The 121582-nt window shown below is 40.8% G+C and overlaps 1 protein-coding gene, 1 long non-coding RNA gene and 2 pseudogenes across 19 annotated transcripts; 1 reads left to right on the top strand and 3 right to left on the bottom strand.

The window, feature by feature from the left end:
* Positions 1–6668: 6668 nt before the first annotated feature.
* On the bottom strand, positions 6669–67651 carry FERMT1 (FERM domain containing kindlin 1). 17 transcript variants are annotated; one of them, XM_086333421.1, is made up of 16 exons: positions 67574–67651; positions 67397–67491; positions 55653–55821; positions 53155–53388; positions 50088–50234; positions 48531–48744; positions 46361–46463; positions 33231–33338; positions 32713–32844; positions 31063–31112; positions 17695–17819; positions 16656–16762; positions 15288–15509; positions 14322–14446; positions 12822–12963; positions 6669–9286 (listed from the first exon to the last, which is right to left on the bottom strand). In XM_086333421.1, exons 3-16 carry the CDS (start codon positions 55801–55803, stop codon positions 9113–9115), a joined length of 2034 nt encoding a protein of 677 aa, XP_086189547.1. In that variant the 5' UTR covers positions 55804–55821; positions 67397–67491; positions 67574–67651; the 3' UTR covers positions 6669–9112. The 17 variants fall into 17 exon arrangements, 14 of the variants coding, with proteins under 14 accessions (XP_086189547.1, XP_086189552.1, XP_086189546.1 ...); XM_086333426.1 differs by lacking the exon at positions 67574–67651 and having other exon boundaries at positions 67397–67568; XM_086333420.1 differs by lacking the exons at positions 67397–67491; positions 67574–67651 and adding an exon at positions 66875–67386.
* Positions 21936–25754, bottom strand: LOC147360716 (developmental pluripotency-associated protein 2 pseudogene; annotated as a pseudogene). Its single transcript, XR_015139383.1, has one exon. The product of XR_015139383.1 is annotated as a developmental pluripotency-associated protein 2 pseudogene (transcript).
* Positions 66292–70067, top strand: LOC147360714 (uncharacterized). Its single transcript, XR_015139387.1, has 2 exons — positions 66292–66586; positions 69839–70067. It is a non-coding gene; the product is annotated as an uncharacterized LOC147360714 (long non-coding RNA).
* Positions 70068–99987: 29920 nt separating this feature from the next.
* On the bottom strand, positions 99988–101145 carry LOC147360713 (pyridoxal kinase-like; annotated as a pseudogene).
* Between the last annotated feature and the right edge of the window lie 20437 nt (positions 101146–121582).

The raw sequence follows: 121582 nt of genomic DNA, 5'->3' as shown, positions 1-121582 counted from the left end.
TTTCAAAGAACCATCTGTAAAGGGAGGCAAAGGTTAGAATAAAAACATTTCACTCAGCCTCTGAAAGTGGCGCTCAGTCCCTGAGGAAGGGTCACCTCTCCCTGGTGGAATTGGCATCAATCATTTACATGCAATGGCAGGAGCTGGGCCAACCCTGTATAGGGGTGGGAGTGGGAGTGGGTAGGGTTGTCTCCGGTCACCATTGGGTGTTTGCACTATTTGGAAGAAGGCACAATTCTTTCCCCTCCTAAATTCCGCCTCTGTCCCATTTGCAGTCAAATGTCATATTGAACAAGTAGGTCAGCAGTTAGGTCTAAGATTTTAGAAAGAAATTTTCTTCATTTTGTTGTTGGAAATCTGATGTGATGTAATTGGGAGGAAAAAATGTCTATGGAGTTTTGTAGGTCTGACCTAATATGTTCTGGGAAAAATCACCTCAGGGGTATATTATTACGTATAAAGACAGTCTAGGGCTCTCTGCTCACAAGGACTTGCCGTTCACATGGGAATATCAAGAGCTGTACTCAAGTCAGAGGTCTGGGTTCACATCCTCACTTTCCACATTTTAGCTGGTGACCTTGATTAGTTGCTTGACCTCTCTGTACACAGTTATGGTGAGTGCTGGAGTCTTCTCAGCCCTGTCAGAGAGCCAGGTGTTTGAATCTCTTCCCAACTCTGATGTCATCTTGGGTCATGTTGGCTGTGGTAGGCATCTTTAAACCAGGGAAACTGGCAAACTGGGGCTCCCTCCTGCCCATGGAGTTATTAAAAATTTACCAAGTCTCCCTGTACTTTTCCAAATCTGATAATACCTATCAGGGGCTGATAATACCTATCTCAGCCAGAGGATGAATGGAATGACCTCGTGGGAAGCACAAGTGATAGCCCCTAATACGTGTTAGTTTCCTAGTTCTTTTAGCCATGGATCGTTAGCAATGTTACTGTTGAGACTGCTCTTTGGGGAGGCAGAAGCTGACTTCACTGGCTCTAAGGTGGCTGAACCATTTAACCTCTCAGTATTCCTTTGGCCCCTGGGGCATATTTGACTGCCACAGCAGCTTGTCATCCTACCCTGAAATTTGAGTTATATGACAATAGGTCCTGACACAGATAATGCGGTTGTGTTGGCAGAATGATGACAGAGTTTTGAGAGAAAGGCAAAGATATGGTAGAAAGGCCTGGAGTGTTACAATGGAGTGGGGGATGCACCCTGACCTGACTGAGGAGGTGGGGGAATGGACAATAATCACTGAAACCTGGGATATAAGGGGCTACAAGAAACCACCCAGTCTTAAACCCTTGCTTTTCAGCTGAGGAGACAGATACTCTTAGATCAAGGCTTGATCTTCCTCTACCGTTGTTTTTCTGATTTCCTTTTTGACCAGGCTGTTGCTTTTAGCTTTTGATTATGGTAAAAAAATGATCAAATTCAGACTCTGTAAGAGAATTTTGTAAACAGGATCAGAAAAGCAAACAGGGAAACATCTTAAAATAGGAATATAAACTGGTGCTGCCACTGTGGAAAATAGTATGGAGGTTCCTAAAAAAAAAATGATAAATAGTATAAATAGAATTACCACATGATCAAGCAATTCCACTTGTGGGTATTTATCTGAAGGAAATGAAAACCACTATCTAGAAGAGGTAAGTGTACCTTCATGTTCATTGTAGCATCATTCACAATAGGTAAGATGTGGAAACAATTCAAGTGTCCACTGACAGATGAATAGATAGATCTACACAGTGGAATATTAGTCATAAAAGAAGGAAATGCTGCTATCTGTAACAACATGGATGGACCTGGATGGTTTTATGGCAAGTGAGATAAGTCAGACAGAAAAAGATTTTAATAAATACTGTATAATCATATTTATATGTGGAATCTAGAAAAACTGAACCCCTAGAAACAGAACAAATTGGTGGTTTCCAGAGGTGGGGAGTGGAGAATGGAAGAAATAGGTGAAGATAGGGGGGAAAAAAAGGAAAAAAAAGAGAAAATGTCTTAAAAGATGAAGCATTATGTTCCATTGTGTGGCCCAGGTGATTATCTGGGGAACCTGTTCTCACAGTGGATGACAGGAGTGCAAAAGGGCAGTCAAACTGTACAAGCTCATGAGGGCCTCTGCTCACATCAATCACTAACATCCGATTGTTCAAAGGAAGTCAAGTGGCCAAATCCACACAACGGGCCAAGAGGTATGTACTACCAACACCTGGGAGGGGGGAAGTATCCAAATTATTACACAAACTTCTTTGAAAATAAGCATATAAATATTTTATAACTGAATGTTCTCATTAAAAATAATAATATTGGAACTTCCCTCATGGTCCAGTGGTTAAGTCTCTGCATTCCCAATGCAGGGGCTGAGGGTTCGATCCCTGGTTGGGGAACTAAGATCCCATATGCCACACAGCATGACCAAAAAATAAAGATTTAAAAATATGAAAAAAAAGAATGTTTCATCTTTGAATTGCATTTGATAGTTTTTTCATTAACATTTATTTCTTTGGCTGCACCAGGTCTTAGTTGTGGCCTGTGGGATCTTTAGTTGCCACACGTGGGATCTAGTTCCCTGACCAGGGATTGAACTCCGGCCTTCTGAGTTGGGAGTACAGAATCTTAGCCACTGTACTACCAGGGAAATCTCTGTGTTTTATAGTTTTTGAAACATCTTTGCAGTCATTCTGTCATATATTCTTTCCAGTAACCCAGTGATTTGGTGGGGAAAGCAGCACCCCCATTTTTAAAGATGTGAAAATTCTGGCTGCATTATTTTCCTAGAACTGCCATAAAATTTTACCTTAGGCCAGGTGGCTTCAAATAGAAATTTGTTCTTTTGCAGTTCTGGAATCTAAATGTCTAAAATTAAGATGTCAGCTGGACCGTGATCTCTCTGAAGGGTCTTGGGAATAGTGTGTTCTCGCTCTTGTGGTTGCCAGCAGTCCTTGACCTGCAGTTGCATGTGTGCATGCGTGGTAAGTTGCTTCAGTCACGTCCAACTCTATGCGACCCTATGGACTGCCAGGCTCCTCTGTCCATGGGAGTCTCCAGGGAAGAATATTGAAGTGGGTTGTCATTCCCAACCCAGGGATCAAACCTGCATCTCTTACGTCTCCTACACTGGCAAGTGGCTTCTTTACCACTAGTGCCACCTGAGGAGTCCTGGCTTGCAGCTACACCACTCTAATCTCTGCCTCAGTCATCACAGGGCCTTCTTTCTCCCTGTCTCTGCCTGTCTCTTCTCTTCTTATAAAGCCCCCAGTCATACCGGATCTAGGGGCCACCCTAATTTAGTACACCTCATCCTAACCTGATTACATCTTCAAAGACTTTATTTCCAATTAAGGTTACATTCACTGGTTCTGGGTAAACATGAAGTTTGGGGGGAAAACTAGTCAACCCATACACTGGCAAGCAGGTTTTATGGTATTTGTGTTCACAATTCCTCAGTGTTTAATGTTCTCTCCGCCAAATCCATGCCATGTGTCTTAGGCCAGAGCTTCTCAGACTTTGCTGTGTACACATATCACTTGAAGGTCTTGTTAAAATTCAGGAGGTCAGGGTGGGCCTTGGAGCTGGGACAAGGATGAGACAAGGAGGCCCTGGTGGTGAGGACCTCCTTAAATGTGCCCCGGGTGACTTGCTTGCTTCACCCTGTTCCCGGCCCTGTGGATCTGGCATCTCTAACTAGTGCTGTGGATCCAACAATACACTTTCACCAGTATTCTTGCCTGGAGAATCCCCGTGGGCAGAGTTGTCTGGCAGGCTACAGTACATGGGGTTGCACAGTTGGACACAACTGAAGTGACTTAGCACTTATGCATGCAAGCTGCAGTGTATGTGGGTTTAGTGCTCAGCATCTGACCCTCAATAGCAAACAGTGTGCTTTTCCATTTTGAAGCTGAGTGTGTGGGCTAAGTCCTAGAAGAGAAACACTGGTTCTGCTGTGTTTTTAATGCTGGGTCATGTGAACTGACCTGGCTGCTAATACTGATTTTTTTGGAACATTGCAGGTATCTGAGCCCCTTTGTAAGCCCCTCCATCAGACCTCCATCCCTGAGCCTCACCCGTTCCTGGAAGACCTCACTATTTCAGCACTGGCTTTCCCACTCTCCTCTATGTTGCCTGAAAGAACGTCCTTGTTCTCTTGCAATAGTCACAGTGGGCACAAGTCAGGGCTTCCTTTACAAGGCAGGTGCTGGGCCCAAACCAGCCACTCTACCACCAACCCGTATGTGTGGGGCCTGGGCCCCCAGGCCCTGTTGCATTCCCCATCCCTTCTTTTCTCAAAGATATACAATTCTTTCCCCCTTCTGGGACCTCATTTGCCATCCTTGCTTCGCTGTTATGGGCCCTATTTGGGGCCAACAAGGACACAGGCTTGGGGCTTTGGGCCCTGCTCTCCCCTGAGGCCCTGGGGCCCCTCACAAAAGGCTCTCCCCATCCCCTGGCACATTCCTGCCTCTGGGGATCTCAGAGAGCAGCCAGAGGCTTGCCTCCCAACTTTCAAGGGAGGAGAAGAGAAACAACACCCTGCTGGGTCCTGGACAGCACTGTCATTTGAGGTCCTCTGTAAAGGAGGGACTGTGGGATTTTCTCTCTGTAAGGACTGGAGAAACTGAGGCCTGCAAGGTCACATAGCGGCGAGTCAGAAGGAAGGAAATTCATTTAGTTGAAAATCTCTTTTGACAGTTGTTAGTGAGGAGCATGAGCAAATCTGAAGAGAAACCTCACATTCCCATTCTGTTTACATTCTGTTTACAGAAGGGCTGCTCTGAGGGAACTGGGTCTTCATGCAACACGGATGTCTGGGCAAATGTGGGGAGGCTCCTGGAGGCTCTCTCTAAATCTTCTGACCTAGTGTCATGTGAAGTGGCTTCTGGGAGCTCTGGGCTCCAGGGTGTCTTATTGGAATATGAACTTTCACTCAGAAGATTTCTGCTCTGAATAAATCTGAGAATCCATCACCCCAAGGCCAGCAAGAGTTCAGGGCAGTGCAGGCGTTTGTGAGGAGGGAGAACCCACAGGCTGGTTTTGTTCTCTTTGCTGGAGCTCAGTACTTCCCCTTGGATTCAGGGAGGAACCCGCTATTGAGAAAGAGGATAGGGAAACTTGAATACAAGGAAGGGCTATGTGCAGACCATCAGCTCTTCTAGGATTTTCAGGGTCCAATGGCTCTTGGAAGTAAGGGGCATGAAGAGGGGAAAGGGGGTGGAAAAGAAAAGGAGGCAGCTTTCTCCCACCCTTACCATCTAGAGAGATTTTGGGGTGATAGCAAGGGATGAGGAGGAAGTAGGAAACCACATGCTGTGTGGGAAAATAATGAAAATCATATGTATGTCATTATCTCACATGATCAGCTCTCCTGTGATTTTATAAAAATCATGTGTTTGTGTGGGAAAATAATGAAAGAATGTATTTCATGTATATTTCATTGTTTCACATGATTTTGCTGCCTCTTCTCTTCCTCTGGTCAGCCTGGAATCTCTCAGGGAGGTTGGAGGGGTGGAAAAGGAGCCTCCTTTTCTATTTCACTTTTTGCTGAATGTACTGAAGTGAAAAAAAAAAAGTCTTTACTTACAAGTGAATTAAAAAAATTGTACTGAAGTGAAAAAAAAAAGTCTTTACAAGTGAATTAAAAAAATTGTTTAAAAATTTTAAGCAATTTCAGAATGTCTTGCTTCTAATGCCTGCAACTCAAAGATGAGTTTTCAAATGAGAGACTCATCTGCTTACTTTTTCGACCTTGGGACTGAAAATGAAACTTTCCCAGAATCAAAATACTTGTGAGGCAACTCACTTGTCTGGCACCCAGACCTTTCTGATACCCCTGCACCTCCCTAGCTCCTAGGAGGCAACCAACCATCTAGCTTCCCTGGCCCTCCCCAACCAGTGTGTGAAATGGGGACACTGAGCTCAGGAGAGGCCTGCATTGGGCCTGGGGTTGGAGTAGGCATTTCAATGCTGCGCAGGTTTGGTGGGGTTTGCTGGGCTAAGGTCAATGGTCTCTGCAGTTAAGACCTGCCTCTCAATCTTGTACCATTTCTTACTCTTGCTGTGACCTTGGGCAAGTTACTTTATCTTCTGAGCCTGGTTTCTCCTTTGTGAAATGAGAAGGCAAGTCATTCCTGCTCCTTATGGGTTGATATGAGAATTGCACAAAGGGCGCAACAGTACCTGAAACCATACTCACTATCTTGTAATACCTATAATGGAAAAGAATCTGTGCCTGAAACTAATACAGTATTGAAAATCAACTGCAGTTAAAAAAAGAGAACTGCATGAAAGGATGTCTACAAACTCCACATCCCTAATCCTTATGGACCATCTAAATGAAAGATGTGCCCTTGACATTTGACCATAAATCAGAGGCCTTCTGATGCCTCTGGCTATTTTTGCTCTATGGTGCTTTTTCCAAAAGGTAGACCTGGATAAAAAGAGCTCACTATATGTCAGAAAATCTGGTGATGATCAATTGGTTTCAAAAAAGAAGTTGAAACCAATGATTAATGTTTCTAAGTCAATCTCACTGCAGAGAATATGCTCAAATCTTGGAATTGTGAGCAAAGGCATATGTTAAACCTGAAAGTTGCACTTCTTTTTTAAAATGGAGAAAATATTCACCTTTTTAGAGTCAACAGACTGGAGATGACACAACTAGACCATATTCAAATCTGTAGAAAACTTTTAAAAAGTCATATAAAATAACAAAAAAATGCAGATTTCCCCATGTACCATAGATAAGAAAACAAGGTTGAAAGCCACACATTAATTTCAAATTTCATCATAGGAAGTCAGGTGACCTTTGCACCCAATGTAAAAAAATCTGTAAGTTGCTCTTTAGAATAGCAATGTTTCTCATTTTTGTCACACTTGCTTTTTCCTCTGGGATGTTGCTGTATAGTCATGGAAGAAATGCTCCCTTAAAGGTCTGGTTAAAACCAGTCAACTCTTTTGAGGGTTTACATGGAAATATCAGACAACTAGGAAAAGCGGAGGAAGAAAGTTGAACCAAAGGTCTAGCTTTGGTCTAGCTTTGGTAAATTAGGCAGAGCTATGTTTGACAGCAGACAGGTAAACTGTGATATCAAGGAGCACTATTTTAATCTAGGGCCCAGCTAGGTTCTAAAATAATGGGGCCCAGGACTATGGAGAAATGACCACCAAGTTCAACACCGTTCACTTGGCACTGGTTTCTGTATAGAATGTTTCAAATTCAGTTCTTTGTGACATGGACCAGATTAGTCAAGTGCCTGAGGCACAATTAATCTTTAAGCTAGGCCTCAGAAGTTCAGGTATTGCCTGAAGATTCTTCACTAACATTCACTTCTAAGGTGAGGCTGAAAGAGGAACTTCCAGTGACAACTTCTGCCTCAGGGCTGAAGAGTGCCCAGCCAAGGATGTCTTGAGGTGGCCCCCCGAATTGCAGAGATCTGTCTTCTCAAATAGCTCTGTTGGAAAATAAAGTAACAGTGGATGTCTTTGGGCATCTGAGGTCCAGCCAGGCCCCCTAAGGTTTGCATCCTAAAAGAACTTCAAAGTGGAAAGGGAGTCTCGGCCTTAACCTTGCAACCCATATCCTTTGTGTGACAGAAGAATATTTATAAAAACATAATAAAATACATCTCATATATCCTTCTATCCCCAGTACTGCTTTCTACTTTCTTAAAATTCACTCATCCCAACAGTGACAAACCAAAACAGGAAATGACAATCGAGGCAGCTGTTAATTGGCCCATGTTCATGTCTCATGGCAGAGATGACAAAGCAAAAAGCAGAGGAAAAAAAAAGTTTGTTATCAGCTTTTGATTTACAAAAGTCAAAAGCCTTTAGGGGAAAGGCCATGAGTCATATGTTGCTCAGTTGCTAAGTCATGTCTGACCCTTTGTGACCTCATGGACTGCAGCATGCTAGGCTCTTCTGTCCTCCATTGTCTCTCAGAATTTGCTCAAATTCATGTCCATTGAGTTGGTGATGCTATCTAGTCATCTCCTGGAGTAAGAAATGGCAACCTGCTCCAGTATTCTTCCCTGGAAAATTCCATGGATGGAGGAGCCTGGTGGGTCACAGTCCATGGGGTCACAGAGTCAAGCAACTGAGCACACACAATCATTAGACACAAATCTAAGAGAACACTGCTGAGTGGTAAGAGCAAGGCTTCCCTACCCCACCCACCCACCAGCCAAAGGCCCAGTAGACGGAAGTCTCTAGGGATGCCAAGAGCTCTTAAATTTGGTGGGCTTTGGGGATGGGCTGTCCTGCTCTTCTCTCCCTTACTGGCTGCAATGGAAACTTTGCTGGAAGCCTCGATGCATGTGGTGGTTTTATGAAGAAAGAACTGGACCCATCTTCTTGAGCCCCAACCCAGAGTAGAAGCTTTGGAGACATGAAGCAGTTTTGAGGAGTGGGATTCCCAGAACCCATGTGTTTTCACGTCTTTAGAAGGACTTAAAGGTGGCTGGAATGGAATGGGACTTGCAGCGGGGTAGGGGGCAGTAACTGTCCAAGACAAGAGGGGTCAATGATCACCTTGGCAGATGTCACTCTGGACTCATGACACCAAGGGCCTCTACTCTGACACCTTGTCACCAACTAGTACAGGTAACCCCACCTTAACCCAGATCTGCACCCTAGACCTTCATCCCCAGGACATGAGAATATTCAGGGCTCCCTCTGCCATTTTCACAAGATGGGAAGGTAAAAGCACTTCTGTTAAGGAAAGATGTATTTCTTTTCATATCTGAGTTTGGGGAATAAGATTTGTCCTTACTACATGTGCTACCTGGCTTTCCTCCGACTTAACAACCAAGCCATAAGCACACAGGCAGCTTCCAACCCTGTACGTGCGGGCTTTTCAAGTCACAGGTGGGGCCTTAGAGCAATGCCAAGTAAGGTGCTCTCTCCCACCCCACATTTTAAGTTAACTGAGGCTCCTTCCACCACAGGTGGCAGAGGGAAGAGTTGGGGGAGGGATGCACTAGGCAAGGTGTCTGAAATAAGGAGAGGGTCTGGGTGTCCATGGGAATATGTGCTGTCAGCCTGGAGCGTACACACGTTTCGGGCCGTGGACCCAGCTCCGGGGAGGCCGCCCTCTGTGTAGGCCTGCTTTGCTCACTCCTGGCCGCCGGTCAACTTGTGGAACAGGTCCTCGTCAAGCGTTTCATTCTGGTCCTTGGAGCGGGTGGACAGGAAAATGTAGCCTCCGATGTACTCATGCACGACTTTGCAATCCGCACTCAGGCAGGTGAATGCAATGGAGACGTTCTGGTCAAACTCGATAGCCACCTGGAAGGGGAAGGCATAGGTACGCTTAAACCTGACAAGGATGGATCGAAAAGAAGCCGCTTGGCTAGAGATGGTCCAGAGCTGAGGACTGCTGAGGTGCTGACAGATAGTTTTCCCCAAACCCCACAAAACCCCACTGCTTGCATCAAAGCTTACAGAAAAACATCTCTGCTCTGCGTGCGCCCTCTTGTGGTGTCAACTTTGCCGCACACCTGGGAAAACGCTAAGACCTAATGCAAAGATACTTCCTGTCTGTCTCTCTTTAGATGAAAGAACTGTCTAAACACTGTGTGTGGAGGGACAGGATGCTTTGCAGAGTTTTGAGTGGAGAAGAAAAGGCTCACGTGAATTTTTCTATGGCCACGGCCCTCAGTCCTTCCCAGCTAGAAGTCATAAACTCTACACTAGAAGAAATTGAAGCTTGATGGGTTCTCTACCTTGGCTACCCACTGGAATCAGCTGACGACCTTTAAGAACTGATGATCTACATAGAAACATTCTAATCTAGAATGCTTCATTTCTCCCAATTTCTTCTTTCCATCATCCATCCAACAGTGGGTACGTATGGGCACATGTCTCACTTAGATGTGACTTACAAATTCACTTCCAAAGATCCCTTTCAGAAGATGGCCTTTCAATGAATCTTAACACAAAGTGTGCAAAATGTGTTAGTTTACTAACTGTACTTTTGTCATACATTGGCTACTCTTTAATATCTAGAGACTAGATATTAAACAATTGGGACATACTGTCCAGTATTTACAAAGAATATACAGTAAAGCTAAAATGCATGTAACTTATACAACAATGGATATGTTGAAATGTTCTTGTACACAAAGCAAAACATCTTTGCAAAGTTCATTCTCTATTTGCAACATCTAAGCCTTTTAGATGTCCTGAGGTGACAACATATGATAAAAAGTAGAGCTAGTGAATTAATCAATTTGTAAATATCTTTGTTATAATTGATAAAAAAAGTAGCATCTTGGACATGGACTTATTAATCCATCTGAGAAATGTATGTCAGGACTTGTTCACTAGGTTGGGAGCAGAGGGGCAGGAGGAAGTATAAATGGAGGGATATATGTGGATGTGTTCATATTTATATTTTGCTTCATGTCTCATTTTTAATGGAATATTAAGGGAATGTAGTATTTTAATCATGACTCTGCCAACATCTTTATGTAGAGGTCTGTTGCCATTTTCTACTTTTACAAAATTTTTGTCCCAAGAAAGGTAGGACTACATTTTTTCCTTCTAGATTGAGTTGGTGTACTGTATTCTTGGTTATCAAATACTCATATAACTTTGGCACTTTGAAATGGTAAATATTCATGATGTGTGAAAAAGCATGATATGTAGCTGTATGATCTTAATTATATAAAAATGGATGCTTAGTTTTATAGATACACAAATGAAACCTAGAAGGACACATCAAATGGTAGACTGCTTGTGATTATGGATGACTTTGTGTTTTGCCTTTTGTGTTTTTTGGTTTCCTATTATGCACATGGTAGCTTTTAAGAAATATATGTTATTTTAAAAACCTTAAGAAAAAGAGTCACTGACTTTGGCAATTCCCAGAGTTGGATTTTTTTCCATATGGTGTTACTGAGGTATAACTGATATATCATAAACAGACCTATTTAAGGTACACACTTGGGTTATTTTTTTAAATTGCAGTTGATTTACAATGCCATGCTAATTTCTGCTGTATAGCAAAGTGATTCAGATATATATTTACAGGGTGGGCCAAACTGTTTGTTCATTCTGTAACATCTTCTGGAAAAACCCAAATGAATTTTTTGGCCAACCCAATACACACACACACACACACACACACACACACACACACACACACATTTTTACAATAGCCTTTGCTATTATGGTTTATCATAGGATATTGAATATAGTTCTTTGTGCTATACAGCAGGTATATTGCTGTATAGCAATATACCTTGTTTATCCATTCTATATACAAAAGCCTACATCCGCTAAACCCAACCTCCCCCTCCATCCCTCCCTCAACTCTCTCCCCTGTGGCAAACATCAGTCTGTTCTCTATGTCTGTGAGTCTGTTTCTGTTTTGTAAATAGGTTCATTTGTGTTATATTTTAGATTCTGTATCATATGGTATAGCCATATAATTGTATACCATATGTACACCATTATACCATAATAATCATATGGTATTTATCTTCCTCTTTTTGACTTGCTTCACTTAGTATGAGGATCTCTAGGTGCATGCATGTTGCTGCAAATGGCATTATTCTGTTCTTTTTCACGGCTGAGTAGTACTCCATTGTGTCTATGGACCACATCTTCTCCATCCATTCATCTGTTGTTGGACGTTTAGGTGGTTTCCATGTCTTGGCTATTGTGAATAGTGCTGCTTTAAACATAGAGGTCCACATATCTTTTTGAATTAGAGTTCTGTCTGGATATATGCCCAGGAGTGGGATTTCTGGATCATATGGTAATTCTATTTTCAGTTTTCTGAGGAACCTCCATACTGTTTTCCAGAGTGGTTGCACCAACTTACACCAAGAGCGTAGGAGGTTTCCCTTTTCTCCACACCCTCTCCAGCATTTATTGTTTGCTGATTTTTTGATGATGGTCATTCTGACTGGTGTGAGGTGGCGCCTCATTGTAGTGTTGATTTCCATTTCCCGGAGGTGGATTTATATGGCCTTGAGGGTATAGCAAGGTTTTTCAAGCCACTGCCTTAGAGGCCATCTAATCTCAGACCTTCATGCTACAAAAGAGTTAAGACTGTCAACAGCTGTGCTGAGAGGAATCCATGGTTCTTAAAAAAATGTGAGTCTCTTAACCTCCCTCTACACTGACAGCTTTCTACTGGAAAAATGGGAATGCCAAAGGAATGAGGTAAAGATCCTCTATCATCATTAGAAGAATGTTTTAAATCATCAGGACTCTCAGGTGTCTCTGACTCAGTCCAGCACAGCCTGTGACGTAGGTGTGGCCTGGTTCCTAGGGCAGTGATGATCGGGGTGGACGGCTCCTAAAGTCAGAGGTGGAATTTTCCCCTGTCACCCCTGTGTACCATGCTGGCTTCTTTGGTACTTTTCCCCTTTGGGACTAGAATGCTCTCCACATGGGCAGCTGAGCCTGAGAGTCCTCAACCAGTTATACCTCTTGGCAGCCAGTCAGATGAGGCCTGTTTTGGATTTATTCTGTATGATATATACATCTCAGGTGGCTTCTGCTAAGTAATTATCAGCCTAAATCTTATATAATCATACATGAGTTGAAGGAAATTAAACTACTGAGCAATTTTAGAGTCTGTCTGTATGGAGACCAAGCCAACTTATGTTAATTCAAAAGCATTTGGCCTATACTTGTTAGGGAACTGCCCAGAACTGCCTGTGATTATTTTAGCAGACAATTACCACATGCTTGTGGTTTCTAAATTCTAGGTATAAGAATACCTTCTTAAAATCAGAATAAACTGCAGTTCTGAGGGAGCACAGGTTTAATAGGTTCAACATTGAATGTATCCAGACTTTCACTTTACCTGCCGGATTTCCCAGTTTACATTCCACTGTTTCATATTTGTAAATCTCCATGTTGTAATTGGGATCCCAGTGGCTGCATCGATTCTAATCAACCTATTATATGAAATTCCCAGAATGTCATCTTTTTTGCTTCCTTTAAATCTGAAAAAAATTAATTAAAAGATGTAACTGCTTCCTGTGACAAGATGTTTATTCACACACAACTTCTTAAAAATAATACCAACATTTCTAAATCATTTCTGAAGAGTAGACAATGAGGGATTAACTTTCTGCAAAGGGCATTATTATTGTGATAGAGAGAATATGAAGGCTGGAGAGAATTAGGATGTCCTGCTGACATTATTTAAATGAAATTGACATCAGAGGAAAGCAAAATAAGAGGTAGTCAAGTCAATTAATTCAAATTAGTACCAACTGTGTATGCCAGGCACCCTTCTAGGCACTGCTTAGGCACAGTGACCTAAGCAGGCAGAAAGAACATTCCTAACCTCATTGAGCTTATATCCTAGCTGGGGGACAGGGTCATGAATAAGTGAAATATATATGTCAGATAAGATCATGAATGAGAATAAAGCACAGAAGTGAGACAGGGAATAATGGCGAGGAGGTTGTTACAATTTTAAATAGAATGTCAGGGAGATCTTAGTGAGAAGGAAGATTTGATTGAAGAACTGGTGTCTATGAGGGCGTGAGTTATGTGGATACCTGGAGAAAAAGTATCTTAGGCGGAGAGCACAGTGCAAAGGCCTGAGCTCTCTTTCCCTCACCAGCCCCCTCATTCTCAAAGCCCTGCCAGGAGGCCAGCGTGGCTCCCTGCCAGGAGGCCAGCGTGGCTCCCTGCCAGGAGGCCAGGGCAGCATGAATGAGGGGCTAAGCTAAGTCACTTCAGTCGTGTCCAACTCTGTGCGACCCCATAGACGGCAGCCCACCAGGCTCCCCTATCCCTGGGATTCTCCAGGCAAGAACACTGAAGTGGGTTGCCATTTCCTTCTCCAATGCATGAAAGTGAAAAGTGAAAGTGAAGTTGCTCAGTCGTGTCCGACTCTTCGTGACCTCATGGACTGCAGCCCACCAGGCTCCTCCGTCCATGGAATTTTCCAGGCAAGAGTACTGGAGTGGGGATAGGAAGTTAAATTCCAGAGTTAAGGTCCTGCAGGGCCACTGTAAGGATTTGGCCTTTACCCTGAGTGTGACAGAATGCCTTTAGATGGGGTGAGAAGAAGCCTGACAGGATTTGACTTAAAAGGATCACACAGGCTGCTAAATTGAAAACTTAGGGGACAAGCAGGAGAAGCAGAGAGATCAGGTAGGCACTCTGAACAGAGGTATGGAAGATTGTCATGAGCAGCCAAAAGTGATGGTCATTTGTGAACAGACAGTATTCTAAAGTTAAAAAAAAAGAGAATTTTATATTCTAGACCAAATGAGAATAAACTGGATTCCAAGGAAGCCACTTAGAATTGAACAGAAAGTAAGAGGCAGGTGAGCATTATAATCACCTGACAAGGTAGTAGGTGAGGCCGAATTCAGGTAGAGACTGCCATGCCTGGATGAATCGCAGCTTGGCTTCGACCAGGGGCATCTGGGCCACGTTCTGGTGGGCTTCCAGAATGCAGGCTGCCAGCTAAGCAGAAGTGGGAGATGTCAAATTCCCTTTAGCAGACACTGACTCTCTACAGCAAGCATCCTGTTGGCTTCAGGTCTCCAGTGAGAAGAATGAACACAAGACCCAATTGCAGCTTCACAAAGACAATTCCTTTCCATTCATTCATTGATTCACTCTCTCTCTTTTTCTATAATACATACAAATCACTGGGGAGAAGCAGGATGATCAGGTAATATGTAGGCTTGCTTTCTTTCTGGGGTCTGTGGAGTCTCCATGGGCAATGGTTCAACTCGAATCATTTTACTGTGTAACTTTCAACCCACTCTTATGGAAGCATAAATTTAAAATTTTAATTTGTGGGGACTAAATCATTCTTTCAAAATTTTTATTCTGGGAATATTGCCATGTTCAGTTAGTAGTGCAGTCATTGCGATCAAAATTAACAATTATTTGGGACTTCCTTGTTGGCCCAGTGGTTAAGAATCCACCCTCCGATGCAGGGAACATGGGTTCAATATCTGGTCGGGGAACTTAGATCCCACATGCCACAGAGCGACTAAACCTATGTGCCACAGTGACTGAGCCTGCATGCTCTAGAGCCTTTGTGTTGCAATTAGAGAGAGGGCCACTTGCCACAATGAAGACCCCTCATGCTGTAATTAAGATCCAACACAGCCAAATAAATAAACATTTAAAAAATTAACAATAATTTCTTAATATCATTTGATACCCAGTCATAGTTAAATTTCCCCATTAGCTGATTTTTCATGATGATGATCTCAATCAATTTAATTCCCTATTCTATTTCAGAAAATACAGAATGTACTGCAAATAATCACCCCAGCCAGATTAGCAGTACCTGTTTAGACTTGTGCTTTTTTGCACACCGAGGTGACACAAAACATTCCGGGTTCATGTCCATGTTTTCGAGACCAGAAGCCACTTGAGGTGCTGAGTTCCGATTTTTCATCTTCAGAAAAGAAAGGATGTTGAGGACCTCTGGCTGGTAGGAGCTGTCTGCCATGGTTTTGCCCTTTGATGCCAAGATGCAGGCAGCCATCCATTGGGCATACTGACTCTCCTGCAAGAAATACCAGAGGGCTGAGAAGCAAGTTCAAGTACAAAGCTGCCATGCTCGGGAACAGAGCAGGATTTGGACCATCAATCTAGAAGATGTGGGGTGGCATGCATTTGAACTGTCTGTTAATCACCTAATTTAACACCATATGAGAGTTTTTGAGTCCTGTATTGAGTTTCTAGAGACCAAGGGACTGGAGAACAGGAATGTTGACTTTGAGAAATTCTGTGTGGAGAACTTTGAATTTAAAGATGAACCAAGGACACAAAGGAGCTTCGTGGAGCACAGACAGGTGGAAACTCAAACTACTGGGGGACGTCCTTGATGTATATTCCCATTTTCATATCATGTCTTATCCCTTTACAGAAGACAGTGAGGAAAATCATTAACTGACTTCTCATATTATTTCTCTCCCAGCCTGTCCTTAGCAAAGCTTCTAATCCTATGATAGGAATCAGGTCCATTGGTGGATGTGAACCAGCTAGTTGTGGCTTCTATTGTTCTTTAATGTCTGTGCTCATTTGCTACCTCAGGGAGCAAAGGCGAGTGGTCCAGAAGCCAAGGGGATGTGGGTGAAGAGTGAAATTAATTCTTCAGGGCAACAGTAGGTGTGGTTCACTGAATCACTGGCCTCAGTCATCACCCTCCTTGCATCCATATCTCTAGCCGTGTAATTTTACAGTCCCTCCCATCAGAGCCAGAGTGTAATTTCCCATCTTTTGACTTTCAGCCTGGCCAAGGATGTGCTTTGATCAATGGAGTGTGGTTGGAAATGACAGGATACCTACCAACTGACTCCAAGCTTAAGTGTTAGGAGGTCTCACACATTCCCACTTTCCTTCTGGCACTTCTGCCATCACAATGAGAAGAGCCTCCCCAGGCAGCCCGGGGCTCAAAGTAAAGCCCATGAGCTCAGCCAGTGGTAAAGAGCCAGCTGAGCCAGGTGGATGGCTTGAAGCAGATTTGTCCAGCTGCCCACAGCCTGAATCATCCAATCCCTAGTCACCTGGCAGAATGCTTATTGGTATGTATCTTTATGATTTTTGTGATTGTTACAAAGCAGGAGCTGACTGGTGAGTGCTCTGATTTGAGAAAACAACTGAGATGGTTTGTCTTGAGGCTTAATAAAAGAGAAGTGATTTTACTTACATGGTCACATCTCAGATACACTTCATTCATACCATCAGCAACCGGGATTAGTAATTTGATTCCAAATTTTCTCCCTGCTACATTCACATCTGGCACAACTTCACAACCTGAACGATAGAAGGCAGGGAAAGAACTGAGTTCTGAGAAATCAAATATCAGATGTGCATCTAAAAACAAAGAGTTTGAACATAAACTCCTCAGATTTGACTCTCTTCTGAAAAACTGAAGAGCAGGCTGATAACATTAATTAAAGCAGGGGTCCCCAACCTCTGGGATCTAGTGCCTGACGGGCTGAGGTGGAGATGATATAACAATAATAGGGATAAAGTGCACAATAAATGTAGTGTGCTTGAATCATCCCCAAACCGTCCCCCCACCCCCGCCCCCAATCTGTGGAAAAACTGTCTTCCACAAAACTAGTCCCTGGTGCCAAAAGGGCTAGGGGCTGCTGAATTAAATGATCACTAGGTAAGTTAGGACCTTAACATGGATAAATAAAAATACTTTATTTTATGGATTTCTTAAATATATCATTGATTGACTTCCTTTTCAGGCTAATTTGGCTAACTCATATGATCAGTTATTGAACATGAACTTTGAAAGAAAGAAGAGGGAATTCTCCGATTGTCACAATGATAAGGGAATTGAGTGCACTAGTTAATTAAATTTTTAGTTAATGGAGTTACCAGTACACTCACAGCCATTTTCAGAAATAAAGCCCAAATGTGACATTGAATTAAACTAAATTGTTTTGGAATTCAGAAAGCTTTACAGGATCCAACAATGTCTCATGTACTACATTTATGACAACAATTACCATCACATCAGAGACTTGGACACACTGGGAAAGAAGGGACGGCATAATAACTGATTGTTTTTTCACTGATTTGCATTCCAGGTTCGTACTTCACGGGGAGGACGAGCTTCAGGCAGGTGGCCATTGACAGCCATGACAGACAGAGGTTTCTCTGGGAATGAACATGCTTTCACCCTCTTGATGGGCCAAGTCAGGACATACTGAGATACTGGACCCTCTTACCTCTAAGGTTTAATTTTTCAACTGGTTCTCCTTGTTCAAGTTCCTTATTCTTAAAGTAGGCTATAGATGTGTCTTTAAAGACAAACCAATATTGTTTGAAAGCTTTTAATATTAGCTTTTTGGGCCTGCAAATTAAAGTACAGTAAACATTTGAAAAACCATCCAGAAATGTAGGACACATTGCAAATTCAAGCGAATCAAGATGCTCTAGAGATCCTTTCAAACAACATTCTCTTTATTTTTTAATAATTTTCAAATTGCTAACTCATTTCTAAAAATGGACAATGGGGGTTTTGATATGAGATGTAGAAGTTAACACAAAATTTCAGGAGCTAGACCACTCAGTGCTACACTTTGGCTCTGCGGTATAAATGTGTGACCCTGGGAAAGACACTGTGTCTGTTTGGGTCATGTGTGCTACTTCTGTGTGATGGGAGAGTATCAGCCTCGAATTCACAGGGCTTTTGTGAGGGTAGAAAGAGGTAATTTCTGTAAAGTGCCTGGCAAACTGAAGTGCTCAACAAATTATTATTATTGTGATGATGTGAGAAACATCCATGAATATGGCGACATCTAAAATTTCAATTTATTTCTTGATTCTGAAAAAGCTCTCCATATGGACAATGCAAGCTTCAAGTTAAAGACATAAAGACCAGATATAAAAGTAAGCAACCTTTTCTGTATTTCCTCTTGACCCTAAGAGAAACCAACTAGAAAATTCCCAGTGAGCCACGGAAATCACCAAAATCTATAGCTAATCCGTGTAGACCCGACTGTTACTAAAAAATATTTTGAGGAAAGATTTCTAACCATGGTATCTGTTTAGGCCAGAAAACTGTACTCTGGGCTAGACAAGGTTGGCAGTGCCAAAAGAAGACCTCAGCTGAGTCATTCAAACTAGGAAACGAGAGAGCAAGCTGGGGAGCAGGGAAGAGGGTACAGCTAGACAGAGAAAAGGTAGCAGGTTTCATATGTAGTTCAGTGGGACAATTCTGGCTTTGGGGTGGATCAGGGTACCTCGTATCAGAGAGGTGGGTTTCTGCATTCAAGAATGGGAGGAAGACAGGAAGCTTGGGGTTAACTGCACTCACATATGCTTCTAGGCAAGTCTTTTAACATGTTGGTACTAATCTTTGTCAGCTAAAAATGTGCTATCCTTAACACAAGGATAAGGGAAATGTTAATTTAAAAAACCAGCATATTACAGGAGATTGTTACATAACAGTTATATAATAAAATTGAAAAACATTATATGTAGTTAATATTTCCCAGATTTAACAAACTACTACTTAAAAAAGTTTTATCACGTTGAGAGTTGTAAGCTAATTTTAAGGGACATATTTAAAAGGTACCTGTCTAAGAATCAGATTTTCCAAAGTTAACGTTTTCAAAATAAAATCTAAGGACACAGCCTACAAACAAAATATAGTGAAGTCTCAGTTTAGTCTCTAAATATTTCTATTCAGAATTAAGAATGAAACTCTTTCTCCATTTTAATCAGACTTGAAACATATCAACAGATTTTAAACTCTTCCTACTATCTTCTTCCAGGTTGGGTCATCCTCCAACTGCTGTCCCACATCCCCAGACTCTCATTCCATGTTCCAGAGACTGAGGAAAGGCAGGGAAAGAAGAGTGGAGAAGGCGTCAGAACGGGGAATGATGTACACAAGAATGAGACAGTCCCTTGTACACTGGAAACTATATGACATTGTTGAAAGAAACTGGAGAAGACACAGATATATGGGAAGATACTCCATGTTCATGGACTGGAAGAATTAACATAATTAAAATGTTCATATTACCTAAAGCAATCTGCAGATTCAGTGCAATCCCTATCAAAATCCCAAGAATGTTTTTCACAGATAAAGAGCAAAAATTTCTAAAGTCTATATGGAACCACAAAAAACTCTGAATAGCCAAAGTAATCCTGATGAGGGTAGGGGGACAAAGCTGGAGGTATCACAGTCCCGGGTTTTAAACTATATCACAAAGCCACAGTAATCAAAACAGCATGGTATAAGCAGAAAAACCCATGTACATGTGGACAATTAATTTAGATAAAGGAGCAAAGCACATACAATGGGGAAAGAATAGTCTCTTCAGTAAATGGTGTTGGAAAAACTGGACTGTTACAGGCAAAAAAATGAAATGAGATCACCATCTTATTGTTGTTATTTAGTTGCTAAGTCATGCCCTACTCTTTTGTGACCCCATGGACTGTAGCCTGTCAGTCCACGGGATTTGTCCATGGATTTTCCATGGGATTTTCCAGGCAAGAATACTGGAGGGGGTTGTCATTTCCTTATCCAGAGGGTCTTGCCAACTCAGGGATCAAACCCATGTCTCTTGCAATGGCAGATGGATTTTTTTACCACTGAGCCACGTGGGAAGCTTATTATCTTATACCATACACAAAAAACAACTCAAAATGGATTAAAGACTTGAATGTAAAACTTGAAACCATAAAACTCCTAGAAGAAGAATACATAGGCATTACACCTATGTTTGCCAACATTGTTTAGATATTGGTCTTAGCAATATCTTTCTAGCTAAGTCTCCTCAAGCAAGGGAAACAAAAGCAAATTTTAAAAACTGGATTTTAAGAAGATTCTGGATGGCAAAGGAAACCATCAACAAAATGAGCAGACAAGCTACAGAATGGAAGAGGATATTTGCAAATGATATATCCAATAAAGCAAATATATATATCCAAAATATATAAAGAGCTCATATAATTCAACAATAACAAAAAACAAACAGCCCAAGTAAAGACTGAGCAGAGGAGATGAATAGACACTTTTCCAAAGACATACAGGTGATCAATAGGTACATGGAAAGATGTTCAACATCACTAATTATTAGGGAAATGCAAATCAAAGCCACAAGGTTAAAATCACTTCATGCTTGTTAGACTGGCTATTATGAAAAATAGAAATAAAAAGTGTTGGTGAGATTATGGAGAAAAGAGAACTCTCACACACTGTTTGTTGGTGGTAATGTAAGTTGATGTAGCTACCATGGAAAACAATATGGAGATTCCTCAAAAAATTAAGAATAGAACTACTGTATAACTCAGCAATTTCATTTCTCTGAGTATTTATCCAAAGAATATGAAAACACTAATTTGAAAAGATATACGCACCCCTATGTTCAATGTGGCATTATTTACTATAGCCAAGATATGAAAACAACCAGAGTATCCATCAATAAATGAATAAAGAAGATATGATATGAACATGTATATGAATATATATGTATATTTTCAATATATATATTCACAATGAAATATTAGCCACAAAATAGAATGAAATCTTATCATTTGTCATGGACTTTGAGGGTACTACATTAAGTGCAATAAGTCATACAGAGGAAGACAAATTCATTCATGTGTGGAATACAAAAAACTAATTAAAAACAGACAAAATAAATGAACAAACCAAAACAAACACATAGATATAGAAATGAGAGTAGCAGTTACTAGAAGGGGAGGGTTGGGGAAAGGGGGGCACAATGGGTTAAAGGGATAAACTATATGGTGGTGGTGGTTGTGGTTTAGTTGCTAAAATTGTGTCTGACTCTTGTGACCCCATAGACTGTGGCCCACCAGGCACTTCTGTCCATGGGATTTTCCAGGAAGTATACTGGAGTGGGTTGTCATTTCCTTCTCCAAGGGATCTTCTGGACCCAGGGACTGAACCTGTGTCTCCTGCAATGCAGGCAGATTCTTTACCACTGAGCCACCAGGGAAGCCCATGGTGATAGATGGAAACTAAATTTTGGTGGTGAGCACACTGTAGGGTACACAGAAGTAGAAATATAATGATGTATATATGAAAATTACATAATACTATAAATCAGTGTTACCTCAATAAAAATAAATGAAAAAGTAATCCATAAATTTTACCTGAAGAATGACAAAGAGAAATAAAAGAAAAAAGAATGAGACAGTCTCAAATCCTCATGGAGCTTCCCTTTTAAAGAGGGAAATGTATAAGTAAATAAATATAAAAAAATGTGGTAAGTCACACGACAAGGATCTAGGAGTTGTAACAGAGGACACAATGTTTAAACTCAGAATGAAAGATCAATAAGCATTTGATGGGAGGAACAGAAAAGAAATTTCAAAAAGAAAAGTGCAGGTAACTGCATGTCCAAAATGCAGAGGTGAGTCAGAGTTGGGTACCTTGCTGGTAGAAGTTGGGTCAACACTTCCTGGACATCTCCCTTATGCTGGGTGCTGCTGGGTTGAGCCATGGAAATGGGCAGAGGGGCAGTTTCTGAAACTATGTTATTTCCATGTCAGGGCTGATGAAGACAAGAACAGCAAGCAGGCTGGGGCCACTGTGGGCCTCTGGATGTATGGCTAAGAAGTTGGACTTTATTTTCTAGAAAAATGGTTCTCAAACTCTGGTGTTCATAAGACATGGAAGGGAACTTATTGGAGATATATAAGCCTGGACCCATTCCCAGAGTCCTATTCAGCAGGTTCAGTTTAGGGCACAGGTGTCTGCAATTTAGGTAAGCTTTCCTAACATGGTTTCCTAGTTTGCCCCATAATCTCCAAAGTAAATCTGGGCACAATCTATCTTTAAAATATTTTGAGTACCTACTTCCTAACATATTTACAGTTATTGAAAATTATATATGAAAAGTTCATTTTGTTTCAAGAAGGGAGGTTATACAAACCCCAGTGGAGGAACCACACTGTTGGCTGTGTTCACTAATTACAATATTCATATTTTAATGCCGTCTATCTGTTTGTGAAGGTTTTTGTTGAAGCAAGGCTACTAATTTTCATATTCCTTGATGTCAATCACTCACTTATGAAAATTAATCAGGATATGTTGTAATTTAGTATATTTAATAAGTGTGTTTCAAATACACTATCACTCAATTTGGATGCTGTTTAACAGAAAAATTCTGTTTCCAGGTTTTAAGGGTGAGCAGATAATACTGTTTTAATAGGCAGGATCATTACCGGCAACACTGTGGCAATGGGAACATTTCCAAATAACTCTCAAAATGTTCTCTTCATGGCATTAATATCTTTCAAAATCTAGTTCCATACTCACTCATTTTACAATCACCTTAAAAAAATTACAGATTAAGTATCTATTATTTTTAAAGTATCTGGAGACTCACTACCAATGGCCACTTACCATCACAGAAAAGTCATAGGTTTGGAACAGTTTTTTTTTTTTTTTAAAGTATAACACTTATAGGTAATTTTGAATGTGATAACCAGTGAGCCTTGGAGCAAGACCAAAGATTTTCATGGTCACCCTCCATCTCTTTAAAAGTACTGTAAAGAGTCTCATTTATAAATTGAATCAAACTGACAGTTTTCTATAGCACACTCTGTATGTCTGATTGGAACTTCTTTGCTATAGTAACTTGACTGTGAATAGCTCCATGAATGAATTTTATGTATAACCTCTCAGCTATAACCTTGCTGTGGAGCCATTTATTCCAAAGCAGTCTCTCCAACAGTGGTTATACTTCACAGTTTGGGGATAAATCATTGTGTTTATTAAACATATAATTGACTATTGGGATTGTATCTTGCCTGATTTATATTTAAGGGTTTGTAGCAAGTAAAATCTTGAAGAGATTGGGCATAAAGTTCTAGATTGACTTATCTTCTCTTGTGTGCTGTGTGCTAAGTCGCTTCAGTCATGTCTGACTCTGCGACCCCATGGACCTGGGTCAGGAAGATCCCCTAGAGGAGGGCATGGCCACCCATTCCAGTATTCTTGCCTGGAGAATCCTATGGACAGAGGAGCCATAGGGTTGCAAAGAGTTGGACATGACTGAAGTGACTGAGCACGCACTCATGGATGATAGCCTGCCAGACTCCTCTGTCCATGGGATTCTCCATGCAAGAATACTGGAATGGGTGACCATGTCCTCCTTCAGGGGATATTCCTGACCAAGGATCAAACCTGCATCTTTTATGTCTCCTGCATTGGCAGGCTGGTTCTTTACCACTAGTGCCACCTGGAAAGCCCTTATCTTTCCTTAGTCCTTTCAAAATATCTTCCAGCCAACAAGAAATCTGCTGCCCCTATTCTTCTTTTGTAGGAAATCTATCTTTTCTCTCAGACTTTAACAACTTTCTCTTACCAATGTTTGGCCATATCAAGATGTACATTTATATTGATTTATTTTGTTGGGATTTGAGTTTTCTGAATTTAAGGATTTTGTCCTCAACAATTATGAAAAACTCTCAAGCATTCTTTTTTTTATATGTGATTTTTGCCTTATTCTATAGACTTTTTTGTTTGTTTGTTTTTAGCAGCTTTATTCATAGTTGCCAAAACTTGGAAGCAACCCAGGTGGCCTTCAAGATATGAATGGATAAATTATGGTACATCCAGACAAAGGAGTATTCAGCATTAAGCCTAAAACTGCTAAAAAAAAATCTATTAACTAAAACAAAACCAAATTACATTCTATCAATACATAGCTAGTAACAGTCACTTTCAGGTAAACCTCAAGTACAGAATACAGACATTCCCATCTGTACTTAAGGCATCAGGCCACACTGAGGATGGTGAGGACAGAGCATAGCAATCATTGGGATGTGAGTCACTTTAACTGTGGGCTCTCCACCATTTATTCTTTTCCCCCTGATTATTAGTAAGGAGATTGAATCAGTAATCAAAAACTTCTCAACAAGTAAAACTCCAAGACCAGATGGCTCCAGTGATAAATTCTAACATTGTAAAAAATCGAGGCAAAACCAGTATATAACATTTCATTACAGGTGTACAGGGCTTTCCAGATGGCACAGTGTTAAAGAATCCTCCTGCCAATGCAGAAGACGCAGGTTTGATCCCTGGGTCAGGAAGTTTCCCCTGGAGAAGGAAATGGCAAGTCCTCCACCAGTATTCTTGCCTGGAAAATTCCATGGACAGCAAAGGCTGTCAGACTGCAGTCCATGGGGTCCCAAAGAATCAAGCTCAACTGAACAGCAGCGATTGAGCACACACACACACATAAACATGCACACACCACTACAGATATACAACATGGTAATTCTATATTTGATACTACAAAAATCTAGTTACCATGATTACCATAAAATTACCCCTATCACCCATTTCCCCACTTCACACTCCCTCCTCTCTGGTAATCACTTATTCTATTTTAAGACACGGCCCATTTAAAAGCAATGATGTTGATGTATCCAAAGCAGGTTTCTTCCTCCTCCCCATTGGGATTAATCTTTTCATAATCTTCTTATTCCTCTTAACACATTCAGGGCATAACATATTATCTTCCAGGTCATGAAGAGAGAGGTCATCCTCCTGGGGGTGTTGGGAACCCAGGTGTGACCTGCTTGGAACTGCAGGTGAACCCAACATTCTGTGTCTGCCAAGAGTGGTCTGCTGTGGACCACAAAACACCGGATGCTTGAGGCTTGGGGCAGAAAGTACTGAGAGGTGAGAAGGGCACACGAATTCACAGCCTTCGGCTGAACAGCCCTTGCAGCAATTCTTGACCATGCTGCCAGCACGGCTACCTGAGCTGAAGTTACCACATCAACCATGTTAGTCCTTTCCTCACTCTCACTCATCTTTCTTTTCTGTATACTTCCCCTCTTGGTCATCATGTTGTATTTCCTTGAACATGAGTGCATTTGGGCCTCCCGTGATGATTTAGGAACATACTGATCTTTTTCAGGATAAGCATGTTCTTGGAGTCTCCGATAAACTTCTATTTTCTGGACGTCGGTACTCAACTTAAGTTGTTGGCACCAGTTCCACAGTGTCCCGACTCACGTCGTTAATTGGAGGCAATGTAGTTGGCTAGGGACAAACTGATCTTCTAAAGCTAGGGCTCGGACAAGCTTCCTCAAGCTCCTTTGTTTGAGGAGGAGGAACTTGATCATTTGTATTCAGTGCCTCCTCTTTGACGTCTGAAGTTGAGGAAACACCTGGTTCCACTTGACGGTTTTCAACAATTTCCTCATTAACTGGATACAATGTGAGAATCATATTTTCTTCATCTAATGGCCCTTCAAAGAAATTCTTCCTGTAATTTGCCTATGCCATTTCAAGGAATGCTCAGAGAAAGGCAGAGCCGCAATGTTCAATCTCTGCAGTTTAATCCTCTTAACCTGAGGGTTTCTCATTTGTTGACTTTTTATTTATTTATTTGGCTGTGCAATGGCACCCTACTCCAGTACTGTTGCCTGGAAAATCCCATGGATGGAGGAGCCTGGTAGGCTGCAGTCCATGGGGTCGCTAAGAGTCGGACACGACTGAGCGACTTCACTTTCACTTTCCTCTTTCATGCATTGGAGAAGGAAATGGCAACCCACTCCAGTGTTCTTGCCTGGAGAATCCCATGGACGGAGAAGCCTGGTGGGCTGCAGTCCATGGGGTCGCACAGAGTCGGACACGACTGAAGCGACTTAGCAGTAGCAGCAGCAGCATGGGCTTCAGTAGTTGTGGCTCACGGGCTTAGTTGCTCTGCAGCATATGGAATCTTCCCAGATCAGGGATCGAACCTGTGTCTCCTGCATTGGCAAGCAGAGTCTTATCCACTGTATCACCAGGCAAGTCCAGGAGTATTCTCTTTTGAATGCTTGCTTCTCCACCCTTTTTTCCTTCTTAAACTCCTAGTTGAACCCTCTTATTCTACCTATATCATATTTTCCACTTTTATCTTTCTAAGTCCTCTCCTTAACTTTTTTTATTTTTGGCCATGCTGTGCGGCTTGTGAGATCTTAGTTTCCTGACCAGGGAACAAACCTGGGCCCTTGGCAGTGAAATCTGAGTCCTAAACACTGGACTGACAGGGGACTCCCTTTAGCTGAGTTTTAAACTTGATGTTTAACACATGTATTCAATTTTCAATTTCTGTGACTGTGTTTTTTTTTTTCCTAGAGTTTCTAGTATTACCTTTCATTAAAATGTTTACCTTTCAGTATATTTAATGATTCCTAACCTACTACAGTACTCTTGCCTGGAAAACCCCATGGACGGAGGAGCCTGGTAGGCTGCAGTCCATGGGGTCTCGACGAGTTGGACACAATTGAGCGACTTCACTTTCACTTTTCACTTTCATGCATTGAAGAAGGAAATGGCAACCCACTCCAGTGTTCTTGCCTGGAGAATCCCAGGGACGGGGAAGCCTGGCGGGCTGCCGTCTATGGGGTCGCACAGAGTCGGACACGACTGAAAGCGACTTAGCAGCAGCAGCAGCAACATACTCATTTTATGGTTTCTTCAGATTGTTCTACTACCTAATCCTCTTATTTATTGGGCCTCCTGACCTTTATGGTAGTTTATGAACTCACATGGTTAGCGATTTTTATTGGGAAGGTTTTTGTTTGTTTGTTTATTTGGGGGGGTTTACTTTCTCTGTAGCTCTCTAGGTATTTCTGCAATTACATTTGCCAGGGTTTCATAGCTTTTGTGGTTTTGGACCAGTATGTTTTATTTTTCAGAATTCTTTTACCATATAAGACATTTAAATTTAGATCTACATGTGTGTGGGGCACAGACCATGGCTCTTATTTTTCAAAGGACATCGCATTTCCCCACACAGAACTCCATGCAAAGATGAACTTTTTACTCTTCCTTCCACTGATGGGCAGTTTTTCTATTCCCGGTTAAGCAAAGAAGGCAGGTCTTACAAGTTTCTGCTTTTAGGCAGTGGCTTCAGTCCTGGCTCACTGCCTCACAGGAGGCAATCCCACCTTAAATTTTGTACAGGGATTACAATCCCAGCCCTGAGCCATGAGAATCGATGTCTATAGCCTAATCTGCCTGTGCAACTGAGGCTTCATTTGTATTGTGCGTGTGTGCTATGTCGCTTCAGTTGTGTCTGACTCTTTGTGACTCTATGAACTGTAGCCCACCAGGCTCCTCTGTCCTTGGGATTCTCCAGTCAAGAATACTGGAGTGGGTTGCCATGCCCTCCTCCAGGGGATCTTCCTGACCCAGGGATCGAACCGTCTCCTATGTCTCCTGCATTGGCAGGAGGGTTCTTTACCACTGAGTCACCTGGGAAGCCCTTCATTTGTATTAGGGAAAGGGAGGGAAAACCACTAGACCACTCAGGTATGGTGGTGGTTTAGTTGCTAAGTCATGTCTGGCTCTTGCAACCCCATGGACTGTAGCCTGCTAGGCTCCTCTGTCCGTGGGATTTTCCAGGCAAGAATACTGGAGTGGATTGCCATTTCCTTCTCCAGCATCTGTATTAGGTTGGTGCAAATGTAATTGCTGTTTTGGACTGTGAATTTTAAATCATTTTAACTAGGCTCAAACACATCTTTATTAATCAAAATAGGAATCATTACAATCAACACATTTTTGCCAACAAGAAATGTTTGTTTTTTCCTGTAATGTAAAAAGTCTGTGCTTCGAAATTTGATGAACTCTTGGAAAGCATTTTCTGCCTCTTGCTGGTTGTGGAAGCATTTTCCCTGCAAAAAGTTGTTGAGATGCTTGAAGAAGTGGTAGTCCAAGGTTGGCAAGAGGTCAGGTGAATATGATGAATGAGGCAAAACTTGGTATGTAGCCCAATACGTTCAACTTTTGAAGCTTTGGTTGTGTGACATGCAGTGTGGTTAGGTGTGAAGGACTGGGCCCTTCCTGTTGACCAGTGCCAGCTACAGGTGATGCAGTTTTTGGTGTATCTCATTGATTTGCTGAGCACACTTCTCAGATATAATGATTTCACTGGGATTCAGAAAGCTGTAGTGGATCAGACTGCCAGCAGATCACCAAAGAGTGATCATGACATATTTTTGGTGCAAGTTTGGCTTTGGGAAGTTCTTTGGAGTGTCTTCTTGGTCCAACCACTGAGCTGGTTGTTACTGGTCATCATATAAAATCCACTTTTTTCTTGCACGTCACAATCCAATTGAGAAATGGTTGGTGGTTGTTGTATAGGATAAGATAAGACGCTTCAAGATGATGATTTTTTTGATTTTTGGTCAGCTCATGAGGCATCTACCTATCAAGCCTTTTCACCTTTCCAATTTGTTTCAAATGCTAAACGATTGTAGAATAGTCAATGCTGAGTTCTTCGGCAAATTCTCATGCAGTTATAAGAGGATCAGCTTTGATGATTGCTCTCAATTGGTTGTTGTCAACTTTGGACGGCCAGCCACTATGCTCCTCATCTTCAAGTCTCTCATCTCCTTTGCAACACTCTTGAATTGCCACTGTACGTTCATTAGCAGTTCCTGGGCCAAATGCATTATTGCAGGTTTTATGCAACATCTCTGCTGCTTTATGACCCCTTCTGAACTCAAATCAGAAAATTGCTTGAATTTGCTTTTTGTCTAATATCATTTCCATACTTTACATTTCTAAAATGAGTGTAAAATACACAGCAAGTAATGTCATTAGCAGAAAAAAATAAAGCGAGAAATATGCATTAAATGATATATAACATAACCACATTTAAGAATGTATTCCAATATCAAATGGCAAAGTTCAACAATACAAAACCACATTTACTTTTGCACCAACCTAATAGAACTGGTTCCCTCTTCATTCCCTACAAGCTGAGGAAGTCTCACTTGTGACTTCCCAGTCTCACTTCAAGATCAATTTTGTATAGGTAAGCAAGATTGAGATTTGCATCAGATCAGATACCACATTGCTAGGAAGAGAAGTCTGTTATTTACATGTGGGTTCAATAGATGTGGCTTAGGAAAGAAAAAGGAGCTTCACTGTCAAAGAAAAAAATTTAAAACTGAAGGGCTAGTTCAATGCTCTTCTGTTGAGGAGAGGAGGCCCAGAGAAAAGAATGGCCTATAAGGTCACACACCCACCAACAGCAGAGGTACTCCCTCCAACCTCCTTCCTCCTTTCCCTTCTCTTTTTCTGTGTCATCAGCTCCACTCTCCCTCTTCCCTTTGTCCTGTATTTTTTTCTTCCAGAAACAATATTATATGTTATATTCAATGCATTGAGAACTTTGGCAGACAAAGTGTCCACTGGCCAAATATGAGGACAACTTTGTGAGTTTTAGCATGAAAGTCACTTTAAAGTGATATGGATGTGGGGCTTACTTCCAGAATATCATCTCCTTTTTAGGATTTATCATTTTATAGGAAGAATACTGTCATCATTTGGTCTGTGAAGAGCTCAGTTTGCTCTATACAGAAGCTATGGCAACCAGATTTCTCTCAAGAACAATTAGTAATTTATAAAGATAGATTTGTGGATTCAAATTGTTATTATTTTTTTCTGTAATTTTAACTGTAGTGATATGCATGGTTACAATTATTTATGCCACAGAAGTTAAATGAATGACCCAATTGTTTGGACCATCTGCTAAGATCACATTAAAAAAAACCCTGCAGAAACTCAGTGACAAATACTGTTACCTTTGGACTCTTATTTCTCATTTATATCTGATTCATTGCCCATTCTTTCCAAGTTTTTCTTTGAATCGTGGTAACAAAAGCAACCGGTGTTTCTTTTCAAGCCAACTAAGTGAAGTGTCAGTTTGTAAGGAAAGTCAACAAACCATAAAGTGATAGAACTTCAAACGAACCTTACTCCTTTCATCCTAACCCACCTTGGCACCATCACAAATGTGGCAGTCTTTCATGAAGAAAGTAAAAAACTTCTATTCCTTTTAACAGTTTCAGAGTGATCTGAGGTGACTGGGGGGTTTATCAGAAATACTTTAACAGGTGAAGGTAGATAAACTAAGGTGTGTATATGTGTGTATTAGTCATTCAGTCATGTCTGACTCATGGATTGTAGCCCATCAGACTCCTCTGTCCTTGGAATTCTCCAGGCAAGAATACTGGAGTGTGTAGCCACTCCCTTCTCCAGGGGATTTTCCTGACCCAGGGACTGAACCCACATCTCCTGCGTTGCAGGCAGATTCTTACTCTCTGAGCCACCAGGGAAGCCAACTCTCTATAAGTCTGGGATCAAAGCTCTAGAGACAACTTGCTTTTAAATCATAAAAGAGCCTTCAAATGGTATGAGAGCCCTGAGCAGGTGGACCATAAAAGTCTGGCATATGTGTTCACGATCACCAATACCGACCATATTTATACCAGCATTTAATGAGCCAGGAACCATGTTTAATGCTTCATATGCATCATTTAATTTAATATTCCCAACATGCCCAAGAGGAGGTATATCCCCACTTCATAGATCAGGAAACTGAGGCTCAGAGACATGATGGCAATGCCTGAGATCATCCCGCTGTTGTGCGCTATGGCGCTAGGACTCCATCCATTATGTCTCTGATGCCAAAGCTTGTGCTTTTACCTTTGAACCAAGAACTTGCCTAATGGATGTTCAATTTAAACTCCTACACTCTTTACCTGCAAGATTTTGCTATGAGTAACTTCTTTCCTCTTCAAGGGTGACTTACCTAAATAATCTGAGATTATCTGCAAGTTTAGGGATATCAGTAATGTCCTCCTGAGGAAAAGCAGATAACATTTGACAAGCAGTAATTAGACAGGTGGTGCTGGTACTCTATCCCACACTGTAGCCACCTGCCACGTGGAACAATTTACGTAAGAATTAACTAAATTAAATAAAATAAAAACTCACTTCCTCAGTCATACTAGCTACATTTCCAGTAGTTTACCTCAGGGATAGGGTGAGAGAGGGCTGGGACTGAGATTAGGCACCTGTGGGGATCCTGGGGGTAACTGGTGAAGTTCTATTTCTTGATTTGGGTGGTAACTTGGCTGATAATTTATTTATTTATTTATTTTTTTTAACTTGGCTGATAATTTAATACTGATTTGTTAAGCTTTACATTTTTGTATTTTTTCACTTTCTGTGTCATATATTACACAAATGAAAAAAGATTAAAAAAAAACTGACCATACACTATCATTCAAGTTAAAAATCTGAGTTAGAAACTACTTTTATGTCCAAACAAAATGTTTCATAATTTTTACATCAGAGTGTATAAGAGTAGCCATATCTAGTTTACTGATATATAGAATCCTACTGATTCTCAGAAAGAATCTGGTTCAAAGTTCATTCTATGGTATAGGTTGGTGCCTATTTTCAAACTGAAAAGACTATTGTTTGGCATCACATAAAAATATTGAGGGCATTGAGAGGGAATTTTCTATTTGTTCTAAGGATGACTTTTCCACTGTAAGTATTTGGTGGAGGAAGTAACAAAAGACAAATCCAGTTTCGTGGGGCCCAGGTCTCATAAATGTGGTTCAGGGCTTGGATCTCTTCAGAATCTGAGAATTTCATTTGTATAAGGTAGTTGCTTTTGCATTATAGCAATGTCCTATTTTAAGGAATTTAATCATAAGAGAACACACATTAAATACAATAATGTGTGTATTACTGTATACAATACAGTGCCTCATTGCATCTATTACTATTTATACAAACTACAATGACTCTACCTCTCTGATTCAATGTGATTAAACTAATGATTGAAGAAGTTAAACAAAAGGGTGGCTCCCAACAAATGAATCAAACAAGGCAGGGCACTGCAATTATAAAGCTGACAGTTCAGCCACATCCATCCTGGATAAGAAGCAGGAGCGTTATTATCTTATGTTTTACTGGAGAGTTTTTCTTTATTTCCTAAAGTCAAAGGGTTCAGGAACTTTTTACAGTGTACAGTCTTGCCCAAAGAAATGCATGACTAGGTCAACAGATCACATGGTTTTGTATCTGTGAAGCATTCTCTCTACTTTCACAGCTACCTCATTCTTCTAGACTTCAGTTAAAGGGCCAATTTCATGTTCCACTTTAGTGAAATGGAGACCAGCACGGTCTTTCCCTCATACCAAGCTAGCTTATTTTTAAGAAGAAGTACAGTACAAAAGAATTGGCATTGGGAGTGATAAAAATACCTTACAGTTACTTACAGAGCTGATCCGAGAAAAGCTAGTCAAGTTTAAGTTTGTTCGAGGAAGAGAGTATTTTCCTTTCTTCAAAATCAGACAAAATATTCCCTTATTTATAATAAAAAAGCTCATTTATACTTGTCAATCAGAGCAAAGCCACAATTCTGAGTTATCAGAAACATTCATACCAAAGTGTTGTCTGCTTTTCCGCCTTCCAGGGTCACTTCCAAATTAGAAAGTGCTGCTTCTACTTCGTCAACCTCAGACTCATTTGTAAAATCCTGTATTTCAGTGGACAACGACAGTTTGCTAATGTGATACTACAACAGAAACAGAGTTTTTAGGACTATTAGAAACACAAATGAGGAAAGAAAATACTGAACATCTCCTGGAAGGAGATCTCCCGGGTATGCATGGAAAATGACATTTTAATGTAAATTATTTTGAGATTCACGGTTAGTCATGTTCCAACTCAGTTCTTCTCCGTCATTGGTTGACCTTATAGTGCAGAAGCAATGAGGATAGCAAGACTGATGCCTTATAAGATGTATGCATGGGTTGGTTATGAGGAATATTTTAAACTTAAATTTACTACACTAATTTTCAACTCCTTTTCAAAGAAAAAATCAGTAGAAAGAAAATGAAACTTTAAGGAGAACAAATTTTCTTTGTTTCCTTCCAGAGGAAGGTACCAACGTTCCCATACCTGTAGTGCTGCAAAGATCAACATTTCTTCCTCTGTGCAGTCAATTTCTTCTAAGAGAATGGCCCACCTGGCTTGTTCATAGAGTTGGTTTATTCGGACAGCATCATACTAGAGAGAAGAACAGGCATGTGCTTATGTGTGTGTGGTGGGACATATTTACATCCCATGATACAAAAGTTTTAGAATAACAGGTCAATTCTTGTTAATCAGATGCAATGCATTTTAGTTCAGTAACTGAAAGAAACCCCTCTATCTTTCTACTACCCCAGTTCATTTTACTTCTGAATTAAGAACTTTCTTTCTCAAAATATTTCCCAGAGCTTCTTCAAGAGCCCAAACTGACCCATCTTAGTTAGACTCCATTATTTTTCCTTTCTTATCATACTTCTGTTGGTGGGAAATACAGCTAATGGAATGGTTTATGTGTTAAGTAAAATAAGGAGAAGGGGTCCTCAAGCTGATCTGTACTCTGTGTAATTCTAAGCAGAATCTTAACCCTCCGCCCTCTGTATTTCAGTGGACAAGGACACAGGTTTTTAGTGGAACTTCATGCAAGCTGTTCAAGTTGGGCTGGAAAAGACAATGTTCAAATATCTCCAAGAACATTTTGAAAAATAGCAATGTTGGGAAGGTACTTTTCCTCTCAGTTATTGAAACATATAGTAAAGTGGCAGCAACTAAAACAGTGTGTTATTGCTGTGGCAATGGACAAAATGTCAATAAAGCAATATCTAGCAACAGACCTAATGCTATGCTATGCTATGCTAAGTCACTTCAGTCGTGTCCGACTCTGTGTGACCCCAGAGATGGCAGCACACCAGGCTCCCCCGTCCCTGGGATTTTCCAGGCAAGAACACTGGAGTGGGTTGCCATTTCCTTCTCCAATGCATGAAAGTGAAAAGAGAAAGTGAAGTCGCTCAGTCGTGTCTGACTCCTAGCGACCCCATGGACTGCAGCCCACCAGGCTCCTCCATCAATGGGATTTTCCAGGCAAGTGTACTGGAGTGAGGACAGACCTAATGAAGGTATGTAATTTAATATAAAATAAAATGGCATTTTATAAGCAAGAGAAGCTTTCTTTCAACACTATAATAGTGTTAAAAATGCCTAGCCATTTGGAAAACAAGATAGAAAATCACAAAGCCTTACACATCCAAAATATACAGATAGATTAAAGAACCCAAGCATGCAAAACCACAGTGTGATACCACTTCACATCCACTAGGATCAATCTAACCTAAAAGACAGATAATAACAAATGTTGCTAAGAATGTGGAGAAATTGGAACCCTTATGCATTGCTTGTGGGAATGTAAAATGGTGCAGCCTCCATAAGAAACAGTTTGGCAGTTCATGGAAAAGTTGAACACAGAATAAGATCCAGCAATTCCACTCATAAGTAGATACTGAAAAAGAATGAAAACAGGGACTTGAATGGATACTTGTACTGCAATGTTCACAGTAGCATTATTCACAATAGCCCAAAAGTAGAAACAACCAAAATATCTATCAATTGAATGACTAACAAAAAGAAGTATATACATACAATGAGTATTATTCAGCCTTAATTCTGACAAGAATTCTGATACAAGCTGTAACATATATGCATCTTGAAGACATTATGCTCAGTGAAAACAGACAGACACAGAAAGACAACTATTGTATGACTCCACTTATGTGATGAAGTGCTGAGAATAGACAAATTCATACAGATAGGAAGTAGAATAGAGTTCACTAGCTGCTGGAGGAAGGAAAAAATGGGGAGTTCTGTTTAATGTGTATAGAGTTTCTGTACAGGATGATGAAACAGTTCTGGAAATAGTGGTGATAGTTGCACAACACTGTGATTGTACTTCTTGCCACTGAGCTGTAGACCTGAAAATGATTAAAATGACAAATGTTATATTTTGTATATTTTAGCACAATTAAAAAAAATCAAAGGAAAAAAACCCCAGATGGGTACATGAATGGTCACAGCAGCATTAGTCACAGTAACCAAAAAATAGAAATAATTCAGATGTCCATGATAAAACATGGCATATACATATAATGGAATATTATTTGGCAATAAAAAGAAATAAAATACTGATACATGCTACAATACAGATGGACCCTGAAGATATGCTAAAGGAAAGAAACTGTCACAGAGTACCACGTATTTTGTATATTGTATAATTCCATTTATATGAAATGTCCAGAACAGGCAAATCCACAGAGGTAGAAAGCAGACTGATGGTTGCTGAGGACTGGGAGAATTGGAGGGAAATGGGAAGAGACTCCTAATGGGTGATAAGATTTCTTGATGGGATGATGAAAATACTCTGAAATTACATAGCAGCAATGGTTGCACAACTCTGAATATACTAAAAACCACTGACTTGTACATTTTAAATGAGTGAAATGTTGGTACGTGAAATGCATGGTATATGATTTTATATCTAAAGGCATATTATATTTAAAAATCTAAGGTAACAATCAAAACTATTAGAAGGAAACACAATAGAAAACTTTGTTATCTTTCAGAGAGGAAGCCCTTTCTAAGGAAGCCTTTAGGTTATAATGCATAAGGCTGACTTTACAATCATTTTAAAATCATTTAAACATTTTTAATGGTGAAAAATACCCTAGAGAAGATTATATGTTAAGACAAGATACAGATTGAAAGAAAATATCTGCAATAAGTAAGTGCTCCTATAAATCAATATGAAAAATATAAAGAATTCAATAAAAAATGGGGCAAATATATATAAACAGGCAATTCACAGATGAAACCAAAATGGCCACATAAACATTGGAAAATATGCTCGACCTCACTAATAATCAGAGAAGTAAAACTAAAACCCGATGACATAATTTCTATTTTCCTATCAGATTTATCTAGGTTGTAAGTACTGATAATGTGTGGTATTGGTGAGGACGTGGTGTAAACTGGCACTTACACATGTGTCAGTAGGAAGCACTTTGGCAGGATCTTTAAATGTCTTTTTGCCCTTTCATGAGCATGTCCATGGCTACTATTCTAAAGAGATACAAAGCATTCATCAAAGAAGCAACCCACAGGTCCTGATAAACTATGCTTTCGCCTTTTCTTTGATTATTTTGTAGTAGTTAAAAAAAGTGAGTCAGACACATATATGCTGACATGAAAATATGGCTGATATAAAGTAAAAAGAAGCAAGCTACAAAACAAATACACATTTATAAATGTATGTGAAAAAATCTGCAAGGATGGTTAATCATTACGCTGTTAACCATGGCTACCTCTCAGGAGAAAGATCTTGGTAAAGGATTACTTTCCATTTTTACTGGAACTACTTCCTTTTTATGTTTGATTTTTAAAAATTCCTTTTAAAAATACATATGAAATTTACCATCTTAACTATTTTTAAGTATACACAGTGGCATTAAGTACACTCGCATTGACTACCATCTGACTCCAGAACTTCTTTCATCTTGCAGAACTGGAATTCTGTTTCAATTAAACAGTAACTCCTATGTTTGATTTTCTTTTTTTCCCTTCATATTGAGTTTATACTGTATCCTTTAAAAAAGATAAAAATGTTGAAGAAAACATGGTGGAGAAATAGAAAGACATTCAGAGCGTGTAAACAGGTTTATCATTGGTTGGTTAGCGTGAGTCCACTTTTCCTTTTGCATTAACTTTATGCATGTGGGACTGTGACCTGCCCCCAGGCTTTCTCCTTCTCATGGCTTTTAAAACTGCTTGGAAAGGAGGGCCAGTGCAGATCCAAGTGTGTGGTTTTCAGGAGGCTGGAATAATAACAATCTCAAGAAAGTCTGTCCTTGTTTTCTTAGCTTTGCCAGGTGTCATGGAAACCCTCAGGAGTTTGCCCCAGAATTCTCCAAAAACAAACTGAAACATGACACGCATGAAAACCCCCATGGCAGCATTATTCACAACAGCTCCAAACCAGAAACACTTGAATGTCCCTCAAACTGAAGATCAATAAACAAAATGTATCCACATGTATCCATCCACAGATGGGACACCACTCAGGCAGAAACACAGATACACATCAAAGCCATCATGCCCAATGAAAGAATCCAGACACAAGCTACATGCTGTAGATTCCGTATGTGAAATTTCTAGAAAAGGCAAAACTCAAGACAGAAAGCAGATCAGGTGCAGGCTGGGGCTGGGGACAGACACTGACCACAAATGGGTATGATTGGAAACGTTTTTGCGTGATGCAAGTGTTTTAAAATGAGATTGTGGTGATGGCTACACGACTATGTAAATTTACTAAAAATTACACTGTATACTTACAATGGTGAATTTTATGGCATGTCAATTATACTACCATCCAAAGACATGAAAACTAAAAAAACCACACATACACACAGTGCACACCAAAAACCAGGCAACCAACTCCCAACCCTCTCCCCACAAAAGGCCCCTGCTCTGAATTCAAGCTGACACACACAATTTAAATAGTATGTGCAGTTGCTGAAATTTGAATTGGGCTAATAAACTGTCATTTGTCATATACATATTTATATATATCTGTGTGCATGTATGTATCTATTGGCCTAACTATCACTCCTTCTCTGTCTACTTAAAGTAAATTAAATCACCCAATAAGGCTTTTCTCTCAAATGCAGTCAGTACAGATTTAAAAAATTGAATACGCGCTTCCACACCTAAAATTACTTATCTCTTTTCCATTCCCAAGTCTGGTAAAACAATTCTTTGAAAGTATTGGTTAATAAGAGTTGCCTACTTTTCCAGACTGACATCAGGAGAACAGGCTGGGCCAGGCCTGGCTCTTGCTGAGGAACCCCAGATCGTCTGCTGCGTCCAGAGAGCTCTGGACTTTCCTCTTTGGACTGTTCGCATTCCCACTGAGCACAGGGTCCTGGGTCTTTTGCAGGTTCATTTGCTAAGAGGGGCCCCAAAAGATTTTCCCTGAGAACTCTTTCAGGGGTTTCAGTGATTCAGAAACATGTTTTTCCCTGGTGGGGACTGGCTACTGCTGCCCTCTCCTTGGCCCTCGATTTCCTTTGTCTCCCGGTTAATTGAAAATAGAAATCACCAAAACATGTGGCCTCTGCCACCTCCACTGCTCAAATCCATTTTTCCTCATCTAGTCAGTTCAATAAACCTCTCTCTCCTTCCACCAATCAACAATATGAAAAAATAATAAAGCCTACCTCCCATAGGTTTCATGCTCTCAGGAGAGGATTACTATTTGATCTAATCATTCAAGATTCTTTGTTAGTTGGGTAGCAACTTTTAGTATCTTTTAAGCCTCTTATAAAACTGACATGCCTTTTCTGGAGAAGGAAATGGCATCCCATTCCAGTACTTTTGCCTGGGAAATCCCATGGATAGAGGAGTCTGGTGGGCTACAGTCCATAGGGTTGCAAAAGAGTTGGACATGACTTAGTGGCTAAAAAACAACAACAAATCCTGCAAGATACCATCCTGCAGGTTGTTGTTCTCTTTTTTGCTGTACAGCATGCATTCCTCTTTTTGTGGTTGCTAGCTGGATGCTGTATTTAATGAAGTAGATAGGAGCACATGCTAAAAATATAGCCTCAGTACACAGAGATTATCATGCAGTTAGTATAATTTGGCATATGTGCTAATGTAATGAAAAGAAGATTACTTCAGTGAACTATTTTGTTTTTGTATTTTACTTAAAATGAAACTAATTGATTGGGGGTGTGTAAGACCCAGCATAAGGATAAAAGCAACATATTTCTAGTTATGTGATGATCAAGATTTATCATGTCTGTGTTGCTATACGGCCTCTGTTCAGTAATCTTAAATCTAATTTTAGGCCTAAAATTCCCATTTTACTCCAGAGTAAAAAATGAGTATATTGAAGCATAGACCTTGACTATGTAACTTTAAAGAATTAATAGAACTCTGTAAACCCTGTTATATTATTTTTGTAAAAAACAAATGTAAATGTATATATGCACCTATCTATCTATATAGGCTTTCCTTGTGGCCTAGACAGTAAAGAATCTACCTGCAATGCAGGAGACCTGGGTTTGATGCCTGGGTTGGGAAGATACCCTGGAGAAGGAAATGGCAACCTACTCCAGTATTCATGCCTGGAGAATTCCATGGACAGAGGAACCTGGTGGGCTACAGTCCATGGGGTTGCAAAGAGTCAGACATGATTGAGCAACTAACACACACACACACACACATACACATATGTATGAAGTATGGAAGGCCCTGGTTGATTACCTCCTGCCTTGACAGCACTATTCTCTAAGATGTTAGACTTGACTGCTGCTTGGGCAGGCCTGAAGACTGAGTGTAGTATCAAGTAGAAAACACATCTTTCAAGGACAGAGTTTGTCTGCTTCCTAACAAGGAAGTTAATAACAAAGAAACATTTTTCAAAGACGTTGGACTTTAAAAAGTCCACATGAGCCTAATAAAAAAGGAAAGTGTTTCTTTGAAGTCATAAAAGTTTATTTTTTTTTAATGCACACATTTAAAAATGCCCTTAAATGGGGCAAAAGAGTATATAATGATGAAATTAATTTTGAATGAATTTAAAAGAGACAAAGGTGTACAATAAAAAGTCAACTCTTTCTTCCTTGTTCCGCACAAACAAGGTGGTTTCTCTACTGATTGTTTTGTATCTTGTTCCTTTTTACTCAATAATATTCCCTGACCATGTTTCCCATCAAAAGGAAGCTGACTCATTCTTCCTAATCACAACACTATATGAATGGATCATAATGTAACTAACCAGTTCCCTACTGCTGGCTGTTTAGGTGGTTTCCAGTTTTTTCCTAAAACAAACAGTGTAATAATAACTATTCTTGTGTACAGACATACTGACTCACATATTTGAGTATAACTGTGGTAAAAATACCAAAGGGTAGATTTTCAGGGTCAAAGCTATGCAGAATTGTAATTCTGACAGATACTGTCAAATAGTCTTCCACAGAGACTTAATTTGTACTTTGACCTACAATCAGTCTGTGTATGAGAGCACCTGTTTCTCCACGCTCTAGATAAATAAGATAGTGTATGGAACTTTTTGTTCTTTGTGGATATAAGACTAAGAGCTATTGTAGTTCCTTTTCTATGAACTATGTGTTCACATCCTTTGCTACTGCGTTGTTGCTATTTTATTACTGGTTTGGAAGAACTCTTTATATATTAGAGAGTCTGGCCTTTTGTTTGTATTAAGTATTACAATAACATTTTTCTACTTATTTGTAGTTTTTTGCCATGTGTACAATTTTTATTTTTAATTAAAATGTATCAATCTTTTCTTTTATGGATTCTTTTAGCCTTTCTAAAGTAATATATTTGAAATGTTGTATTCTAGTACTCTCATACATCTGAGATTTTAATCAGTTCCAGTAGCCCACACCCTGTCAGTTCAGTCGCTCAGTCGTGTCCTACTCTTTGCGACCCTATGAATCGCAGCACGCCAGGCCTCCCTGTCCATCACCAACTCCTGGAGTTCACTCAGACTCATGTCCATTGAGTTGGTGATGCCATCCAGTAGCTTGCTTGTATCTCTCCTCTGAAAGCCAGAGTAGAGAAGCTCCCTGGTCCAATTAACTGATTTAGCTCCTAAATACAGGGTGCCTTGTATATTTGCAGTGGTTTCCTGGGTGCCATCTTTGCTCTTCTTAATTTGATTGTAGATTCTTTGAAAACATGAACTCTATCTTAAGTTTCTGTATCGCTCTACCCAGTACACGGTAGAAGCCTTAAACTTGGTTTCATTTATAACACTCTGTACTTTAGGAGGGGAAGGGAAGGAGGGCTGCCACAACTCCAGATGGTTGGGAATCATCTTGCGCCACAAAGTCATATGCTGCCAGCCTGGATCTTTCAGTCATTTTTGGGTTGGTAGCTGCTATTTGGCTGTTGGATTCAAACACATTTTGTTCATAGGCTGTGGACAGAGAATTCCTTACCAATTAAGCAAGCAGAGACTGGAGGCAAACAGCCTAGGATAATGGCCCTGGTGACCTTTGTCTTTGGTGTGCTTGCCCCCTTCTGGGATTATGATTCTTTTTAATCTCCCACTTTTAAAATTCTTTTTACTTTTTTAAAAAACATTTGGCCACATTGAGAGGCATGTGGGATCTTAGTTCCCCAACCAGGAATCAAACCCACACCCTCTGTATTGGAAGCATGGAGTCTTAACAACTGGACCATCAAGGGAAGTCTCATAATCTTCCACTTTTTAGACAACACGTATTTAACACTGCTCTTCCATGTTTGCTTACTTAGGCTGATGATTTGACATGTCTGAATTTTTTGACTGTGATGTCATTCACGTTTCCGACATTTTTTAGAAGTAGATGACTGAGTTTATTTTCAGCAATGAGCTCAATTGCCAAAGCAAGGAATTTAATGCAGAATCTCTTGGCAAGGAAACTGATAGGAGGGCCTTCAAGACCTAGCTGATCCAATCACAGAGCAAGTGACCAAGGATCACTCTCCTAGCATCCTTGCAACATGTAGGAGTGGAGGGCAAAGGATATATCAGAAGTGTTCCCTATTTTCAAGGAGTCTGCAGTTTGTAGAGAAAATTCATGAACGTGGTACAATTAGAAGTATGAGTCCTTAAATCACACTCAGTTGTGGCTCAGAAAATGGAAGGGCCAGCGTGACCAAGAACACAGAAAAGCTCTTATTTTAGAAGGCATAAGACCTGAGTGTGATCCTAGGACAGAGTTTCTGAATCTGGGAGTCTAAATCAGGTAGTCCATAAGCTTGGATGAGGAAAAACTACATCTCAATTTGTACCAACTCCTAATGGAAATTTAGCATTTCCATCCATGATGAATGTAGGCAACAAACCACAGTATTATAGAGCACTCATGACTATCAGAATCACAGATTTTTCATATTCCTCACAGTTGCTATTTTCCAATAATGCTCACATGCATCACCACCACTTCAATATTAAGCTAGTTATGAATGGCCACTATATATTTATTCAGTTAATGAAAGAGATTTACTTATATCCATTTTGGAAAAGATTTTGGTTACTGTAGTTCAATATAATTATTCCTTATTGTAATCTTATGTTTCATTTCATAAATGTGAAAACCTTATTCTACTGTCCAGCAGTTTGGGGTCCTCAGCTGCTATCTTAGCTCTTGGCACATGGTTGTTGTCTGTTGTTTGGTTGCTAGGTCATGTCCGACTCCGTGCAACCCCATGTATTGTAGCCTGTCCGGCTCTTCCGTCCATGGGATTTTCCAGGTAAGAATACTGGAGTTGGGTTGCCATTTCTTTCTCCAGGGGACCCCAGAGACCATTCCCTGCATTGGCAGCAGATCCTTTACTACTGAGCCACCTGGGAAGCCCTTGGCACACAGCAGTTGTTTGATAAAGAAATGAAAAAATAAACAACAGGGGTACAAGTCTGAACAGACAAGATGGAGCCACGTTCCTGACTTAGCAATTAGAAAATGCATAAATATGCTTTATTTATGTGTTATCAGATTTCAGAAAAAACCTTATGTATTAGAATAGATAGCATACAACAAGATAGAATAAGCTACCTAGAAACTAGACAAGGAAAGAGTAAGTTGAGTCAGGAATGAGACTAGAAACTGAGGTCATAGAAAATGTAAAGATTTGGTTCTTTGATTTCTTTCATCAGTGTCTTATAGTTTTCTGTATATAGCTCTTTTGTCTCCTTAGGTAGGTTTATTCCTAGGTATTTTATTCTCTAAGTTGCAGTGGTAAATGGGATTGATTCCTTAATTTCTTTCTGATTTTTCATTGTTAGTATATAGGAATACAAGTGATTTCTATTTATTGATTTTGTATCCTGTGAGTTTACCAAATTCACTAATTAGTTCTAGTGATTTTCTGATAGTGTCTTTAGGGTTTTCTATGTACAGTATCATAACGACATAAACAGATGGAGGGATATTCCATGCTCCTGGGTTGGAAGAATCAATATTGTGAAAATGACTATACTACCAAAAGCAATCTACAGATTCAATGCAGTCCCTATCAAATTACCAATGACATTTTTCACAGAACTAGAACTAAACATTTCACAATTCTGTATGGAAATACAAAAGATCCCGAATAGTCAAAGCAATCTTGAGAAAGAAGAATGGAGCTAGAGGAACCAACTTGCTTTATTTCAGACTATACTACAAAGCTACAGTCATCAAGACAGTAAGATATTGGCTCAAAAATAGAAGTATAGATCAATGGAACAGGAAAAAAAGCCCAGAGATAAATCCACGCACATACGGGCACTTATCTTTGACAAAGGAGGCAAGAACACACAATGTGAAAAAGACAGTCTCTTCAATAAGTGGTGCTGGAAGAACTGGACAACTACACAAGAATGAAATTAGAACATTTAGTAACACCATACACAAAGATAAACTTGAAATGAACTAAAGACCTACATGTAAGACTAGAAACTATAAAACTCTTAGAAGATAACAGGCAGAACACCGTATGACATAAATCATAGCAAGATCCTTTATGACCCACCTCTTAGAATAATAGAAATAAAAACAAAGATAAATAAATGGGACCTAATTAAACTTAAAAGCTTCTGCACAGCAAAGGAAACTACCAACAAGGTGAAAAGACAACCCACAGAATGGGATAAAATAATAGCAAACAAAATAACTGACAAAGAATTAATTTCCAAAATATACAAGAGCTCATACAACTTAATACCAGAAAAACAAACAACCCAATCAAAAAGTGCGCAAAAGACCTAAACAGACATTTCTCCAAAGAAAACATACATAGATGGCTAATAAACACATGAAGAGATGTTCAACATCACTCATTATTAGAGAAATGCAAATCAAAACTACAGTGAGATATCACTTCATCTCAGACAGAATGGCCATAATTAAAAAATCCACAAACAACAAGTGCTGGAGACGGTGTGGAGAAAGGGGAACCCTCCTACACTGCTGGTAGGAATGTAAATTGTTACAGCCACTGTGGAAGACAGTATGGAGATTTCTTAAAAAAAACTAGGAATAAAACTACCAAATGACCCAGCAATATCACTTCTAGGCATATACCCTGAAGCAAACAGAACTGAAAAAGACACATGAACCCCAGTATTCATTGCAGCACTATTTACAATAGCCAAGACATGGAAGCAATCTAGATGTCCATTGACAGGTGACCGGATAAAGAAGTAGTGGTACATATATACAATGGAATATCACTCAGCCATATAAAGGGATGCGTGAGTCAGTTCTAATGAGGTAGAGGAACCTAGACCCTATTACACAGAGTGAAGGAAGTCAGAAAGAGAAAAGCAAATATCATATATTAACATATATATATGGAATCTAGAAGGACAGTACTGACGAATCTGTTCACAGAGCAACAATGGAGATGCAGACACAGAGAACAGACTTATGGACAAGGGTGGGGGAGAAGAAGGAAAGGGTGAGATAAATGGAGAGGGTAGCATGGATGCATATACACTGACATATGTAAATAGATAGCCAATGGGAATTTGCTGTATGACTCAGGGAACTCAAACTGGGCTCTGTAACAGCTTAGAGGGGTGAGAATGGGCGGGAGGTGGGAGGGAGATTCAAAAGGGAGGGGACATATGTACACCTATGGTTAATTCATGTTGATGTATAACAGAAATCAAACCAACATTGTAACCAATCATCAACAATTAAAATAAATAAATATTAAAAAAAAAGATTTGGTTCTAATAGGCAACACAAAAAGAAAATCCTAATAGCTGTATAATTCACATTGCCCTTCCTGGTGTTTAGTAAAATTAAAACAATTGGTTAGGAAAAGCTGTAATAGTAATTTCTCCTCAAGATTTAATCAAAGAAGAACCAAAATTTGCTTTCTTACCATGGTTTGATGGAAGTGATGCACTCCAGACACAAGCCAGGTCCAGGGGCAGAAAGCTGGATCTCAATCAAAGACTGAGCAAGAGCTCCACAGAAGGACAAGAAATAGGGCTTATTTTAAAGAAGACACCACTTAGAGAAGCAGTGAGCCCAGAAGGCCTCTGGAGACCAGATTTAAATTGAGCACTAAGGAGAAGACAGTGGCACAAGAGACAGAGACACTGCCATGCACGAGGAAAGGATGGGCGCAGAAGGCAACCTGGAGCAGGCTCCTCGAAGAGCAGCCCTTTGGTAATTGGACAAAAGCAGCCAGCATGGTACTGGGGTGGAAATAATACAATCCTTCTGTGCACTCAGGTAACCAGTTTGTATTTTCTACTTTGGGCCATTTTAAGTGCTGGTTCACAGCTCTACAAAAGGGAGAGCTGGGGCAAAGAAAGGGCAGACATTCAGAGGCCTTGTTTCATCACTCAGCTGTCCTGGGAAACTTCAGGGAGGGGATGTGCACTTAACATGGGAGTTGGCAACCAGCTGGGCTCTTTATTGACCCAGGTGACCCCTCTGTCTCACCAATCAAGACTCATTCAGCACTGTGGTGGGGAGCCAAGCGTGTGCTATCATGGGGTCCTGGCTTCTTCGCCAGAACCCCTATGCCTCTTAACCTGGCCCTGACAACTCCTTTCTTAAGCATGAAGGGCTCTGGCTTCATGCTTGTGAGCCACTCACTCTCTTCTTGTTCTGGGTCCCTGTGGAGAAGGACAGGACATGCCATGCATGAAGGTCCTTAGCTGCTGCTGCTGCTGCTAAGTTGCTTCAGTCGTGTCCAACTCTGTGTGACCCCAGAGAAGGCAGCCCACTAGGCTCCCCCGTCCCTGGGATTCTCCAGGCAAGAACACTGGAGTGGGTTGCCATTTCCTTCTCCAATGCATGAAAGTGAAAAGTGAAAGTGAAGTCGCTCAGTCGTGTCTGACTCCTAGTGACCCCATGGACTGCAGCCTACCAGGCTCCTCCATTCATGGGATTTTCCAGGCAAGAGTACTGGAGTAGGGTGCCATTGCCTTCTCCGGAAGGTCCTTAGAGACTCCCCTAACTCAGGGGAAGCTCACCATTCCCACTAGAAACCAACAGGAAAATCCAGGGACCAGTATACACTTATCGGTCTAACCCTGCAGAGCTAAACAGAAGGTTACAAGAATTAATCCAAATTTTGGTAACTAAATGATTCAGTTTTACATTTCTATGCATTCATTTTAAAAAGAGAGAGAGAATAGAGAAAAAGTATCTTACTTTGGGATTCAAGTCAAAGAAAGTGTAGTATTTAAATCGTAACAGCAGCTGCTCATCCTCCTGGATGCCTTGTTCCATAAGGGAACGTGAGGAGTCTAGCCAACTAGAAAACAAGATAAGTTTTAAAAGTCAATCAATTTTACACACATATTTTAGTATTATATAATATGATATATATACATATATATACATGTAAATGTATGCATGTATGTCTATATACACCCTTGAACAAAGTCTGGGTATGTAACATAATCTAAACCCAGTAAAGGAGATGACTTGATAGTAGCGTGTGCCTCCATTTTATCACACAGCTTTCTAAGTGTTTTTTTGTATTTATGTATTTTCTCACTGACTTTAGAGTAAATCAGTGAAGGAGCCAGGGCAGTTATTATTTTCCTAGTTTTAGCAATAACAAAAATGAGCCTCAGTAACAGTAAATGACATGTTCAAGGTCCTGTGCCTCCTGGTGGAGCTGGAATAAGAATCTGCAGTTGCTGACTGCTGCCCCTACTTGTGCTGTGTGCACTTGCTGACTGCTGACCACTTCCACACCAGGTGATCTGACCCCAAAGTGGCTTTATCTTATTGTCTAGAACTTTCTGTAACTATGGAAATCTTCTACATTGCCCAGTCCAATTGAATAGCCACTAACCGCATGAGGCTACTGAAGATTTAGATGTGCCTAGTGCCGTGTTTTGGAGAAGGCAATGGCACCCCACTCCAGTAATCTTGCCTGGAAAATCCCATGGACAGAGGAGCCTGATAGGCTGCAGTCCATGGGGTCGTGAAGAGTCGGACACGACTGAGCGACTTCACTTTTCACTTTTCACTTTCATGCATTGGAGAAGGAAATGGCAGCCCACTCCAGTGTTCTTGCCTGGAGAATCCCAGGGACGGGGGAGCCTGGTGGGCTGCTGTCTATGGGGTCGCACAGATCGGACACGACTGAAGCGACTTAGCAGCAGCAGCAGCAGTGCCATGTTTTAATTTTAATTATATTCAAACATAAATGTAAATGTCCACATGCTGCTGGTGACTCCTGTACTGGGCAGCACAGTTCTAGAGTCTGAAAGATAAATACTGGGTAATGATGAGGAGAGAATAAAAGTTAACAATGAATGAGGTGGGAATGAGGGCCCTCCAATACCACTGAAAATGGCTTGAACTTCTATATATGAATATATAGAAGATCAGTTTATATGTTTTATGTATTTTATATGTTTATATAAATTGATTTTATTTATTTATATATAAAATATTCTATTATATAATCATATATTCCCCTGTAGGAGAATAAGAATAACCAAGATGCAGTCTCCATCCGAAAGGAACTGACAGTCAGTGGGGTAACCAAGCCTCATATTAAAGAAACAAGGTGACACTGGAGCAGTAGAACAGGACTTGAGGGAGTGACTGATCTTCTGAGAAGACTGGAAGTGGCTGGGCCTTATAGGACAAACAGGGACAGGCCAGTAGAGCAGGAGGGAAGGAGAGGGTCCTGGAGCAGAGGGAAAGCTGGAGGCAAGGCAGCGACACAGGAATGAACATGCACGTTGGGGGGATGGGGAGCATGAGAGCACAGCAGGACACACAGATGGACATACATGGGGTCTGATCTCAGGGGATCAAAGGAGAGTATGAACTAGGATCCGGGGGAGTGGAATGCTAACAAATGTGACTTTACTTGGACAACAGTGAATGAAATAAGTGGTGGTTTGAGAAATAGTTTGAGTGTATTTTCTGAGACTACTTCAAAGCTTAAGGACTCACTAATTGGAATGCAGAATGGAAAAGGGGTGCTCTACAAAAGACAGCAGGGCCACTTGGGTCTCCCCTGCTGCCACAGAGGGGACCAGCCCACTTATAAGCTGATCTACATCCCATAAAATTTGCACACGTGTCCGAACAAAGAATTAGCATTCACTAGCCAGTAAACCATTGAGTTAACCCAATGTGTAAATGTTGTCACACTTTAAATGTATTGAAATGACAAATGGCTACATTTTGTCTTTTTTGTTGCTAAAATCAGTGCTGACCTTTGTGAATAGTATACAATTCCTAGGTGTGCTGACTTGAGAACTGAACAACCCCTCCCTGCCTCATCTCCGCAGCATCTCTCTTCCTACATTAATATCAGTTCACAGAGAAGTAAAACAAGTCACGTCCTTACCCTGAGTTAAGCTTGGCTTTGTCAGCCAGAGACCGAGACTGGTACATATCAGCAAGTGCTTCTGGTGATTGTGGTGGCTGGCTGAATGCCAGGATGCTGCAGTTTTGTTCTGCCAGAGGGCTGTCACTGAACCAAGTCATTGTGGATGATGCTGGCGTTCCGTTTATGGGGTCATATGTGGGGGTCATGGTTTTACTGTATAAGCCAGGACTTACTGCAAAGCAAAGGAAAGTACGAACTAGGATATGAGATTTGGGATAAGGATCTTTAGAACAACACTGCTTGTACTAAAATGGATTTTGAACTTAAATGTTTGTATTATTTAGAAAAATCAGATGAATGATGGCAGAAGTTAAACACAGGTAAAACTCCAGTCTGGGTATTTAGTTCCTGGAAAGCTAGGAAACTCATAGGCTGTAAAATCTTCCAAAATCAACCCAGACAAATGTAGGACTATTTTCTTCTCAATAATTCAAAAATTTTTTATATCAGTAGTGCGTTCTGGCACTATTAGAAAACTGGAGCTCTCACAGAATACACGCATATACTTTATTTTTGGGCAAATCTCTTAAATTGCAATGCTTACCAATTTAAGGAATTTAGCTAGTTGATGGTTTATAAATCATCTGACTCTAATTTGCATAAGGGAAGTATAATAATCCCTTTCATTCTTTGTACTGGAATGTACTATGCAAGAAACTCTCAGTGTTGCAAGCAAGGTAGAGATTCATTCTTATATACAGGCATATCTCATTTCACTATGCTTCGAAGATACGTTTTTTTGTTTTTTAAATTTTTTTATTTTTAACTTTGTGACTCTGTGTTACATTTTGGTAACTCCTCCAATATTTCAACCTTTTTTTCATTACTATTATATTTGTCACTGTGATCAGTGATCTTTCATTTTACTACAATGACTTGCTGAAGGCTCAGATGATGTTAGCATTTTTAGCAATAAAATATTTTAAATTAAGGTATGTACGTTTTAAAAAGACATACTGCTATTACACTCTTAATGGTAGCAATATAGTGTAAACATAACTTTTATATGTGCTGGGAAACAAAAAAAAAATTTTATGCAACTCGCTTTATTACAGCAGTCTGCAGTATCTCTGAGTATGTCTGTAAAAATAAAAGGATGACACTTTTCTAGTTTTTACTGCCTCTCCTGTTACATACCTAATGCAAGATTTAAATTGAGTTCAGAAAAGAGTCATGTGAAGGTAGAATCAGGAGGAGAAGTATATTTGAATGATCTAACAAATTTCCTTATCCCACAAATTCATGGTCAATTCTGTGAAAGTTTTTCATTCATCAGCAACATAATATATACATTAAAATAATGAGCTATATAACACACCTTATTAAAAAATTTCTGTTCTAAAATTAGTTGGATATTCTTTCCTTATCACCGGAATCCTTAATTTTAGTCCTTGTTTAGGGAGAGAGGAGGAAAGGCTAAGTAGATGAAAGGAGAGTTCTTGAGACTTAAGAATTTAAGAAATTCTTGGATTTAATAATAAATTAAAATAATGAAACACCTATCATGAATCTTACCAGATGGACCTGAAATTGTTGGAGAACCCTCCAGGTTTAAAATATCTTCAATTATGGGCTCCTTATTATTTTTGTCTTTTTTCTTCTTCTTTTTAAAATATTCACCTGAAGGCTTTAATAATGACAATTCTTCTGCTCTTCTAATATCTAAAAATAAATATAAAAAAGAAAAAAGAAAAGCAAGAAGTAAAAAGAAAATTCCTTCTAAGACTTTGAGTCATGTTGGGCATGTGAAACCATTTCTCAAAAAATTCCTGAGAAGTAAATGGAACTAAATGACATTCCTTTTGAAGAAATTGAAGATCAGTGGCCCCCAAAATGGGTGTGTAGAGATCAAACAGTGGAGGGAGATTCATTCTAGGAACATTTCTAGTTTGTTTTTAAATCTATTGTGAAACTATTTCAAACATATTCAATGCTAGTATGGTGGCCCCTTCCCATGCTCGCCACCCCCTTAAACCTTTCCTAGTATTTCGCTGTTCTTGTGTCATTTACTTACTAGCAGTTTTCCCCTTCCTCCTTCCTTCTTTCCTTTCTCCCTTCCTTTTCTGTTTTTAGGTTTTTAAGCAACCAGTAAGGACTCCATCTATTTCTTTATGGGCCAGTGACCCTCAGAGCTTTTATCTGCCAAGTGGCTTCTTCCATCCCTGTGGCAGACATCCTAGGCACCTTGTCCATCTCCTGGCCCTCCCCATTTTGGTGCACTCTGACCTCCTTCCAGTGGTAGCTAGGATGTATCTCTTTATCCAAGGGCCTGCTCTGGATGCCAGAGTCCTCACTCCCCAGACAGAGATGCAACAGGTCACATGAGTTCAGAGAGTTAACACTCCCCAAGAGCAGCCCTCAATAACTCAGTGACTGGTGGAATGGTATATTAACACCCCAGGTCCCTCACCCCTTGGTTGCACAGCTCCAAGGCATGACCACACCGCTTCCCAGAGGGCCCCAGCTGTCCGTAGTGTGAGCTGATTAGTGACACTCGCTTATAGTGGCCTTCTCTTTCCAGTCTCACTTTACCACTCCCAGCCAGTGTTTCCTGGCATAACCTTCTAAATAAATAATATTTATACTTGAATTCTTATCTCAGGTCTTCTTCTGGAAAACTCAAGCTAAGAAGATAGTCCCCAATGTCCTCCATTACTCAAATATACTTCTAACTGCCATTTCCAATTAGAACTGATTGTACACTGGGCTGTTATGATCCCAGGTAAAAATCAAGGAATGTGGATGTTAGAATCTCTGGGCAGCTTTCCTGGAGGTAAATGCACTAATTCCACAGGTATCCCCACCTCTTAGTTCAGCTGAGGTTGAATCTGGCAGTTGAGCTGCCAGTAAACAAGCCTGACTGTCAGGTTGCAACACACACCTGTAACCATTCCAAATGCATAATTTATACACAAAACCAGGAGACAAATAAAAATTTCTAGTGGAAGCATTAGTAACAAAACAAAACAAAAACCTCACTGATACCTAAGCCCAAGGTTTGTATCTTGTCTTTTCTTTGAGAGAAAAAAAAAATCATCCTATTGCTAGATTTAAGTTCAGTTGGTCAGATATAAAAAGTGATTATTAGGGAATTCCCTGGAGGTTCAGTGGTTAGGTCTTGGAACTTTCACTGCAGGGGTCATAGGTTCAAAGTTCAATCCCTCATTGAGGAACTATGATCCTACATGCTGTGCATCTTGGCCAAAAAAAAAAAGTGATTATTAGAAATGCCAAGTTGAGTCATTTAGAGCTACCATGAAGGTGTAATCTGGAAAGAAAAGAATGTATGAATGCTTCTATTTAAAAACTTCAAGTTTTTGACCCTAGCCATGATGTGTGTTTCTAGTCCACTGTGGTGTCTGAAATGTACATTTTATTTACTCATTTACTGTTTTCAAATTTTCATTAGAATACTATTGAAAGCCAGGTACCTTGTGCTTATATCATTTGCTCACCATGCATCAAGGAAAAATTCTGGAACTTACCTTTTGTAATGGAAGCTTCCAATCATTTGTCTGGTCAGCAAACAGTTACTAAGCAGGTGATATGTGTTGGGCATTGTGCTAAGTGTTAGGAACAGACATGCTCAAGAAACGGCTGTCTTCATCCTATATAATACCATACCAGCCTGCACCACTCATTACTGGCACTTTCAATACTGTGTACATTATTAGACTTTTTCCCTTTTTTCCTCCATTACCTACCCTCTTTTAACATCTTATTTTTTACATGATTTATTTTCTGTCTCTGTATGCTACAATGGAAGCTCAGGGAGGGCAGAGGGTTTCGATTATTTTTATTGCTAACCAATCTCTAGCACTTACCATAGTGCCTGCCAAGTCAAAATATATATTTGCTGAAGGAATGAATAAGCAGTGTACAGTTTAATGGGGAAGATAGATCACCCACTCACATAGTGTGTATACTGTGTTCAAATCCTAAATATTAGCCTTGGAACTCAAGAGTATACCTACACACTTTCAAAAAATATACTTCCTGACCCAGAGTTTGCTACTATTATGGAAGTCCCAGAAAGAAGAAATGGTTTGGGCAGTGTTGTCCCTAAAGGCTGTTAAAATTTTTGATCCATAATTAAGTGTACTTTTCTGCTTAAAATAAACTCCACAAATGATGTTTATGGACAGAGTTATTTACTGGAGCCAAGTGTTAGGGAAGCAATTAGGATACTGCATCACCATTATCTCAAGAACAACATAGACATATCAGCTCTATGGTGATAATGATTTAATGGAACTCTTTTCGTTTGTCTTCAATATAACAATTTCAGTATGGCTTAGGGAAATGAGTTTTGGGGTGGAAATCTTAATGGAGTTGTCTTTTCTGTTTACAAGTCTCTTTTGAAATAGCTTTAAGCTTTGGGAAAATGAACCTGATTTATTCTGATAATGTTCCATCTGGTTTAACTTCACTTAAATGGCTAAAGTCCCCAGAACTGGGCTTGAAAACTGTGCTCCTAATAAGGGATGTAAAGCCAAGCAGTTGTGGGCAGAAGTGTGTGTATTTTCCTGTCCTCTTTTGCTGAGAGTACAGAGGGCAGAGGTGCCCGCCTGTGGGGACTCACTCAGGGCTCTGCAGATGTCGCTGACAGCTCTGAAGACCACAGTCGAGAAGCTGACTCGCAGTCGCACTGTCTTCATGTTCGGCAGGCGCAGGCGAAGCATTTTATGCTGAGGGGTAAAGACAAGCTTTGCGTCTGCCTGGACCCCACATTTGTCCAGAGTCCAGTGTGTTTTCAGAAGCCAGCAATGTTTCTGTTCCCACCAAAGGGCAAAGTCTGACCAGTCCTGGGCTATGTCTGCAAGAATAGAGAACAGAGCTCAGTAAAGTGAGAGCAAGCACTTGCACCCTGGAGTCAAGTCCTGCATGTGCAAAACCAAAACCAATGCTGGTCTTCCACTCTCATCTTCCTACAACCCAAGCCTCCATCATTCTTGGCTTCTTGTCAAAGTCCCTAAGACAAGGCAGCTAGAAGACTGACTGAACCTTACCTTCTTTACATTTAAATACTATGGAAGGAACAGAAACATACAACTTTTATTCACGATGAAATGCTAAAGTTGTCTTCTCCCAAGTCCCTCAGTGCCAGAAGCAAGGCTTTATTTAATCAAGATGATTTCTCAAATAGAAATGGATCCTTCCAGGTCCCTGGTGGTCTGGTGGTTAAGAATCCCCCTTCCAATGCAGGGCACGTGGGTTTGATCCCTGGTCAGGGAACTAAGAACCCACCTGCTGTGGGGCAACTAAGCCCATGTGCTACAACTAGAGAAGCCCACACACCACCAACATCACCACCACAACGAGGGAAAACAGATGAATCCTTCAGACACCGGCTCACAAGGGAATATCAAAAGCTTCCAGTCAAAGTGCACACAGAACTACTGAGAAGTTTACATTTCACCCTTCTCAGGAATGTCCACCTCTTATCAGGACCACGGCATTACCAGTTTCCAAAACTGATAACACTAAAATCAGAGCTGAATATTTTATTTCTCAATGGTAGCATCAACACTGAACCCTTCCACTTCTTCAGTGCCCCTTGGCATCAAGATTGAATCTTTCCCCTTTGCCAATGTTAGAGTCATATTCAATCTTTTATTTTGCTAAATTAAGAGCCATCAGTACTTTTACTTAAAAAATGGCTTCTCCCTCTTTCTCTCTTTTTAAATTAGAAAACCTTTCTCTCAGTGCTATTAGTAGAAGTATAAATGCTGTAGGCTTCCCCAGTGGCTTCGTGGTAAAGAATCTGCCTGCAATGCAGGAGATGTGGGTTCAGTCCCTGGGCTGGGAAGATTCCCTGGAGGAGGGCATGGCAACCCACTCCAGTATTCTTGCCTGGAGAATCCCATAGACAGAGGAGCCTGGCGGGCTATAGTCCACGGGGTCACAGGAGTCAGACATGACTGAAGCGACTGTGCACAGCGCAGTGTGGCATAAATGCTGTAATGCTGTAACTATTTTGGAAAGTCCTATGATTCAGTAAATTTTCCCTGATCTAAATGCCCAACAGAAATGCCTATACTTACCTAAGACAGGTACTATCTATAAAAGCCCCCATAGTAAAGAACCCAATATCCATAAACCATCAGGTAAATGGATAAATTGTGGGGAAAAAAAAATCATATAATGGAATATTATACAGCAATGAGAAGCAAAGAACCCAAACTATATGCAATAAAATGGATAAATCTCACAGACATAATGTGGCATGAAAGAAAGCAGATGCTTGAGGGTATATTATCCTGTGTAATTCCACGTATATACAGTTTGAAAACAAGTAAAATTATTCCTTTGGAGTTACAATTCAGGGTAGTAGCTACCCTTAGTGGGACAGTGGCTGGGAGGTGTCAGATGTGGGACTTGGGTGGGTGAACAGGTACTGTTTTATATCTTGATCTGGGTGGTGGTTATATGACTTTGTGAAAATTCACTGAACTATACACTTCTGATAATTGCACTTTTTGTATGTATATTATATTCCAATGAAGACAACTTAAAAATACTTTATATCACTAGTATAAGTGAAAAGCCAACATCTGTGGTCTTAAATAGAAGACAAAAAAATAAATGCAAAGAAAATAAAACATTATTAAATTCTAGGTCCATCATGTTGACTCCTGATGTTAAGACTCTGACCCTGAAGACTTCTTTCCTTGTTTAAACAAGGGCTAGTAGCAAACGGTGGGTAAGGACACTGGCACCAGGCTGCTTGTTCACAGAGCAATCAAGCACTGACAAAAAAAATCACATAACAGTCTAAGGCCCCAGGTGTGGTCTAAGGTTACCCTAGATGTCACCATGGAGGGTGACCTCATTCCAGTGCAAATAGGTTATTACACCTACTGGGGAGCTTCAGTTTGCTACCAAGTTTTGACAGAGGGGGTCAGGGGGTTGTTTGGGCTCCTTCAGGGCTCCATTTCTCTTCTTCCTGCAGAAAGGGGCCATTGCAAGATGGATGATCAGAAAAACTTAGATAGTCAGACAGCCTAGTTCAGTCATTCAGTGATGATGCAACATAGAGGGTTTCAAATGTAGAGAAACCATAAATAAGCAGCAACTTACTTATCTGTTCCACTAACTTGAGCATCACTCCCCCAATGTGCAGGTCTCCAGACACTCTCAGTGTGATGTCCTTCTGCTCCTCTTCATTTGGATGATCAACTCGGACCACAAGCTCCCAAGAAGCAGATGCAAAGTCACTGGATGAGAGCATTGTGGCAAATACAGGTGTCTACATGAAAAAAGGCAGACAGACCAGAAGGAAACTGAGGCTCATCAGGTAGACTCTGCAGAGCAAAACTTTCTTTTCTCTCATTTTTAGTCCCTTCCTCAAAAATGCTGCAGAGTTCCTGATATTAAATTCAGCATCTTAACTTTAAAGACAAAAAGTCTTATAAAAATGATCTCTTCTAAATCTCTTGTACTTTAAACTTTCTACCCTCCCAGGTCTACCTAGCTATTTATTTTCTGTGTCTGCCCAATGCATCCATCCCTTTCTCCTGACTTTTCTTAACTTTCTATGAACTACTTTAGCAATAGGCAACAAATCACGACAATCCTTGACATAAAAAAAATCACATTTATTGAAGCATAATTTGCATACAATAAAATGCATTGAATTGAAATGTATACTTTGATGCATTTTATTATATGCATATTATACTTAAATAGAATTGATTTTAAAAAGAATATCTATACATAGGTATTATTACATTCACCCATAAAATAGTAAGGACATTTTCTGGTATGAAAAATTAAAAAAAAAAACAAACAGAACAAAAAAGTTTCTTTTTTAGTCATATAACATGTAGTTTTATCTTAAGCACATAAGAGATACAGGTCATTAATAATTTGTTCTTGTTGTTCAGTCACTAACTCATGCCCTTCTCTTTGTGACCCCATGGTCGTATGCTAGGCATGCTAGGCTTCCTTGTCCTTCACCATCTCCCAAAGCTTGCTCAAACTCATGTCCATCCACATGCCCATCTTGATTCCAGCTTGTGAGTCACCCAGCCCAGCCTGTTGTATGATGCATTTAAGTTAAATAAGCAGGGTGACAATATACACCCTTGACATACTCCTTTCCTAATTTGGAACCAGTCCATTGTTCCATGTCCAGTTCTAACTGTTGCTTCTTGGTCTGCATACAGGTTTCTCAGGAGGCAGGTAACGTGGTCTGGTACACCTATCTCATTAAGAATATTCCACAGTTTGTTGTGAACCACACAGTCAAAGGATTTAGCATAGTTAATGAAGCAGATGTTTCGTTTGAATTCCGTTGCTTTCTTCATGGTCCAACAAATGTCAGCAATTTGATCTCTGGTTCCTCTGCCTTTTATAATTCCAGCTTGTATATCTGGAAGTTCTTGGCTCACATACTGCTGAAGCCTACTGCATAGGATTTTGAGTATAATCTTGCTACCATTGAGATTAGTGCAATTGTACAGTAATTTGAACATTCTTTGGCATTGCCTTTCTTTGGGATTGGAATGAAAATTGACCTTTTCCAGGCCTGTGCCCACTGCAAAGTCTTCCAAATTTGCTGGCTAAGAGTGCAACACTTTAACAGCATCATTCCAGTTCAGCTGGGATTCTATTACTTCCATTAGCTTTGTTCACAGTGATGCTTCCTAAGGCCCACCTGACTTCACACTCCCAGGATGTTTGGCTCTAGGTCAGTGACCAAACTATCATGGTTACCCAGGTCATTCAGAGCTTTTTTATACAGTTCTTCTGTGTATCTTCTGTGTGTGGAAGAAAGTGAAGAAGAAGTAAAGAGCCTCTTGATGAAAGTGAAAGAGGAGAGTGAAAAAGTTGGCTTAAAGCTCAACATTCAGAAAACGAAGATCATGGCATCTGGTCCCATCACTTCATGGCAAATAGATGGAGAAATGGTGGAAACAGTGGTAGACTTTATTTTTTGGGGCTCCAAAATCACTCCAGATGGTGACTGCAGCCATGGGGTCCCAAAGAGTTGGATACGACTGAGTGACTGAACTGAACTCTGTGTATCAGTTCAGTTTAGTTGCTTAGTCATGTCCAATTGATTCTTTGTGACCCCATGCACTGCAGCAGGCCAGGCTTCCCTGTATATCACCAACTCCTGGAACATGCTCAAACTCATGTCCATCGAGTCAGTGATGCCATCCAACCATCTCATCCTCTGTCATCCCCTTCTCCCTCCGCCTTCAATTTTTCCACCATCAGGGTCTTTTCTAATGAGTCAGTTCTTCTCATCAGGTGTCCAGAGTATTGGAGCTTCAGCTTCAGCATCAATCCTTCCAATGAATATTCAGGATTGATTTCCTTTAGGATTGACTGGTTTGATCTGCTTGCAGTACAAGGGACTTTCAAGAATCTTCTCCAACACCATAGTTCAAAAGAATCTATTCTTTGGCACTCAGCTTTCCTTATAGTCCAGCTCTCACATCCATACATGACTACTGGAAAAACCATAGTTTTGACTAGACAGACCTTTGTCAGCAAAGTGATGTCTCTGCTTTTTAATATGCTTTCTTGGTTGGTTATAGGTTTTCTTCCAAGGACCAAGCGTCTTTTAACTTCATGGCTGCAATCATTATTTGCAGTGATTTTGGAGCCCAAGAAAATAGTCTGTCACTGTTTCCGTTGTTTCCTCATTTATTTGCCATGAAGTGATAGGACCAGATGCCATGATCTTAGTTTTTTGAATGTTGAGTTTTAAGCCAACTTCTTCATTCTCCTCTTTCATGTTCATCAAGAGGCTCTGTAGTCCTTCTTCATTTTCTGCCATAAGGGGGGTGTCATCTGCATATCTGAGGTTATTGATATTTCTCCCAGCAATCTTGATTCCAGCTTGTGCTTCATCCAGCCCAGCATTTCATATGATGTACTCTGCATATAAGTTAAACAAGCAGGGTGACAATATACAGCCTTGATGTACTCCTTTCCCAATTTGGAACCAGTCTGTTCCATGTCCGGTTCTAACTCTTGCTTCTTGACCTTCATACAGATTTCTCAGGAGGTAGATAAAGTGGTCTGGTATTTCCATCTCTTTAAGAATTCTGCACAGTTTGTTGTGATCCACACAGTCAAAGGCTTTAGCATAGTCAATAAAGCAGAAGTAGATGTTTCTCTGGAACTCTCTTGCTTTTTCAATGATCCAACAGATGTTGGCAATTTGATCTCTGGTTCCTCTGCCTTTTCTAAATTCAGCTTGAACATCTGGAAGTTCACAGTTCATGTACTGTTGAAGCCTGGCTTGGAGAATTTTCAGCATTACTTTGTTAGCATTGAGATGAGTGCAATTGTGTTACAGTTTGAATATTCTTTGGCATTGCCTTTCTTTGGGACTGGAATGAAAGCTGACCTTTCCCAGTCCTATGGCCACTGCTGAGTTTTCCAAATGTGTTGGCATATTGAGTGCAGCACTTTCACAGCATTATCTTTTAGGATTTGAAATAGCTCAGCTGGAATTCCATCACCTCCACTAGCTTTGTTTGTAGTGATGCTTCCTAAGGACCACTTGACTTCGCATTTCAGGATGGCTGGCTCTAGGTGAGTGATCACACCATCTTCCGTGTATTCTTGCCACCTTTTCTTAACCTCTTCTGCTTTTGTAGGTCCTTACCATTTTTGTCCTTTATTGTGCCTATCTTTGCAATGAAATGTTCCGTTGCTATCTCCAGTTTTCTTAAAGAGATCTCTAGTCATTCCAATTCTATTGTTTTCCTCTATTTCTTTGCATTGTACACTTAAGAAGGCTTTCTTGTCTCTCCTTACTATTCTCTGGAACTTTGCATTCAGTTGCGTATATCTTTCCCTTCCTCCTTGCCTTTCGCTTCCCTTCTTTTCTCAGTTTCTGTAAGGCCTCCTTAGAGGTCTTTGCCATTCCCTTCTCTGGTAGACTGGATGTCCACAGGACAACATGGCAGCAGCAGCCTGAAGAGGCACTTGCGGCCTGGGAAGCAGCTTCACAGAGATCACACTGGAGACAGAGATGGGAGCAGGGTAGTGACCAGCACCACCAATTCCTAGCACAGAGCAGGAGGAGAGGAGAGGCTGGGGCCAGAGCTTGGCAGCGATGGGGGATCAGCTCCAGGGTGACCTGCAGCAGCAGAGAAGGTGAGAGGGGCCCTCTGCTCTTGAGTGGTGGATCAGCCCCAGGGTGGCCAGGGGCAGCACATATTCAACTTACTTGAGTTACCATTTTATAGTATATATATCATATAAGTTTTTGGACACACTTTTGGTGAAATATTTAAAACAGAAGTGACAGACATACAATCCCACTCTTCAAAGTGCAGATGGGGTGAGTGCTTCAAACCTACAGTGTCCCATCATTGGAGGAACTAGGATGAATGAAGCTAAGCAGTATCAAAACTGAGTGTTTTGAGTATAATAGGAAGACTGGAATCCCAAATTTGCAGAACTTAAAAATGTCAGCTCTCTCTTAAGTAGGAAGAAAATGATAATACCTCTTCTGGCTATTTTAAGAGTTGAAATAAAAATCAGTCATTTAAGTGATGACAAACCTGTTTCACTTTGCTAGGTAAAGACAGCTTATAAGAAATCCCTGTTTTCATAAGGCCTGTTCTTGAAAACCATCAGTGTATGCAAAGGGCTCGGGAAAGGGTCTCTCTAAGGGAAAGTGCACAGGAACCCTGTAGATCTTATTTATATGCAGATTCTATTCAGCAGGATCTTATTAACATGCAGTTTCTAGTCAGCAGATCTGGGAATGATGTGGAAACCCTGCATTCATAACATACTCCAGCTGAGGCTAGTCTTCATCTTAAACTCTTAAGTCACAACAGCCACTTAAAAAAAATTAGCTCCAGGACTCAGTTCCTCCCTTCAACCTAATTAGATCAGTATTAAGCTAGGACCATGGTGACCTCTGAGGAACATTATTTTTAATATTAAGCACTAAATCCCGCGGATAAGGGAGCCTAGCAGGCTCCAGTCCATTTGGTCACAAGTGTTGGACATAACTTAGTAACTAAACCACCAACCACTAATTATAGTAAAAACTCTCAAGAAAGTGGGCATAGAGGAAACCTACCTCAACATAATAAAGGTCATAAATGAGAAACCCACAGCAAACATCATTTTCAGTGATGAAAAGGTAAAAGCATTTCCCTGTAAGATCAGGAACAGGGACTTCACTGGTGGTCCAGTGGTTAAGAATCCATCTTGCAATAAAGGGGACACAGGTTTGATCCCTTGTAGGGGAACAAGATCCCACATACCCTGGAGCAACTACTGAGCCTGTGCACTCCAGAGCCTCTGTGCCAAAACTAGAGAGCCCACATGCTGCAACTACTGAAGTCTGCATGCCACAACTAGAGTCCCTGTGAGGCAATGAAGGATCCCACGTGTTGCAACTAAGACCTGATGCATATAAATCAATAAATCAATAAATCAATAAAAGATCAGGAACAAGACAAGGATTCTCACTATAGCCACTTTTATACAACATAGTATTGGAAGACCTAGCCACAGCAATAAGACAAGAAAAAGAAATAAATGGAAGCCAAACTGGAGAGGAAGCAGTAAAACTGTCACTGTTTGCAGATGACATGGCACTATATATAGAAAACCCTAAAGATGCCACCAGAAAACTACTAGAGCTAATCAGTGAATTTGGTAACATTGCAGGATACTATACACACACACACACACACACACACATATATATATATATATAGTGTCTGTTGCATTTCTGTATACTAACAATGAACTATCAGAGAAATTAAGGAAACAATCCTACTTACCACTACATCTAAAATAATAAAATACTTAGTCATAAAACAATCTAAGGAGGTAAAAGATCTGTACTTGGATCTATTTACAAGACACTGATGAAAGAAATGGAAGCTAATACAAACAGATGGAAAGATATACCATGTTCATGGGTTGGAAGAATTAATATTGTTAAAATGATGATACTATGCAAGGAAATCTACAGATTTAGTGTGATCCCTATAAAAATAACAAAGGCATTTTTCACAGATCTAGAACAAATAATTAAAAAATTTGTATGGAAACACAAAAAACCACAAATAGTGAAAACAAGCTTGAAAAAGAAGAACAGAGCTAGAGGAATCATGCTTCCTGATTTCAGATTATACTATAAGGCTATACAGTCAGCAAAAACAAGACCAGGAGCAAAAACAAGACCAGGAGCTTAGACCATGAACTCCTTATTGCCAAATTCAGACTTAAATTGAAGAAAGTAGGGAAAACCACTAGACCATTCAGGTATGACCTAAATCAAATCCCTTATGATTATACAGTGGAAGTGAGAAATGGATTTAAGGGACTAGATCTGATAGACAGAGTGCCTGATGAACTATGGAATGAGGTTCGTGACATTGTACAGGAGACAGGGATCAAGACCATTCCCATGGAAAAGAAATGCAAAAAAGCAAAATGGCTGTCTGGGGAGGCCTTACAAATAGCTGTGAAAAGAAGAGAAGCGAAAAGCAAAGGAGAAAAGGAAAGATATAAACATCTGAATGCAGAGTTCCAAAGAATAGCAAGAACAGATAAGAAAGCCTTCCTCAGCGATCAATGCAAAGAAATAGAGGAAAACAACAGAATGGGAAAGACTAGGGATCTCTTCAAGAAAATCAGAGATACCAAGGGAACATTTCATGCAAAGATGAGCTCAATAAAGGACAGAAATTGTATGGACCTAACAGAAGCAGAAGATATTAAGAAGAGATGGCAAGAATACACAGAAGAACTGTACAAAAAAGATCTTCATGACCCAAATAATCATGATGGTGTGATCACTGACCTAGAGCCAGACATCCTGGAATGTGAAGTCAAATGGGCCTTAGAAAGCATCACTACGAACAAAGCTAGTGGAGGTGATGGAATTCCAGTTGAGCTATTCCAAATCCTGAAAGATGATGCTGTGAAAGTGCTGCACTCAATATGCCAGCACATTTGGAAAACTCAGCAGTGGCCACAGGACTGGAAAAGGTCAGTTTTCATTCCAATCCCAAAGAAAGGCAACGCCAAAGAATGCTCAAACTACCGTACAATTGCACTCATCTCACACACTAGTAAAGTAATGCTCAAAATTCTCCAAGCCAGGCTTCAGCAATATGTGAACTGTGAACTTCCTGATGTTCAAGCTGGTTTTCGAAAAGGCAGAGGAACCAGAGATCAAATTGCCAACATCTGCTGGATCATAGAAAAAGCAAGAGAGTTCCAGAAAAACATCTATTTTTGCTTTATTGACCATGCCAAAGCCTTTGACTGTGTGGATCACAATAAACTTGGGAAAATTGTGAAAGAGATGGGAATACCAGACCACCTGATCTGCCTCTTGAGAACTCTGTATGCAGGTCAGGAAGCAACAGTTAGAACTGGACATGGAACGACAGACTGGTTCCAAATAGGAAAAGGAGTTCGTCAAGGCTGTATATTGTCACCCTGTTTATTTAACTTATATGCAGAGTACATCATGAGAAACGCTGGATTGGAAGAAACACAAACTGGAATCAAGATTGCTGGGAGAAATATCAATAACCTCAGATATGCAGATGACACCACCCTTATGGCAGAAGGTGAAGAGGAACTCAAAAGCCTCTTGATGAAAGTGGAAGTGGAGAGTGAAAAAGTTGGCTTAAAGCTCAACATTCAGAAAACGAACATCATGGCATCTGGTCCCATCACTTCATGGGAAATAGATGGGGAAACAGTGCAAACAGTGTCAGACTTTATTTTTCTGGGCTCCAAAGTCACTACAGATGGTGACTGCAGCCATGAAATTAAAAGACACTTACTCCTTGGAAGGAAAGTTATGACCAACCTAGATAGCGTATTCAAAAGCAGAGACATTACTTTGCCAACAAAGGTTCGTCTAGTCAAGGCTATGGTTTTTCTTGTGGTCATGTATGGATGTGAGAGTTGGACTGTGAAGAAGGCTGAGCACTGAAGAGTTGATGCTTTTGAACTGTGGTGTTGGAGAAGACTGTTGAGAGTCCCTTGGACTGCAAGGAGATCCAACCAGTCCATTCTAAAGGAGATCAGCCCTGGGATTTCTTTGGAAGGAATGATGCTACAGCTGAAACTCCAGTACTTTGGCCACCTCATGAGAAGAGTTGACTCATTGGAAAAGACTCTGATGCTGGGAGGGCTTGGGGGCAGGAGGAGAAGGGGACGACAGAGGATGAGATGGCTGGATGGCATCACTGACTCGATGGGCGTGAGTCTGAGTGAACTCCGGGAGTTGGTGATGGACAGGGAGGCCTGGCGTGCTGTGATTCATGGGGTCGCAGAGCCGGACACGACTGAGTGACTGATCTGATCTGATCTGATAGTACTCAAAACAGTATGGGACTGGCACAAAAACAGACACTTAGATCAATGGAATAGAACAGAGAGCTCAAAACTAAACCTACACACTTATGGTCAATTATTCTACAACAAAGGAGCCAAGAATATACAATGGAGAAAAGATAGTCTCTTCAATAAGTACTACTGGGAAAACTGGACAGTTACATGTAAAAGAATGAAATTAGAATATTCTCTAACACTATATACAAAAATTCAAAATGGATTAAAGATCTAAATGTAACCAGAAACCATAAAACTCCTAGAAGAAACCATAGACAGAACACCTTTGACATAAATGGTAACAACATTTTTTTTTGTATGTCTCCTAAAGCAAATGAGATAAAAGCAAAAATAAACAAATGGGACCTAATTAGATGTAAAAGCTTTTGTACAGCAAAGGAAGCTATAAACAAAACAAAAAGACAACATATAGAATGGGAGAAAAAATTTGTAGAAGATGTGACAGACAAGGGATTGATTTCTAAAACATACGAACAGCTTATACAGCTCAATTAAAAAAACCCTACCCGCTCAAAAAATGGGCAGAAGACTTAAATAAACATCTCTCCAAAGAAGACATATAGATGGCCAACAGGCACAAGAAAAGATGCTCAACATCATTAATCGCCAGAGAAATGCAAATTAAAACCACAGTGAGATACAGTCTCATACCTGTCAGAATGGCAATGATCAAAAAGACTAGAAATAACAAACGTTGGTGAGGACATGGAGAAAAGGGAACCTTCAATACACTGTTGGTGAAAATGTAAATTGGTGTAGCCAGTGTGGAAAACAGTATGGAGGTTTTTCAAAAAGCTAAAAATAGAGCTAGCATATGACCCGGCAATGACATTCCTGATATATATCAAAAAACAAAACAAATAATCCCCCCAAAACACCAATTTGAAAAGATACCAAATATACATATTGTAAAGATATTATTTACAATGGCCAAAATATGAAGCAGTTTAAGTGTCCATCAACATATGAGTGGATAAATATGTGGAATGGGATATTATTCAACCATAAAAAAGAATGACATTTTGCCATTTCCAACAACATGGATGGACTTGGAAGATATTATGCTAAATGAAATAAGGCAGACAGATAATACTGTATGATAACACTTATGTGTGGAATCTAAAATAATAAACTACTGAATATAACAAAAAGGAAACAGATATATAGATAGAGAACACATATCTAGAGAAAAACTAGTGGTTACCAGTGGGGAGAGGGAAGGATGGAGGGGCAAAATAGGGGAAATTAAGAGCCACAAACTATCATGTATAAAGTAACCTTTATAGCTTATAGGATATATTGTATAACACAGGGAATATAGCCAATATTTTATAAGTATAAATGGGGTATAGCCTTTAAAATTGTGAATCACTGTTGTACATCTGTAACTTATAATGCTGTACATCAACTATATTTCATTAAAAAGTTAAAAAAATTATAAAAAGCAATAATTAAACCAGTGTCACTGTTCACATTTGTAAGCAAAAGAGAATCACAAGATAAATGCTGCAAATCTGAACAGGCTTAGAACAGATTTCATTTGTTCCACTCAACTTAAAGAGTTCAGAGGCGACTAGAAGGATCCTAATGTTTGCACCTCCCAATGCACAGAGGAACATACAAGACTTCTTGCATGGGCAGTGTCATGCAGTGATTATGTTGGGCCTAACCACCTCACTGTCATCTTCAGCCTCAGGTGTTATTTATTGTGTACATCATGCAGAATGATGTACTCTGGGATAACTACTATCCTTGTGTTATCTCCATCCTCTCAGCAATCCCATTTAGAAATGAGGAAACACAGAAAAGCTAGGTAATTCATCAGAAGTCACACAGCAAGTTAGATCATGGAGTGCAAACAGAAATTCAGGTTCTAACTCCAAACTCTCAACCAGCACTCTGGGACATATTTTCGATAATATTACAAAGTTAATATGAAATACAACACTTAAAACTATGAGCTAAATTCTCAGTACCTTCACCAAACATTGTAACTAACATAAATCTTTCCCAGTTAGGAGACAATAAAGATACCTCTTTCACTGTCAAATTCTTAACATGGTATTGAAGTATTTGACTTTAAGATTCTTACAGCTTTTTAAATGCTATGCTTTGAGGCTTTGTTATTTAAAATGTTTTGTACATAAAGAAAATAACCTTACTTTTAAAATGACTCCTTGCTGCTTGTTTTGGGAGCAATCAGACAGGATTTTTCTTTACCTAACCTGGGCAATAAAGTATTTCTCATTTAAAAAACAGGCGGTAGTGATTTCCTTACAACGAAATTCAGGCTAAAATTAGACAATCTGGTTTACCCACATTCCACTCCTATCTTTTCTGCGCCTTTCTTTTCGAGAGTGAACTTCTGCAGCAAGCTGTTGCTTGTTGAGGAAAGCCTCAAACTTCGGCTGGGAAAGCAGACCTAGTGTGTTAAAGATCAGAACAAGAAGCAAAGCGCACCAGCACACCTGCCTTCCCTGGGGAAACCCAGTGGCCCACTTCCGGCGGTCCTTTATAGAAAACTCAGTCAAGACAGACAGACACAGGCAGACAGAGAGACAGAGAGGGAAATAGACCGAATGCTTCCTCTGGAAGAACAGAGAGTGAGTGAGTCCGAAGGCCACTGGCCTGTCTTTTGCCAGGTATGCAAGGTCCTGGGGCCCAGGGGAATGTGGTGGGTGGGTAGAAACCCCTCCCTACCCGTAAGGTCAGCACCGCTGCTGGACTGAGTTTATTTTGCGCAGCCAGATGCTCAAGGTTGGAGAAGGTGGTCACAAGCTGATCACGCGATTTTTAATTCAACAGCTATTTATGTGTAGGAAGCCGCAGAAAGGCAGGAGCGGGGGTCTGGGGAACCAGCGGTGCCCATCGCAGCCTCCCTTCCCCGCCAGTCTCCAGTCCCCGCCGGGGCCCAGCTCCTGGGCACTCACTTCCTTTCTCAAGCCTGCGGCGTGCGGTCTCGCGGCCGGGCACGTGTGCCGCTGCCCTCCTGGAGACGCGGGCAGAGGCCACCCAGGCCGAGCTGGGGGCGCGCGGTGGCGGCGGCTGCTTCGCGAGGCTCTGCGGGCGAGTGCTGCGCGCGGACCTACAGCCTAGACTGGCGCCCGCCCCCGCCGACTGGTCTCCGCCCCGCGCGGCCCTCCGGGCACGGCCGGCCAGCGCGGCGGGCAGGCAGCAGCACGACTAGCCCCAGCCTGCCAGGTCCCACTGCCCAGGGAGGGGGCGCTCTGCAGACTTTACGGACAAATGGTGGTCTCTGGGCTGCCGCGCGGCAGGACAGCGGGGAGAACCGGGGCGGATGCTCAGACCCACGCACCTCTTGCGACCTCTCATCCTGCCCACCCTTCTCTAGACCGCCTCTCGTTTCCCAGTTCCCCGAGGCCCGCCCGGGACTAGCCTGGTGATTAAGATCCTGCTACTTTCCCCGCCCTGCGGGTGTACTCGTCACTCACATCCCGGGTGCATCCACTTCCTCTCAGCCCTGGCTCTAGGCAAGAACAACTGCCTCCGCTCAACTGCCTCAGCCCGGAGCACCTGTGGTTGCCAGCTGGAAGAAACAAAAGTGGTTCATCTCTGAGTAAGAGGATGGTGTAAACCTCTGAGAAGGGCGAGGCGTCCCAAACACGCACGTTGGAAGATCCCTGGGCAACCTAAGGCCGCTCCCCTCGCTGAAGTCTGGGTGGCTCACCTCAGATTCACCACCCAGCCCTCCACTCACCTTCCTGTCGGATTCACTTCCGAAGGAAGCAGGAAGGGTGGGTGACCTTGGGCAATTGGCACAGCTCTCCAAACCTTTTGTTGAGTATTTACTGCGCACCAGGCCTGAGTCTGAGCTTTGAGGATACAGGGTTATAAAACAGGAAATTATAGTTTTCTCATTTGTAAAATGGGTAAAGGGATTCCCACCACCCGAATTTCAGTCCATGGAGGAGTTTCATGCAGTAATACAGTCTTTACCGATTTTCATCAAGTACATAAAGCTTCTGATAACTTATGTTTAATTTAAAATATTGCAAAATTTAGAAGTGGAATCCTTGTTTTTGCTTGGCATTACCATATTCAGCCATTATTATGGTTCTGAAAGTACTTTACATTTAATTTTAAAAGGCCAGTTGAACAAACAGCAGCAAATATGGGGTTTTAGAATTAAAATGATTAAAAATTTGAAACTGAATTTCCTAATTTGGTAGTTTGTCAACTATAGGAATGTGGTCAACTGTCATCTGGTTCCACTTTCTTGCATACCTAATACCAACTGAGCAAATATGCACTTATTTGGAGTAGAGAGTGTCTAAGACTTGCTTTCTGGAGACTGTGCATGACTGATTAGAGTATAGACTGTCTTCAGGATTTTGGAAACGATTATAAGTAGTGATGGCTTTCTCTGCACCAAATTGGTTTTCTATTTTAGTTGAAAATATCTAGATTGCGCTAAAGAATTTAACTGGTTTTAAGCTTTCTGCTTGGCCTAAATTCCTTTTTAAGCTTTTCATTGAAATATGCTTTTATATGCAAGAACACAAATCAAGAATATATAGCTGATGAATTTTCACATGCTGGACACATCTGTGAAATGAACATCCAGATGAAGAAACAGGACTTTGCAAGTCCTCAGAAGCCCCTTAATCTCACCTTTTAGTTTTTAATACTACCACCACTCACCAAGAGTAGCCATTATCCTGACTTCAAATCCTTAAATGGGTTTTTGCTGATATCTGTACCATATATAAATGGAATTGGATGATATATATTATTTTGTGTCTAGTTTCTTTTGTTTAGCATTGTTTTTGAGTTTCATCTATATTGAATGTCTTAGGTTTTTTTTTTTTTTTTTAGTACTTGCTTATTATTGTGATAGTTCAATTCATCCTCTAAGGTTCTGATTTACAAGCGTATTAAAAAGTATATTTTCAACTTCAAAATTTCATAATATATTAACAAGCAATGCTTGCTTGAATTCTTCTTAAAAACAAGCAGAATCAACACTTTGAGTCTGTTATTTAATCCACACATGTTCATCAAGCAATGAATAAGATTATTTATTCATTCATCCATGGTATTACTGTGAGCTAGACACTGAAACAAGTGCTGAAAATACTCAGAGTAGGCACAGACTTTATCTTCAGATCCGAGGGAATATGGAGGAGTGGTGTGTACCTCTCCCAGGTGTGTGGCATGGTGGGGAGCTTTAGAAAAGGCTTCAGAGATGGTTTTTTGAGATAGAATTGGAAGTTTGATAGTTGCCTATAATAACCTGTTGTTGTTGTTGTTGTTAAGTTGCTTCAGTCGTGAACGACTCTGTGCAACCCCATAGACGGCAGCCCACCAGGCTCCCCCGTCCCTGGGATTCTCCAGGCAAGAACATTGGAGTGGGTTGCCATTTCCTTCTCCAATGCATGAAAGTGAAAAGCGAAAGTGAAGTTGCTCAGTCGTGTCTGACTCTTCTCGACCCCATGGACTGCAGCCTACCAGGCTCCTCCATCCATGGGATTTTCCAGGCAAGAGTACTGGAGTGGGGTGCCATTGCCTTCTCTGATAATAACTTGTAGTCTCTAGAAAACAGTTTTAAGGTATATTTTTTAGTTAGTAAATAGTTATTGTGCTTCAGGAGATATATTTCCTCATCTCAAAAATTTCCAGGTTCACAGTGCAAATATTGAAACAATAACTATTATCAGATACTTATCGTACTGCAGAGCTGGACTGAAAATCATTACCCTCAATAGGTAAGTTAGTCAGGTCTGTATTATCATGTGGACTATAAAGGTATAACAGAAAAGAACAAACCTAAAATATACAGGATAGCCCATTTTCAAGGCTCTTCCCCCCTTTAAAGATACAACATTTTTCACTCATATAGAGACAAAAAGTTGTGGAACCTTTTTGGTTTACAGGAACCTTGTTGAATATTTACATAAACATGGTGACCTGACCTACTTGGACAGCTGCAAGCACAAAGGATTCTAGTACCAAGAAGTTTGAAACAACCAGACACAGGCCTCCTCTTTTGGGATAAAAGAAGGCTGAATTCTAATGCTGGGAAGATGGTTCTTTGGATTGCCAGTCCATCATCTTCTTAACATGCTGACTTTCCAAATAAAGTTGCTATTCTTTGTCCCAACAGCTCATCTCTTGATTTATTGGCCTGTTGCCTGGCCAGTGGTGTGAGCTCGGACTTGGTAACAAGTACACTGGAGTGGATGATTGATGTGGCCATGTTCTTATTCACTGAACAGAAAAAGGAAATAAACCAGTAGAGGGCCTTTGACCATCCTAGCTACTATAACTTGTTAGACACAAATGACCTTCTTCTGCTAATACGTTTTCACTTCTACCAGATGATCCAGCACAGTTTAAAGAATTCTATATGCTTGACTTAGAGAAAATTCGAAAAATGTTAGAAAGAGAAAAGAGGGATTTTTTTCCCCTGATTGATGGTTTTATTTGACAAAACAAATAAGCCATTACTCAATGTAAATTTCTGTATTGCGCATTCAGCTCATAAATGTGTCACTAGTCTGGCAACTAAGAAAAGGCAACAGTCACTGAAAATGTATTTTTGTTTTCACTGAGTCCTTGAGACTCAGTAGCTGTATTCATGTTTGTGTTCTATTTAATGCAAAAAAAATCACAGTGTGCCTATTGCAGCTACACCCTCCTTTCCAGTTGGGTGGGTAATAAGTACTTTCTATGCTCAGACAAGTTCTAAAATGTTCTCCCTGAGTGGGCAAAGAGGTATGTCCTGGTCTGTGGACAAGTACAATGTAAAGATAGTGAGGAAGGGCAAAGGAGATCTTGTTGCAGGCCACCGTTGAGTGAGAAGAGCAAGAAAGATTGTGCTTTCCTCCCTCTCTTTCCCTCCTTCTTTCTTTCTTCTTCCTTCCTTTGTTGTTACTGTTGTTCAGTTGCCAAGTTGTGTCTGACTCTCTGCGGCCCCATGGACTGCAGCATGCCAGACCTCCTTCCTTTTCATCCATTTAAATCAAAGGGTACAAAAGAATATACTCTGATAACTGTCTTCATCTTCTCTTGATAATATTAAGTTCCCTTCTCTGGAAAAAACTGTTACTAGTTTCATGGCTACGAGTCGGATACAACTGAACGACTTCACTTTCACCTTTCAGTTTCATGCATTGGAGAAGGAAATGGCAACCCACTCCAGTGTTCTTGCCTGGAGAGTCCCAGGGACAGGGGAGCCTGGTGGGCTGCCGTCTATGGGGTCACACAGAGTTGGACACGACTGAAGTGACTTAGCAGCAGCAGTTTCATCTTGAACCTTCCAGAGATAGTCTGTGTGAGTAGACTATTTAGCTTTTATACAAGTGGTAATATTCTATACATATATTTTTTTCCTGTGTTTTGTTTTTTCACTCTAAAATATTTTGATACTGGACATCATTCATAGTCATCATTGTCTACTACCCTTGGAAAGTCTTCTTTACATTTGTAGAAATTCTTTCAGTCTAGAAATCAGAACTCAAATTTCCAACCTCCTTTGCAGCTGGGGCACAGGCCTGCGACCTAGACCCTTTTGCTCGGGTACACACAAGCACAACTTTAATTTGGAAGTGAGTAAGATGCAAAGACAAGATGTATTTGAAGTTTCCACATCTAGTAATCCTAGGAAAGAAAGGATTAGAAAATAAATGAGTAAAAGTATGAAGAGAAACAGGATAGTTTTAGTTTCAAAGTATCTCCCTACAAGATACATTATAATTTTAGAATGGAAAAAACTGGTAGTTGTCACCTTAATCAAGTGATCAAAATAAGCATCATCTGTAATAATGCATACTGACCTTGCATACCTGAGAAGACACAGCATCACTTCCATGGTATTCTTGACCAAAATATATAACCTCAATTTAATCATGAAAAAATATCAGACAAACCCAAATTGAAGGATAGTTTACAAAATAAGGGGCTTCCCTGGTGGCTCAGAGGGTAAAGTGTCTACCTGCAATGTGAGAGACCCAGGTTTGATCCCTGAGTCCGGAAGATCCCCTGCAGAAGGAATTGGCAACCCACTCCAGTACTCTTGCCTGGAAAATCCCATGGATGGAGAAGCCTGTAGGCTATAGTCTATGGTAGGCGACAGTCTATGGGGTTGCTAAGAGCCAGCCATGACTGAGCGACTTCACTTTCACATTTTTTATAAAATAAATCATTAATATGTTTCAAAAGTGACAATGAGAGACAGAAAAACTGAGACTGTGTCAGATTGGAGGAGACTAAGTACTCTTGACTGGAAAATCCCATGGACGGAGGAGCCTGGTAGGCTGCAGTCCATGGGGTCGCTAAGAGTTGGACTCGACTGAGCGAGTGCGCTTTCACTTTTCACTTTCCTGCTTTGGAGAAGGAAATGGCAACCCACTCCAGTGTTCTTGCCTGGAGAATCCCAGGGACGGGGGAGCCTGGTGGGCTGCCGTCTATGGGGCCGCACAGAGTCCTGTGACTTAGCAGCAGCAGCAGCAAAGAGACAAATGCCGTGTGAGATTTAATCCTGCAACAGAGAGCAGATGTCAGTAGGGAAAGTCTGTGAAATGTGAATAGGGCAGTGGATTAGTTAATAGTATTATTAGAATGCTAATTTCCTGATTTCCATAATTTTATTGTGACTATGTACAAGGGTATACAAGTTCTCTGTGTACTTTTCATAACTTTCCTATAAGACCAAGATTATTCAAAATGAGGAGAAGGAGGAAGATAACAATAGGAGCATGCTCTGACCCTGAGGCAACTCACTAAAAAGAGAAGGAGAACTGAGGTTCTGGATCCAGCCATGACCTTCCAGGGAGCAGGTAGAGAAAATGTCATGTGCAGGTGGTTGTTTGCTGTAACTCAAGTTTTTTAAAAAATTAATTTATTTTTTAGTTGAAGGATAAGTGCTTTACAGAATTTTGCTGCTTTTTTTGTCAAACATCAACACAAATCAGCCTTAGGTTGATATATGTCCCCTCCCTCTAGGACCTCCCTCCCATCTCCCTCCCCATCCCATCCCTCTAGGTTGATACAGAGCCCCTGTTTGAATTCTCTGAGACATACAGCAAATTCCCATTGGCTATCTATTTTGCATATGGTAATGTAAGTTATCATGTTACTCTCTCCATACATCTCACCCTCTCCTCCCCTCTCCCCATGTCCATAAGTCTGTTTGTGATGTCTGTTTCTCTGTTGTTGCCTTTCCAATAAATTCATCAATAACATCTTTCTAGATTCTGTATATATGTGTTAGCATACGATATTTATCTTTCTCTTTCTGACTTATTTCACTCTGTAAGCTCTAAGTTCATCCACCTCATTAGAACCTACTCAAATGTGTTCCTTTTTATGGCTGAGTAATATTCCATTGTGTATATTTAACACAACTTCTTTATCCATTCATCTGTTGATGGATATCAAGGTTGCCTCCATGTTCTAGCTATTGTAAAAGTGCTACAGTGAATATTGGGGTACGTGTCTCTTTTTCAATTTTGGTTTCCTCAGGGTATATGCCTAGGAGTGGGATTGCTGGGTCATATGGTCATTTTATTCCTTGTTTTTTTAAGGAATATCCATACCATCTTCCATAGTGACTGTATCAATTTACTTTCCCACCAACAATGCAAGGGTGTTCCCTTTTCTCTCCACCCTTTCTAGCATTTATTGTTCGTAGACTTTTTGATGATGTTCATTCCGACTGGTGTGAGGTGATATCTCATTGTAGTTTTCATTTTCATTTCTCTAATAATAATTTTTTCTTGTGTTTGTTAGCCATCTGTATGTCTTTTTTTGGAGAAATGTCTGTTTAGGTCTTTCCCCCACTTTTTGATTGGATTGTTTACTTTTCTGGTATTGTAACTCAGAGTTTTTGAACTAGATTGGGGTTTGGGGACCATATCTAATATTCTCATCTTGGCAGTGACTTTACAGAATGGTGGTTCAGGATTTGAAAACTGACAAATCTGTGTTCACCTTCTGGTACTGCTGACATTACACATGAGAAGGGTCGGGCAAATTTTAGTCTGGATCTCTGAGCTTCAGTTTCTGGTTCTATAAAATGGGACTATTAATACCCATCTCATAAGGTGCTGTGAAATGAAAGGATATTCCCCAAGCATAGAGCCTGAAACTTTACTACAGTAATAAGTAAATAAGAAAGACGGCTGTTCTCCAATAAAGAGGAGGAATTGGAGACTCTGAAGATGTTGCATCTCATCCCAGTGCGGTAAGACTGTGCTTACTTCTCTGCATTTTTGCTCACAGGTAAGGGATGAAAGAAGAGGAGGAATTGTCACTTAGGTGAATCTCTAGGAATTTATCAATTTTCCCAGACTGCACCACAGGGAAAATGTGACAGTTTACACCAGGCCAATAGGAAAAGGGTCACAGCAAGTTCTTTCCAAATCTCAATATAGGTGTAAGGTGCTCTAGAAATATTGGAGTGATTTCTGTCCTCCTTTCTAGTAATATATATTCAATAAACACTAGCTATTATTATAGTAGCAAGTATGATTTTGGAAAATTCAGAATGCTGAGTGTGAGAATAGTCATAACCCTTAATTTTTCTAAGTCTAAATTTATATTTTAATTTTTGGTTAAAGATAGTTGATTGCCACTCATCTTTTCTTCCTGTTGACTCCCTGCTAAAATTACAGTATAGGAATAAAAGGTATAAACATACAACAACAAAGGTTAACAGGAGAAAGGCCATCAACCAATAAGAGATTTCAAGATTTACTAGAAGATAGAAAATTGAAGAAGGAGTGGTTAGTAATGAAGCAGAGCAGTGAAATCCATAGTCTAGGAGTATGTGAAAATGGGAATGTAACCGTGGCTTTCTAGAATATTCTCAGAGAAATTCAAGTCCCAGAAAATGACAAGTATAACAAATAGGTATGAAATATCAAATGTGGATATGAGGTGTGTTATCAAAAACAAGGGAATTAATAGAAAATCTCTATAAAGAACAGTCAGTTGCCTCACTATCACATTCAGGGAGTGGCTGCAAGATCTCCACCCTGCTGGCCTGAATTCAGATGGCTCTGCTCTTTAGAAGTTAAATGTCTCCTTTGAAAAGGCTACCTGCTATAAAGACCAATTCCCCACTCAGTTACCTGAAAGCAAAGCCTATTAGTGAAACTTCCCACCCCCCCCCAAAAAAATCTATATCCCCATTTTCAAATGCTATCAAACATTTAAGGAAACCATGCAACATGAGAGAGAAACAAACTTTTAAAAATTCTTATTTTATTTATTTCCCCCAGTTTTATTGAAATAACTGACATGAGAAAATGTCACACAAAAAATGAGTAAAAAACAGGACTTCCCTGGTGGTCCAGTGGCTAAGACTCTGTATTCCCAAAGCAGGGGGCCTGGGTTCAATCCCTGCTCAGGGAACTAGATCTCACATGTGCTGTGATTAAGACTTGGCATGGCCAAATAAATAAATAATACAAAACAAGTTAAAAAGATAAGAAACCTAGATGGTGAATACAGTTCAGTTCAGTTCAGTCACTCAGTCATGTCCGACTCTTTGCAACCCCATGGACTGCAGCATGCCAGGCCTCTCTGTCCATCACCAACTCCTGGGGTTTACTCAAACTCATGTCCATTGAGTCAATGATGCCATCCAACCATCTCATCCTCTGTCATCCCCTTCTCCTCCCACCTTCAATCTTTCCCAGCAGTAGGATCTTTTCAAATGAGTCAGTTCTTCACATCAGGTGGCCAAAGTATTGGAGTTTCAGCTTTAGCATCAGTCCTTCCAATGAATATTCAGGACTGATTTCCTTTAGAATGGACTGGTTGGATCTTGCTGTTCAAGGGACTCTCAAGAGTCTTCTCCAACACCACAGTTTAAAAGCATCAAGGTCAATACAAGAGAAAAGCAAAACCACAGTGGGATAAATTATCACAGAAATAGAGTGAGAAACTGTCCAGAGTGAGGAAAAAGAGTCTCCAGTTTAAAGAGTTTACTGGATACCTATCAAATTAGTAAGAAATAGCTATATCAAGGTACAGCATTAAGAAATGTAATAACACTGTGGAAATATACAAACTCAAAAGCTTTTAGTAAGAAAACCCAGCTTATCTATAAAAGAACCCAAATGAACTTTCTATACCGAGTCAGACCATCAATCAAATATGTTTCAGAAATGCTGGGACTCAGAAAATTTAATTCTCACAAAACCTGTCTTAGAAACATTCTCAAAATGAGTTCAAGAAAGCAAGGTAGTGAATCAAGAGAGAGGGACAATTAGGATACAGGGAACAGTAGATTCAATTCTGAAAAGCAAAGAAGACCTCTTTCCCTGAGAGGAAGTCTATAGGGCAAAAGAAGATGTCAAGAATATTTGATGCTAGGAGAGGTTTGGAAAAAGATTTGGGATTGGTAAAGGAAAATAGTGCAAGAAAAAGTAAAGTCAATTAGAAAACTCAGGAAAGAAAATAGATGTAAAAAAGGATATACAACTTTCTCAATTTCAAAAATTAATCCATAAACAAAGCAGATAAGACTGAATTATAGTTATGAAACAGGATGTAAACATTGTCAGTGTGATATAGTAAGAAAGATATTTGGTCTTCATCCGGTTCCTGACACACAGTTCCTAAAACTTCTGGAATTTCCTGAGTGATAAGGGCGACAGGAGTGTCTTTTGTTGTAACTAGTGACTCTTGACAGGGCCCTAGATAGCCTCTGGCTGGGGCTGGTGGCCAGAAAGACCAGGCTTTGATTAAAAACTTTCAGCACCATCCTCTAATCTCCAGGAGCTGGAGTTTGACTTTATCACCACCTGCCACAATCATGCCTATAAAACCCCTTCAGTGATGGTTTTTGGAGAGGCTCTGAGTTGGTGAACCCATCCACATGCCAGGAGATCCTGCACCCAACTCCACCGAGACAGAGGCCCCTGAACTTGCCACCCTTCTGGACCTCACTCTCAGTATCTTCATCTGCCTGTTCCTTTGTATCCTTTCTAATTAACTGGAGTAGTAAATACAGCATTTTTCCTGAGTGCTGTGAATCTTTCCAGTAAATTATTTTGCATTGAGGAAAGGGGATTGTGGGAACGTCTGACTTTGTAACCAGATCAGACAGAATACAGGTAACTTGGGATGCAGTTCTTATCACTGGCATCTGAAGTGAGGACAGTCTTGTGGGACTGAGCTCTTATACCTGTGGGGTCTGCTGCTACTCCAGGTGGCCAGTGACAGAATTGCATTCACTTGAAGGACACCATTTTGTGTCAGAGAATAAGAACTGGTTGGGGGAAAAAAACCTTCCAGTCAACCTCAGCTATACAAAGATAAAGGCACAGGTGGCAGAATTTTGGGGTGGAATAAAGAATGTTGTTCAGTCACTAAGTCATGACTGACTCTTTGCAGCCTCATGGACTGTAGCACACAAGGGTTCTCTGTCCTCCATTACCTTCCAGAGTTTGCTCAAATTCATGTGCATTGAGTCAGTGATGCTTTCTAACATTCTCATCCCCTGTCACCTCATTCCCCTCTTGCCTTTAATCTTTCCCAACATCAGGGTCTTTTCCAGTGAGTCAGCTCTTTGCATCAGGTGGCCAAAGTATTGCAGCTTCAGCTACAGCATCAGTCCCTCCAATGAATATACAGAGTTGATTTCCCTTAAGATTGACTGGTTCACTTAAGATTTCCCTTAAGACCACCTTGCAGTTCAAGGGACTCTCAAGAGTCTTCTCCAACATCACAATTCAAAAGCATCAATTCTTCAGTGCTCAGTCTTCCTTATGGTCTAACTCTCACGTTCATATATGAGTACATGAGTACTGAAAAAACCAAAGCTTTGAATATACGGACCTTTGTTGACAAAGTGATGTCCCTGCTTTTTAATATGCTGTCTAGGTTTGTTATAGCTTTCTTTCCAAGGAGCCAGCGTCTTTTAATTTCATGGCTGCAGTCACTGTCCACAGTGATTTTGGAGCCCAAGAAAATGAAATCTGTCACTGTTTCCACTTTTCCCCTTCTATTTGCTGTGAAGTGATAGGACTGGATGCCATGATATTCATTTTTTGAATGTTGAATTTCAAGCCAACTTTTTCACTCTCTTCTTTCATCTTCCTCAAGAAACCCTTTAGCTCCTCTTCACTTTCTGCTATTAGAGTGGTATCATCTGCATATCTGGGGTTGTTGGTATTTCTCCTGGCAATCTTGATTCTAGTTTGTGATTTATCCAGCATGACATTTCGCATGATGTACTCTGCATATAAGTTTAATAAACAGGGGGACAATATGCAGCCTTGACGTATTCCTTTCCCCAAAATTTTGACCCAGTCCATTGTTTCATGTCCGGTTCTAACTGTTGTTTCTTGACCCACATACAGGTTTCTCAGGAGACAGGTAAGGTGATCTGGTACTCCTATCATTTTAAGAATTTTCAATAGTTTGTTGTGATTCACACAGTCAAAAAATGTTAGTGTAGTCAATGAAGCAGAAGTAGATGTTTTTCTGGAAAGTGAAATTCGCTCAGTCATGTCTGATTCTTTGTAACCCCATGGACCATACAGTCCATGGAATTCTCCAGGCTAGAATATTGGAAAGAGTAGCTGTTCCCTTCTCCAGGGGATCTTCCCAATCCAGGGGTCAAACCCAGGTCTCCCACATTGCAGGTGAATTCTTTATCAGCTGAGCCACAAGGGAGGCCCAAGAATACTGGAGTGGGTAGCCTATTCCTTTGCCAGTGGATCTTCCTGTCCCAGGAATTGAACCAGGGTCTCCTGCATTGCAGGCAGATTCTTTACCAACTGAGCTTTCAGGGAAGCCACCCCCTTGCTTTCTTCATGATCCAACAAATGTTGGCAATTTGATCTCTGGTTCCTCTGCCTCTTCAAAACCCAGCTTGTACATCTGGAAGTTCTCAGTTCATGAGAACTTTCAGAGGTGCTAAAAGCCTCATGTTACATTACAGAATGCCAAAAGATATGCTTAATAAACAAGTAATCAAGGTATTAATATATTACTCTTTTTTTTGGATTTAATTTGTTTTATTTATTTATTTAATTTTAAAAAATATTTATTTATTTATTTATTTTATTGATTTTGCCATATATCAAAATGAATCCACCACAGGTATACATGTGTTCCCCATCCTGAACCCTCCTCCCTCCTCCCTCCCCATACCATCCCTCTGGGTCGTCTCAGTGCACCGACCGCAAGCATCCAGTATCGTGCATCGAACCTGGACTGGCGTAACAAAAGTAGCCAAGAGAAGAACTAAATTAAAAATATGTCTGCCGCTGCTGCTGTTGCTAAGTCGCTTCAGTCGTGCCCGACTCTGTGCGACCCCATAGATGGCAACCCACCAGGCTCCTGCATCCCTGGGATTCTCCAGGAAAGAACACTGGAGTGGGTTGCCGTTTCCTTCTCCAATGCATGAAAGTGAAAAGTGAAAGTGAAGTCACTCAGTCATGTCCAACCCTCAGTAACCCCATGGACTGCAGCCTTCCAGTCTCCTCCCTCCATGGGATTTTCCAGGCAAGATACTGGAGTGGGGTGCCATTGCCTTCTCTGAAAAATATGCCTAGATATACCTATTTTTGGAGGTGGGAGATTTGTAAAAGAACTTAATACTCATCTATTATACATGGAAGTCCACAGATGTCTCAAATTGGAAACTTAAGAATTAGTAGTAGAAACATATTATATACAGTTGAGTCTTATTATTCATGGGAATTATGTTCTATAAAGTTGCCATGACCATTGGATTAGTCAATAATGAACCATTGCTCCTTGGGAGATATATGCACACAAACACACATACATACATATTTCCCATAGATCATAATTTTAAATCTAAAAACAACTTATCCTGGTAGCTTCTATTTTTAAAAATTTTCTGAGGTTCAGAAATATTGTGGCTAACTTAGGCTGCTCCACTAATAGATGCCAGAGTTGGGATTCACGCTGCATCCAAATGATGCAGATTTTTGCAGAACACGACACTGTCCACTGATCTCCATCCTCTGGTCATTCTCCATTCTTCTTCCTCTATAATGGAAGAAAATTTCACATATTGAAGTATGGGGAAATCATTTTGGCTTGTAAATGATTTAGCTTAAAGTTTATGCTAACTGAAACAGTCTGTGTGTGGTTTATTGAGCATATTTTGCACATCTGCTTTAACTATTAAAGAAAAGGGTGTGTTGACTAGAAGTAAAGAATGTCCATATTAAAAATAAAGATTAAATTATCCCTTCTTAGGATGGCAGTGCTGGTATTTCTTCAATTATAGAACACCCTTTCCAGTTGCCAAGGACATATTGACTCACTGTATATATGCTCTGCTGATCTGTTTATTTTTGAAACCTTGAAGGAATGTGTCCTTGACTTATTTGATGTTCTTTGCTCTGACAAGATATGATACTGCTGAAAATCATGCTTCTCTAGAGCAGTTCCTCAAATTAATCTGAGAGGCTCTCTCCCACACCATAGTCCTCAATTTGGGCCAAATAAAACTCTTTTATAGTTCTATTATAGATTTTTTAACTGATAATTTCCAATGACATTGCTTGGCATAACCCACAGGATATCATAAAAATTCACCGGAGGTTACCTGGAGTCTACTTTGGGCCCCAACCCTACAAACTTCACAGCATCTTTCAGGTGCTTCCTTGAGTTTTTCCTGGTATCTGGATCTCCTTGCATTAAGTGATGGTCAATGAATTTTATTTGAGCTGCTTGTTATCTTAAGACTTGGAGTCTTAAAGGGATACCACTATATTTCCTAATGAAAGGCGCATAGGGGAAAGTTACTGGGTAGAGAACCTAGAGGGAATTGCTAGGCAGGAAAAGCCTAGAAGGAACTTTGAAGTGAAGCGAGTTGGCTGACTTTTTAAAAAAATGTGGCTTAAAATTGGAGATATTTGTCCTTTATAGTAAAATAAAATTGGAAAAAAAAGAGGAGGAGGAAATTGTGCTTTTAAAGACTACCAGCTCCTGGACAGACTGATTACCCACTGGAACTTCAGTTAGCTTCGTGTACCATTGGTACAGAGCCAATACTTGCCAGTACTTATCCAGCCCTAAAATGGCAAGAATGGGACACTTTTGACATTCCAAGTCTGTTGTGTGCACAGTTAGAGTAAGCTGGCTTAATAAAACGTCTTTTCAAAATTGTAATCCTGATAGTACAAAAGCAGTCCTAGGAGAATATTTGAAATTTTAACTCTCATCATGTCCCTGAAATGTAAACACAGCCCACATTGCTTCAGACTACAGTTCAATTAGTAGATCCTAAAACTTAAAAAAAGAAAAAATGGAAAAAGAGGTCATTTAAAACTCAAGCAAGAAAACTATGAGGTCTCTGTTTGTGTCTAGCTAGATTCACTTTCATGCATTGGAGGAGGAAATGGCAACCCACTCCAGTGTTCTTGCCTGGAGAATCCCAGGGACGGCAGGGCCTGGTCGGCTGCCGTCTATGGGGTCGCACAGAGTCGGACACGACTGAAGCGACTTAGCAGCAGCAGCAGATGTATTATGTATGTGTACACATTATAACTATGATGTTTATACCTCTAGATAATATAAAAATTAGTTTTTTAAAGAGCTCTACTAATTGGCTTAAGAAAAAAGCACCTACAAATTAAAAAAAAAAATTTTTTTTTTTTTCTGTTCCAAGTGACATGTGGGATCTTATGTACCCTACATTGAAAGCATGATGTCCTAACCACTAGCCTTCCAGTGAATTCTCAAATCAAATATTTATAAACATAACATAAAACTAAGCCCAAATTTTAAAAGATCATGTGATCTAGGATTAATCTTTAATGAATGAAAACAAGTTTAAGTTGTTGGTTTGACTAAGGGAGACATGTCTTTAGTCACCAACATTAAATATAACATTTATATTTTACCTCGGTTTACCAAAAATCAGTAAGCTCATGTTACCTCTGTTACAAAATTTATCAACAAGAAAATTAACTTGTCAATATGAAATTTTCATCAGTAATGAATAGAAATAAATGGGATAAAAGTTTTTAGGTGAACTCTTTAAGAATGATTGTCTTGCAGTTGTTCATTGTTCAGTTGCCTAGTCATGTCCAACTCTTCACAATCCCATGGACTGCACTGTGGTAGGCTTTGTAGTTCAGTTCAGTTCAGTTCAGTCGCTCAGTCGTGTCCGACTCTTTGCGACCCCATGAACTGCAGCACGCCAGGCCTCCCTGTGCATCACCAACTCCCGGAGTTCACTCAAACTCATGTCCATCGAGTCGGTGATGCCATCCAGCCATCTCATCCTCCATCGTCCCCTTCTCCTCCTGCCCCCAATCCCTCCCAGCATCAGAGTCTTTTCCAATGAGTCAACTCTTCGCATGAGGTGGCCAAAGTACTGGAGTTTCAGCTTTAGCATCATTCCTTCCAAAGAACACCCAGGACTGATCTCCTTCAGAATGGACTGGTTGGATCTCCTTGCAGTCCAAGGGACTCTCAAGAGTCTTCTCCAACACCACAGTTCAAAAGCATCAATTCTTCGGTGCTCAGCCTTCTTCACAATCCAACTCTCACATCCATACATGACTACTGGAAAAACCATAGCCTTGACTAGACAAACCTTTGTTGGCAAAGTAATGTCTCTGCTTTTGAATATGCTGTCTAGGTTGGTCATAACTTTCCTTCCAAGGAGGAAGCATCTTTTAATTTCATGGCTGCAGTCACCATCTGCAGTGATTTTGGAGCCCAGAAAAATAAAGTCTGACACTGTTTCCCCTGTTTCTGCATCTATTTCCCATGAAGTGATGGGACCAGATGGCATGATCTTCGTTTTCTGAATGTTGTGCTTTAAGCCAACTTTTTCACTCTCCTCTTTCACTTTCATCAAGAGGCTTTTGAGTTCCTCTTCACTTTCTGCCATAAGGGTGGTGTCATCTGCATATCTGAGGTTATTGATATTTCCCCCGGCAATCTTGATTCCAGCTTGTGCTTCTTCCAGCCCAGCGTTTCTCATGATGTACTCTGCATATAAGTTAAATAAGCAGGGTGACAATATACAGCCTTGATGAACTCCTTTTCCTATTTGGAATCAGTCTGTTGTTCCATTTCCAGTTCTAACTGTTGCTTCCTGACCTGCATATAGGTTTCTCAAGAGGCCAGTCAGGCTTTGTAGTATGTCTACCTAAAAATAGTTTCTCCAGGTTTTTGGTACCTTGAAGCTTTAAAGTTTTTTTCTGCTGCTGTTGCTGCTGCTGCTAAGTCGTGTCCATCATGTCCGACTCTGTGCGACCCCATAGATGGCAGCCCACCAGGCTCCCTCATCCCTGGGATTCTCCAGGCAAGAACACTGGAGTAGGTTGCCATTTCCTTCCCTAATGCATGAAAATGAAAAGTGAAAATGAAGTCGCTCAGTCATGTCTGACTCTTCTCGACCCTGTGGACTGCAGCTTACCAGTCTCCTCTGTCCTTGGGGTTTTCCAGGCAAGAGTACTAGAGTGGGTTGTCGTTTCCTTCTCTGAAAGTTTTTTCTAAATTAAGTTAAATGATAGGAATTCATTGAATATTCTGATCACTTCCAATTAAGGTAAGATACTAAAACATTAATTGCTAAGCAAGTCTAAATTTACCCACTTTTCTCCCCTTATTAGAGAAAAATTAAAGATGTTTGAGTTTATTGGAAACATGTCTTGTATAACATTGAGGGAAGAAATTTTGATATGAGTAAATGCATGTTTTTAGAGATTACAGAGTATGTTTACAAGTTTGCCAACCAGGAAATGCTGATATGACAAACAGTTCACAATTGCTTGCTTTTGTTTTTGGTAGAGATTCAGGCTTTTTTTTTGTCTCCTCCCCCGCCCCCTGCGTTTTCCCTGCACATCCTGTGGGATGTGAAATCTTAGTTCTGGGACCAGGGATTGAACCCATGCCCCCTGCAGTGGAAGCACAAGTCTTAATCACTGGACTGTCAGGGAAGTTCCAGGTTTTTAAAAAAATTAAAAATAGTAATATATAGGTAATTAAAGCTATTTGAAGGAGAAGGCAATGGCAGCCCACGCCAGTACTCTTGCCTGGAAAATCCCATGGATGGAGGAGCCTGGCAGGCTACAGTTCATGGGGCTACTACAAGTCGGATACGACTGAGCGACTTCACTTTCAGTTTTCACTTTCATGCATTGGAGAAGGAAATGGCAACCCACTCCAGTGTTCTTGCCTGGAGAACCCCAGGGATGGGGGAGCCTGGTGGGCTGACATCTGGGGGGTCGCACAGAGGCGGACCTGACTGAAGCAGCAAAACTATTTGAAATAGGGAAATATTTCACTATACAATGAAAATAAGATGTGTGTTTTCAGTAAAAGAGGGTATGAAAAGTGGAAATGCATTTTGTTAAGACAAAGAAAGTGATTTTGGGGACTTCCCTGGTTGTCCAGTGGTTAAGACTTTGTGTTTCCAATGCAGGGGTACAGGTTCAGTTCCTGGTCAAGGAACTGAGATTCCACATGCTGTGTGATGAAGCCAGGATAAATGAATAAAAATTTAAAAATACAGAAATAAAAACAAAATGGGCCTTCCCTGGTGGTCTAGTGGTTAAGAATCCACCTGCCAGTAGGGGACATAAGTTTGATCCCTGGTCTGAGAAGATCCTATATGAAGTAGGGCAACTAAACCCTTGCTCTGCAACTACTGAGCCAGCACTCTAGAGCTCATGAGTCACAACTACTGAAGCCTGCACACGTGGAATCCATGATCTGCAACAAGAGAAGCCGTTGCAATGAGAAGCCCATGCACTGCAATGAAAAGTAGTCCCCACTGTGGCAACTAGAGAAAACCCTGCATGTGGCAATGAAGACTCAGCACAACCAAAGATAAACAAATAAAAAGAAAATTAAGATTTTTGTCCTGAAGCATCTCAAAGAGAGATAGTAAACTAATTAGGCTTATTCAGTATGTTAAATTATATGGGAAGCACTGTAAAATAAAAGGTAGCATTAAATCATCTTCTTACATGTTATATAGGTATCAGTATATATTATGTGGGCTTCCCTGGTGGCTCAGATGTTAAAGAGTCTGCCTGAAATGCAGGAGAGCCAGGTTCAATCCCTGGTTTGGGAAGATCCCCTGGAGAACGGAATGGCAACCCACTCCAGTATTCTTGCCTGGAGAATTCCATGGACAGCGAGTCTCCTGAAATTATGTGAATTCCTGGAAGTCATATGTCCTGACATAAAATCTTATCTTGTCATTAAAATTGAGGCTTATGTCAAAGGAACTGAACTCAAATATTAGGAGAATGCCCTAGTTGGCTTTCATGTAAAGGTAACAACAGAATCTGTAAGATTATGGCACATATAGATAAAGTCCATTCTGCCTCTGCAAGATTGACCCCTTATCGTCAGGCTTTTGCCATCATGATGTCCTTGTAACATGATCAGTCTGTTCCTAAATCAGAGAAATTAAGGTGGGTAAGTGACAACTGTAAGTGGGAAACTCAAGATGGTTGCTGGGTTCTCCCCAGCTCTCTGACAAATCCCAGTTTTCATTTGATGGGTTAAAATCTTCTCTTTCTACAAGGCTGATGATTTAACAATGATAAACTGTTAGAAAATGTGTTTTCCAGTTAGAGAATATCTTCTACAATCTCCAGTGATTAAGGCACCTCTTCACCAGGCAAATCAGATGAGTATTAACAAAAACCTTTGCAAATTTCTTGAAATTATCACTGACACTGTCATCCTCAATCATCAGGCAAGGTCAATAAAACTAATGGGAAAACTGGACTTGAGTAGAACAGAAATTAATTACATGAGACTGAATGAACTAAATACAATTTTAATGACCTTTTTGTCTGAAATATTACTAATTTTTAATTTTTTTTCTGGAACAAAGGAAACTTTCCATCCTAAGCTAATTTTACAACAATTTTGTAAATTGTATCTTTGTAAGCAGACTGAAGCATTTATCTTTCCTCTCTACTTGAACCCTCCAGAATTTAGAAACTCTTGGATTCCCAGCAGCCTATCCAAGAGAGTAAGGAAGGCTACTTCCTGGCAGATGCAGGAACCTCAAGGTATTTTAGACCCTGGGAAAAGAGATATACCCCTAAATCTTTAGATATTGCAGGCAGAATCTCATGGCAAGCCCTTGGCATGACACTCTTGGTCTTCAGAGGACTTTAAAAAAATTTTATTTTCAATTGTAGTAGATTTACAATGTTCTGTTGGCTTCTGCCATACATAAATATGAATCAGCCATAGGTATACACATGTCTCCTCCCTCTTGAACCTCCCTCCCACCTCCCACTCCATTCTATCTCTCTAGGTTGTCACAGAGCACAAGGCTGAGCTCCCTGCATAATACCACCATGTCCCATTAGCTATCTATTTTACACATAGTAAAGACCCTGATGCTGGGAAAGATTGAGGGCAGGAAGAGAAGGGGACGACAGAGGATGAGATAGTTGGATGGCATCACCGACTCAATGGACATGGGTTTGGGTGGACTCTGGGAGTTGGTGATGGACAGGGAGGCCTGGCGTGCTGCAGTTTATGGGGTCACAAAGAGTTGGACACGACTGAGCGACTGAACTGAACTGAACTGAATGTGTATTTTTCAAAGCTACTCTTTGAGAGGACTTTTGATTCCTCTTGAAAAGTTCCAGCAAAGCCATATTTAAAAGAACCTATATGATCAATTCCACCTATGTAATCAGGCCAAGTTTACTGGAACCAGGTTTATTTTACAAACAAATTAGTCTTAATTTGACTATTATATTTGGTAAAAATGAAGATAATTTAGAGAGAAAAATTATGTTTCCATAATATATCTTTATGGATATTGAGGTTTTGTTTATACTGAAGTTTTGCTTTTACTACCTACACCTGAGGTGCCTCTTTGTTGCTATGTTACTTTACTGTAAATTTTATTGAATTATTGAAAGAATATTCTAAGCTTTTTCTGAAGTTGATGACAGTAATCTATCTTTGGATGAAGATTAGATGCCACATGATCTGCATCCAGGAGACCATGCTTACTGAGAGAGACACCATGTAAAGGACTTCCCATCATAGATGAAAGATATTCTTGATGGGAGAACAAGATGGCAGAGGAGTAGGTGGATGTGGAGTACATCTTTCTCCACGGATGTATCAGGAATACACCTTCAGACACAGAAGTGCATGCGTAACACCAGCTGAGAGCAGACAGGAGTACTTGACCAGTGGAAAAGAATATATAGAACCATGCAAAACTCGGTAGGACAAAGGAACTAGGAGGAAAAACAGGAGTGTTAGTAGGACTGGACCTGCCCTCGGCGGGTGGGGGCACTGAAGCAGGGCTCCAAACCCCACAGTGGGGCAACTGTCTGAGTCAGAGGAGAAAAATTTAAGGCTGAGGGTGAAATAGCTGATCCGTGGCAGCCTAAATGGAATGAGAATCAGACGGTCCTTGCCACAGCCATACATATGCCGGGCAGGAATGTGGGTCTCCTGGAAGGGGCAGTGGCTGGGAGATGGAGCTTAGGGATTGTGGAGCAATCCCAGGGCAAGGGCTGTTGTTGACTGCAGAGAGATGGATTGAGGGGATGTGAGGGAGGAGATCGTGGTGGAAAATGCATGTGGAGGAAAGCCAGGTAGCCATGGAAGCAAGGCGATACTGCTGAGCCAGGTGTAGGGGGTGGAGCCAAACCCTTTCTCCACATACCAGCATTGGCAGCTGAATAATAGAGAGGCCGGCATCAAAACCTGATGCACTGAACTACAGAGTAGGACCCCACCCAGGGTGCCCCTTTAAGTGCCTGATGCTCCAGATTACAGAGTAGGACCCCTGTTAGGGGGGGCCCCCTCTATGTGCATGACGCGTGGAACAACAGAGAAGGACCCAAGGCAAGGGATGCCTCTAAGTGCCTGAATGGGAAGCTAGGGACAAAGACTGGCCAAAGCCTTCTGATCACCAGCTACCTGAGGCTTGAAGAAAAGACTCTGATAGGGCCATAACTCCTGCAGCGGAGGCAGTCTGTGTCCCTGCACACTTGGCGCTGCCAGGGCCCCCACAAGCCAAGCAGCTGCACCACCTTTGTGTTCAACTCTCACTGGGGCAGAGTTGCCAGAGGCAAAAAAAAAAAAACAACAACAAAAAAACCCCACAACCAAATAAGTCTTGTGTTTATGCGCGCAGGGTCGCTTTGGTCCTGTCTGACTCTTTGTGACCCTGTAGATTGTGGCCTGCCAGGCTTCTCTGTCAGAGAAAGGGTTCTCCAGGCAAGAATACTGGAGCACATCAGCCAATACTGGTTGCCATACCTTCTAGAGCACTATATTTCCTGCTGCCCTAGCCGTCAACCCCCCTGAGTACCTGGTGCTGCCAGAACCCCTGCGACCCAAGCAGCTGCACCACCCCCACACCTGGCCCTCGTAAGGGCAAATCCAAGCCCTTCAGGGCAGCCTCAGGAGCTAAACCCCAGTGGACGACCCACATGCAGAGGTGGAAATAAAATCACAGTTGAAACCCAGGGGCAGTGTGACTAAGGAAGACCTCAAACCTTCTCACCAGCTGTACAAGCTACAGATTAAATTCACATGATCAACTAGGCAGACTCTGTGTCTATGGAATATATAAAAGGACATTGAGAGCTCCCACAAAAGAAAACGCACTAGCTCTGATAGCTGAGGACATTGGAGGCAAGAACACACAGGTGTAGGACCAGATTAGAATCTGAGCGGCCCCCACAGCAGGTCCAGAGATCAGCACAGTGTTGGAAGGCATCCTAGGGAGGTAAGGTGGACTGTGATTCCCAGCGTGGGAAAGGACTCTGACAGCAGTGACTCAAGAAAAACATTTGTTATTCTTATTTTTTGACTTGTTCTGTAGATTCTTTTGCACCGCCCCCCACCTTGTTGTAGTTGACGATTTTATTGGCACTAAGAAATCCAATTAAGCTTTTGAGTTTTTTTTTTTTTTTTTCTCAATCACATTTTTTATTGTTGTCATAAACTTCTACATTGGGTTTTTGCAGTTCTGTGGAGTTTTCCTCCTATTAATTTTAATCTTTTAAACCTGTTATATTTTTTCTACATTTATTCCTTTGTTTGCCTTTCCTACTATTCTGTTCCCCTTGCAGTTAATCTTTAATACACATATATCTTCTTCATCTACCGCTATTTAACTTTGCATACCTATTCTTTCTTTCTTTTTTTTCTTTCCTTTCCTCTCAATACATTTGTTACTTTTGTTGTCATTGCTTTATTCTCCACTTGGAACCTTGCTTTAGTTTTGTTTTCCAGTCTGTGCACAAGTTAGTTTTGTTCTTAACTGATAAATACAATTTTTGATTTCCTATGTTCACTGGATCACTACTGTGCTTTATTTTTGTTGGACTGTTTTCACTATGCTCATGAGTGTATACATACATGGGTATATTCAATTATTTTAATTATTATTTGCCTGATTTTGTAGCTGCCATTGATCTGGAGTTCATCTTTGGTTTCTTGTTTTTGGATATTTGTGTTACTCTCCCTTCATGCCATAACAAACCACTTGTGAAATCTTCGTTCCTGACCAGAGATCAAACCCTGAGCCTTTTGAGTGGGAGCACTGACTCCAAGACCCTAGAGTACCAGAGAACTAGGCCTAGGGAATATCAAATGGTAAGAACTCACACAAAGGAAACCACTTGAAGACCTGGCATCACCCAACCACCAGTAGCACCATGTGCAGGTTGCCTCATCTAAACAACGAACAGAATAAAAATACAAGCTCAGTCATCAGTAGACAGGAGGACCACTTCACTCAGCCTTGCCCATCAGAGGAAAAACAAAGAAGAACTCAGCACAAATTTCAACCTCTAAGACGCTCACACAAACCATTGAACCAACCTTAGGAGGGCAAAAGGAAACCAAAACAAAAAGAAACCAAAAGGAAGAAAGAATTCAATCTTCTTCAAGGAAAGAATTCAACTTTCATTGAAGCCTGGGAAAAGGAGACCTCAAATACAATAACTTAAAAAAAAAGAAAAAAAAAAAGAAAAGGCAGAGAAATACTTTACAAATGAAGGAACAAACTAGGAACACAGAAGTTAAAGTAAATGAAGAGGAAATGGGAAAATTATCTGAAAAAGAATTCAGAATAATGATAGTAAAATGATCAAAACCCTTGAAAACAAAATGGAGAAAATGCAAGAATCAATTAACAAAGACCTAAAAGAGTTAAAGAATAAGCATACAGAGGCAAACAACACAATTACTGAAATTAAAAATACTCTAGAAGGAATCAATAGCAGAATATCTGAAGCAGAAGAATGAATCAGATAAAATGGTGGAAATAACTTCTAAAGAGCAGAATAAAGTAAAAAGAATGAAAAAAGCTGAGGACAGTCTCAGAGACCTCTGGGGCCATATCAAATGAACCAACATTTGAATTATAGGGGGTCTCAGAAGATGAGAAAAAGAAAGGGTATGAAAAAATTTTTAAAGAGAGTTTGGTTGAAAAATTCACCAACATGGAAAAGGAAATAACCAATCAAATCCAAGAGGCACAAAGAGTCCCATATAGGATAAACCCAAGGAGAAACACCCCAAGACACATCCTAATCAAACTAACAAAGACTAAACACAAAGAAAGAATATTAAAAGCAGCAAGGGAGAAGCAACAAGTAACATACAAGGGAAACCCCATATGTTTAACAGCTGATCTTTCAGCAAAACTCTGCAGGCCAGAGGGAATGGCAAGATATATTTAAAGTACTCAAAGGGAAAAATCTACAACCAAGATTACTGTACCCAGCAAGGATCTCATTCAAAATTGATAGAGAAATAAATAGCTTTTTCAACAAGCAAACGTTAAAAGAGTTCAGTACCACCAAACCAGATTTACAACAAATGTTACACCGACGTCTATAGTCAAGAAATACAACAGAAGAAAAAAAAAGATCTACAATCAACCCCAAACAATTAGAAAATGACAATAGGAACCTATATATCAATAATTACTTTAAATGTAAATGGATTAAATGCTCCAACCAAAAGACAGACTGGCTGAATGGATACAAAAACAAGACCCATATATATACTGTCTACAAGAAGCCCATTTCAGACCTAAAGACACATATAGACTGAAAGTGAGAGGATGGAAAAAATATTCCATGCAAATGGGAAGGAAAAGAAAGCTGAAGTAGCAATCCTCAAATCAGACAAAAAGACCTTAAAATAAAGAAGATTACAAGAGATAAGGAAGGACACTACCTATTGATCAAGGGATCAGTCCAAGAGGAAGACATAACAATTGTAAATATCTATGCACCCAACATAGGAGCACCTCACTACATAAGACAAACACTAACAGACATAAAAAGAGAAATTGACAGTAACACAATAATAGTAGGAGACTTTAACACCCCACTCACACCAATGGACAGATCATCAAAACAGAAAATGAATAAGGAAACACAAGTCTTAAATGATACATTAGGTGAGATGGATCTCATTGATATCTTCAGGACATTCCATCCAAATGCAGAAGAATACACCTTCTTTCCAAGTGCACAGGGAACATTCTCCAGAATAGATCACATCCTGGGTCACAAATCAAACCTCAGTAAATTTAAGAAAAATGAAATCATATCAAGCATCTTCTCCGAACACAATGCTGTGACACTAGGTATCAATTACAAGAAAAAAACTGTAAGAAACACAAACACATGGAGACTAAACAACACATTTCTAAACAACCAACAGGTTACTGAAGAAACCAAAAAAGGAATAAAAAAATTTTCTAGAAACAAATGGCAACGAGAACACAACTCAAAACCTATGGGATGCAACAAAAGCAGTTCTAAGAGGGAAGTTTATGGCAATACAATCCTACCTTAAGAAACAATGGAGTATTACTCAGCCATTAAAAAGAATACATTTGAATCAGTTCTAATGAGGTGGATGAAACTGGAGCCTATTATACAGAGTGAAGTAAGCCAGAAAGAAAAACACCAATACAGTGGACTAATGCATATATATGGAATTAAGAAAGATGGTAACAATAACCCTGTATACGAGACAGCAAAAGAGACACTGATGTACAGAACAGTCTTATGGACTCTGTGGGAGAGGGAGAGGGTGGGAAGATTTGGGAGAATGACATTGAAACATGTATAATATCGTGTATGAAATGAGTCGCCAGTCCAGGTTCGATGCACGATACTGGATGCTTGGGGCTGGTGCAGTGGGACGACTCAGAGGGAGGGTATGGGGAGGGAGGAGGGAGGAGGGTTCAGGATGGGGAACACATGTATACCTGTGGCGGATTCATTTCAATATTTGGCAAAACCAATACAATATTGTAAAGTTAAAAAAAAAAACAAGAAAAATATAGAATAGATAACCTAATTTTACACCTAAAACTTCAGGAAAAAGAAGAAGAAAAAACCCCCAAAATTAGTAGAAGGAAAGAAATCATAAAGATCTGAGCAGAAATAAATGAAATGAAAGAAACAATGCTATGCTAAGTCACTTCAGTCGTGTCCGACTCTGTGTGACCCCATAGACGGCAGCCCACCAGGCTCCCCCGTCCCTGGGATTCTCCAGGCAAGAACACTGGAGTGGGTTGCTATTTCCTTCTCCAATGCAGGAAAGTGAAAAGTGAAAGTGAAGTTGCTCAATCGTGTCCGACTCTTAGCGACCCCATGGACTGCAGCCCACCAGGCTCCTCCGTCCATGGGATTTTCCAGGCAAGAGTACTGGAGTGGGGTGCCATTGCCTTCTCCAGAATAGTAAAGATTAATAAAACTAAAAGCTTGTTCTTTGTGAAGATAAACAAAATTGACAAATCCTTGGCCAGACTCATCAAGAAAAAAAGAGAAGAATCAAATCAACAAAATTAGAAATGAAAAATGCAGAAATACAAATGATTATAAGAGACTATTGTGAACAACTATATGGCAATAAAATAGATAATCTGGAGGAAATGGACAGGTTCTTAGAAAAGTTCAATCATCTAAGACTGAACCAGGAAGAAATAGAAATTATGAACAACCCAATTACAAGCATTGAAATTAAAGCTGTGATCAAAAATCTCCCAAAAAACAAAAGCCCAGGACCAGATGGCTTCACAGGAGAATTCTATCAAACATTTAGAGAAGAGTTAATGCCTATCCTTCTAAAACTCTTTCAAAAAATTTTAGAGGAAGGAGCACTTCCAAATTCATTCTATGAGGCCACCATCAACCTGATACCAAAACCAGACTAAGACAACACACAGAAAGAAAACTACAGGCCAATATCACTGATGAACATAGATGCAAAAATCCCCAACAAAATTTTAGCAAACAATTCAGCAACACATCAAAAAACTCATACACCATAATCAAGTTGGGTTTATTCCAGGGATGCAGGGATTCTTCAATATATGCAAATCAATCAATGTGATACACCATATTAACAAACTGAAAGATAAAAATGATATGATCATCTCAATAGATGCAGAAAAAGCCTTTGACAAAATTCAGCACCTATTTATGATTAAAAGTCTTCAAAAAACAGGCATAGAAGGAACCTACCTCAATATAGTAAATGCCATATATGATAAGCCTACAGCAAACATTATTCTCAATGGTGAAAAACTGAAAGCATTAAGTATTCCCCCTAAGATCAGACACAAGACAAGGGTGTTCACTTTCACCACTATTATTCAACAGAGCTCTGGAAGTCCTAGCTACAGCAATCAGAGAAGACAAGAAATAAAGGGAATCCAGATCAGAAAAGAAGAAGTAAATTGCTCACTGTTTGCAGATGACATGACTGTACATAGAAAATCCTAAATATGGTATCAGAAAATTACTAGAGCTAATCAGTGAATTTAGTCAAGTTGCAGGATACAAAATAAATACACAGAAATCACTTGCATTTCTATATACCATCAATGAAAAATCAGAAAGAGCGATTAAGGAATCAATCCCATTCACCATTGCAACAAAAATAATTAAATATCTAGAAATAAACTTACCCAAGGAGATGAAAGAACTGTACACAGAAAATGATAAGACAGTGATGAAAGAAATCAAACATAACATAAACAGATGGAGATATATTCCATGTTCCTGGGTAGGAAGAATCAATATTGTGAAAATGACTATATTACCAAATGCAATCCACAGATTCAATGCAATCCCTATCAAATTACCAATGGCATTTTTCATAGAACTAGAACAAAAAAATTCACAATTCATATGGAAATACAAAAGACCCTGAATAGCCAAAGCAGTCTTGAGAAACAAGAATGGAGCTAGAGGAATCAAGCTTCCTGACTTCAGGTTATACTACAAAGCTACAGTCATCAAGACAGGATTGTACTGGCACAAAAACAGAAATATAGACCAATGGAACAAGATAGAAAGCCCAGAAATAAACCCATGCACCTATGGGTACCTTATTTGTGACAAAGGAAGTAAGAATATACAATGGGCAAAGACAGCCTCTTCAATAAATGGTGCTGGGAAAACTGTACAGCTACGTGTAAAAGAATGAAATTAGAACACTTCCTAACATCATACACAAAGATAAATTCAAAATGAATTAAAGGCCTAAATGTAAGACCAGAAACTATAAAACTCTTAGAGGAAAACATAGGCAGAACACTTGACGACATAAATCAAAGCAAGATCCTCTGTTACCCACCTTCTAGAGTAATAGAAATAGAAACAAAAGTAAATGAGTGGGACCTGATTAAACTTAAAAGCTTTAGCACAGCAAAGGAAACTATAAGCAAGGTGAAAAGACAACCCTCAGAATGGGAGAAAATCATGGCAAATGAAACAACTGACAAAGGATTAATTTCCAAAATACATAAGCAGCTCATGCAACTCAATACAAGAAAAATAAACAACCTAATCAAAAAGTGGGAAAAAGACCTAAACAGACATTTCTCCAAAGAAGACATACAGATGGCTAACAGATAAAAAGATGCTCAACATTGCTCATTATTAGAGAAATGCAAATCAAAACTACAATGGGGTATCACCTCACACTGGTCAGAATGGCCCTCATCAAAAAGTCTACAAAAAATAAATCCTGGAAAGGGTGTAGAGAAAAGGGAACACTCTTGCACTGTTGATGGGAATGTAAATTGATACAGGCACTATGGAAGACGGTATGGAGAGTCCTTAAAAAACTAGGAATAAAACCACCATATGACCCAGCAATCCCACTCTTAGGCATATACCCTGAGGGAACCAAAGTTAAAAGAGACACATGCATCCCATTGTTCATTGCAGCACTATTTACAATAGCTAGAACATGGAAGCAACCTAGATGTCCATCAACAGATGAATGGATAAAGAAGTTGTGGTATATATACACAATGGGCCTTTACTCAGCCATAAAAAGGAACACATTTGAGTCTATTCTAATGAGGTGGAAGAATATAGAACTTATTATACAGAGTGAAGTGAGTCAGAAAGAGAAAGATAAATACCATATTCTAACACATATATGGAGAAGGCAATGGCACCCCACTCCAGTACTCTTGCCTGGAAAATCCCATGGACGGAGAAGCCTGGTAGGCTGCAGTCCATGGGGTCGCTGAGGGTCGGACATGACCGACTGACTTCACTTTCACTTTTCACTTTCCTGCTTTGGAGAAGAAAATGGCAACCCACTCCAGTGTTCTTGCCTGGAGAATCCCAGGGACGGGGGAGCCTGGTGGGCTGCCATCTATGGGGTCACACAGAGTCGGACACGACTGAAGTGACTTAGCAGTAGCAGCAACACATATATATGGAGTCTAGAAAAATGGTTCTGAAGAATTTATTTACAGGGCAGCAATGGAGAAACAGACATAGAGAACAGACTTATGGACATGGGGAGAGGGGAGGAGAGGTTGAGATGTATGGAAAGAGTAACATGGAAATTTACATTACCATATGTAAAATAGATAGCCAATAGGAGTTTGCTGTATGGCTCAGGAAACTCAAACAGGGGCTCTGTATCAACCTAGAGGGGTGGGATGGGGAGGGAGATGGGAGGGAGTTTCAAAAGGGAAGGGATATTTGTATACCTATGGCTGATTCATGTTGAGGTTCGATAGAAAACAGCAACATTCTGTAAAGCAATTATCCTTCAATAAAAAATAAGTTAAATAAAAAAATATTCTTAAGTAGCTCATGTACAGTGAAACTGATGGGAATTGACTCTTAAGTTTGTATTTCCTACTTAAGAAGGGCTTCTGCACTGGACTGTTGTATAGAAAGGACTTCTGACCTCAAATGACACCCACACTAAGACAGAAGGATGACAGCAATGGCATACAGCTGACACAGGAATCCACACTGGGCCTGTAAGACCCATGCTACTAATTCAATTGTTCTGTGTACTAAATACTTGTCCTCCTATTCAAAATGCAAAGTTATTATTTTGCTTCTAGCTATACTTTTGTCCTAATGCTGAGAATGAAAAGAAAATTCTTTAGTAAAATTGTCACAGAGTATAACTAAAGAGCCTCTTGATGAAGGCAAAAGAGGGGAGTGAAAAAGCTGGCTTTAAAACTCAACATTCAAAAATCTAAGATTATGGCATCCACTGCCATCACTTCATGGCAAATAGATGGAAAAAAGTGGAAAGAGTGACATTTTATTTTCTTGGGCTCCAAAATCACCATGGACAGTGACTTCAGCCATGTAATTAAAAGACATTTGCTCCTTGAGAAACTATGACAAAACTAAACATTAATATATATTACAAAGCAGAGACATCCCTTTGCCAAGAAAAATCTGTATAGTCAAAGCTTTGGTTTTTCTAGTAGTCATGCACGGATGTGAGAGCTGAACCATAAAGAAAGCTGAGCACCAAAGAACTGATGCTTTTGAATTGTGGTGCTGGAGAAGACTCTTGAGAGTCCCTTAGACAGCAAGGAGTTCAAATCAGTCAATGCTAAAGGAAATCAATTTTGAATATTCATTGGAAGGAGTGATGCTGAGGCTGAAACTCCAATACCACCTGATGTGAGGAGCCAACTCATTGGAAAAGACCCTGATGCTAGGAAAGATTAAGGGCAGGAGGAGAAGGGGGTGACAGAGGATGAGATGGTTGGATGGCACCATCAACTCAATGGACATGAGTTTGAGCAAACTCTGGGAGATAGTGAAGGACAGGGAAGCCTGGTGTGCTGCAATTCATGGGGTCTCAAAGAGCTGGACATGACAGCGACTGAACAACAACAATAACTGCTGGAGGCAATCTAATTATTGTTGGATTTGCCATCAAATTCCTCTGTTAGCACAAGACCAATTGGCCATAGTACAAGACCATAATACCTATATCGCTGACTTTTCAAATGTTTCTAACATTACCATCCACCTATACTGACCTCCCACTGGCCTAACCTTTCAGGTACAAATTCTTCAATATATTGATGTGTCCCTCCTTTGATATGATCCTTGATCCTTAGAGACTTGACATAACTTACTTTAGGACACCTCATTCTGTTTCTTATTTACTTAACAAATGTCTTAATGAAAAAAAAACAAACCACAAGTAAATTATGCCAGTGACTCCCTTATGTCAAATACTATAGAGATGGCTTTTGGAAAGCCTGCAAGAGAAATGACCCATGGCTTAATTTCATGCTAACAAAACTTCCAGCTAATGAGGCTAGCAGTGAAAGCACTGTGGGAGAGATTACTTGTGCTCACCCAGGTTTTGTCTTTGTATGTGATATTGGAGCTGATCCACCTTCCTAAAGATGGGCACATAGTCTTAACTAGCTGGCAAATAGAAGGCTTATGTTTACTAGGATAATATATTACTACATTGTCTATACATAAGTAAAGAGATGAATCCATTTTCCCTCTTTATTACAGAGTCAAGAGATCCATGTTAGCAAGATAATAAGATATCTCATGTCAAAATATTTTGGCAATCTTGGTTCCTAACGCAGGAGTACATATAAACAGAGATATGATTAGAAATCCATCAGCCACCATTGGTCAAATAGTTGAGGAAACTGCAAAAAGCACTGCAGCATAGCAGACATCCCTAAATTCCTTAGCCCACATAATATTGGATAATAGAACTGCCTCATAGTTCTGCTGGTTAAACAAGAAAGCAATAATTCTATTGCTCACACTACTTGTTGCACTTATATCAACAACCCTGGAAAAGTAGACACACACACACACAATTTCCCAAAAGGATGAAATGGTTACAAGGTCATCTGATCTTTTTTTCCTGCTTTGCTTTACAAATGATCGTCTTTGTCATAGTAGGTATTATTATTCTTTTGCTGGCTATGAAGTTATTCAGGACATGCTTTAAGGTTATTGCTAAAAACAAGTGTAACAATGTTTATGTGACAATTCAGTATAATTGATAAAATTTATGGCCTATAAAGGCTTCTCTGGTGACTCAGACTGTAAAGCATCTGCGTGCAATTCAGGAGATCTGGGTTCGAGCCATGGGTCAGTAAGATCCCCTGGAGAAGGGAATGGCTACCCACTCCAGTATACCTGCCTGGAGAATTCCATGGACAGAGGAGCCTGGTGGGCTCCAGTCCATGGGGTCACAAAGAGTCCAACATGACTGAGTGACTGACTGTGTGGATCACAATAAACTGTGGAAAATTCTGAAAGGGATGGGAATACCAGACCACCTGACCTGCCTCTTGAGAAATTTGTATACAGGTCAGGAAGCAACAGTTAGAACTGGACATGGAACAACAGACTGGTTCCAAATAGGAAAAGGAGTTCATCAAGGCTGTATATTGTCACCCTGTTTATTTAACTTATATGCAGAGTACATCATGAGAAACGCTGGACTGGAAGAAACACAAACTGGAATCAAGATTGCTGGGAGAAATATCAATAACCTCAGATATGCAGACGACACCACCCTTATGGCAGAAAGTGGAGAGGAACTCAAAAGTCTCTTGATGAAAGTGAAAGTGGAGAGTGAAAAAGTTGGCTTAAAGCACAACATTCAGAAAACGAAGATCATGGCATCTGGTCCCATCACTTCATGGGAAATAGATGGGGAAACAGTGCAAACAGTGTCAGACTTTATTTTTCTGGGCTCCAAAATCACTACAGATGGTGACTGCAGCCATGAAATTAAAAGACACTTACTCCTTGGAAGGAAAGTTATGACCAACCTAGATAGCATATTGAAAAGCAGAGACATTACTTTGCCAACAAAGGTCCATCTAGTCAAGGCTATGGTTTTTCTTGTGGTCATGTATGGATGTGAGAGTTGGACTGTGAAGAAGGCTGAGCACCGAAGAATTGATGCTTTTGAACTGTGATGTTGGAGAAGACTGTTGAGAGTCCCTTGAACTGCAAGGAGATCCAACCAGTCCATTCTGAAGGAGATCAGCCCTGGGATTTCTTTGGAAGGAATGATGCTAAAGATGAAACTCCAGTACTTTGGCCACCTCATGCGAAGAGTTGACTCATTGGAAAAGACTCTGATGCTGGGAGGGATTGGGGGCAAGAGGAGAAGGGGACGACAGAGGATGAGATGGCTGGATGGCATCACTGACTCGATGGACGTGAGTCTGGGTGAACTCCGGGAGTTGGTGATGGACAGGGAGGCCTGGCGTGCTGTGATTCATGGGGTCTCAAAGAGTCGGACACGACTGAGTGACTGATCTGATCTGATCTGATCTGAAGGGCTTTCCAGGTGGTGCTAGTGGTAAAGATCCCACCTGCCAACACAGGAGATATCAGAGATGTGGGCTCAGTCCCTTAGTTGGGAAGATCCCCTGGAGGAGGTCATGGCTACCCACTCCAGTATTCTTGCCTGGAGAATCCCACGGACAGAGGAACCTGGTGGGCTACAATCCTTAGGGTTGCAAAGAGTTGGACATGCCTGAAGCGACTTAGCACATGCATGCATGCATGCATCGCCTATAAAATGTTCCCCAATTAGCATGCCTGTGCATGCCCAATTAGCTGTGTCTGACTTGTCCCCCCACTCTGCCTTCCCCCAGTTGAATAATCAGGCAAATTTCTTTCTTTTTTTTTTCTCATAAAAGAAAAATCAAATTTCAGTCACAGCTCTAAGGTAGATGTTACATTTTTCACAAGGATGAAAACCTAACGATGGGCATTAAGGAGGCAGGTTTCTGCATCACTCATAGCACTGTGGCCTGGACAATGATCTCTGGGTTCTTGATATTCTTTTTGCTCTGGACCATTCTCAGCTTCAGCTAGGCCAGGCTAGGCTTTGGTCTGTCCCCAGCCTTGGCTTTTGTGCACTTGACTGTCCACTGCAGAACATGGTACCTGGCAACATGGTGTTCTCACAGACCACCCAGAGACCCTAAGGGTGCCTGTGTGTCTACACCAAGAGCATGGCTGCAAAGAGGCCCTCAGTGCTCACAAAGGCTGTGTCCACCCTGCTCATCTCCACATGAATGTGCTGTGTCACCACAGAGCCATCGGTGGTCAGCATCCTCAGGTTCCCCAGCTCGACTGGGTATTTTCTGCCTCTTGGGTGGCAGCAGATCTGAGGTGGTGATGACCACCATGTTGGGGCCCATCATGCAGCACATGCATCATTGCTAAGGCTTGTTTCTGGCTAGGGATCTTCCTCCTGCTCAGCAACGCAGTCTTGAGCTGGTTGTTTGTGTGTGTTAAGTTGCTTCAGCCATGTCTGACTCTTTGCTACCCTATGGACTATAGTCCGCCAGGCTCCTCTATCCATGGGATTCTCCAGGCAAGGATACTAGAGTGTGTTGCCTTGTCCTCCTCCAGGGAATCTTCCTGGCCCAGGGATCAAACCTGCATCTCTTAGTTCTCCTGCACTGGGAGGTGGGTTATTTACCACTGGAAGCCCCAGAACTGGTTGGGGGTTATGATGTCTGCAAGCAGCATGACCTTCCCTCTGTAAACCTGAAGGAAGTCCTCAAGGGAAGTACATGGAGTCTTCTCCATTTCACTTGTCTCCAGTCATGGGGTTGCTCACATAAGCCAGGAGTTCTGCTGTTCCAGCTCCCACAGGATGTCCACCACCATGGCCAGGAAGGATTTGTCTCGCATGTAACCTGTGAGCACATTGTCATATTTCTTCATGTCATTCAACTTCAGCCCATCTGACAGCTTGGGGAGTTCATCTGAGTTCAACACTTGGCCCTTCCAGGGAGAGTGGCCTGTGTGGTTTGAAAACTGGACAAAATTCACTGTGTCCACCTCAAACCCCAAAACCTGCAGCAGGAACATGGCCACTCAGTTGCCCTCTAGCTGTGGATGACATGGCTCTGAATGGAGAGCACCCAGCACTCCTCCTGCATGCCAGGTCTGCCTTGGCAGTGCGGGCCAGGTGGGATTAGGATCTCCTCTGTGCGCCGGGGCTATGTTCTGCTTGGCTCCCACCATGCTCAGGCTTTGCTCCACTGTGGCTCCTCTTGGCACAGGCCCCTCACTTGGATGGCAGGCTATCTCCTTCTTAGGCAGATCTCTATACATATGTAAACAACAAAAAAGGAAGCTTAGCACTGAGGGACATGATGGGCCCAGGGCAGGCAGCAACCACCCTGGCCTTGAGGGGACAAATATTTTGATCATTAGTGCTTTCTATAGAAAGATTTGCCATCAAAAGGGAAAAATAATGGATGGAAAATTTCACCTATTGAGGTATGGGAATGCCTGGTTTCTGGGTTAATCATGATTTTAATTGAACTTATGTTAACTGAAACAGCTTGTTTGTGGTCTCTTGAACATACATTGTACATCTGCTTTAATCACTAAAAAAAAAGGATTGCATTGACTAGAAGTAAAGAAATGTCCACATTAAAAATAAAGTTGAAATGCCTGTCTTCAAGTGATGCCAATGCTGGTATTCCTTCAGTGATGACTCCCTTCCTAGGTGCCAAGGACATACTAACTGGCTGTGTATGTGCTTATTTGTTTATTTTTGAAAACTTGAAATGATGTATCCCTGACTTGCTTGATGTTCTTTGTTATGATAAGACATAAAACTGTGCAGAAAACCATGCTTCTCCAGAGCAGTTCCTCAGAGTAATCTGAGTTGCTGTCTCCCTGACCATAGTCCTCAATTTGGGTCAAATAAATCTCTCTTATACTACCATTGTAGATTTCTAACTGATTATTATTTTTAAAATTTTATTTATTCATTTATTAATTTTTGACTGTGTTGGGTCTTTGTTGCTGCGTGCGGGCTTTCTCTAGTTTTGGAGAGCAGAGGCTACCCTCGAGTTGTGGTGCACAGGCTTCTCACTGTGTTGGCTTCTCTAGAGCCCTGCCCAGGACAGGCTCTAGAGTGAGCAGGGTTCAGTAGTTGTGGCACGTGGATTTAGCTGCTTAATGACGTGTGGAATCTTCCTAGACCAGGGATTGAACCAGTGGCCCCTACATTGGCAGGCAGATTCTTAACCACTGGACAATCAGGGAAGTTCTTTATTGATTATTTTTGAAGACATCTGTGTGAGACATGAAATAAGAAAGCCATCTACTGTCTTGCTCCACCTCAGTTGGACACTAGCATGTTAGAGATGACTCAGATTTTTTGTTGTCTGCTGCAAAAGCACCTTGAATATTAATTTTGGAGTTACAAATAAAGTTTAGCTAGTAGTGTGTGTTTGTTGTTCAGTCACATCTGACTCTTTGTGACGCCATCAACTGTAGCCTGCCAAGTTCCTCTGTCAATGGAATTCTCCAGGCAAGAATACTGGAGTGGGTAGCCATTCCCTTCTCCAGAGGATCTTCTTGACCCAGGGATCGAACCTGGGTCTCCTGCATTGCAGGCAGATTCTTTACTGTCTGAGCCACCAGGGAAGGCTGGACAAATTCTCAAATATGGAACTGAGTAATGAGGTTCCACTGTATAGAGATATAGATTTAACACCCAGGAGAAAGAGATAAAAGAATTAGAAATACTTGCCTCTGGGAACAGGAGGACACTGTATGGCAAGGAATGGTGTATGAATCTGTTGCAGGAAGGGGGATCCCTTCCAGGGCCTGAAACTGGGCTCTTGTCTAACACTCAGAAATGTCCGAGGAGACACATGTGCTGACAAAGCAAGAGATTTTTATTGGGAAAGGGCACCCAGGTGGAGAGCAGTAGGGTAAGGGAAACCAGGAGAACTGCTCTGTCACATGGCTTGCAGTTTTGGGTTTTATGGTGATGGGATTAGTTTCTGGGTTGTCTTTGGCCAAAAATTCTGACAGAGTCCTTCCTGGCGGTGCATGCCTTGTTCAGCCAAGATGGATGCCAGAGAGAAGGATTCTGGGAGGTGGTCGGGCAGGTGGTGTCTCCTTTTGACCTTTCTGAACTCTTCTGGTTGGTGGAGGCTTATTAGTTCCCTGTTCCTTACCAGGACCTCCTGTTGTAAAACAACTCATGGCCAGGGTGGGTAGTTTCAATCAGCATGCTTCCTCTAACAAATCTGTTGCTTTTAATCAAGTATAGGCTTTAACCTGTTAAAAAATTTAAAATGAATAATTTTTCAAAAGTATTTTAAACCACTCCTTCTTCCTTGCCTTTTCCCTTCTGCTATGATAGTGGGAAATGTTATTTTTTTTTTATTGTTTTATTTTATTTTTTAACTTTACAATATTGTATTGATTTTGCCACATATCAACATGAATCCGCCACAGGTATACACGTGTTCCCCATCCTGAACCCTCCTCCCTCCTCCCTCCCCATACCATCCCTCTGGGTTGTCCCAGTGCACCAGCCCCAAGCATCCAGTATCATGCATCGAACCTGGACTGGCGATTCGTTTCATATATGATATTATACATGTTTTAATGCCATTCTCTCAAATCATCCCACCTTCACCCTCTCCCACAGAGTCCAAAAGACTGTTCTATACATCAGTGTCTCTTTTGCTGTCTTGTATACAGGGTTATTGTTACCATCTTTCTAAATTCCATATATATGCGTTAGTATACTGTATTGGTGTTTTTCTTTCTGGCTTACTTCACTCTGTATAATAGGCTCCAGTTTCATCCACCTCATTAGAACTGATTCAAATGTATTCTTTTTAATGGCTAAGTAATACTCCATCGTGTATATGTACCACGACTTTCTTATCCATTCATCTGCTGATGGACATCTAGGTTGCTTCCATGTCCTGGCTGTTATAAACAGTGCTGCGATGAACACTGGGGTACACGTGTCTCATTCAATTCTGGTTTCCTCAGTGTGTATGCCCAGCAGTGGGATTGCTGGATCATAAGGCAGTTCTATTTCCAGTTTTTTAAGGAATCTCCACACTATTCTCCATTGTGGCTGTACTAGTTTGCATTCCCACCAACAGTGTAAGAGGGTTCCCTTTTCTCCATACCCTCTCCAGCATTTATTGCTTGTAGACTTTTGGATCGCAGCCATTCTGACTGGCGTGAAATGGTACCTCATAGTGGTTTTGATTTGCATTTCTCTGATAATGAGTGATGTTGAGCATCTTTTCATGTGTTTGTTAGCCATCTGTATGTCTTCTTTGGAGAAATGTCTATTTAGTTCTTTGGCCCATTTTTTGATTGGGTCATTTATTTTTCTGGAGTTGAGCTGTAGGAGTTGCTTGTATATTTTTGAGATTAGTTGTTTGTCAGTTGCTTCATTTGCTATTATTTTCTCCCATTCTGAAGGCTGTCTTTTCACTTTGCTTAGAGTTTCCTTTGTTGTGCAGAAGCTTTTAATTTTAATTAGGTCCCATTTGTTTATTTTTGCTTTTATTTCCAATATTCTGGGAGATGGGTCATAGAAGATCCTGCTGTGATGTATGTCAGAGAGTGTTTTGCCTATGTTCTCCTCTAGGAGTTTTATAGTTTCTGGTCTTACATTTAGATCTTTAATCCATTTTGAGTTTATTTTTGTGTATGGTGTTAGAAAGTGTTCTAGTTTCATTCTTTTGCAAGTGGTTGACCAGTTTTCCCAGCACCACTTATTAAAGAGATTGTCTTTAATCCATTGTATATTCTGGCCTCCTTTGTCAAAGATAAGGTGTCCATAGGTGAGTGGATTTATCTCTGGGCTTTCTATTTTGTTCCATTGATCTATATTTCTGTCTTTGTGCCAGTACCATACTGTCTTGATGACTGTGGCTTTGTAGTACAGCCTGAAGTCAGGCAGGTTGATTCCTCCAGTTCCATTCTTCTTTCTCAAGATTGCTTTGGCTATTTGAGTTTTTTTGTAATTCCATACAAATTGTGAAATTATTTGTTCTAGCTCTGTGAAGAAAACCGTTGGTAGCTTGATAGGGATTGCATTGAATCTATAAATTGCTTTGGGTAGTATACTCATTTTCACTATATTGATTCTTCCAATCCATGAACATGGTATATTTCTCCATCTATTAGTGTCCTCTTTGATTTCTTTCACCAATGTTTTATAGTTTTCTATATATACATATTTAGTTTCTTTAGGTAGATATATTCCTAAGTATTTTATTCTTTTCATTGCAATGGTGAATGGAATTGTTTCCTTAATTTCTCTTTCTATTTTCTCATTATTAGTGTATAGGAATGCAAGGGATTTCTGTTGTTATCTGTTGTTATTGGATTTTACTTCCCTGACCTCCATCCAGCATCTTAGGGTTATAGAGCTTTCTGGAAGGGTTCTCTGGGCTCCAGTTCCACTGGTCTCTAAAAATTTGTCTTCTCTAAGTACTTACTAACTTAAAGGAAATGTCTTTCCTTTCCCGAGCCCAGTTTGAGTCTGAGTCTTGCCCTAAGGCTTCCAGTGAATATCTCTCCTGCATTTTTCTTGGTTCTTAGGAAGGGAACAGGAGATGGCAACCTCAACTTCTTCGTAGTAATTGCAAATGACAGTTGCTCCAATCCTTGACCACTACGGAGGGTAAGCTCAAGTTTGCAGTTTCCTGGGTCATGGAGGCAGTCTTTAGCCTTTTGGTGAGTACTTTCTGTGTCCCAGGCAAAGTATCTAGTTCTTTGCGTGCATTATGTCACTTAATCCTCACAAACTAAGGGGACATTTTACAGATGAGGAAACTGAAGCTTCTTAAGCAATTTGCTCAAGGTCACTCAGCTATTAAGTGGAAAACTTGGAATTTGAACTTGGACCTGCTTAACTCTCAAACCAATGCTCTCAATAGCTCACAATACTATTGGCACACACATGCAGTATTGTTTTGCAAATTCCAATTCTACCTAGTTTTGATAGGTTGAATTTCTGGCAGCTTCTGAGAGTTTATTGCCATTTAAGAGGGCTCTATCTCAGCAGGATGGTTTTCTTGGAGTCCACCGAGAAAGGTGTGCTCTTTGTTGCTTCTCACATTTGTTTACACAGTTCTTTCTGTCTGTACTGCCCTCCTCCACCCTTTCTTTGTGTAAATTCCTAACCTTCCTTTAAGAACTAGCACTGCAGGTGGTGAAGCTGTGGGAAGCACAGGTGGAGGAAGGAGAACTTTTAACTTTGAATGAAGTTGATATTTAAATTTTTACATGAAACTAGACTATCACTTATCAAATGTTTTTTTTTTTTTTTTTTTTTTTAAAGGACCAGCGAGTGTCAGGAGCACTTTTCATGATCTAAGAGGGCCCAGATATCTTATAAAAGCTGCCCTGATTTTCACCCAAGTAGGGGAAGATATCCGGAGAAGGCAATGGTACCCTACTCCAGTACTCTTGCCTGGAAAATCCCATGGACGGCAGAGCCTGGTAGGCTGCGGTCCATGGGGTCACGAAGAGTTGGATACGACTGAGTGACTTCACTTTCACTTTTCACTTTCATGCATTGGAGAAGGAAATGGCAACCCACTCCAGTATTCTTGCCTGGAGAATCCCAGGGAGCGGGGAGCCTGGTGGGCTGCCGTCTATGGGGTCGCACAGAGTCGGACATGACTGAAGCGACTTAGCAGCAGCAAGGGAAGATAAATACCCCTTCTCCTTGTGTCTACAGGCAGAATGGGAAACAAGTAAAATAGTTTTAAAAGATTATGATGTATGAATTGTATTAATATTGCTTAATCATTGTACTAATAATACATATGTTCATATATACTGAACATGATTACAAGCTTTCTACTTACTGTCTGGGTAAGCATTATTTATTTTAATCCATTATCTACTGTTCTGAATTGTTTCCATTGCCCTCCAAGTTAAGGCTCTGCTGGACATCTTGCTAAATTTTTGTGCAAGTATGTAAAAATTTAAAGGGTTTTGGGGGACTTGCCTGGTGGTTCAGGGCTAAGATTCCATGCTCCCGATGCAAGGAGTCTGAGTTTCATCTCTGATCAGGGTACTAGTCCCACATGCCACAACCAAAAGATCCTGCCTGCCACAACTAAGACTCAGAGCATCCAGATGTTTAAATAAACAAAAATGAGTAAAAAATAAAGAGTTTTGGTATGATTGTAAAGCTTTTTCACCAGAAAGATTGTATCTGTTAATATTCTGTCCAGCAGTATATCAGAACTCCTCTAAGATTATTATGCATTGTTATCACTCTTATATTAAATATTATGTTCTATTAGGCCCTTAGGATACCTGTCTTTTGACACACAAGTGAAAAAGTGAGGGACATATAGCGACAGTATAATAATGTGGTAATGTCTATGTTTTATAGTTTCACTCACCTTAATAAATGAACAGTTTCATGCACCTTTCACATTCAAGGCTTCTCAAACTATACCTTGCAGATGAATCATCTGGGTATCTTGTTAAAATGCAAATTCCGACTCAGTGGGTCTGTGTTGGGGCCTGAGAACCTGCATTGCAGCAAGCTCCCAGATGATGCCAATGCTGCTGGTCTCCAGGCTACATTGTGCATTACTAATCTTAAGAAAGAAAAGAAAAAGAGAAGTCACTCAGTTGTGTCTGACTCTTTGCAACCACATGGACTGTAGCCTACCAGGCTCCTCCATCCATGGGATTTTTCAGGCAAGAGTACTGCAGTGGGTTGCCATTTCCTTTTCCAGGGGATCTTCCCGACCCAGGGATCCAACCCAGGTCTCTGCATTGCAGGCAGATGCTTCATTACTGTCTGAGCCACCAGGGAAGCCTATTACTAGTCTTAGTTCATCTCAATTCCTGTAATAAGTTGGCAAACAACAAACACTCAGGTTAACCAATTTGTCTTCAGTGCTGACAATGCAGCTTCTTTCAGTCATTCATCCAGGCATTATGGAGACTTCAGCTAGGGAAATCAAGTCCCCACTTAGAGGAACTTGTCTTCTAGTGGAAAGTCGATTATAGGCAAGTAAATAAATAAATACAAATAAAATGCAATTTCAGGTAATAAAATTGTTTACAAAGGAAAATACAGAAGGATAAGAGACTGACCCTTAACAAGAGTCTTCTGAATCTACAGTTTACTCTCAGTCCTCATCAACTAAAGTATGGCCTTCACTGTTTCGTGACACTTTGTTGGTCATATTGTGTTTTCAAACCTCCTTCCCCTAGTTAGTTTTCACAATACCCTTATGATAAGTTTAGACAAGGATTCAACACAATCAAGCTGATGAACTGTTCAAGATTCTTAAACTAAAATACAGAGGGAGAGGAAAACTGAAACTGTTAGTCGCTCAGCTGTGTCTGACTCTTCGCGGACTTCCTGGGAAGTCCATGGGATTTCCCAGGCAAGAATACTAGAGTGGGTGGTCATTTCCTTCTCCAGGGGGTCTTCCCAACCTAGGGTCAAACTTGGGTCTCCTGCGTTGCAGTCAGATTCCTTACTGTCTGAGCCCCCAAGGTTAAGCAAAATGTACTGGAAAAGACCTTTTGTTTTCATTTGAGTTGACAAAGGAACCCCTTGGCCTCTTCTTGACAAGCTCACTCATCAAGGTCGAAGGAGAGATGACTGTGTGTGTGTGTGTTTGTGGTGTGTTTGTGTGTGCACCACACCCAATCCCTTTGTCCTGGAGGACTGGGTCTAGCTGGTAGGATATTTTGGTTGTAGACAACATAAACCATTTCTGTCTTAAAAGAGTGAACAAATAAAATTGAAATGTACGGTTAAGTAGCTGCAGTTCACAGACTCAGGGAAAAGCTCCCCATTAGACTTTGGAAAGCACAGGAACTAAGGCATAGAGGGATCAAATCACTTTAGGCTTCTCTTTTCAGACAAATGGTTTCAGGCTTTGTGTCTGTTAGGCATTGAATTGTATTGACCAAAAGATATGTGGTGGTCCTCTCTTCAATATCTGCAGATGTGAGCTTATTGGGAAGTAGGTTGTCTGAGTTAAGACAAGGTCATACTGGAGTGGGGTGACAAATCCAACATGACTAGTGCCCTTATTAGAGGGGAAGAGAGAGACATGGGGAGAAGATGGTGATTGACCATGGAGGCAGAGATTGGGGTGACACAACTAAAACCCAAGGGAGGCCAAGGATTTCCAGCAAACACCAGGAGCTAGAAGAGGCAAGAATGGATTCTCCGCTACAGATTTCAGAGGGAGAAATGCCCTGTCAACAACTTGATTTCAAAATTCGAGGCTCCAGAATTATGAGATAAAAAGTTTCTACTGTTTTAAGCCACTCAGTTTGTGATACTTTGTTATGGCAGCTCTAGGAAACAAATACAGTGTTTTCCTGCTTCAGGTTCAAAATATCCGAGTAGTCCAGCTCATGTTATTGTGCACTCATGAGATCATATTTGGAGGGGTGGGTGGTTCTTCAAAGGGTAAATAGATGCTGTTGCCAGGAGTAAGAATGGGTGAGGGTAGCAAAATGTACCTGGTTTGAACCATGTGTGCTGCTAGAGCCTCATGACCTTGGTGTGGGGTGTGATTTAGGAATATTTAGGCCGTGGGCTGCTCCAAACTATGGTGGTGCTTCTGTGATTTCTTCCTGACTAGAGAAAATTCAAACCTCTTTACAAACATTATCACAAGAATCTTGGTAACTGTACTGAAACTTTCCATTTTTAAAATCAACCAACCACATATGCATCAACCCAACCATGTATCTGCTTACCCCACCACCTGACCCATCCATCCACTCCTTGACCTTCCCACCCTTTTACCTATTCATCCCCACTGTTAGCTAATCTATATGCTTATCCACTCATCTACTCAGACCACCTATTCATTTAACTATCCATAAGCGAGCACCTACATCTGTTAGACAATGTTCTTTTTTTTTTTTTTTTTTTCCGCACCCCGCACAGTTTGTGGGATCTAAGTTCCCTGACTAGGGATTGAACCCAAACCCATGGCAGTGAAGGTGCTGAGTCTTAACCACTGGACAGCCAGTGAATTCCCTGTCAGGCAATGTTCCTAAGTCCATTCATTCATTCAACAAATCAATCGGTATTTGTTGAGTGCCTCATCTGTGCCAGTCAATGTTCTATGTGCTGGAGATACAGCAATGAATGAAAAGATATAGTCTCTGCCCTGATGGAGTTTGCAATACACTTGTAAAGGTAGATGTTAAACCAGTAACTAGGAAGACAATATGTGAGGCAACCTCTCCTTTTCCCCTAATTCCTTTCCTTCTGATATTTCTGTTTAGTGTGTATGCAAAGCTTTGATTTTGGAAAATTTAAAGAGCATAGAGCATAGGCTTCTCTGGTGGCCCACTGGTAAAGAATCTTCCTGCCAAGGCTGGAGATGTGAGTTCAATCCCTGGGTCATGGAGATCCTCTGGAGAAGGAAATGGCTACTCATTCCAGTATTCTTGAATGGTAAATCTCATGGATAGAGGAGCCTAGCAAGCTACATTACCTGGGGTTGCAAAACACTGGACACAACTTAGTCACTGAACAGTAGCAACAATAATAGAATAGACAGATGACAGTTGGAGAAAAGGGACACCACTTCTAGAGGTGAGTGAGATTGAAGGCTACTAGACTCTAAGCTCCTGGAAGATAAGAAAAGTGTGTATTTTAATTCACTTTTCCCCAGGGTTTGTTACATAGAAGGTACCAAAAAATATTTGCTAAATAATAAAGAGGAACCAGTCTTACTCTATAGTTTCCTGATTTTTAATCCTTTGAAATATTTAAAGATAATACTAAAAAAAAAAAAAACAAAAAACCCAATACTTAAAAAAAAAAAGAAATTAGGTAAGACCTTTTATAGATGTCTAGAGTTGTCTGTGCCAGTCACTGTAGAGATAAAAAACTATCCCAGGAATCTGAGAGGAAGTATAAACAAAAAAATCCAGAATAGACAGTTTAAAGATGATTATGCTTCGACTCCCAAAGAGCAAAAATAAATACTAGGAAAAGCATGCAAACTTGGCAAGACTTGGACAAAGAACTCATTTCAGTATATTTTCAATACAGGTTATAATGCTTTTAACAATGTGTTTTTCTCTATTGTGAGATGTATGTTGGTGGTAGAAGATGTAGAATGGAGAGCGCCCATGGGGAACTTCGCTCTCTTCTGCTCAGAGGATCACCTGGGATCGTCCACCCCCTATTTGGGAGAGTTCTTGAATGAAGAACAGGCAGTTTCTATGCTCCTCTGAGAATCCTTTACTGAGGAGACACCAAGCAGCACTAAGAGGGAGTTTTATGCATCACTGAAAAGTGGTGCATTCACTCAAGCTGTTTGAACCCAACTGGGAGAGCTTGAGACAGGTGGTCACACCGAGGATATTAACAAATATAGATTCTGGACTTGAGAAGGCTCCTTGGTCCATTTCCAATTGAGGTGATTACAGGAACCCTGACAGCCCTCAGGTAGCACTGGGGAGGATGGAAGTGAGAGAGCACAGCACATCACACCTGCCAGCTGTTGAGTCTTTGGAAGTCTCTTTAAATTTTTATTTATTTTTATTAAAGTATAGCTGATGTACAATATTATATTAGGTTCATGTGCACAATACAGTGATTCACAGTTTTTAGAAGTTGTATTTCATTTATACTATTATAAAATATTAACTATATTCTCTGTGAAGTATAATACATCCTTGTAGCTTATTTGTTTTATACACAGTAGTTTGTGCCTCTTAATATCCCACTCCAATCTTGTCCCTCTCCCCACTGGTAAATACTAGTTTGCTCTCTATGTCTGTGAGTCTGTTTCTGTTTTGTTATATTTATCCATAAACTTTTTTTTAGATATCACGTATAAGTGATAACACACAGTATTTATCTTTTTCTGTCTTTTTTCACTTAACATAATACCCTCCAGGTCCATCCAAGTTGTTGCAAATGGTAGAATTTTATTCCTTTTTATGTGTGGCTAAGTAGTATTCCACTGTATGTACATACAACATCTTCTTTATCCATTCATCTGTTAATGGGCATTTAGATTGCTTCCATATCTTTTTGTTATAAATAATTCTGCTATAGACACTGGGGTGTATATAATTTTGGAAATCTATTAATTAAAATCCCAGAAACACACAAAATGTTATCCATAAGCCATTACCCAGAAATGACAGACTTGTTGGATATAAGTTCCTTTAGTCATTTTTTTCTGTCTCTATACAGAAAAATATATAGAAAAATATTTTTTACAGTAATAAGATTCATATACATCCTGCTTTACAAACTGTCTCTACCACCTAAAGAATTAATGTATAACGCGTTAAGTATTAATGTATTTCTATCCCATTAAATATTATTAGTCACTGGGTATTTGTTTACTAGGGGCTTCCCTGATGGTTCAGAGAGTAAAGAATCCACCTGCAGTGCAGGAGACACAGGAGACACAAGTTCAATCCCTGGGTCAGGAAGACCCTCTGGAGGAAGAAATGACAACCCACTCTAATATTCTCATCTGGGAAATCCCATGGACAGAGGAGCCTGGTGGCTACAGTCCATGGGGTTGCAAAGAGTCGGACACGACTTAGGGACTAAACAACAACAATGCTTGTTTACTACCTGGCGCTACTGTGCTACTTGCTCAGGCAATCCACGCACCTATGGAAACCTTATCTTTGACAAAGGAGGCAAGGATATGCAATGGAGAAAAGACAATCTCTTTAACAAGTGGTGCTGGGAAAATTGGTCAACCACTTGTAAAAGAATGAAATTAGAACACTTTCTAACACCATACAGGGATTTTAAAGATGTATTAGTGAGAGTTTCTAGCATCAAGGAGATTACAGTTTAGTTAATGAGAAGACCTAAAATAGGCATACAAATACAAAAGCTAAATAATATGACAATATTAGGAAAGTCCTAATTACACATTACAGTTTGGGAAGATTGTTGATGGGTATATAGAATCAGAAGACTTGAAATTATCTCAGCAATTTTGTTCACTAAATGAATTTTCCATACGATATTTTCAGTCTCCTAATGTTACCGAGGCTTCCCTGATAATAGCTCAGTTGGTAAAGAATCCGCCTGCAATGCAGGAGACCCTGGTTTGATTCCTGGATCAGGAAGATCCATTGGAGAAGGAATAGGCTACCCACTCCAGTATTCTTGGGCTTCCCTTGTGGCTCAGCTGGTAAAGAATCTGCCTGCAATGAGGGAGACTGGAGTTCAATCCCTGGGTTGGGAAGATACCCTTGGAGAGGGAAAGATTATCCACTCCAATATTCTGGCCTGGAGAATTCTATGGACTGTATAGTCCATAGACTATACAGAAAAGAGTCAGACACAACTGAGCGACTTTCACTTTCACTTTCAATGTTACCAAGAGGTGAGGGGTATAGCTGCTTAGCTGCTCAAAAGCCAATAAACAGGCCAGGTTGGTGGAAAGAAAAGTTTGCTTTTTTTCAGATGCCAGCTTCTGATACCAGCCTCTGATGTCAACCTCTAGGGGAAGCAAGAGGTTTTATAGACAGAAGGAGGGGGCTACATGCAGAAATAGCACAGTCATCTTCATACTGGTCATCAGTGGTCTGAGCAGCATCATCTCAATTGTTTTAGGTACAGTTAATCTTCAGTTTCAGGTCAGTTTGTTTCCATTTTTTTTGAGCCCAGTTCTCATAATTGTCACAACTCATGTCATCTGTACAGTCTGGTCATCATGTAGTTAACTTCACCACCTGGGATTTCAGTTTCTATAAGACAGCTCATGGGCTGTGGCTCAGAATATTTATAGCCCTTGAGAAGGAACTAAAAGTCTTTGACTATGCTTAATGACTACATTATTATTATTTGGTCTCCTTTGACTGTCTTCCTTTGTTTCTGCATTTTTCATTTCTCTATTAAACTTATTCTATGATTAAAGTTTACCACTGACAAAAGACAGGCAGAGGATATGGATGGGGGTGGGAGCGGCGGAACAAGGGCTATAGGGTCCTGCTCTGTTTCACTAACCTGTAAAACGGGAATAAGGATAAAAACAGTAATACATACTTTGAAAGGTTGCTTTGGGATAAAATAACATCAGTAGTTATAATAAGTAATGGAAGGCATGTATATGGATCTTACCATGTGCTGAGCACTCTTCTAAGAGCTGACTTATTGGAAAAGACCCTGATGCTGAGAAAGATTGGGGGCAAGAGGAGAAGGGGACTACAGTGGATGAGACAGTTGGATAGCATCATAGACTCAATGGACATGAGTTTGAGCAAACTCAGAGAGATAGTGAAGGACAGGGAAGCCTGGTGTGCTGCAGTTCATGGGGTTGCGAAGAGTCAGACGACTTAGCGACTGAACACCAACCAACCAAACATCATAGCAGCCTTAAGTAGAAGAAACGGAATCACAAAGAAGCTAAGTAACTGGCCCAACATCACATAGTTAAGAAGGGGCAAAGTGGGCTTTGAACCCAGGCAGTTTACTTCTTGTATGGACTATGTGTCTGAAAGAGGCTTCGTAACTGGAAAATGCTTTATAAATGGGATTATAAATAAAAAGTTCCAAATGAGAGGCCTGGGGCTGTTGGAACTGTGAGTTTCTTTTTCTTTTTTGACCACACTGAGTGGCTTGTGAGGTCTCAGTTCCCTGAACCTGGGCCAAGGCAGGAACCATAACAACTAGGAATCATAACAGCTAGGTCACCAGGTAACTCCCCAGAACTGTAGATTTCAATGCAGGAGGCTTCTTGCTGATTAGAGGGGTTGGGAAAGGCTTCTGGAAGATGTGTCCCTTTGAAATGGGAGCATTAATGTCTCCATTTTGAAATCAGCTGCTGTCTGTATCTTGCAAGATTGAAATCAAGAAGAGAAGAGACCATCTGAAAGTAGCTCGGGGACAAAAGGAGTGTATTTGTCATAACTGAGATGTGAGAGCTGTGGCAGAACTCAGGATTTCATCAGAGCCCTGCCTCTTTCTCCCCATGTCTTGGCTCTGTTTTCTTCTGCAGTGGTGTTATTCTCAGGCTGACTCAACTAGGTGAAAAGGATGAACTTTGCCATGCCCATTATGACTCTACAGTTGGAAATGCTGAAAGTTCTGACAATGTCCTGGGAAGGCTTCCCACCAGCCTGGCAGGAGCAGGTGCCCACTCTTGGACTATACCACAGAGCACTGTTAGAGAGATGTGGTTGATTTCTCTCACTCCTCTTCCATACGGACTATGTGAATGTCTAGAGTTGCTACTGTCATGTAAACACCAAAACCAGGAAATGCAGAAGGGAGGACAGGTAAGGGCAGTGCTATCCTTCTTGGCAAGAACCCTTTCTCCTCCTGCAGCTCCTTCTGGCATGTCTGTCCAACTGGCTGAGGAGCCCATGTGGCTTAGAGTATTTCCCCCTGGAGACCACCTCTAGACCCTTAAAAGGCTTACACTGGGTACCTGAGACTTTGGAACTCCCTTCACAATGGGCCCCAAGCATGTTTCTGCCTGGACCATTCTTAGCCTTTGCATTCTGACCACCCAGGTCTCAGTGCCTCTCCAACCTGCCCTCAGCAGTCCTCAGGCTGCCCTTGTCCATAGGGTGGATCACCACAATGTGTACTCCTGTGGCGGTCTGAGCAGTGTCCCAGGAAACTCACTTTGCAGCAAATGCTGTCTATCTTCTTCTCTCATGGCCCTTGCACTACCTCTCAGGCACTCTGGGTTTGTTGGAGGAAGGAAAGGGCAAAGGGAGAGAGAACATGGATGTAGCTTGTGGGGAACCGAGTGATTCCATTCCAGGTCTCCAAAATTATAAACTACTTCAGGGCACATGCTTTCCTTTGTCCTCATGGCGAACATCCTTGGCCTAGATTTGGTCACCTCATATCTGCATGACCTTTTATGGCACTGCTGCTGCTGCTGCTGCTGCTAAGTCGCTTCAGTCATGTCCAACTCTGTGCAACCCCATAGACAGCAGCCCACCAGGCTCCCCCATCCCTGGGATTCTCCAGGCAAGAATACTGGAGTGGGTTGCCATTTCCTTCTCCAATGCATGAAGGTGAAAAGTGAAAGCGAAGTCACTCAGTCGTGTCTGACTCTGAGCGACCCCATGGACTGCAGCCTACCAGGCTCCTCCATCCATGGGATTTTCCAGGCAAGAGTACTGGAGTGGGGTGCCATTGCCTTCTCTACATCTTCAATTAGCCAGTCTATGAAAGGGAAGAGTACCCAGGGCCATTTTCTTTACCTACCTTGTATCTGGCTTAGATGTGTACACAGAAAGGCATTATGGTGTGGGATGGAACCAGGGGAGGGAAAGATACATGAATGAGCTATTGGCCTGGGCCTAAGAAATATTAGTCTATAATAGGTGCTCAGCTCAGTTCATTTCAGTCGCTCAGTCATGTCTGACTCTTTGTGACCCCATGGACTGCAGCACGCCAGGCCTGCCTGTCCATCACCAACTCCTGGAGTTTACTCAAACCCATGTCCATTGAGTTGGTGATGGCATCCAACCATCTTATCCTCTGTTGTCCCCTTCTCCTCCTGCCCCCAATCCCTCCCAGCATCAGGGTCTTTTCAAATGAATCAGCTCTTTGCATCAAGTGACCAAAGTATTGGAGTTTCAGCTTTAGCATCAGTCCTTCCAATGAACACTCAGGACTGATCTCCTTGAGGATGTACTGGTTGGATCGTCTTACTGTCCAAGGGATTCTCAAGAGTCTTCAACACCACAGTTCAAAGACATCAATTCTTTGGCACTCGGCTTTCTTTATAGTCCAACTCTCACATCCATACATGACCACTGGAAAAACCACAGCCTTGACTAGACAGACCTTTATTGGCAAAGTGATGTCTCTGCTTTTTAATATGCTATCTAGGTTGGTCATAGCTTTTCTTCCAAGGAGTAAATGTCTTTTAATTTCATGGCTGCAGTCACCATCTGCAGGGATTTTGGAGCCCTCCAAATAAAGTCAGCCACTGTTTCCATTGTTTCCCTATCTATTTGCCATAAAGTGATGGGACCAAATGCAATGATCTTAGTTTTCTGAATGTTGAGCTTTAAGCCAACTTTTTCACTCTCCTCTTTCACTTTCATCAAGAGGCTCTTTAGTTCTTCTTCACTTTCTGCCATAAGGGTGGTGTCATCTGCATATCTGAGGTTATTGATATTTCTCCCGGCAATCTTGATTCCAGCTTGTGCTTCTTCCAGCCCAGCGTTTCTCATGAAGTACTCTGCATATAAGTTAAATAACTAGAGTGACAATATACAGCCTTGACGTACTCCTTTTCCTATTTGAAACCACTCTGTTGTTCCATGTCCAGTTTTAACTGTTGCTTTCTAACCTGCATACAGATTTCTCAAGACGCAGGTCAGGTGGTCTGGTATGCCCATCTCTTTCAGAATTTTCCACAGTTTATTGTGACCCACACAGTCAAAGGCTTTGGCATAGTCAATAAAGCAGAAATAGATGTTTTTCTGGAACTCTCTTGCTTTTTCTACAATCCAGCAGATGTTGGCAATTTAATCTCTTGTTCCTCTGACTTTTCTAAAATCAGCTTGAACATCTGGAAGTTCACTGTTCATGTATTGTTGAAGCCTGGCTTGGAGAATTTTGAGCATTACTTTACTAGCATGTGAGATGAGTACAATTGTGCGGTAGTTTGAGCATTCATTGCCATTGCCTTTCTTTGGGATTGGAATGAAAACTGACCTTTTCCAGTCCTGTGGCCACTGCCGAGTTTTCCACATTTGCTGGCATATTGCGTGCAGCACTTTCACACCATCATCTTTTAGAATTTGAAATAGCTCAACTGAAATTCCAACACCTCCACTAGCTTTGTTCATAGTGATGCTTTCTAAGGCCCACTTGACTTCACATTCCAGGATGTCTGGCTCTAAGTGAGTGATCACACCATCGTGATTATCTGGGTCATGAAGATCTTTTTTGTACAGTTCTTCTGTGTATTCTTGCCACCTCTTCTTAATATCTTCTGCTTCTGTTAGGTCCATACCATTTCTGTCCTTTATTGAGCCCATCTTTGCATGAAATATTCCCTTGGTATCTCTAATTTTCTTGAAGAGATCTCTAGTCTTTCCCATTCTGTTGTTTTCCTCTATTTCTTTGCATTGATTGCTGAGGAAGGCTTTCTTATCTCTCCTTGCTATTCTTTGGAATTCTGCATTCAGATATTTATATCTTTCCTTTTCTCCTTTGCTTTTAGCTTCTCTTCTTTTTACAGCTATTTGTAAGGCCTCCCCAGACAGCCATTTTGCTTTTTTGCATTTCTTTTCCATGGGGATGGTCTTGATCCCTGTCTCCTGTACAATGTCATGAACCATTGTCCATAGTTCATCAGGCACTCTATCAGATCTAGTCCCTTAAATCTATTTCTCACTTATACTGTATAATCATAAGGGATTTGATTTAGGTCATACTTGAATGGTCTAGTGGTTTTCCCTACTTTCTTCAATTTAAGTCTGAATTTGGCAATAAGGAGTTCATGATCTGAGCCACAGTTAGCTCCCGGTCTTGTTTTTGCTGACTGTGTACAGCTTCTCCATCTTTGGCTGCAAAGAATATAGTCAATCTGATTTCGGTGTTGACCATCTAGTTATGTCCATGTGTAGAGTCTTCTCTTGTGTTGTTGGAAGAGTGTATTTGCTATGACCAGTGCGTTCTCTTGGCAAAACCCTGCTATTTACCTGGGGCCAAACCACGGTGGAGGTAATGAAGATAATGGTGACCTCCTGCAAAACATCCCATGCATGTACTGCTACACTCAGTGCCCCCAACCCTGCAGCAGGCCACCACCGAGCCTCCACTGGAGACTCCTGGACACTCACAGGCAAGTCTGGGTCAGTCTCTTGTGGGGTCACTGCTCCTTTCTCCTGGGTCCTGGTGCGCAGGGTTCTGATTGTGCCCCCAAGAGTCTATTTCCCAGTCCTGAGTAAGTTCTGGCAGCTCTATGGTGGGGTTAATGGCGACCTCCTCCGAGAGGGCTTATGACATACTCAAGTCTGCTGCACCCAGAGCCGCTGTCCCTGTGGCAGTCCAGTGCTGACCCATACCTCCAGGGGAAATGCTCAAACAGTTCTGTGTCAGTCTCTGTGGGGTCCTTGGGTCCTGGTGCGCACAAGGTTTGTTTGAGCCCTCTTAGCTTCTCTGACAGAAATGGAGTTTGATTCTAAACGTGAATTCGCCCCTCCTACCATCTTGCTTGGGCTTCTCCTTTGCCCTTGGACTTGGGGTATGTCCTCATAGCCCACTCCAGCGCCTACCGTCTTATTGGGGTTTCTCTGACCTTGGATGAGAAATATCTCTTCAGGGCTGCTCCAGCAAAGCACAGCCGCCACTCCTGACCTTGGATGTGGGGTATCTCCTCTGGGCGCTCAATACATGTTTAATGACTATGTCTTTCTGTGCTTATTTCTGTCTGCTGGGTTTCTTGGTAGTATTCAAGGTGCTTTACCACAAAGCTCCCACTAGATGTCACTGTTGTCCTGCTTGCAAATCCTATATACCTCATTTCCTTCTGCCCCTCCCCCATCTGGGTTTGGTCATTAGATTTAGAACACAAATACGTTTATTTTTAAGTTAGAGGTGAAATTTTCCTCTAATAATTATCAGAATCCTTGCTTTACTTGCATGTTGTCATTGACTTCCTATTACTGTTGTTTTATTTGCTCATATTGTGCACATGAAGATCTCTATAAGTACTTAATAAAACTTGAATTGAAAAGAGAGGGTTTCTAGAGATTTGAGGAGAGTGGGCTCCTACTTTAACTTACTATAGTACTATCTATTTTTAAGAGATTAAGTAAATGCCTTGATTTTACCAGGGTTTTAAACCAGATCTTAATCCAAATTCAGTGTGAATTAGAAAAGGGAGAGAAAAACACACTAACCTCTAACACAAAAGTAGCATTTCCTTTGACTATAAATATGAGCAGTGATAGTTCTTGGAACTACACCACCAGCGAAATCGCAATGTTTTATATCACAGTTCCTGCCTCAGGGCTTTGCATTTGCTCTTCTTCTGCCTGGAATGCTTTGGCTCCTGATGTGTAGGTCTCAAATGTCATTTTGTCAGATGTCTCTAAATATCTTGTATAACATCGTCCCTCCCACTCATCATTACTTCCATCTATTTCAGTCATAGGACTTACCTGACCTATTATGTCATCTGATACATTAGACATTCTCTTGTTTATTGTCTGTCTATATCCATTAGAATGTAAGCTCCAAGGGGCTGTGGACTTTGTGTCTTTTTAAAAAAACTGTATCCCTAGAGCCAAGAACAGTGTCCAGAACAAAGAAGCTCTCAATAAATATTTATTGAATTAATGAATGAGTAAATGAGAACCAGCTTTACATGTGTACCTGTTTCCTGTTGCTGTTGTAACAAATTACTGATAGAAATTTATTATCTGACAGTTCTAGAGGCTGGAAGTCTGAAGCAGGTCTCATGGGACTAAAATCAAGGTGTCCTCAGGATTGTGTTCCTTCTGGAGACCCTAGGGAGAATCCATTTCCTTGTTTTTTTTCCCCTTTGTAGGGATTGCCCACCTTCCTTGGCCTGTGACCCCTTATTACTTCCATCATATTATCCAATATCTTTGGGGGCCATTGTTCTGCCTACCACATCATCTGTGTTATTTTTTTTTAAATGACCTGGTTTGGGTGATTTCTTCTTTAGAAGGTCTAATTGGTGGTGTTATAACTAAGGGGGGATGTCAGTTTAGTTCAGTTCAGTTCAGTCGCTCAGTCGTGTCTGACTCTTTGTGACCCCATGGACTGCAGCACGCCAGGCCTCTCTGTCCATCACCAACTCCTGGAGTTTACTCAAACTCATGTCCATTGAGTTGGTGATGCCATCCAACCATCATCCTCTGTTGTCCCCTTCTCCTCCTGCCTTCAATCTTTCCCAGAATCAGGATCTTTTCAAATGAGTCAGCTCTTCGCATCAGGTGGCCAAAGTATTCGAGTTTCAGCTTTAGCATTAGTCCTTCCAATGAATATTCAGGACTGATTTCCTTTAGGATGGACTGATTGGATCTCTTTGCAGTCCAAGGGACTCTCAAGAGTCTTCTCCAACACCACAGTTCAAAAGCATCAATTCTTCGGTGTCTCACAACCAAGCATGACTACTGGAAAAACGGTAGCTTTGACTAGATGGACCTTTGTTGGCAAATTAATGTCTCTGCTTTTTAATATGCTATCTAGGTTGGTCATAATTTTTCTTCCAAGGAGCAAGTGTCTTTTAATTTCATGGCTGAAGTCACCATCTGCAGTGATTTCAGAGCCCCCCAAAATAAAGTCAGCCACTGTTTCCATTGTTTCCCCATCTATTTGCTGTGAAGTGATGGGACCAGGTTCCAAGATCTTAGTTTTCTGAATGTTGAGCTCTAAGCCAACTTTTTCACTCTCCACTTTCACTTTCATCAAGAGGCTTTTTAGTTCTTCACTTTCTGGTATAAGGGTGGTGTCATCTGCATATCTGAGGTGATTGATATTTCTCCCGGCAATCTTGATTCCAGCTTGCGCTTCATCCAGCCTAGCGTTTATCATGATGTACTCTGCATATAAGTTAAATAAACAGGGTGACAATA

Source organism: Bos grunniens, chromosome 13, assembly GCF_055505025.1.
Source record: "Bos grunniens cultivar Pamir isolate PY7600 chromosome 13, Bosgru_T2T1.0, whole genome shotgun sequence".
In the NCBI taxonomy this organism is placed as follows: Eukaryota; Metazoa; Chordata; class Mammalia; order Artiodactyla; family Bovidae; genus Bos; species Bos grunniens.
The sequence above is the reverse complement of the archived record's forward strand: the minus strand, read 5'-3'. Positions and strand labels throughout refer to the sequence as shown.

What these genes read in the sequence shown, in the direction of transcription:
- FERMT1 (XM_086333421.1), bottom strand. Translation starts at nt 55,803, where the DNA reads ATGCTCTCATCCAGTGACTTTGCATCTGCTTCTTGGGAGCTTGTGGTC. An exon ending in TGAAAAATTAAACCTTAGAG is followed by an intron (nt 16,763 to 17,694) that starts GTAAGAGGGTCC and finishes TCTATCGTTCAG; the next exon opens with GTTGTGAAGTTGTGCCAGAT. An exon ending in CTCACCTACTACCTTGTCAG is followed by an intron (nt 12,964 to 14,321) that starts GTGATTATAATG and finishes AATTTTTTTCAG; the next exon opens with ATTTAAAGGAAGCAAAAAAG.